Here is a 144,179-nt window from a genome sequence, read left to right on the forward strand (position 1 = left end):
ACTCTGTGCCCAAGGCAGTCTGTTTTGTCCATAGCCTGGTGTCAATCTAACACCTTGTCAACTGTGCCTGTCCTGGTGGCTCCTTTTCGTTCTGAGTTTGTGCTTCCCTATGGCCCCTGCTAGATTTCAGTTGCCATAACCCGGGAACTATACCTGAAGGAGTTTGCAAAGGAAGTACACGTGCTGGGCTGCAGGTGGGAGCCGGGAGAAGATGTGTCTCATGCCTGTCTTCAGGAACCTGCAAAGTGACTTTGCCACCGAGAGTGCCTCCGCAGGAATGACTGGCAGGAAGGGGAACAGGAGTGTCCTCTGCCTTGGGACCCGTCAGGTTTGGTAGGGGTAACATGGTGCTTCTCAGCTGCCCTTGTGCTTCAGAGGTGCCCAGAGAGGCTTAATACAATGCAGATTCCTGAGCTATGAAGTCACAATCTCCAGGGCTGGGCTCGCCCACAGATAGGGACTTTGAAAAAGGTCCCGGGGTGACTCTTTTGCACAAGCAGCACTGAGAAAGGCATGCCATAGGATAGATGCTGCAGCAACCTCCGTGCAGCTTTAAAAACCCTTGATTTAGGAAATAACGTGCACGATGTTCTCTCTTCTGCTTCTGAGGGAATTTCCCCAGTAAATTTCCCTCTGTTTCGCTGTGTTCATCTCTCACCCCGTTTCCATGAAGAAAGATAAGAAAGGGGGAAACACGGAGGAGCGTCTCTATGCCTCTTAGACCAGTGCTGCGTATTCCTTCCTGTTGTTTAGAGGAAAATATTGTCTGCATTTCCCATTTTTCTCTATGTGCAGTAGACACGGTAAACTTACCAAAGATCTGTTCTCTTCTCTTCCTCAGAGAACCCCAATTTTGCCCAAATATCCACCCATTTCCTTAGGGCCAGTGGGTTTCAGGGGAGTCTATGGTTATCTCCAGCCCCAGAAGGAAGATCCCCACTACTCTTGCCAAGGATTGGCTTAGGCCTGGGGACGCGAGACATGGTGGGAGGTGTTAGGGGCAGCACTCTTGTTCCTCCCTCATTGTGTGGACATTGTCACATCTACGTGTTACAAAGGACTACAACAGTTGTCTGTCACCATGAAGGAAGCGAGTCAAGAACAAAAGTGGCTCATTGAGGGCTGCAGAACAGAAAGAAGGAAGGAATCTGGCTACTAATGGCTTCGAGGGGCCGCTGCATTAACAATCTCGGAGCTTCTGCCTCAGGACGCTGGTGATGTGAGAGAGCAGACCATCCATGTTGCCGGCACCACCGAGAAGTGGGCTTTCTGTTACTTGCAGCTGAAAGCGAAAGCACCTCAATCTCTTTTCCCACCCCCCTTCCCATGTAATCTTCAGCTGGCACTAAAGCTTTTGCAGTTCAGTCGGAGAGTACGTGCTCAGACCGACGGAGTGTATGGCAGTGCCCCATCAACCAAGGCTTTGCTCCAAGTTCCTGTAGGAGGAGCTGCCTACCCGGGAGAGCCTCCCTGGATTCTGGGGTCAGATAAGGAAAGAAACACTTCTTTCCTGGACTTGCTGTGGCCACCCTGGAAACATGAGTCACCAGCCTCCAAATCCACTTTATGCTCTAACCTGGCAGAGGAGCCTCAGGACCCAATAGACTTGTTGGGCAATGAAGAAGTTGGTGTTCAGAAGGATAGGTTTTGTAGTTCATGGAGTCTTTTTGTTACTTCTAGTTATCTCTAGTTAACTAGTGTCTTAGATAACAATGGATATCCCCTGAACTAATATTTCTATCAGCAATAAGAATTTTTAATTCAAAGGATGATTATTCAAAATCCTTGGATTTGACCAGTTTTCATCAGTGTATAGTCTTCAACTAGTCACTCTGGATACTTCCAGTTATTCCTAAGTTGCTAATTATTAATTACCACTAGGTATTTGTGATAATTGTGCATTATTCACACAAGCACAAAGAACTTTGAGTGAGAAGGATTTTTCTACTTTTGGCATCAAATGATTATTCTAGATATTTGTAATTATCTCTTGTTAACTATTTACCTAGGTAACACTAACCATCAATAGCATTAAATTCTCATTCCAACAAGAGATGATCATTTTGAGTTGAGAAGAATGTGATCTTCAGCCTCTAGGCTTTAACCAGTAGTTCAAGATGTCTTTTATCATTGCTCCTTAACTAATCTTCCTGGAATATCTTATTATACGGAACTAACTCATTAATTCAATAAGAAAAAACAACTTATATTTGTGAAAAATATTTTCAACTACTTGATTTCCCATTGTTATTCTAGTTCTCTCTAGCATACTACTTACGTACCTCTACTTACATACAGAAATAATTCGTTATTGCATCAATAAACGAGAGTTAAATGTTGGTCTAAAAAAGTGATTTTTAGATTCTTGGCTTTGATTCTAGTTATTCTAGTCATTATTAGTTATCTCTTCTCAACTAATTTCCTAAGTAACCCCAGGTATACATAGTACTGGCCTACTATCCAACAAGAAGTAAGACTTTACAGCTGAGAAGAATCAAATATTTCATCATTCAGACTTCACTTATTTATTCCAATTATCTCTAGTTATGTTTAGTCATCAGCTTATCTAGGTTCCATAAGATATGTATGATGTCAATTCTTTATTCCAACAAAGATCAGAACTTTTCACAAAGAAATGATAAATGTTTGAGGTGATGGATATGCCAATTACCGTGATTTGATCATCACATAAGTATTCAAGTTATTTCTAATTTTTTCTGGTTAACTGATATCCTAGATGCAAATACTCTTCTATAATATTAATGAAATAATCCAACAAGAAATAAAGATTTAGAGTTAAGACGAATGTGATTTTCAGCCTCCTGCATTTTATTGAGTATTGCGAATATATCAATTTCTTTCTATTTAAATTGTAACTAGGGAACTCTAGGTGCCTATTGTACTAAGACAAGACAGCATTCCAAAATGATATAGGAACTTAGATTTGAAAAGAATGTTTTTTCAATGCCTGTATTCAACCAGTTTTTTGAATTCTGTCTAGTCACATGGGAACCAGTACTAGAAATAGTATTAATGAATTATTTCAAACATATAAGCAACGAGATTTTACAAATATGCATTTTCTGTTAGCTGTATCCAGTTATCTTTACTAACATCTAACTAACTCTCAAATAGTTACCTGAGTACCAGTATTTATCTCTAATGCTCATACATTATTGCAATAAGAGGTAAGAATTTAGAGTTGAGAGTTCAATGTTCAAACTCTTGGATTTCAATATGTTTTCCCAGATCTTTCTAGAATCATTTACCTAGGTAGCACTAGGTATCCCTAGTATTTAAGCTTTATTTTTATTGAAATAAGTTAGATTTGAAAAGAGTGGGTACTTCAGCTTCCTGCCTAAAAAATATATTCTGGTTATCTCTAGTTTACTCTAGGTTACTAGTTACCCAGGAACTGCCAGTTATCTATAGAACTATCTCCTTACCTTGGCAAGAAATAATGTTAGATTTCAGAAGTATGTGTTTCATATTTATTTCTGGTTATCTCCAGATTCCCCTAGTTAACTAGTTACTTATGTATAGACTTTATACATCCTTACATAACTCCTTATATAAAAAAGATATAAGAAGTTACAATACACACACTCACACACATATAGAGAGAGATTGTTTTCCCCATTATTCCACTAAGTGATAATACTTTGGAGTTGAGAAAACTGTTTTTCGACTTCCTGGATTTAACATCATTTCCTAAATATCAGTAATTATCTCTAGTAAACTAGTTACCTAAGCACCACTGATTATCTATAGTATTAATGCATTAAGAAATAAGAAATAAGAATTATGCCTGGGAAGCACATAATCAGTCAGCATTCTTACTTCACCTATTAATTCAAATTGTGTATAGTTGTATCTATTTAAATAGTTGCTGGTCCTACAAGATACGTTGAGTAGTAACTCATTATTCAATTATGAATTCAGACGTTAGAGTTCATAAGAATGCCTTTTATTCTTCTGCACTTCCACTATTTATTGTAATTTTTTTCTAATCATAAATGAGTCAACACAGAGCTCCTCAAAGATCCCAGTGCCACCTCAGCAGCACATTTCTTATTTGAGTAGTGTCTTCTCTGCCTTCCAAGGGAACAGAGTTCAGAGGCAGGACTTTGATCTCACCTAATAACTCATATCGCATACCTCCTTCCCCTAAATTTTCTCACCAATTCATCAATCCTCTGCCAGGGCAGTTCCCATATTTCCATGTCATTTACTGTAGGCTGCTGTTGTCCAAACATAAAGGGGCCACTCTAGCAGGATATTAGGCCAGCCCCACGGCGTGAAACCCCACGTCCTCTGTGCTCCCATGTCAATAAGTTCTCATATTGAATTATGTTCTGTCCCCTGTCATGCTGGCTCGACATTGTCAAAATCCATTCCCACCTATGTTATCCCAGTCCATGCAGGTGCATATTAGCCAGGTCCTGCAGTTCATCTGAATATAAGGTATTTCCCACGCAAACAGAAACTGTAGAGGTCTCCTGTGCTGTGATGTGCTGTGATCTCACCTATTCATACTTTACACTTGTCATTAGTCCAATAGCAATTAGCAGGACGGACATTGACTAAGACAAGCAACATCTTTTGAGGTAGTGTCCTCAGATGAGGTCTTTGTGGGGTCTCCAGGAACAAGGAGATTGCTTCCCAATTAGCAAGGGTTGGAGGTGCCTAATGCCAGGAAAAGAGTTCAGGGGATTCCAGGTATGCACACTCGTCCTGCTCATCACCTTTGCAGGTCTCAGGCTCTGCTCTTTCCTTGTCAGCGCCTCACGTGGATGCAGAGGCCCGCAGGTGCTGTGCGTGCCATCTCTGTGCGGTCCTGCCAACCCACAATTGGGACCAGGGCCTGATGTTCAGCAGTCTGTCTTAGGACTGGAGAAGGGGAGAGACCCTTAATCTAGTGGGTCAGGGTGGGTGGTGACCTGGGCTTTCCCATCAGACAGACAGACACACACACACACACACACACACACACACAGCCCTGTGATAGAGATCTGGGTTAGGGCACTCACAGAGTGGCCGTAGCAACTGCTTCTACTGCCAGGGAACTCAGAGTCCACACAGCCATCAATCCACCCCCACGCCCCAAATGCCTTTCAATGACCCTGATTCCAAAAGGAGGTGAACAGATGCTCGTGCGAGGCATGTCTGCCTCTCTTTGGTAAATGACATCCAAGAGAGACCGGGTCCCCTTCCTTCACCCCAAAGCAACAGACACGTATGATGTCACAAATATAGGAAGAGCCGGGAGTGTGTCTTCAAATACAGGCAGTCGGCCCATGACGCTGATAAGCATTTCTCGCCAACGGGATGAAGCAGTGAGTCCTTGTCATGTCAGAAATCAGACTGTCACATGGGTCACAAGATTTCTGTGTCTTTCTATGGTACCTGAGGTTTATCTTCTGAGCAGAGCCTTAAGCCACACCTCACTTGCTCTCCTGACCTATAATACTATGAATGAACGAATGAGTGAGATAGTGAAGAAAACACTGGAACCGAGAGGTAAACATGGCCCCACGAGAAAGCTGGAGTTGGGTGATGCACCGGACTCAGAGGGACACGGGGAGACAGAGCGGCTAGAGCGTGTTCCCTCGTGTGACGCCCATGCGGAGCATGGCTGTGTTCTGATCCCAGACTCTTGCCAGCACCCCGAGATGGCATGGGGACGGCCGAGGTGGTGTGCCCCAGGGGTCGGGCTCTCACTCAGACAGAGTCCGGGCGGGTTCCGTCAGGCCCGAGGCGGATACAGCTGGGAAGGCCCTCTCCTAAAGCCAGAGCCCCGGGTTTCCCCACAGACAAAGTCAAGCATGAAAGTGAATATTTATTTAGAATGAGAAGAAAATTAACAACAGTCACAGCATAATTTCCCCAAACTACTATTTCTTTGGAAGTGTGTTCATATATTTTCTTAGCCACGCCACCTATGTAGTTGTACAATCTCAAGTGTGATGGAGCAGAAGTTCAAGGTGAGGGATGTGATGGTTTTGTTGTGAATCCAAACAGCTACTTGGCAAATTTTACTCAAACACATGGCCACGTGAACACGTGACGTGGGCGAACAGTTCACTGCCTCTCAGAACGAAAAACGCACTTGGGTTCGTGTTTATTTTCACATCGAGTTGGAAAAACAAACTAGATTTTCTAACATTTATCCTCAGAAACCCTCTCGTTGCAAGGTAGTCTAATCATTCATGGGCTTTACAACTTATCTCTTCATGGCGTCTGCTGAATTCTAGTCTGACGAGGGCCACCTTCAGCCAAACGGGGGCTGCTTCTATAACCCATTTTCCAATCGGCAGCCCTGGGGCACCGACTGCTCCAGCAGCCTGGGATGCCTGGACAGTCTGCATTTATACCCTCGGGAGCCGTCGGAGCTGGCCGATGAGTACGTCGGAAGATAAAGCTCGGTTGGTGTGAGGCAAATGAGTATGTTTTAGGGGCCAGGGGGATTCAGGACAAGGTGCTTGCTTTGCTACAGTTTAGAGTGGAGTAGACGGGCCCCTGGGCAGTGGGCCTGGGCTCTCCGGAGGACAGCAGCCGGCCTGCGGGTACGATGACTCTAGCTGCCCTCCCCTTGGGGACAGACAGCAACAAGAGGAGGGTCCGGTCGCTGTCAGCTGTGAAAACAGCCTGAAGCCCGTTTTAGGAAATCGTCTAGCCATCGGAGAAGAACTACTGCCATAAACGGAATTTCAGGGAAACACAGGGTCAACGGTCTTGCACAGGGCTGACAAAATGCTTAACGCACGCTGAGATCTCATCCGCTAAAACGTGGGCCACACGCAGGTAGGTGACCCAGGAACTTTGCGTTTGACTTTCAGCTTGCTTTTCGCAGAGGTATTGGAAGGTCATGATAATATGTAGGAAAACATGTCTGTCATCGGACTTAACCCTCAGGGCTAGTTTTCAAAAGATATAATTAGGCATTGCAGGGAAAATTCAGGCATCACCTTAAAAAGGAATCCCATAGTTGATATCCATGTGTCTCCCAAAGAATGGAAACTCCAAGTGATGTCTCTGTAAAAGTATACATCGGGTTTTAAAAACTGTTGTGACTTCATAGCCGGCATCAGTGGCTTTTCGTGTAAAAAAAGAAAAAGAGTGTGTGTCCCGTGCGAGAATGTCAAGTAGGGTCACAAGAAATGGTATGAAAATCAACGGTATTTTCCTGTGGAACTATCTGGGCAGCCACACGTCCAAAAAAGGTCGAGGGAAATACAACTGTTTGCAATCCTTTTACAAAAAAGCTTGAGGAGGGTTTGGGAAGAAGGAACGACGGTGAACGTGCCACCCACAAAGGCTAGAGATGGACCCAAAACGAGTTATGCACGTTCCCAAAGTCTCGAATTTCCAGAACATATTTACACGGCACAGAGAAGGGGTCACGCATTTCATACAGACGGGTTTTCCAATGAATTCTCGGAAGGAGGAGGCTCCCCGCTAACGCCTGCTGTGCATGGGAAGACACCTGAGAGCTTCCCTGGCGACTGCTGGTTTCCTTCTCGCTTTCTTTAGGATATTTTTGTCAAACAGCTCTTTCTCGCGGTAGTGCACGGGTGGGCCTCGCAGGTACTTCTCTTCCGCTCCCTTGTAGTCCAGCCCCTCAAGCGTGGCAATGGAACAGATGATGGCTTCTGGCAGAAGAACTTCCAGAACAAGGTCGATTTTGTCACGTCTTACCGGAGCCAGCATGGTGCCGTCTATGTGTTTGTAGACTTCTTGTAGGTGCTTTACCACGAGGTCCAGCTGGTCCTCATCCTCCAGGTATGTTTCAATGCAGAACAGGCGCCTATTTGAGTTCAGAAACGACGTCAGCCAGCTGGACTGTTTCCTGCCATTCAAGATGTCCAGAAGGTGGGGGTCAGCCCCCTTTCTCTTCACGATGAAGTCCACCAGCTTCTGGTTGGCTCGGTCCTGGGCGGCCTTCATCCGGTCGGGGAGGATTTTCTTGCAGGGATGCTTCCCCCACAGGGACGCCTCCTCCTCCCAGTCTTCCAGGTCGGCGTAGTTCACCTTGGGAAAGTCGAAGTCCAGGTCGCCCTCTTGGACGGCTTTCCTCATCGGGTAACTGACGTCGGTGGTGCAGTAGTCGAGGAAGGAGCCCGAGAAGGAGCCGCGGCCGAGGCCTTCCCGGTAGTGGGCGATGAGGGAGAAGCACCAGTTGACGCTGTGCTTATACACCTTGCTGGCCCTCTGCAGCAGCCTGTCTTTCTATTTGCACTCCAGGGGCTTCAGTCTCCGAAGGGGCACGCGGATGCCTCTCCTCTCGCGGTGCAGGTTGGCCTCAATCAAGAGCACCCTGGCCGTCTTGTCTCCCTTGCTGACACTCTTTACCACGGCCGGCCAGAATGGATGATCCTGAAATTTAAACCACACCATCATCCCCCTTTCAATGGGGCATGGCTCCTTCTGAAGAGCGGAGCCGGCGCGTCGCCTCGCTCCTTTACCGCCAGCCGCTCCTTTGCCACCAGCTGCTTCTTTACCGCCAGCTGCTCGTTTACAGCCAGCTGCTCCTTTGCCGCCAGCTGCTCCGCCAGTGCGGATGAGATTCTTGGCCTTTGAGTCAGCGAGAGGCTGAGGTTCTTGCAGTCCCTTCTCAAAGGGTGGGACTGGAAGCTTCCTCTTTCTACCTGCAAGATGGAGTGAGGACCGCTGCTTCGCGGGAGGGGACCAGCAGGCCGCTGCCATGCCTTCCAAGCCTGGCTTCCAGGCACCCTCTGCAGGGAGCTCAACATTCCCTGCCCAGGTGGGGCATTCGGAGGCAGCGGCCGGGGTCTGCGGGCAGGTGTCTTGTGCCTCTTCGTTCAGACCTGTGGGCACAGCGGGCATGAGCCCCAGTGGCCGAGATGGAGCCACCTGTTGGTCCTCAGCACGCGCAGCCTCCTCCGTGACAGTGGGACCCGAGGACGTGACCGTGGAGCTGTCTGCCTTTTCCTTGTCCTCTTTCTCACCGCCATCCTCCAAAAGCGTCAGGGAATGTTGGCACACACTGGAGCTTGACGATGCCTCTGAGTGCACTTCACCTGGGGTAGGGGCAGTGGCTGTGTGCCCCTCTGACTAGCACCGTACGGGGCATCCTCGCCCTCTGAACACAACAGCAGTGATCCCGGCTCTTTACTCTTGCCTAGACGGCTCCGTAAGTCCCCTTTGCGTTTCTGATACCTTTTACAAGGTAAGTCCCCTTTGCATTTTGGATACCCTGTACTAGGTAAGTCCCCTTTGCGTTTCCGATACCTTTTACGAGATGGTGGCCTGGCTCGCTTTTCCGGCACCTTCTGGGATGGCGTCGTGGTCTCCTCCTCGTCTGGTTTCCTTCCTTGACCCGAATTTATTCTCTCATTCAGAACCTCCAGGGCCACTTTAAGGGCTCTTCTGTAGTGCACTCCCTGTCCTGCTGGGGCTCTGACCCTCGCCCGCGGCGCCGCCGTCGAGGTGATGGCTTGCATCGCAGACTCAGTTAGGGCCTTTATGTCTGTGCTTTTTGCTTTAATTTTTTCATCTATCGAGAGGATTTCAACTTCCACAGAAAGGGCCCTCTTCCTCTTATTTTTCGGTGAAGTCCCAGATCTGGACAAAACCTTTGCTGGCCACAAGTGGCCTCTCCACTTGCACAGGACATACTCAGAGTCCATTGTGATTTGAGTCGCGTGTGAAGAGGCCTCTAAGAGAGGCTGAGGTGCGTGGCCGTCATACTCACTGCTACTGCAGGTCTTCCCCAAAGCACGGTGCTTTCCGACGCCTCCTTTGCCTTCACACCGCAAGGGCTTTCCCTCCACCTGGATCTCCCCGAGACGCTTGAACTCGCGCCTCGGACGGAGGACACCGGCGTGCACTGGAACGTGGAAAAGGAACAGAAGAAACGTGTGAGAAAGAATTCCTTTGGTCAAAGCAGAAGCACCCTGCTCAATGGCATTGATAAGAGGTCCAATGAGGAAACATGAAAAGTGTGTCTTACAGGGGTTGATAAGTGCAAGTGTTTGGGGAAAAAACGCAGAGGGTGCCCCAGGACTTTTAGAGCACTGCAAACCCGGCGTCTTGCCCTGAGTGTACCGAGTGAACAGCGAGGAGCATCTGTGTGAGGGACGTGTGTGTCCTGTCAGGGATCCGTTTTTCTTACAGGACACTCAGTGCCTTTTGGGTTCCTTGGGCTTCAGCCTATGGAAATGCTTCCTTTTTTCCTTTTCTAGGGTGCCCATGCTGCTCCGTGCCCCCCAGGAAGCCTGAGACAATCTCCTATGCACGGACGCTGGCTGTCAGCACGGCGTCACGTGCAAGGGCATGAACTTAGAAGCTAGAGGTCCACAAGGGTCATGCTGACGATGACTGGCTGTCATGGCCAACAAGCATGGCCGCAGCATCGGTCATTCACTGTGACCTGCACCTCTCTATTGTGGTTTAAAACATTTGTCTCCTGACACCAAATCTGTGATTCTTATCTTGAAAACAAGCGTCAGTAGAGCAAGGTGCAAAAGAACATTGAACCCCAAAAGGTCAACACGACATGGCTGCAAATGAACGTTTAGGAAATGGGAAAGTCTTACCCAACATCAGGCAGGTCGCTTGGCTCTCACACTCCAACTGCTCGTGTGCACACCCTCAAGTGGTGCCAAACGAAGATACCCAGGGCCTGTGCACCGCTAACGTCAACCTGGAAAATCCAAAATGGATAAGAAATTAAGCCAAGTCAGTGGGGATCGATTTATCAAGTTCCCCTTGCCGACTCCCTCGTGCTTGCCTTTTGGAAACAGAACTGAGATCTCAATCTCATCCGTAAAGTGGATGTCGTATATATTTTCTTCCTTCTTTTGCATTTGAAAATACTTTCACGTAATGCTACTTTGTGGATGCTAGTCTCCTCCTATTTCAGAACAGCGGGAACTATGTGCTTTCGTGATAGCATCGGCCTCGGACGTACAGGTTCAATATTGGCAGTCTTTGTGTGTGTGCGCACACGCGTGCAAAGGTGTGTGTGAAAGAACAATGGAGTTTTTAATGTCACTGTGTTTTTCCAATTCTCAAAGAACATTAAAGGGGCTTGCAGGGAATATGAAATGCATAGAAAGATATATAAAAAGGACAGCATGTTCCAGATGCTCACTCCTCACAGGATGACGTGTGTCCTTCCAACATGCTACCTATGCATGCGTGCGCGCACACACGCACCGGTTATGTTCAACTAGAGTTCCTACCATAAGAGCACATTTGGACACATTGTCTCGTGAATGCCCATTTTCCTAGGTCGTTTTCTGTGACTCTCTTTACAACAAGGCTGCCCTGATATGTCCAAACTTTATTTAATGAGATGTGCAACATTATAGAAGCATTTCCACAGAAGGTGCTACCGTTCTCTCAGTCCTTCTCTTCCCACCGTCTCCCCTCAAATACTCTGTTACCTTGCTGTAGTTTTCTCTATATCTTGTACAATATAATATAGCTCATTTACATAGTTTAGCCATGACTAGCTGTTCTTTGAGCTTCTGTTCAGCTGTTCAGCCCTCCCTTTCCCTCTACTTACTAACCTCCAGGGGGGCGAACCAGGTGTGTCTTTCAGAACCCATGGATGGCCCTCCATTCTGCATAAGGACAAAGAGTTGCCTGGTTCACAAGGTAAGTCATTGCATCGTAGCTCATCATAGCAACAACAAAACGGCACAAACCCGGGTGATATCCGTGGGGAGAGGCTAACAAACCTACCGACCGAGCCAAAGATCTTACGTTATGTACCCAAAAGAAGGCTGATGCAGACCTGAATGTACTGACGGGGAAAATTCAGTGGAAAAGTCTGGTTAGCGACCGATTAAGTACAGATCATAGAGTTTAGGTCAAATACACGATCACCTGGACAACAACGCTATCTATCTTGTCATAGGGTAAGGAAGACATTTAAAGGGAAGAGAAAAGTCTGGAAAGATAAACAAAGATCTCCTGCCCTGGTTACACAGCAAAAAGGAGATGAAGGAGGCTTATGCGGGTAGATGGTATTTTTCAAGTCATGTTTAAAATGCTACACGGAGGACACATGTATCTGTATGTTCACGTGCCCCAACGTATTACGGCAAAGACGCTAAGGAGATATGGAATGAAACATCGGACAGAAGGAAAGCAAAGGAAGCGAGTTTGGCGAAACCGTGCTATCTGAAATAGAATTCAGGGGGAATAGGTTTGAAATGTTCTTGGAGGGATATTTGTAATTGAGCAAAGGCTATATTCGTTGTTAAAGTTTGTATACGCAGGCACATAAGACATAGTCACTGGGAGTGCGAAGAGAGAGAGAGGAAGCCACAGTGGGGAAGTTTGCACAAGAAGGGAAAGCATCGAGCGGCACATGCACACGTGCCGACCCCCAAGTGTAATGCACTCTCTCACGCGCGCCCACACACACGCACACAACAACAAACCGGGCCGAGGTTAATCCTGTAAAACTACCAGAAACCAAAGTGAAAGGGGCACCTTCAAGGGAAAGAGAGAAACAAACGACATTATTAAGCAGGGTCCTCTGTTGTTTGTTGTTGTTTTTTTTTTTTTTAATAAAGAAGAAGTTGGTAAAATGATGTGGAGACCAAAAAAATGGTAAAAGAGAACGACGTGCTACCGAAGACAGCGCCACGGTGCGAAGCCGCAGGCCCTCCCAGGTGCGGGGAAAGCAAGGGACCGCGTGGGGCCTGCGCACCCACGCACAGGGAGCAGGCCCTCAGAGCCTGGGCCTGGACTTCGGTGGAAGGCGGGCTGCCCTCTCCTCTCTAGAAAGAGGTTTCTAGAGAAGGTCAGGGAAGGGACCCGTGGAACCTGAGACCCCTGGCGACGGCGCCTGCCGGGGAGATGAGCAGCTCCTGCCGCAGTGGCAGGATCCCAGAGGCAGCCTCCCTTGGCCCCAGGTCTCCGGAGAGAGCGCACCAGAAATGACCCCGCCGGCGCTGATCTTTCCACAGGGACACGACCAAGGGCGTGCTTGGAGTTTGAGGACAATCTACATTATGAACCGTCTCTCCCTACGGCAAAGACACGTCCCTACTGTGTGAAGGAACTCTGTCGGGGTGACACCGAGAGGAATGGCTGCAGAGCGGAAGGCACAGCCAGCCCCCCTCCCTCTTGACCGCCTGCCCCCTGTGAAGACCCCAGCCGGCCGACCCACACAAGGAGCCAGGTGGGGAAGGGACAGTGGGGCGGGCAGGTCCCAGTCCCACAACCACGGAGCAGCACGGAGGACTAGAGTCAAGAGACGTAGATACCCTGGACATGGCACCTGCTTCTGCCGAGACGCAACAGCACGTCCCGTAGAGGCTGGGCTGCTCTTCACAAGCACAGTAGACACAGACAGAGCCATGTCAGCAGCGTCCACTTCCAAACACGCAGCCACACGTCCCAGAACCTTGGTGAAGGGCCTTGCATTTTCTGCTCATGTAATAAAGAGGGGGCCCTTGCTGGCTTTAGCTTCATTTACCCAGCTCTCATTAGTGGCTCGATAACAGGGCTTTCTCTTCCAGAGAAGATGCTTCTTAGCTCATGTGTCAGCTGCCCGGATGAGCACATCACACCCCACCCCCCACCCTGCCTTGCTCGAGGTTACAACGGCCCTTCCAGTCCTACCCGTCTTGTCTCTTTGTCTACTGACCACGAGTTTCTCGCTCCCAATGGACACGTAATAACGGTTTACGATGAGGAGGGGTAAATGAGTACATTTACATCATTAAGGGAACGTGTGACAGCCGTTTCAGTTCAGGAATACTTGAGGATTGGTGCTTTACAGAGCTTAGATGACAGTCCTCTCACCAAACAGGTGTCACCTCGGGACAATGAGCTGGGGCTGGCAGACGACATGCCACTCAACCTCCTCAGCCTCCCTTTCATCAGCAGCTGCCAGCCTCGCTAATAAACACGAGGGATTAGAGCCCTGAATGGCCAACTAAAAGCCACACACTCCCAAGACACACACACACACACACACACACACACACAATCACACTCACACACACGGATTGATCGCGGACACCTACTAGTCCTGATGTTTCTACAGTTACTCCATCCCTCTGGTCTGAAAATATCCTTGTGAAATGTGTCTGCCGCCAGGAAAGAATGGCTTACTCCGGTTGTCATGGAGACCAGAATGTCATCAAAAACGTTCTCCTTGACGTTAGCTTCCTATGGAAACCAGGAAGTACAAATGCATCCTCGGAGGCACAGTGTTGATCTCGATCTCAGTCAGTTACACCCCGCCCCATCCAAGGCGTGAATGAACGAGTGACGTACCAGGGACCTTGCTTGAAATCCTCTACGGAATAGGAGTTGGGGGCAGGGGGACTGTCACAAAATGGGCTACGGGGGAAGGCGAGTGAAAGGATGACAGGAGCTGTTACCCCTCGAGACACACAGGCTCGGGATACAGGTCCCATGAAGCACCACTCTCCACGCTGCCTGAACACACAGGTCCAGGGACATTTGTGCAGGGGGGATCAGGGATTCTTGCTCACTTCAAAATGACCTGCACAGGACAAAGCCTGTGAGGATAAGGCACCCGCAGGCCAGAGGAAGGCAAAGCCAAACCTCAGGCTGTGGCAGGAACAAAGGATCCTGGGTCTACACTTGGCTTGGCAGCACACAAAGGTACCTGTGAAGAATAATGACCCCGCAAAGTGCCCGTGACCTGGGACGACAGGGAGGTAGGGATGACCTGTCACATGTGGGATCCAAGCTCGGCATGTACTGCTCAAACCACAAGCCAATGCTTAATACGCTCAGAGGCAGGTCTCTTACCGCCGGGGACACAGCACACACGTCATGTCTCACAGCCAGCCGCTCCTAGCAGAGAGACGGAGCTGCCCTCTGACGCAGCTCTGCCTCCCGCTGAGGAGCTAGAGCCGACCCTGCCATGGTCAGTCCTGGGCAGTGACGAGCTGGAAACGGGCCCTCAAGAGGGGGAGGCGGTGAGGGGGGAGAGGTGCGGTTCTAACGTCCAAGTTTTCCCCATTTCCATGGTGAAAATACTCCCCTCACGGCCGATTTCAGGCCCCCAACATCAGGTCCCTGAGTACTGAGTTGGCAAGTGGTGCCCAGAATCAGCTCTCTCGAGATGAAGCCCGAGACAGCCCAGCACAGCACGGGACCCAGGGACTCCAGTCTAGAGCAAGCACAGCCATGCCAGTCCACGCGCCACAAGGGAAGGGCCAAGCCGGACTCCATTTGTACCTGTGCACCAGCTGAATGAGGAGTTCCACCAGGTTCTTAGTGTGGAGGAACCACGGATACCTCTCCAGACCTGCCATCCGGCCTATCTACTTCCCCAGGCAGGGCAAACAGTGGGCTGCATTCACCGAGATCTTTTCAAATCAGAGAGAGAGACTCTCTGAAAGAGAGATGTCGGTTTGACTCTGAGCTCTGCCACTCACCAGCCTTGTGACTTTCACAATGTGTGCTAGCGTCTCTGTTCCCTAGCTTCCACTTTGGTCGAATAAACTGTTAATGTCTCTACCCTCAAAGGGTTGATTAAAGATCACCAAAGAAAACTGGTTTGAGCAGCCCCTAAATGGTCAGTTCAGGAACCCCGTTGGGGGATCAGCGAGGTCTTCCTTTCCCAACTTGGTATCTGTGAGTCCAGAGGGCCTCACACACTTCATCAGCGCATGCAACACATTGCAAGCAAGAGGTTGAATGAGGAAGCAGGTGGGAAAATACAGCTCCTTCCGCTTCTGGCACACATTAAAAAGACGTGCCAAAATGTCACACAACGTCATGCTTTTCAATATTTGTTTTGTTTTCAAAAGATAGATTTATTTTTCACATACTATGTTTATATGTAAGCATAAATGGGCTAAATATTGTTTTTAAGTGAAAACGTTTAAAAATTGGTTGCTTAGTTTTGTTTTTTTTTTCAAAACACTGGATGATTCCATTATATTGGTCTAACAACTCTTATGTGTCTCTTAAACACTGTTTATTGAAGTGAAATTCACATAATATGAAACGAACCATTTAAAGCACAGCACTCAGCGGCATTAAGGAAATTCAGAATATTGTGCAATCATCACCTCTGTCTACTCACCCAACATTTGCACCGGTCCCAAAGGAAGCCCTGTGCCCACCAACCAGTCACTCCTGAGTCCTGCCTTCCCACAGTCCCCGGCAACCACCGATCTGGATACTTGGGTTGTTCCCATCTTTTGCTGTTGTGAGTAGGCATGCCAAGAACTTTCGTGCACATGTATTTTTTGAGTACCTGTTTGTAATTTACTGAGGAACACAATGAGGAGTGGAATAACTTTGTCATGTGTTAACTATATACTTAACTTTTTGAGGACCCACCAATCTGCTTTCCACACTGGCTGTACTCCTTTAAATTCCCACCAGCAATGTACAAGGCTTCCAATTTCCCTACATTCTCGACAACAATTATTATTTTTCTGTTTACTTTTAGAAATTATAGACATGCTAGTTGAGGGTAACTACTATTCCTGATATTGATTTGCATTTCCCTAATGACTAGTGACGGTGAGTGTATGAGCATGTGATCATCGGCCATTCATGTATCATCTTCGGAGCAATGTGGAGTCAGATCCTTTACCCACTCTCATTGGCTTTTTTATTGTGCTTTGCTTTGGAATTGTCAGAGTTCTTTTTATCTTCTGCATACTAGACCCTCACCAGATACGTATATCACTTGCCTTCATGTCCTCCCATTCTCTAGGGTACCCTTTCTTTCTCCTGATAGTGTCGCTTGACGCACAACCTGTTTTAACGTAGTCAAATCGATGAAGTCAGAAAGCAAGGTGGTGGCTGTCAGGGGATGGGGAGGAGGGAATGGAGAGTCAGTGTTTCATGGGTACAGAGTTTCCGTTAGCCAAGGTGAAAAAGTTCTGCAGAAGGTTGGTGGTGATGGTGGCACAAGAATTGGAATATACTTAGTGCCAATTAAATACACCCCTAAAAATGGTAACTTGTATTCCATGTATATCTTATTACAACAAAAAAGCACCAGAAAACACAAGCATAAATATTGTTATTCAGCATATATAAAGCACTTCAAAAATCTGTAGGAAAGTCATCCAAAACAATTGAAAATCCTCAAGACACTCACAAAGATATTTCAACGCAAAGGAAAAGCAAATGGCCATTATGAAAGAACTCTGTCTTATTAGTAATTGGAGAAATGCAAAGGAAGACCCCACGTGAATGTTAATTTACACCCACTAAAATGGCAGCGTTAAGAAATCTACTAAAGCAAGTGTTGGTCAGTGTACCTAAGAATGGGAACTCAGTCTGCCCTTGTGGCTGTAACTTGGAAACAATAGGGACATAGGGAATGTTCCCCTGGCTCATGATGGAGCAATTGCACTCCATCATACTGTGTAAAGCCTTGGGAACCTATGCCAGACATTAGAGTACTCACAGCATCATTGCTTAGAAACGGTCTAAACTTCAAACAATCGAGACATCCATGGACGAAAACTGGATGCCTATTTTGTGGACTGGGCCCACAATGGCACACCATCCAGTAGGGAAAGTGAAAGCCCTATGTCTACAGGTAGCGACATTTGCTCTCAACGAGAGCGGCCCCTGCTCTGCAAGAGCCCTGCCCAGAGTTCAGCGGGCCAGGAACCGCCGCATGCCGGCTGGAGGAGCCCCAGGGTGGTCCACGCCAGGGCAGGGCAAGGAAAGCAGGCTCTGTGAGGGACACACTGTGGAGTCGGCCAGCAATTGGCGGAATCCTACCTAGAACAGGAGACCGTCTCCAGCGAGGTCCGGACCCGTGGGACACCAAGCCACGGCAGGTAACTGTACAGGCGCGTGTGCAGAACGCACACGGCCACGGGAGGGAGTGACTGAGCCACCATCTCCAGGGTGATGGCTGCTCCTCGCGCAGGGCCAGGGCCGGCTGGAAGGAGCCCAGAGGCGAGGCACTGGGGAGCGGCCCCTTGTGGTCGCTGCCCAGGACCAGGACCTGGGGAGCCCATGCTCAGGGCCCAGCTACCCTAAGCGTCCTGCAGGTGGATTGCTTCCCTGAGGGGGCGTAGCTCCTCGTGGCTCCGCCTCCTGAACACGTGCCATGCCGGCCAATCAGCGAAGCCGGCTGCTATCGCGTGGACACAGGCCAGCAGAGGAGCGTCCGTCCTCGCGGTGCCTGGGTCGCCCGCGTCTTCTGAGGGTGTGCTGTCGGGATCTGTCAGGTGAGGTGCGACTGGGTGGGGAGGTGGGGGAGGCCTGGGCCCCTGGACCTTGGGGACGTGGCTGTGGAGCCCGGCAGGCCCGGGGTTGATCTCTGACAAAATGCCCCCTGTGTCACCTGGGACCCGAATCAGGGCAAGGCCCCTGAGGGCGGTCCGGGGGGTGGGCCTGAGGGTCCCCAGGTCCTCTGAGGCTCACTGCGGGGCTCTGCATGTGTGTGGGTGGGGCAAAGGACGTGGCAGGGGCGGCAGGACCCAACCTGGACGTGTCCCTCTTGCCCGGCTACCATAATAACGGGACACTCGGATCACGTGGGATCCCCCTGGCGTCTGCAGTGGCAAGTGGGCAGGGCTCTCACCTGAGTGTCCCGAACAGGTCCAGATGGGTTCATTACCCATTCAGAGGGCTGGAAGGATAAGGAGTCACTCCACCACGGTCTGTGCCCCCAGACCGACAGGCAGACAGGGCATCCCTGGGGCCCTGAGGGCCAGGGCCCCAGTTTGTCCCAAGGGCATGGTGAGGGGCAGGCAGAGGGCACTGAAGTTGGGGTGTGCGGGGCAGGGGTGCACTCTGTGGCCACAGCCCGGGACGGGTACTGAAGGGATGGGCCGGGGTGGGACTGGATGGGACCGGGCGCTGGCACCATCTTCCTCGTCCCCTCCTGCTGTGACAAGAGGCAGGAGGGTGAGCCAGCCTCACCCTTGTTGAACCTGGAGAGCCTCGCCCTCACCCGTGGGCTCTCACTGAACCGGTCCCCATTTCTGTAGTGTGTCTTTGCGCTCACAAGGGTCAGGAGTCATCTCTAGCGTCTGAAGACAGCCAGCCATGGCACCCCCAGGAAGGAAGCGCGTCAGGAGGAGCGCTGCCGAGGCCCCGGTGGAGGCTCAGCTTATGGCAGCCTATGACGTTCAGCATGGAGGTAAAAGCGCACAGAGGGGCGGCGGGCTGGGCGAGGGGCTCCCCGAAGCCTGTGCCTGTCCGAGGGCATGGTCTGTCTCGTCTCTTGGCAGACCGAGCACGTGGGCGGCCCAGGGCCCCGTCATTGCTATGGATTCCACCATGCAAATGCACCAGAGCCCCAGGTTTTTTCGAAAGCGGGTTCATGCTCCCACCCCCTAGCAGAGTTACAGAAGCTCTTAGCCCAGCTCTTCTGGACGGGTGCAGCCCTTGCTTACAACGTGTCTGATAGGCAGTACACGGTTTGCCGTGACTGTAACGCCCAAAGGCTTGCAGAAGTGCCTCGGTGAAATGGTCTCAGACCCTGGTCTCATTTCACGCGACCTGCACCTAAACCGTTCCACCTGTAGGTCTGCTTTGCCGGCTCTTGGTGGCCAAGTGCCCAGGAATTCCACCGATACGACATGCCTCCCGCATCCTTCCTTTAAACATCTTTGTCCTTTTTGCTTTCAATGCAGAAAACTATCGAGGAATGGGTGACGGTGGAGAAAACAGCTCCTGTTCAGGCAGTCCTGAGCAAGATACGTGGTAATGTGTTCAGAGTCATTTTTGCCTGGTAGTAAAGTAATTAAGGAAAATCAGCTTCCACTCATGTGGCAGGCGCTGTATGTAAAGCACTTGGCAGAAGGCATTTCTTCTAATGCACACATGGTATTTCACTGACCAACAATGTAAATGTGAATGTAATGTCTTCGCAGGAATGAGTTCCAGAATATGCTGGAGAGATTTGAAGGTATGTTTTAGGAGATATTTGTAGGTGAAGACACTTTTCATAAACCATATAACGTTTACAGCAGGAACTGTCAGTCAGTGCGTGGCACTCCTGTCGTTTACTGCCTTGTTGTCAGGTACAGGATGTTACCTAAGTCTTGAGGGTGATTCACCTCCATAGATTACTTGCCCCTTCAAATTGTTGATGTGAAGAGAATGGCACCGACAATGGTGAGAGGTGATGCTTTTATTTGATGCACTGTGGAACATTAGAAGAAACTGATGAAATAATCTCTTCCACATTGTGCCACGTAGCGAGTCATAGATCCAGTTTTAACGTCAATGTTTCATTTTCCCGTGTCGGTTATTTCCCATAACTTCCCAATTACTTCTCCATGGGTGGCAGGAGTGCCGGTCGAGACCCCTAAAATACCTGCCTATCGTTATATTCACCTTAATAACCCTGGTAATGGAGAACGAAACACAACGTGGCTAGCAATGGAGTGATGTATGATCAGAGTCAATGGCAAGTTTTAAATGAACATGTCCGATATCAATTACCTTAACTGTGTTAAAGGACATAGTCTTAAGTGTGAGAGTCAATTTTTGACTCCTCTGTGTGGATAATTCATACGAACAGGTGAGTTTTGATACCGTTGCTCAATTTGTTTGTGACAGTGTGCTTGATTTGTGAGCTGTCTTATAATTTCATCAATATACATGATAAACTATATTTCCAAATTATTTGTAGAATGCTGCAGTTCATTCATGATTACTGGAAAATAAGTACTGATGGTAGATCTGTTACAGAGAGTCAGTCGTAGGCTTAGCAAAGCATTATTTGAAGTATTAAAACTATTTATAAGTTTAGCAAATTTGAATTTTCCACAATGCAACCTTTTGATGACAATGATACGCAAACCCTCCACGAAATGATGTGGAAACTGTTCTTGAATAAATTTTCTCATTTCCTTGTCTTTTAGTCTAATTTATTTGAAAGGTTCACTGGCTAAATTAAATTTTTTTACTCATTTTTCATGAAATTTTCTGTATCTTTTTGAAGGCCTGTTAATTGGAAAAATTTTCTGTGTCTCATGTAACAAATTCTAACAATCATTCATCTAACTCTGTCCTTTCAGTTGGTGAATATTTCATAAAATGTTATGAACCAGCCTTTATAGCCGTTATCTCATGACAAAATAAAGGGGTCAGTGTCACCCTTTTCTCACATTTTGGAAAACAGAAACTTTCAATCTTTAGCTGTATTTTCATCTTAAATTAAAAAGCGATGTCCCGTTAAGGCACACTGAATTAAAGGAGTAGCTGGAAGCTTTCACAAAAATATAAATAAATAAATAAATAAATAAATAAAAAAGCGAAAAGGAAGCAAAGTATCTTGCTTTTTGAAATGATGCCTATTGGTTAATGCTAAGTGCCTTTCCAAATACTGCAGAACCACCGGTGCCGGAATTGACTTGAACATATAGGACGGGAATAGTTTCCAAGAGTATATTTCAATGGGTATCTATTTGCAATGCAGGGGACATGAAAAAGGTTCTTTATGAAAAGAGAAAACATTTCAAAATGAACACCCAGGCTTCTGTCAACACCATGCAGCAGACAATTGAGCATGCTTGGAAAACCCATCAAGAGCAAACGTAAGGTGGTTGGAAATTTCGAGCAAAACCATTTGTCTCATTTCTTAGTATACTCATGAGTAGAAACTACGGAAGAAACATACTATGTGCTGTATTTGGAGGATGCTCAAGTTGAAAATACATCTGGCTTGATTTTCCCCTAAGGAATTAATTCCTTTAGTCCTCTGACCTCACCCCATACCCCATAATTGAAATAAGATGTATTTCCTCAAGGTCAATAAAGGTGACCTATTTTGCTCTTGGCAATCACAGTTGATGTGCTTAACCTAAAGAAGTTTTTATTCCTTCCATGAATGTGCTTCCTGAATTAGAGGTAAGTGTCTTTAGCATTTAAGACTGTGTTCGAGCATATAGAAAAAGGTTAGTCTTATGTTGTCAATAATTTGTAAGTTTTACTGAATTAGTCTCACTACTTGTACAAATAGTTGTCACAGGAAAACATGGGGAAAAATGAAGTGTTTCTGGTGGGAGGTCACAGATGATAAGTGGGTACAATATTCACATGGAATTTATTTGTGACATCACAACCTGTGTGTTATTCAGGAAGAGAAAAGGAAAAAAGAAACCCATGTCAATAAAATGCATTTTCCTGGAAAATTTATAACACAGTAAATGTTCCGTGGTTTTGAAGAGCTAAGACATGTGAGGTAGCTTCTCTCTTAGCTGGTAACAAACAAAGATTCTTGTCATGAGAGTAAATCCTCTGTTGTATGTTCCCATCAGAGGATTGCAGCTGATGTCATCACCTTCTCCCTTCACGGTACATGTCGTGACAAAATAATTTTGTTTCGAAAGTGTTTTCCCTTTTTCTTATTGGTAGGAAGTGTCACAGCATCCATTATTCTGTTCTGCAGGCAGAAGCTTTGTCTGGATTATTCTCAGCAGTTCCAGGCTTTGATTCAGGAGTGGGATCTGGGTGCGAAGAAACTCAAAGAAGAGGAAGAAAAACTAGCTGTTGGTATCAGGCTTAGCTTTCTAATTAATTAATCTCTTGTCTCAGACTGTCAGGGATGAATCATTCATGCAAAACTTCCAGGAGAGAAGGTAGAGTCCAAGAGTACAGATGGACAAGGTGGGTGGGAGATGTGGCGACGGGAGCCAGGACGTCCTCTTTGGATTGGTCCTGTCCCTTTAGAGAGACACTAAGGTCATCAGTTAGAGGTAGGGGCAGGAGAGGAGGTGTTACCTTTAGGGCAGGGGACAAGGCCTGGAATTGTGTCCTGAGAGTGGGCCAGGGAATGGACTAGGGGACTCTAACTGCCAAGTGGCATTAGGGGGTCCATCTTAGGTTAGGGTCATAGCGATCATGAATTGACAATGAGACCAGTCAGGTTGGTTGAGTCAGAGCTGCTGTGCAATTGGGTTTTTCTGGGCTGGGGTCTAGCTGAGCACGTTGGCCAAGGGAGAGGGGTGCAGGGTGTAGAAGCAAGGACAGAGGTATGATGACTGACGATGGAATTGAAGCTGGAATTGAGGAAAATGAGGACACGGGGGTGGGGAGTTGAACAGTCAAAAGCGCTCACCCACTGGATGTTAGGTCCTGGGGACTACTGGGCTGTAGTACTGAAGTGAGTGACCTGCCAAGGGTGGGAAGTAGTGGCTGGATGTTGGGAAAAATGGAGAAACAGCACAGTACCGTGGTCCAGGGAGTGGCCTCTGGAACCACAGTGCTTGAGGTCCAACTCTGATTTGACCATTGGAAGCTGTGAAGCCTGAGCACATCCTTTGTGTGCCTCAATTCCCTCAGCTATGGTGGGGACATCATGAGAGAACCTATGTTGTGGAGTTGCTTTGAGCATCAAGTGAGTTACTACATAATAAGTTTGTTTAACATGGTTTAGCAGTGTATCCATGACCTGATTCCTCTGTGAGATTTTGGTATCTTTTATATTGTGTGGATGTTGCAGTTACTGGGACTGACCAAATGTAGGCTGTGACCTTGCGAGTGGCCAAGTTCAGAGGCGTGTTCTGTGGAGGAACAGAAAGTCCAGCATTGTTGAAAAGAACATGTGTGTGGATTTTAAAATCATCAAGAATAAGACATACGTATATACTGTTGTTAAAAGAGAAAATTTGCTATTCTACTGAAATTTAATATAGAACCGTTTTTTCCTAAATCTTCAATTTTACTCATAGCACTATTACAACTTTTCCCTTTTATATTTGCAGAGTATACTTCTACAGCTACAAAAGGCTTGTGACCACTCTAGAATTGTTGAGAGCTGGAGAATGAGAGAATTTAAAGAGTTACATGTGGCATTCCTAAAGGTCTGTTGTATTTGGCAACACAATGTAGCTTCATAGCACATAATTTGTATATTTTGTATAGAAATATTGTTTTTCTTTTCTAACTTATATTAATGTGATTCTATTTTTAAAATTCTTTTTTTTTTACTTCTTTTAATTTATTCAGGATATTATGGGGGTGCAAACATTTTGGTTACATGTAATGCTGTTTGCCCCGCCCAAGCCGAACAACCCAAATGCCCTTCAGTACCTGAGTGGATTAGTAAAATGTGGTATATGCATACCATGGAGTACTGCTCAACTACAAAACACAATGGTGATCTAGCACCTCTTATATTATTCTGGATAGAGACTGAGCCCATCCTTTGAAGTGAGGTATCACAAGGATGGAAAAACATTCTCTCTCTTGAAAATTCTTAAGCATTTTCCACTTTGGTATCATTGGTCCCATTTTAAGAAAAGTAATACATGTATTTTTACTTTTAGGATTTATTAGTGGTAGTGGGTGATAGTCATGCCAGGAAACGGTAAATCGGCACTTTTACCCAAAATACACATATGGTGCAGGATATTCATAGGTTACTAAGGGTCTTCATGGCTCTTTGTTCCACAGTGAGTTTTGTAGCACAGTAAATAACTATAGATGAACACGGGAGGAGTAGGTCATTGCTACATGTGACTGCATTGTCTGCCTACTGCCAATGGTTCTCAAAGAGCAATGACACAATTGTAAGGAATGAGTATTTCTTTTATTTCAAATTGATTTCCTGAGTAGTTCGTGGCATATTTGCTTGTACTATTGCAGGATTGCAGTAGTATTGCAGTACTGCAGTATTACTGATGTGATGACAAATTGCTTTTAATTTTTTTATGGATACCTAATAGCTGTCTATATTTATGAGATACAAGTGATGTCTTCATACAGGCATGCAGTGTGGACTCATCAAATCAGGGTGACTGGGCTACCCGTCACCTCAAGCATTTCTCGTTTCTCTGTGTTAGGAGCATTCCAATTTCACCCTTCTAGTTAATTTAAAGTATACGATAACTGGTTGACTGTAGTCGCCCTGTTGTGCTGTCTTATGCTAGATCTTGTGCATTCTGTCTGGCTATATATTTGCACCCGTTAGCCATTCCCACTGCATCCCCGCTCTCTGCTACCCTTCCCAGCCTGTAGTCCTACCATTCTACTCTCTAGCACCATGAGAGCAATGGTCTTAATGTTTAGCTCCCACATGGGAGTGAGAACACTGGAAGTCAGTCTTTCACTGCTTGGCTTATTTCACTTAACATAATGTCCTCCAGTTCCATCCTTGTGGCTGCAAATGGCAGGATTTCATTTTTTTTATGGCTGAATGATACTCCATTGTGTGTGTACACATTTCCTTTATCCATTCATCAGTTGATGGACACTTCGGTTGATCCCAAGTCCTGGCTATTGTGACTAGTGCTGCAGTCAGTGTGTGGAGTGCAGGGATCTTTTCCACAGACTGATTTCCTTTCTTTGGATACATGCCTAGCAGTGGGGTGGCTGGGTCATAGGATAGATCCATTTTTAGTTTTTCTTCTTAACATATGACACTTGACTCTTCCCAGCCTGCCAGTAGCTTCCCCTCCTGAATTCTTAGACATTCACAGTCCAGCTCCCCCCATCCCCCGTTAGATGACCCCTTTTGAAACTTCGTTGACTGTGTTCTTTCTTTCATCCCCCAGGGAGACATCGCTCTCTGACGCAGCTCAGCATCACCCCGTGCTTTCCTGTGCTTTTCCTGCACAGTAGCTACGACTCGTTTTTCTTGTCCTGTCGAAATCTCATGCCTTTTCCTACTAAGCAGCTATTAACCTCCACTTTTTTACTGCATAATTCCAGCAAGTTGACCTTCCATTCCTAGTATGCAACGTTTATGAGATTTCTATTTATGTGTTTGCTCCTGACTCCTGAATATGGAAGAGATTGTGTATTTATCTTTCAATCCCTCCCCAGCACTCGACACACTTTGCTTTACGTAGGATGCACTATTTCACTGTTTGTGGAAGGAAGAGTAATGATTTAAATCACAATTTTTTTTAATGACTTGAACAGGTCGTATTACAGGTCAGAATATTCCCTTTAAGGATATCATGTTCTGTTGACCATTAGGGATGATAAATGTTTTAATACCCGGTGTTTTGGAAACTTACTCAGGGATTTCACGATTATGGCATTGATTGATAGAGAACTTAGTTCTTTTTCCATTCTTTGCTCCACTTTGGCCTCAAAAGTTCATTGTCTTATAGTTTCATGTAAGGTGTGTTAGCGTTGTACCTCCTATTATAATAATATTTTGCTCAAGTCACACATTTCTATGTTTATGCAGTTGGTATTTTGGTGTTCATGCAGTACTCAGTATGTTTTTTATTTGGAATAAATAATGACCATCATTTGAAGTTTAAACTGTACTTCTTTTGGAATGTGTCTGTACGTATTTATAATGTAATGAAACATGGAGGTTTGGAAGTGAACTAGGCTTGTTGTTTTAGAGTGTCCAGGACCTGGAGGAGGATCATGGAAATCTTATTGGTGAAGGAAGTGAACTTAGAAAAGAATTGGCCGCGTTGCAAACAAAACTGATGATGCAAAATGTAAGTATTGTGTATTTGAAACTCAAAACTAAGGATTGATTAAGCACTAAGGTATTGTATTGGCTGAAATTTTCATAATACACAAAGATGAAAGAAATGATTAATATCTCTTCCTGTAACAGCAGTGGGAAGAGGTGGCCAGTGTTCAGATGATTATACTGTCCCTGTTATTCTGATGACACTTCGAAGTTCGAAGCTGAACCTGTGTGATAGGATACAGTCATAAAATGAGCTACATGAAGCCAATGTGGCCTAAAAAGTCTAGTTTCAATTATTACATGTTCTTTGTTCATGTGTTTGTTCAGCGCCAGACCCCCTTTCTGTTAAAACTCAAGTAAAAGCTAAAGAGTTCTGTGAGTAGCAGACGTTCCAAAGTTGTATGTTTCAGGATTTCAGCCCCTTGATAGTATTGCGGACTTTGTTTCCCTAGCACTGTCAACTAACTTTTAGCAATAAAGATGATTCAACTTTACGTTTGGCCTCAGTGGATCTGTGTCAGTCTCAAATGGCAGAAATCACAGGAATGGAAGGTTACGCTGTTCTTCCTTAAGAAAAAAGTTAAAGAAGATAAAATCTATGCTATGTACACCCTTTTTTTTGCAAAATTAGTAAGTTACAAAACCTATTCTAATGCCAGAAACCTGCAGAGGAAATATGTTCTACAGATTTACAGGACTTAATAAAAGCTATACAAGTTTGTTCCCCAAAAGAAGTTACACTGCCAAAAATCATTACACCACAGAATAAGATATATAAATGTCACTTGTGGACATAGATTTGTGAAAAATGTCACTTTCACAAAAAAAATCAAAATTTCATTTAATTCATTTGTGTCCACTGTTATTGATAAATGACACCTGCCCCTAGCAGGAGTAAAAGTATTTAATTAATGTGTATATGCCTAATGACCTATGCTTCAATATCGTATACCATTCTGTAGAGACAGAATTTTTTTTAAAGTGTGGTGTGTAGTTACCATATGCAAAATTGATTTTATATTCATCTATATATGTGAAAAATTAATTCACTCCCTTTGTCTTTTATAATGTGATTGATGGTTTTACACATGAAACACGAAATCTTCAATTGTACGTTTTGCATTTAATGAACCTGAAGTTGTTTCCGAATTTGATGTGCGTAAGTCAGTTAAACGCTATCTGTTGCTGAGTTACTCAAATTGCTTTCACGCCGTTCAAAAATCCACTCCCACTTAGAGAAGAGGAGTGACTTTCTCCCAAGTTTCTGCATGTTGACAATTTTTATTCTGGCCCCGAACACATTCTTCACTCATTTAAATTTTTTTCCAAATTTTTAAATACAAGTGCACTCATATTCTATTTTCCAAACTCTGATATCTTACATAGGAAGAAGTGAGGCCTCCACCATGAATAAATATTTAATACTCTGGGTCAATTTACTACCTGACTTTTGTAAAAGATTTTCCCCTTAATCTAAAGTATGTGTTGGAATATATGTCTTCAGTATGATGTCAAAGTCCTAAGACGTCCCTCATTTGAGAACTTTTGCCAATAGGTACAGACGTGAAATAAATACTCCAGGCTGTTTTCTGTGTACCTAATTCTCAGGAGTATATTCTTTTACCTTTGAGGAATAGAAACGATCACTATTTTGTATTTTGTTCAACATATCTTTTACTGAAGATGGATGAAGTACATGTTAATTAGTCTCTGAGTTTTCTCATTATTTCATTATGTATCGTATATGCTAGCTCTATACGTAGGAGTCAGTGTCCGTGAACACAACCTTCACCCACATCGCAGTCTCACAGTGTCCGTGGAGCACAGGCAGCTGACCATTTATCCTGTGATGGCACCGAGGAGGAAAGCCGTCCATTGGATGAGGAGTTGGCAGCCCCGTGTGGGAGGATTAAGTCCTTTCTTGACACCAGGGCTCCTCAATTAAAAGAATGCCTTACCCCCAATTGCACGAGACTTTAGCAGAGACAAACTGAGACATTGGGGTGTAAAGGCAAGAAGGCTTTGCAAACACAATGGTTGGTGATGGCCTGTAGCTCTTTCATGGCACAAGGATCCTTAATCCTACGTGGATTGAAGGTGACACTGGGGCCCCAGGGGATACAGTAGAAAGCATCACGTTGTCATATTGCATCTATCACTCAACACACTGGGGACCTAAGGAAGGGTACGCTATAGCTCATGGCCTAAAGGAGAGTCCAGAGCAGGGCTATGCTCTTCAAACTCTCACAGGGCCTAGGGTTACGCGAAGGTGATACAGTGCCACCGAGGTTTGACTCCAATTTTTATACACCTGATGTTTTACGCTGGTGACCGGCTAACAAATACCCATGAGATTTCTTCTATCCAAAATTTACTGTGTCGAAATCCATCAACATTTGCATGCCAAGGTTACTAGTTTTGTGCAGATATCTAAATAAAGCTTATCCGTCTGAAGTTGCAAAACACCTTCATCCCTGCCTAAGCAGTGAGAGGAGCTCATGGCTGCCCTGGCATCTGTGCACACAGCCCCTTTATTGCACCCAGACTGCAAATGCTCTGAGATGTCAGGTTGAACCAGGCAGCCAGTTGAATTTTTGCCCAGTTGAATGAGGATCCTCTCAGTGCTGCTCATCCAAAACACATTGACACCAATTAGGTAGTAAGGCTCCTCAATCTGGAACCCTCAATTCATACGTCTGTGTCCCTTAAAACAGATTTGTTCTCATTTCATTGTAAATCTTAGTGGTGACACTACCTACGTCACAGGACCATCCTGAGGGTCAGTGCGGCAGAAATGGGAGGCGTCGGGCTCCTGTCTCCCCAGTCTTCCTCCTGAAACCAAGACCATGCATCTGGGAGTCACCGAGCCAGGCCTGTTACCTCAGAATGGCTTGTGTCTTCCTGAGATTTCCTAGTACACTAAGCTTGAATTGAAGACAGTGACCTACTAAGCACCAACTTCTATCAAAATACCGAAAGGTCCCCAACCAAGCAGACAGTAAAAATACTCCTCAAGGTGAGAATCTCCGCCTCCCTGTAGTCTACAAAATATGCAAATTAGCAACTTTCTGTCCTGACCTTGAGTTACAAGTTTCAAGTGAAGAATATCATGAGCATTTATTTGTTTAAATGTCTAACGTAGCAGATAAATTTTGACCCGCAAAAGGTACCAACTGATATGTTTAATTGTTTGTGAGGAAAATGGGATCATTTACTTCTAAGGAATGATATGATCATGCATAGTGGGAAATGCCATAATAACATCTATGGGATAAGAAAATGAAGAGTAGAGTTCCGGCTGAGAGAGGGGTGAGACAGGGAGCTGCTAGTTTCCGCGGGGTCCGCTGGGCCCTCTGGGCCTTTCAGGCCCTCCAGCTCCGGGTGAGCTGGGGGGCCCCCGGGATGGGCCGCGGCCTCTGCCCTGCAGACAACCGGAGCCCTCGCTGTGGATGCCCCCCGGCCAGGCCTAGGCCTAGAAGCAGCGGCGAACGTCTCTACCAACCCCACCTTGGTGACCTGATGATGGCGGCGGCTTCTCCGAGGCCGGAGTCCGCCGGCCGCCTGGTCTCCTGGCCCAGCCCTGCCCGGCCTAAGTGAAGCCTCCTCCAAGCCTCCAGAACGCGGCGCCTTTGGGCGGCGGCGGGTGTGGCGGGGCGAGAAGAATGGCGGCCGCCCAAACGCCGCGGAGGGCCGTTAGGGTTTGGAGGGCCCGAGAAGGCCGGTCTGTGGACGCAAGCTTGTTCACCTCCTTGGGGCGTGGAGCGGCGCAGATCCTGGTCTTGCTGTGGCCGCGCTGCCCCAACTGGGCGAGCCCTACTTGATCCTGACAACGACAGACAAAGGCCTTAACGGGCCTGGAAGGTGAGCGGAGCCCGGGATGACGACGGGTGGAACGGTTAGCGGGCCATCGGACGGTTGGTCTTCGTTCTGCCACCAGACAGAAGAAAAAAAAAATACCACATTTGGAAATGCCCACCACCCTTTGGGAAGATTTACTGGCCGATTATAGAAGAAGGCCTGTGTATATAATATGAAAAAGCTGCTCTCAACTTTTCCCCCAACCTTTTAAAAGAAAACATTTACTACATCTAATCCTTCTAGATGTAAAGAGGTTGCCGACGTATGATAAAGTAGAGTTAGAAAGTAACACATCTTGTAAATGCTCATTTGTTAAAAAAAAAAAAAAAAAAATCATAGGAAAAAAATGTCTTCTGGAAATGACTTTTTGAAATGGAATTGTTAGACCACCTCTGGAAGCGACACATGGAGCGGAAGACCTTGAGAAGGATGAGAAGATTCTGTGCCAGACTGGTCATATTTAGAAGACATTTTCATATTATAAGCATTGTTTTGTGTGTGCATTTTATTCCTCATTACTGTATATATAGTTGACAAAATTAAGTACTTTTTTGAAATATCTAGTCTTTCTAGATGTTCTGAAGTGCCTGATATATGTTAAAAGTAGAAGTAGTAATACCGTTTGTGAATACCTTTTTGTTAAAGTTCATATGAAATTTTTTGGGGGAATGGCCAAACCACCTCCTGAGTAGTACACATTGTGTTTGTGCAGGGGTTCGGGGAGGAGGGAGGAGAAGGAAGAGCTCTAGGCCAGTGTGCTTATAGTGAGGCAAGATGGCAAGATTAACTATAGTTCCTATGTCTGTGTATTTTGTCTTACCTGTGTATATAGTGTATATAAAGGACAAACAAGTCCTAATTTACATCTAGTCTTTCTAGATGTTAAAAGAGGTTGCCAGTGTATGACAAAAGTAGAATTAGTAAACTAATATATTTTGTACATTTTTGTTTTTAAATTCGTAGGAAAGATCGTCTTCTGAAAATTTGAGCATTATAGCCCACTGGGTTGGTGGAGGAGGGAAGGGTTCTAGGCCAGAATGTTCATATTTCTAAGACACTTTCAAATTATAACTGTTACATGTGTGCAGTTTATTCAAAACTGCTGTGTGTATAGTGGACAAATTAAATCCTTACCCGAAACATCTAGTCTACCTAGATGTTTAGAAGTGCCCGACGTATGTTAAATGTAGAGGTAGTAAAATATCACTTTGTAAATATCTTTTTGCTAAAATTCACAGGAAATGCTGTCTTTTGGAAATAGAATTGTTAAACCATCTCTGTGAGCAGTATAGTACCATCTATACTCTTTAAATGGTTTGGAGGAGGTAGGAGGGAAGGAATTGGCAAAAGGTAATATGCTAGTGTGTTCATACTTGGACATTATCAGATACCAGTTTTCTTATGTTTTGTGTATTTTGTTTTGGTGTGTGTATATAATGTATATATTGGACAAATGAGTCCTAATTTTGCAATATCTAGATGTTAAGAGGTTGCCAGTGTATGACAAAGTACTTAGTAAAATTAGCATATTTTGTACACTTTGTGTTGAAATTCATAGGAAAGCTTGTCCTCTGTAAATTACTTTTGGACATGAATTTGTTCAGCCATTTCTAAGCATTACACATGCCTGTACTTGTCCACTGGATATAAGGCAGAGAGAAGGAAATGAAGAGGGAATAGTTCAAGACCAAAATGGTCATATTTAGACGATACTTCAGATTATAACCATTGCTATGTATGTGCAATTTTATTTAACAGTGCTGTGTACATAGTGGACAAGTTCTTATATGAAATATCTAGTCTTTCTAGATATTTAGAAGTGCTTGATGTATCTAAAAATAGAAGTAGTAGAATAACACTTTGTACATAGCTTTTAAAAACTGATGGGAAATACTGTGTTTGGAAGTGGAATTGTTAAACCACCTCTGTGAACAGTACACTCTTTGCACTTGTTCACTAGGTTGAGGGAGGTTGGGGGGGAAGAAATTGCAAAAAGTGTTTTGCTTGTGCATACTAGAGAATTTTAGCTTATCCATTGCCCTGTATGTTATGTGCATTTCATTTAACTTTGCTGTATTGTATATATTGTATATATGTCGGACAAATGAGTCCCAATTTTATAATATCTAGTCACTAGATATTAAAGAGGTTGCCAATGTATGACAAAAGTAGAGTTAGTAAGATAACATTTTGTACACTTTGTGTTAAAATTCATAGAAAGGCTGTTTTCTGAAAAGGACTTCTGAAAGTGAAATGATAACATCACATCTGAGTGACACATGTGCCTATATCCACTGGGTTGTTGGTGAAGAGGAGTTGGAAGAAATCAAGGATTCTAGACCAGAATGTTCTTTTTTAGAAGACACTTTCAGCTATAACCATTGTTACATGTGTGTATTCAACACTACTGTGTATATAGAGGACAAACTTAAGTCCTTATTTGAAACATCTAGTCTTTCTAGATGTTTAGAAGTGCACAAAGTATGTTAAAAGTAGAGGTAGTAAATAACACATTTTGTAGATATCCTTTTGTTAAAATTCATGAAATACTGTCTTTTGGAAATTGATCAAACCACTTGTCTGAGCAGTACAGGGTATTTATTTGTGCTGTTCAGGGAGGAAGAAAAAAGTGCAAAAGGGCTTTATAACAATGTGGTTATGGTGAGGCGAGACTATTGTCCCTTATGTCTGTGCATTTTATTTTACTTTGCTGTGTATATAGTGTATATAAAGGACGAATGAGTCCTATTTACAACATCTAGTCTTTCTAGGTAAAGAGGTTGCCAGTGTATGACAAAAGTAGAGTTTAGTAAACTAATACATTGAGTAAACTTTGAGTTAAAATTCATAGAAAAGACTGTCCTTAAAAATACTGAAGTGAAATTGTTAAAATCCCCTCTAAGCATTACAGATGCTTAGACCTGTCCACTGGGTTGGTAGAGGGTAAGAAGGGGAAGAGTTCTAGACTAGAATGTTCCTACTTAGAGGACATTTTGAAATTATAGCTTTTGTTATGAGTGTGCATTCAATGCTACTGTGTATAGTGGAAAAAAACTTAGTCCTATTTGAAACATCTAGTCTTTCTAGATGTTTAAAAGTGCAAAACATATGTTAAAAGTAGAGGGCTAAAGTAACACCCTTTGAGTGTATTTTGTTATTTCATAGGAGTGGTTGCATTTGGGGAATGGAATTGTTAAATTTGATGTCTTAGAGAGTATGCTGTCACTGGGTGGTGGGGGGAGGGGAGGAGGAAGTATGCAGAGAAGGGTTCTGTGCCAGTGAGTTAGATTAGTTAACCATTGTTCTATATGTGCATTTTAGTTAATATTGCTGTGTATTAAAGGATAAACAAAGCCTAATGCTCAAGGTATGTTAAAAGTAGAGGTAGTTAAATAATCCCTTTATATATGTCCTTTTGTTAGTTTTTAGGAAGGACTGTCTTCTGGGAGTGACCTTTGTTAATCCACCTCTTAGAGCTAGACTTAGTCCTGTACTTAGTCACTGGAGTGGGGGAACAGGAAGAAGAGGAAGGGTGAAGGGAAGGGCTCTTTGCTAGTATCTCCATATCTAGAAGATGGCTTTAGATTATAACCGTTGGTCTATATGTGCATTTTTAGTAAAGTATCTGTTTATTGTGGACAAAGTTCATTATTTTGCAATATCTAAGCTTTGGAGATGTCTTGAAATGACAATGTATGATAAAAAGTAGAACTAGTGAATAGCCATTTTGTGAGTATCTTTGTTATAATTGATAGAAAAGATGCATCTTGGACATGGAATTGTTAAACCACCTCTGAGCAGTGCGTATCAGGACTTGTTCATTAGCTTGGCAGCAGAGGGGCAGAAGGAGGTATGAAAGGAGAGAAGTATGCAGATGAGTTCATCTTTACATTTTGATGATAGCCATTGATGTACGTGCATCCCTTTTGGCTATACTATAAGAATATATTAAGTAATTAAATAGAAACATATCTTCTTGCTAATACTTTAATGGTATAGATCTGATAATGAATTGGCTTAGAAACATTACACTTAGTGTGCTCTGTTGCTTTGTGTTTGACTTTAAATTGAGCATTAAGGGAATGCAGTATTTTAATCGGAACTCTGCCAGTACTTTTATCTAGAGGCCTGTTGCCATTTTTGTCTTCTATGAAATTTTTGTCCCAAGAAAGGCAGGATTACATTTTTTCCTAACAGATTGAGTTGGTGTAGTGTATTCTTGGTTATCAAAATACTCACATAGCTTTGGGATTTTCGATTGGTAAATATTCATGATGTGTGAAAAAGCATGATGCATACTGTTCTATCTCAATCCCATAAAATTGGATGTTGTGTATGTGTCAGGATCTAGAAGGACACGTCCAACTGTAAACTGCTTGTGATTGTGGATGACTTTGTTCTTTGCTTCTTGTGTTTTTCAGTTTCCTATATTGCATATATTAACTTTAAAAAAAATAAAGGTTATTTTAAAAAGTTGAAAAAAAAAAAAAAAGAAAATGAAGAGTATAATCACACAATGGTATGAACATATAAAATGAATAAAAGGGGGGAAGAGGTAAACTTAATATTAAATCCAGGGCAAGGGTTTCTGAAAATACCAACAGTGCAGTATTGTCTTTCTGAATTATTTGAAACAGGCTTAAGTGAAATATTAATTTCAATACCTACGTTTACCATATAGTGCCGCATTGTTGCTCCTCAAAATTAAGACTTTGCAAAAGTGATCGTGGAGCTACCTGAATTTCAGTGACATCAGGTGTAAAGAGGAAGGACAACCGGCAGGTAAGGGTTTATGCACGAGATTCCTGAATGGGGAGGACTGCTAGTGCTGTCTCAAGCACCGAAGGTGTAGACATGCCTATGGGCTTAGTTTATTCTGACTGTCAGTCCTGTGATGGAATCATCATCTGGCTGCACGGTTAAGGGAACAAGGCTAGAGAGCAACATAAGCTCCCTCACGTGGTCGCGAGGTGCACATTAGCGTGCAGACTGGGGGGAAACGGACCCACTGAGAGCATAGATTAAATTCCTGATAAAAGTTATCAGTGAGGTGACAGAGACCGTTACTCTCTACATCACGTGCCTCTATAAGGTTGGAATATGTTTTACACAATCTTGGATCACTCTTGTAATTAGGAAAAAAATATAACATTGAAAATGATATAACTTGAGGCACATTGTCAAACACACACAAGCCAAATTGATTTAAAAAGTCAAGTATTCGCTTTGAAATACTCGAGTGGGCCGGGGCACCACATCAGATTTGGAGAAGGCAATACATAAAGCAGACTCAGCTGCCTTTGGGCAGTTGTTGAAGCCAGGTGATCAATACATGGGGCCCATTATATTCGTCTCTGCAATGTGTACGTTTCACAAGTTTCAAGAGCCTCTCAGGTTGTGAGACTGCCAAGAAACACTCCTACATCGTGGCTGGATTTGACAATATCGTGCTAGGTGAAACAAACCGATAACAGGTCCAGAAGGAGACATACTGCACGCTTCCACTTTAATGAGGTATTAAAATAGTCAAATTCATACAAGCAGAAGGTAGAATGGGGACTGCCAGGGGCTGGGCGAGGGGTAAATGGGGAAGCAAGGTGCAAGGGACATAGAATTTCAGCCTTAGAAGTTGAGAAAGTTCCGGATATTCACCAACTAAAGAATTCAAACGAATCCGCAAGAAGAAAACAACACCAGTAAAAAGGTGGTGAACATGAACAGAAGTTTTTCAAAAGAAAATAGACAAATGACAAGCAAACATATGAAAAAATGATCAACATCAATAATCATCACGGAAATGCAATTGAAAACCACAATGAGACACCACCTTAGCCCTTCAGAAGGACCGTTATTAATCAGGTAGAAAACAATGGATGTTTGCATGGATGCAGAGAGAAAAGAACGCTCATACACTTTCAGTGGGACTGCAAATTAGTACAACCTCAATGGAAACAGTATGGAGATTCCTCAAAGAAATAAATGTAGACTTACCGTTTGACCCAGAAATCCCACTCCTGGGTCTCTACCCAAAGGAAAAGAAATCATTTTATCAAAAAGACACCTGCACTCGAATGTTTACTGCAGTACAATTGCAATGATATGGAATCAACCTAAGTGCCCATCATTTCATGAGTGGTTAAAGAAAATGTGGTTTATATACACCATGGAGTACTACTCAGCCACAAAAGGAATGAAGTAATGTGTTTTGCAGCAACTTGGATGGAGCTGGAGGCCATTAACCTACGTGAAGTATCTTAACGGAAAAACAAACACCACGTGTACTCTCTAATATTTCGGATCCAAACAATGGGCACACACAGGCACAGAGAGATGGAAAGGACATTGGAAACCAAGAAGCAGGGAGGTTGGGAGGGGGTGAGGGGTAAAATGTGACCTGTTGGGTGTAACGAACACTGTTGTGGTGATGAGCACACTAAAAGCCCTGACTTAAGCATTATACAAGGTATCCATGTAAGAAAAACCTTTGCACCCCCCCCCTAATATTTTGAAATAAAAACAGAAATATATTTAGAAGTTATCAAATTTAATAAGGTTAAAATCTTTTTAAAAAATTATTTCATCTAGGAGATATCATATGCCGGACTGTTATTATTAATAAAAACAACTTAATATTTTCAATAAAATATTTTACACTGGAGAAAAGGGAAGAGCACACTTGAATATTATTTGGTTTTCTTATGTGACCACAATAAAGAGAGAAACCTATAAAATGACATCAAGAACCATGTATAATGTTTTACATACCGAAAGAATTGTCATATACCGTTTTGACATACAGAGTTTTAATGGAAATGTCATGGCATTAAAGTCAGGTGCCCTTATCTCAATTAATCCCTGAAATTGATTTTTAAACACACTCTGCAAAATTACTCCCTAACGTACACCTGTCCAAAAATTGACCACAGAAACAACCCAATTCATTTCAGTTTTTAAGTCTTCATTATGAAAAAGAAAAAAAAACAAAACGTAGCAGAAAGTTCACTAATTTACCTTTGGAAAGAAATGCACAACCTTGGCCAAAGCGCTTCCCTAAAAGAGAACAAGAATTTGTTCTTCTGACTTACTTGTTCCCCATCGATAACGTACAAATACTTATTATTCAGGGTTAGTGCAGACTTTGCAAGTAAACAGGCTTTCCGTTCTACCCAGCATGCTCATTAGATCATTGGCATCTCCATATGAGAAATATACAAGGAATATGAGATAGTACATAAGACAGTGTTTATGGCGTGTGCTAACACCCTGTTTCTGTGGTGCAGTGTCCTAGGTTTTACAGAGTTTCGTGGGAGGCGCTTACAAGTTAAATACACAAAGCTCTGGAATCCATTCCCTGGTTAATTACTGGAATCCCTGACTTCACCAAGGGAAGGGCTGCAGCATAACCCATACACTGTTTCACAAATGAGGCTACCATTTCTTCAAAACTGGCATTAACTAGGACATCTTTCAATCTACCGTTGAAATGAGTAGAAACAAGTGGAAAAGGCTTGTAGAATGAGCGCTTTCCACCTCAAGCCCTCCTTATGTCATACCTTCATAAGGACATAAAAGTTTCAGATGCTAGTCATGATAAGATTAAAGGGCATGCATTACTCTATCAGTTATTAATAACTGGAAATGGAATCACGATGATAGTCTCTTTCATTCCTTTTAAAGTGATAATTCCCTTTCTCCTTTGGCCTGTAAACTGGGCTTCAACAGTAAACATGTTGGTTGCTAAAATAAATGATTATATATGTGTGTTAGAAGAGAACTGTGTTTCCACCCTATGGAAATATGAAATGTACTACCTCTCCTCTATTGTAAAAATAAACATCTTCAATCAAGCAGATGAGTTTTACTCTGCTTTGAATTTTTTCTCTTTCCTTAATTTTATATACATATATATATATTTTCTCTTGAAGGAATGATTTAAACAATTCTACTGGATTACAATAGTTATGTTAGCAATCAAACATAGGTAGGTAGACTCCAGTCCTTGGTACTTGGTTTAAGTGTTACCAGGCTCCCACGAAGCAAGGAACCTCACAAGAAGCCGTGTCACATTGTTGAGGAAGTTTGTGTCCAGGGCTCAGCCCTGCCCCAGGGTTTATCCTCCGTGTCTGGCTCCCCGTGGACCAGCTGGTCTGACCCCAACCCCGCAGGACCCACCCCCTCCCTTCCCACACACCCGCCTCTTCCCTCCTTCCTCCCTCCCCACCATCACAGAACTCGCAGACAGACTTCATTTCACAAGTGGTTGATTTTATTCTCATCGCCACGGTGTACCCGGTTAGTGAAAAATTCCTCGTCCACACGCTTGGCCATGTCCGGCAGCCAGACCTCTGGCGACTTCGCAGATAGCTCTGAGGTCGCTGGCCTCACTCCAAGGTTACTTACTGGCTGCTGAGGGTGACACTTGAGGTGGTGGAGCTCTCCCCGCTCTCTGGGGCCTTCTCTGGCTCATTTTGACCGAGTCCCTCTGCAAGCTGGTGACAAGGGTCGAACGGTGTCGGCCCTCTCCCCTCCTTGGGTTTCATTGAAGGAGGAGTCACTTTTGGAGAAGCTTTTCTCTTCAAAGTCCCTCGAAGGGGTCCTTTCGTCTTCCTGGGCACCTGCAAGGACAACAGGGAGATCACAGAAGGGCACTGGTTTGGGGGAAGAGGGTGGAGGTGGGGTGGGAGCATGGGAAGGGGTGCGGGCCGAGGAGGGTTTGTGCCAGGCGAGGGCAGGGGGGGAGACTGGGGGGCAGGACTCGAGGGGAAGGCGGGGAGGAGCTTGGGTGGGTCGCTCACCTTCAAGCTGCCTCTGGACCTGTGCTGACGAGGGGCCTTCCTCTTCTTCCCCCTTTTCCCTGCTTTCACATTTGTAGTTGGTTGTTTAGTGACGGTGCTGGAGGCTTCTGGTTTTCTGGTCATCTTCACCGTGTCACGGCTTCCCAGAGGTCTACCCAGGCCACCTGACCTCCCTATATATACCCTCCAAGGGATATGGCCAGGCCACGCCCCTGAGCTTTGTTTGGTCACCGAGCCACTCTCGAGCCAATGGGAGCCCTGGGGGGAGGGGCTTTGACATCACAAGGCACCAGCCTGACATCAGGGTGAGGGAGGGGGATGCTGCGGAGAAAAGGAGGATTTCCTTAGCAACCCTAAAGCGCTTTCCCACACTGACCTGCCACCCCTCCTCATTTCTTCATTTTCAGTTTTGGTGGGTCCCATGGCACAGATCATGTGTCTCTTCCCCACGTTTTACGTGGACTTCCCATACAGTGGTACATTCTGTTCTCTCCCACCTTCCACCATTACTTAGTTTTTGTATCTCCTGCCTAAAATCTCCCCATGCTAACCTGGCCCTCTTTAAGACTTACATGGAGATGTGCACCGTCCCTTCCTCCTACAAATTCCTCTCATGTACTTTGAAGACCATTCACTTCTTGGCTGTTTCATTTCACCTCTCGTTCTCAGTGTCTGCTTACGTTGCCTCGGTTTTCTGTTTTCATGCTTGAAATTACTGACTTCAGGCTGTCAACATCAGCTGGGTGTCTGCCGCAAGCTGGCTTCTCCAGAGAAGGAGAAAGAGAAGCAACAGCATACGTGTGTGTGTCTCTGTGTGTGTGTAATTGTATATAGCTTATAGGTCTATTTTGTATTGTATAGCATTTGTATATGAATATTGTATATATGTAATCTGATTTAAATTAAGGAATTGGCTCACACATTGCTGGAGGTGCCAAGATAAAATATGCCAAGCAGGCTGTGAGGCTGGAAATTCAGGAAAGACTTGATGTTGCATTCTTGAATTTCAAATATATATGGCAGCCCAGCAGTTCCAGTAGCTAGAAACTGAAACGGGTACTCCTGAGTTAGAGATGTGTAGAGTAGGCTCACATCAAAACAGACACGTGGAAGAATTGAAGAGACATAAACCCAAGCATATACAATTAACTGGTTTCTGACAAGCCCAGCAAGAATAGACAACGGGAAAAGAATAGCGTGTTCAATAAATTGTGTGTGGGAGACTGAATATCCTCATGCGAAAGGATGAAACTGGGTCCTTATCATAGCCCAGCTCTGCTGGACGGATGCAGCCCTTGCCTCCAACATTTCTGATAGGCAGGAGAAGGTTTGCTGTGACTGTAACCCCCAAAGGCTTGTAGAAGTGCCTTGGTGAAATTGTCTCAGACCCTGGCCTCATTTCCCATGACCTGCACCTAAATGGTCCCACGAATAGGTCTGCTTTGCAGCTCTTCATGGCAAGGAGCCCAACAATTTCACCAAGATGACATTTCTCCATGAAACCTTTCCAGAATAGTATCCTTCATTTAAAGTGTTTCTCCTTTTTATTTCAATGCTGGAAAGGATCCAGGAACTGATAAATGTGGGTAATGTGTTTATCATAATTTCTGCCTGTCAGAGAAGGTACTTTAGGCAGAGTCTCCTGTGGCATAGGTAATAACTATGCTATGTAAAACATTTCACCTGAGACATTTCTTTTCCACGAAACACTAGTTTATGTAGCATTATTTAAAAATCTTGATATAACTCACAGGGACGATGTACAGAAGATGTTACACGGATTCAGAGGTATGTTTTGGGGGCTATTTGTAGTTAAAGAAAATTGCTTTCAACCGTGCAATTTTTAGAAAAGGAAATGTTAATTACTAGACTGTTAAATGCCTCCTTCTCACATATCAGATTTAGCATAAGTACTTATTGTGATCTGCCTGATAGATTTCCTTTCTGACCTTTTTAACTGTTGTTGGGGAAAGTGAGAATACTTCTAACAATGGTGAGGTAAGAGTGCTCCTTTTGTTTTGTCCACAGGGAAATTTAATCGATTGTGACATACTAGAGGAAATTGGTTGAGACACATCTCTCCTTCTTTTAGTGTGCACAGATTAAATGATATATCAGTTTTTTAATATCAGTTTTTCATGCTCTTAATTTAGCGATTCTGCTTTGCAGCTTTCTGATGTTGTTTTCTTGGGAGTAGCAGTAAAAATTGAATTTTTATTGTTATTTTTACGAGTAAACTATGTAGGGGAAAACTTAAGACAACTTTTCTAGCTAGTGTGTAATTGGATCAAAAAACTCATAAATTTTATATTGGCACGTTAAATGCTAGCTGCACTAACTGTATTGTGGGACCATACTCTTTAAAAAGCCTTACTGATTTCCTGGCACTTCTATAGAGACCATATTCTTATAAAAGAGTCCTATTCAATTTTTGGCTCTTCTACAGAGATACTTTGTATAAGCAGTATATTTTGAAAGCTTTGTTCTACGTGGTGGTTTCAAAGTGCTGGTTTTGTGAGCAGTCTAATAAATTGATTGTTATAGATGATCCTGTAGGTATAAAATACTTGTATTATGGTACAGATCCTTTATGAGTACTTGAAATCTAACAATTGATGGTACATCCCTGATGTTAAATCATATGTTTAGTGAGACATTACTTATAGTAGTAAGACTTTATTAAACATGACACATATGGATAAACATGTTATATAAAAAGCTCCCAGAAAATATTTCAAAAGTGTTCTTGAGTTTGTTTATCTACTTAAACTAATATTTTTACACCCATGGACGTTGTCTCTTTTAGTAAAATACAGTTAAAAGCATCACTCCCCTAGAATGTTTAAAAAGAATTTTCTTCTTGTATATTAAATAATTTCTATCCTTTTTGTGGTATTGTTAAATAAAATACTTTTGTGTATTTTATGTAATGAGCTGTGACAATATTCCATCTAAACTTGTCCTTTGAATTGGGGGATATTTTATAAATGTGAAAATTAAAATTTGTGTTTGAGACCTTTTATACACATTTTAAAGATACAAACTATTTTGATTATTGGATTTTTTTATCATCTGTAAATTAAAAGTGATCTGCAGGCCGGGCGCGGTGGCTCACGCCTGTAATCCTAGCACTCTGGGAGGCCGAGGTGGGCGGATCGTTTGAGCTCAGGAGTTCGAGACCAGCCTGAGCAAGAGCGAGACCCCATCTCTACTAAAAATAGAAAGAAATTATATATCGACAGCTAAAAATATATATAGAAAAAATTAGCCGGGCATGGTGGTACATGCCTGTAGTCCCAGCTACTCGGGAGGCTGAGACAGGAGGATCCCTTGAGCTCAGGAGTTTGAGGTTGCTGTGAGCTAGGCTGACGCCACGGCACTCACTCTAGCCTGGGCAATAGAGAGAGACTCTGTCTCAAAAAAAAAAAAAAAAGTGATCTGCAGTCAGAACAACTAGAATTGGAATACTAATACCGAAGGTTTTCACAGAAAATAAGTGAGCAAGTCTTCTTTTTTGAAATGATACTTATATTATAAATTTTAAATCTTTCTAATATTTTTGAAGCAAAATTTCCCATATTGTTTTGAATATAAGGGAACAAAATACTTTTCAATATTGGCTTTTAATGACTATTTATTTTCTATGTAGCTGACATTAAACAGGCTCTTCCTGCAAAGAGAAAAATGTTTGTAAGGAACACAAATGCTTCCATCAACACCACTGATGAAAACGAGCATGTTTGCAAAACACAGCAAGAGCAGGGGTAAGGTTGTTTACTTCTTTGAACCATGATATTTGTGTCATTCTTAGTATTCATTGGTGCAGATAATTTTAGACAAACACTATCTTGTATTTGTTAGAGTCTCCAGTGAACAATATATTTGACATGATTTTTCTCTAAGCAGGTAAGTTTCTTTAGTTCTATAAACTCAGTTTAATCAAATTGAAATATATTAGCTAGAAGCCAATGAAGGTGATCTATTTTCCCCTTTCATATAACAATAGGGTTTTCCTGTAAAACTAATTTAATATACATTTGTAGGAATATGCTTGTTGAGCATAAGGTGACACTCTTAAACATTTACTCTTGTGATAGTTAACAATAATCAGTTACATAGAAAAGGGTAATATCGTAACTACATTACATATTTTAGTTGTGTTCACTATTCTGTTTACAAAATCATTGTTGTGCCAAAGTGAGGAAATATCAAATGAAATATTCCTGTTTGGAAGTCATGTAGGATGAATGGATATGATGTCCTCATTGAATCTACCTAGCGTGTCAAAGTCACATGTTATTCAATGAGAGGAAATGAAAAGTAAACCACTTTTAGATAAAAGAATATTTCTGGAAAATTTTTAGTACAGTACATCTTCCTTTGTTTTCAAGAGGTAAAGAATGTAAGATAACTTCTCTGGTAGTCAGTCAGGAAGAAATACTTTTAGAATGAAAGTAAATTATTTGACCTTTTCCCCACGAGAAAATGTCAGCTGCTGATACTCCCCTCTCATTTTGTGATATAAGTTATGCCAATTCAATTGTTTTGACTATGTTTATTTTTTCCATACTATTATGAAGTATGACTGTGCTCTTTATTACGCATTGCAGGCAGAGTCTTCATTACAAATATTCTCAGAAATTTCTGACTTTGTATCAAGAGTGGGATATAGATGCACAGAAAGCTGAAGAACAAAAAGAAGAAAAGCTGTTGGTATCAGGCTTTGCTTTCTAATTAATCAATCTCTTTTTTTTTTTTTTTTTTTTTTGAGACAGAGTGTCTCTCTGTTGCCCAGGCTAGAGTGAGTGCCGTGGCATCAGCCTAGCTCACAGCAACCTCAAACTCCTGAGCTCAAGGGATCCTCCTGTCTCAGCCTCCCGAGTAGCTGGGACTACAGGCATGCACCACCATGCCCGGCTAATTTTTTCTATATATATTTTTAGCTGTCCATATAATTTCTTTCTATTTTTAGTAGAGATGGGGTCTCGCTCTTGCTCAGGCTGGTCTCGAACTCCCGAGCTCAAACGATCCGCCCACCTCGGCCTCCCAGAGTGCAAGGATTACAGGCGTGAGCCACCGCGCCCGGCCCTAATTAATCAATCTCTTGTCTCAGACTGTCAGGGACGAATCATTCATGCAAAAGTTCCAGGAGACAAGGTAGAGTCCACGAGTACTGATGGACAACGTGGGTGGGAGATGTGGCGACGGGAGCCTGGACGTCCTCTTTGGATTGGGCCTGTCCCTTTAGAGAGACACTAAGGTCATCAGTTAGAGGTAGGGGCAGGAGAGGAGGTGTTGCCTTTGGGGCAGCGGAGAAGGCCTGGAATTGTGTCCTGAGAGTGGGCCTGTGAATGGACTAGGGGACTCTAATTGCCAGGTGGTATTAGAGGGTCCATGTTAGGTTAGGCTCATAGCGATCATGAATTGACAATGAGACCAGTCAGGTTGGTTGAGTCAGAGCTGCTGTGCAATTGGGTTTTTCTGGGCTGGGGTCTAGCTGAGCACGTTGGCCAAGGGAGAGGGGTGCAGGGTGTAGAAGCAAGGACAAAGGTATGATGACTGACCATGGAATTGAAGCTGCAATTGAGGAAAGTGAGGATGCGGGGGTGGGGAGTTGGACACTGAAAAGCATTCCATTCAATGGATGTTAGGTCCTATAGACCAGCAGTCCCCATCATTTTTGGCACCAGGGACCAGTTTCATGGAAGACAATTTTTCCATGGAGTGGGGGTGGGGGGAGTGGTAAGATACTCAATTGCCACTATAAAGCCTGCCACCAGATGCAGCTTAATTGTTACTTGCCACTCACTGATAGGGTTTTGATATGAATCTGCAAGCAACTGATTTATTATGGTCTCTGTGCAGTCAAACCTCTCTGCTAATGACAATCTGTGTTTGCAGGTGCTCCCCAGTGCTAGCATCACTGCCTCAGCTCCACCTCAGATCATCAGGCATTAGATTCTCATAGAGAGGACACAGCCTAGATCCCTCGCACATGCAGTTTACAGTAGGGTTCGAGCACCTATGAGAATCCAAGGTCACTGCCGATCTGACAGGAGGCAGAGCTCAGGTGGTGATGCAAGTGATGGGGAGCAGCTGTAAATAAAGATGAAGCTTCACTCATCTCCTGCTGTGCCGCCTGGTTCCTAACAGGCCACAGATCAGTACCAGTTCATAGCCTGGGGGTTGGGGACCACAGCTATAGACTACTGAGCTGTAGTACTTAAGTGAGTGACCTACAAAGGCAGGAAGGTAGTGGCTAAATGTTGGGAAAAGTGGAGAAACATTATAGTGCAGTGGTCAAGGACCTGGACTCTGTATTCACACTATTTGGGATCTAGCTCTGGTTCCACCATTTTCGGCTGTGAAACCATGAGCAAATTATTTGTGTGCCTCAGTTTCCTTTTGTCTGAGAGGGGACATATTAAGAGTACCCACTTCAGTGTTGTTCTGAGCATTAAAGAGTTCCTATAGGATAAGTTTATTCAAAATGTTCAGGACAGTATCTGCTATATGGTTCCTCCATATCATTGCTAGAATTAGTGCTATGTAGGTGTGGCACAATCTAGAGGATGACTACGTAAGCGAGTGGCAAGTAGAGGAGAGGACCAAGTTATTGCTGGAGAGTAGGTCAAGGAACAGAAAGGCAAACGTTATGGGAAGGTTCATCTGTGTGCATGTACAAATGACCAAGAATTAATACGTGTTTTGAATATTGGTAAGAAAGAATATTTCTGCCTTAATTTATGTTAGGTAGAATTCTTACATAGATCTTACCTGTTTGTGGAGACCAAATTATTGTAAAGGTCATCTGTGGGTTTTGAAATCCAGAATTAAGACATTTTAAATATTTGTAAGAAGGACAATTTCCTAATCAATGTCTGATGGAAACGATTATTATATTGTTTTAGCATATTAGCAGTGAACACAATCATTTAAAATTGGTCATACAAGTTGTTAAACAGACAATGTCAACAAGTATAGATTTAAAGACTATTCCATTAACTTTAATGTAGAATTATGTCTCCTTCTTATTAAAATTTACCTAATTTTTATCACTTTTTGTTTTATACTTGTAGAAGATATTTTGAGAGCAATGCAAGATTTTTCTACAAGCTAGAATTGTTCAGAGGCAGAAAAAAAAAATATAAAAATTTATATGAGAAATTCTTAAAATTCTGTTGTATTTGATAACAAAATATGTTCTTATAAAATACCCTGCATATATAGAAGTAGAAGACAGTTGATTGGCAAATTTATGGAAAAAAACATTTTGGTTATACATTTTAACTTCTTAATTGGCTTAATTTTGAATTTCTTCTTCCAGATTTAATATAATTAGTAAGTGTATTTTTATTTTGAGGGTTCATGAATGGTTTTGTTGGGTCTACATAAAATAGGAAAAGGTAAATTGTGAAGTATGCATATAGTGTATAAAATTGATACTTCATTAACATAATATTGAAGATTTTATGTTCAACAACCAGTTTTTAGGAGATCAGCAACAAATATATAGTGAAAAGAATGATATCCATAAATCCTTTGTAGATATCTTTTATTTGTTTTGACAGATTTTTTTAAATAGGAATTAGGCAGGAGTAACGATTGGGTATCACTTTTATTTTATAATGAAATATACGAGTATTCAGGCCCCGAAATAACGTAGAACAAAAGGGCATGCGGTGCTTAGCAGCAGTTGACTTTTAAAATGAAATAATGGATATCAAAGCTTCATGATCTTTTTAGGGAAACCTTCCTGTGTCCCAAAAGGGAGGACCCCCTTGATAACGATCACAAAGGACAGATAATTATGAGGCTCTCAGCTGTCATGGAGTATTGGTGAGACAATATGGAAACACCTTATAAATATTAAAGAGCAATCATTACTCTTTAATCATATACAGATACGTGTGAGTGTGTGTGTGTATGTTAGATTACGCCTCAGGAAACAGCACACATGGTAGGAAGACTAATCTCTATTTCCCTTGCCCATGTAGATTCCTCTGCTCCCCATTCCTTAAGAACTTTGTGCCTTTTCCTCATTCCCACCTTTGGCTTCCGGTGCCCACTGAATCTTTTTAGCCCCATGTCAGTTTTGCATAGGGCAAAGAGTGGCTCTCAACAAAAATGTCCAGAATTTATAAAAGAGAGGAGAAGCTCAAAACCACAGATAGTAATCAGTGGGAAGACCTAGACCACTTTTAACCTTGATTCCAAATTCTAGAATAATTGCAGCTGCAGCCTAGTGGATACGGACTGTCTGAGGCTCAATGGTAAACACTTCTCTGGTATTATTGATTTTAGTCTTCACATTACCCCTATAAAGTGGGTACCCTTATGTCTACATTTTCCAAGGGAAGCAGGGAGTGTTGGCAACTTTCTTACAATACTTACAGCTTATCGAGTCAGGATTAAAACTCAAATCTCCAAACATCAAACTGCACACGCCACCCTCATAAGGACTGTTGCTCCATGCTGGGGAAACAGAACTATACTGGATACTGTGGAAGGATGCAAAGGACATTTCCCAATATCCCCTGCACTAGCAACCAGATCCTACGCCGAGTGTGTTAAAGACAGGAGACATATTTCTTTGACTCTACTAACACACCCCGTTTCAGTCCGTTTTGTGCTGCTATAACAAAGTAACTGAGACTACATAGTTTCCAGGTAATAGTAATTGATGTTCTCACAGTTCTGGAGGCTGGGAGGTCCAAGAGGAAGGCACTGGCAGGTTCGGTTGTCTGGCAAGGGCTGCTCTCTGCTTCCAAGATGGCACCTGTGGCAGCAGCCTGTAGAGGGAATGAATGCCGTACCCTCACGTGGCAGAAGGCTGAAGGGCAACCTCAGTGAACACTGCGTAAAGCTTCTTTTATAATACAAGGGGCTTAATCCCATTCATGAGGGAGTAGCTCTCATGGCCAAAGCACCTCTTAAAGGCCCCACCTCCTACCATCATCACATTGCCTGTTAAGTTTCAACACCTGGGTTTTGGAGAAGAACACGCATAACTAAGCATGGACTGGCTTGCTTCAGGTTTGCCCTCAGCACTGAAGAAATCCTAAGTAAGCACAAGGTAATTCGATTCCATTAATACAGGAAAGATTTTTATGGGAACTGTGAGTCTTTAGCCAATTCCTAGAGAAATAAAGGACATTTACTGGCTGAACGGAGGAATTGTGCTGGGGATTAAGTAGAGGAAGGGCCTTTGGGATGGCGGGCAGACACAGGTCTGGGGAAGTGCTTTATGAGCTTACAATAGGAAGAGGAACAGAGTTGAGGATCCTTTGGGGGGAGTAGTAGGAAAGGTGCTAGATTCACAAACTGACAGATAATTGTATCTAGACCGAGAACTTGAGAAGTAATCCAAAGTTAAAGTAATAGCGCCAAAAAGTGGAGAGGAAAGTGTGAATTCAGTGTTCTTTCAATAAGGATTCATACATGATGAATTAATTCACTCAACAAATATTTGTTGAGAACCTTCCATGGTCAGGCATTACCCTAGGTGATAATAAAAGAATAATAATGTCTGTCCTTATTGGGCAATATCTAATCCTGGCAACGATTGTGTGAGATAGAAGGGGTTATCTTATTTTATCCTCACTTTACAAAAGATGACACTGAGGACCAGCCAGCTTAAGGAATCGGTTCCGGATGACCTAGTATTTGAGCAGGAGTTTGAGTTTGTGTGACTCCAAAGCCCACACATTGCCCAGTATACTGTGCGGCCTACATAAGAGGGAAGCCGTGAGAGGTTGTGTGAGGCTTTGAGTACAGAGAATGAGAAAATTAGGTGGTTTTTTTTTATTGTGGTCGACAACACATTACATGAAATGCACGCTGTTAAAAATTTTCCGGTGTACTATACAGTATTGCTAGGTATATGCACATTGACTTACAGCAGACCTCTGGAACTTGCTCATCTTCTGTGGCTGAAACGCTATGTCCCTTGTTCCTTGCTTTCCCATTTTCCCCTCCCCCAGCCCCTGGCAGTCCCCATTCTACTTTCTGCTTGTATGAATTTGACTATTTTAATACCTCATTAAAGTGGAAGCGTGCAGTATGTCTCCTTCTGGACCTGATACCAGTTTGTTTCACCTAGCACGATATTCTCTAATCCAGCCACGATGTAGGAGTGTTTTTTGACAGTACAAAACTTGAGAGGTTCTTGAAACTTGTGAAACGTACACATTGCAGAGACGAATATAATGGGCCCCATGTTTTGATCACCTGGCTCCAACAACTGTCGAAAGGCAGCTCATTCTGTTTTATGTATTGCCTTCTCCAAATCTGATGTGGTGCCCGGGCCGACTCGACTATTTGAAAGCAAATACATGATTTTTTAAGTCAATTTGGCTTGTGTGTGTTAGACAATGTGCCTCAAGTCATATCGTTTTCAATGTTATATTTTTTTCCTAATTACAAGAGTGATTCAAGATTGTGTAAAACATATTCCAACCTTATAGAGGCACGTGATGTAGAGAGTAACGGTCTCTGTCACCTCACTGATAACTTTTATCAGCAATTTAATCTATGCTATCAGTGGGTCCCTTTCCCCCCAGTCTGCACACTAATGTGCACCTCGCGACCACGTGAGGGAGCTTATGTTGCTCTCTAGCCTTGTTCCCTTAACCGTGCAGCCAGATGATGATTCCATCACAGGACTGACAGTCAGAATAAACTAAGCCCATAGGCATGTCTACACCTTCGGTGCTTGAGACAGCACTAGCAGTCCTCCCCACTCAGGAATCTCGTGCATAAACCCTTACCTGCCGGTTGTCCTTCCTCTTTACACCTGATGTCACTGAAATTCAGGGAGCTCCACGATCACTTTTGCAAAGTGTTAATTTTCGTGCATAAACCCTTACCTGTCGGTTGTCCTTCCTCTTTACACCTGATGTCACTGAAATTCAGGTAGCTCCACGATCCCTTTTGCAAAGTGTTAATTTTGAGGAGCAACAATGCAGCACTATATGGTAAAGGTAGGTATTGAAATTAATATTTCACTTAAGCCCGTTTCAAATAATTCAGAAAGACAATACTGCACTGTTGGTATTTTCAAAAACCCTTGCCCTGGATTTAATATTAAGTTTACCTTTTCCCCTTTTTTATTCATTTTATATGTTCATACCGTTGTGTGATTATACTCTTCATTTTCTTATCCCATAGATATTATTATGGCATTTCCCACTATGCACGATCGTATCATTCCTTAGAAGTAAATGATCCCATTTTCCTCACAAACAATTAAACATATCAGTTGGTACCTTTTGCGGGTCAAAATATATCTGCTACGTTAGACATTTAAACAAACAAATGCCCACGACATTCTGCACTTGAGACTTGTAACTCAAGGTCAGGACAGAACACTGCTAATTTGCATATTTTGTAGACTACAGGGAGGCGGAGATTCTCACCTTGAGGAGTGTTTTTACTGTCTGCTTGGTTGGGGACCTTTCGGTATTTTGATAGAAGTTGGTTCTTAGGAGGTCACTGCCTTCAATTCAAGCTTAGCATAGTAGGAAATCTCAGGAAGACACAAGCCATTCTGAGGTAACAGGCCTGGCTCAGTGACTCCCAGCTGCATGGTCTTGGTGTCAGGAGGAAGACTGGGGAGACAGGAGCCCGACGCCTCCCATTTCTGCCGCACTGACCCTCAGGATGGTCCTGTGACGAAGGTAGTGTCATCATTGTGTTTTACAATGAAATGAGAACAAATCTGTTTTAAGGGACACAGACGTAGGAATTGAGGGTTCCAGATTGAGAAGCCTTACTACCTAATTGGTGTCAATGTGTTTTGGATGAGCAGCACTGAGAGGATCCTCATTCAACTGGGCAAAAATGCAACTGGCTGCCTGGTTCAACCTGACATCTCAGAGCATTTGCAGTCTGGGTGCAATAAAGGGGCTGTGTGCACAGATGCCAGGGCAGCCTTGATCTCCTCTCACTGCTTAGGCAGGGATGAAGGTGTTTTGCAGTTCAGACGGATAAGCTTTATTTAGATATCTGCACAAAACTAGTAACCTGGCCATTCAAATGTTGACGGATTTCGACACAGTAAATTTTGGATAGAAGAAATCTCTATTTTTGTTGAGTCGTTTCCAGGCTTTGGTATTAATGTTATATTGGCTTGGTAGAACGTGTTGGGGAGAACTCCATCCTTCTCAATATTGGAGAATAGTTTATGTAGGATGGGCACCAGTTCTTCTTTGTATGTATGGTAAAATTCAGGTGTGAACCCATCTGGACCAGGGCTTTTCTTTTTGGGAAGGTTTTTTATTGCTGTTTCGATTTCAGTTCTTGATATTGGTCTGTTCAGGTACTCTATTTCTTCCTGGTTGAGCCTGGGAAGACTATGTGTCTCTAAAAATTTGTCCATTTCCTCCACGTTCTCCAGTTTGTGTGCATAAAGATTTTTGTAGAATTCATAGATGATATCTTGTATCTCTCTAGCATCGGTTGTGATTTCTCCTTTCATGTTCCTAATGGAGGTTATTAGAGATTTTACTTTTGTGCTCTTGGTTAGTCTAGCCAGAGGTGTGTCTATTTTGTTTATCTTTTCAAAGAACCAACTTTTTGTTTTATTAATTTCCCTTATAGTTTCTTTGTTGTCCTTTTCATTTAGTTCTGATTTGATCTTAGTAATTTCTCGCCTTCTGCTGGGTTTGGGATCGTTCTGTTCTTCTTTCTCCAGCTCTTTGAGTCTATTTGTTAGGTTGTCTATTTGCATGTTTTCTGTCTTTTTGATATAGGCATTTATGGATATGAATTTTCCTCTCAGGACTGCTTTAGCTGCATCCCATAGATTTTGATAAGTTGTATCTCCATTGTCATTTAATTCAAAGAAATTTTTGATTTCCATCTTGATTTCTTCTTTTATAGAATAATTATTCAGGAGAAGGTTATTTAGCTTCCATGACTTTGAGTAAGAGTGAGGGTTTCTGTTTGTGATCATTGTTACTTTTATTCCGCTGTGATCTGAGAAGATGCATGGTATAATTTCTATTTTTTTGAATTTTTGAAGACATGATTTATGTCCTAGGACATGGTCAATCTTAGAGAATGTCCTGTGAGCTGATGAGAAGAATGTATATTCTGTGGACTTTGGGTAGAATGTCCTATAGATGTCAGCCATACCCATTTGTTCTAGCATTCTATTTAGGTCCATTATGTCTTTGTTTATTTTCTGTTTAGAGGATCTGTCCTGTACTGTCAGTGGGGTGTTAAAGTCTCCAGCTATTACAGTATTATTATCTATCATCTGGTTCAGATCTAGTAGGGTTTGCTTTATGAATCTAGGTGCACCTAGGTTGGGTGCATATATATTGAGTATAGTCATGGCTTCTTGTTGAATTGTGCCCTTGACCAGTATGTAGTAGCCATTTTTGTCTTTTATTATTTTTGTTGGTTTGAAAGCTAAGTTATTGGAAATTAAGATTGCCACACCAGCTTTCTTTTCGTTACCGTTTGCTTGAAATACCGATTTCCATCCTTTTACTTTCAGTCTAAATGCATCTTTGCTCGTTAGGTGGGTTTCTTGGAGACAGCAGATACTTGGCTTGTGCTTTTTTATCCATTGGGACAGTCTATGTCTCTTGAGCGGGGAATTCAAGCCATTCACATTTATTGAGAAAACTGATAAGTGAGACGGTTTTTTGTTCAGCTTGTTGGGTAGAACTTCATTTCAATGTTTTCTCTCCTGAGCCATTGTGGTATCTGGAATTTGATCTTTAGCTCTTGAGTAGTTTTACATTCGTGGATCTTTCTTGTGCTGGTCCGTGTGTAACTCTCTTTTGAGTACTTCTTGCAGGGCTGGTCTTGTCTTGGTGAATTCCCTCAACCTTTGTTTGTCTGAGAATGTCTTGATTTCTCCTTCGTATAGAAAACTTAGCTTAGCTGGGTACAAGATTCTAGGCTGGGCATTATTCTGTTTCAGAAGCGTGAAAATGGGGCCCCAACCTCTTCTTGCTTGTAAGGTTTCAGCTGAGAAATCTGGCGTAATTCTGATGGGTTTTCCTTTGTAAGTTACCTGTTTCTTTCTCCTTACAGCTCGGAGAAGGGACTCTTTAGTGGATATTTTGGTCAGCCTGATGACTACGTGGCGTGGTGTTTTCCTATTTGCTATGAATCTCCCAGGGGTCCTTTGAGCTTCTTGAATCTGTATGTCTAGAGTATTGGCAAGGCCTGGAAAATTTTCCTCGATTATGTCTTCAAATAGCTTGTCCAACCCTTGCTTATTGTCTTCTTCACCCTCAGGGATGCCAATAACTCTCAAGTTAGGTTTCTTCACATAATCCCACATTTCTTGAAGACTCAGATCATTTCTCTTACTTTTTTGATCTATCTCTGTGACTGACTTATTTAGTTGAAAGGAGTTATCTTCAATTTCTGAAATTCTTTCCTCTGTTTGATCTACCCTGCTTTTGAGACTTTCCACAGTGTTTTGTAGCTCTCTGAGTGAATTCTTCCTTTCTAGGAGTTCAGTTTGGTTTTTCTTCAATATTTCAATTTCTTTAGTGAATTTTTCCTCCAAATCCTGAATTTTTTTTGCATTTTCCTTGTGTTGTCTGTCCATTGATTCTTGTATATTATTTAGCTTGTTTATGATCCATAATTGGAATTCTTCCTGTGACATGTTGGTGTTTTGAGTCTGGTTTGTGTCAAATGGTTGAGAGCTGGTATTTCTCTTTGGGGGTGAGCTTTCTGTTTGATTCTTTGTGCTTCCTGTGTTTTTTCGCTGGGCCCTTCCCATCTAGATTAATCGTTGGATCTTTACTTATAGATTTAGTCTGGTTAACAGCACTCTCTGTGCTCTATTCTTAGGCTGTGGAGTAGTCTAGGTATATTGCTTCCTTTGGCAAGAGGGGAAGACTGTTGTGAATTGTTTAGAAATTTTTCTATTTCAGTTGGGGGACTGCTTCTGATGGGTCCAATCCTAGAGGATTGGAGTGATCCAAGACTGCTTTGGTGAGTTAGGACACTGTGTTGTAGTCTTTCAGAGGGCAGGCAGGGTCCACACTAGTAGTGGGCCAAAATTCTCTTTGTTTGTTTGTTTCCCTTTGGTTCTTCCTCTATAGGGGTGGTTTCTGTCTCTATCTGCAGGAAAAATACTAGTTGTGGGGAGTGGATGGTGCCCTCGCTCGCTCAGCGCCCCATTTGCTGCAACTCCCACAGGCAAAAGTCTGCCTTGGCCCAATGTCCCCAGGGACCAGGCTCCACACTCTCGCTTCTGGAGAAGTAGTCAATGTTTAGACGTGGGTGGGGACCCTATATAAGGTCTGTGGACCAGGGGAGGGGGCCGTCCAGGGAGCCTCTTGGCACCCTATTGCTCCGCAGTGACTTGGCTGTGGGCCCCAAGATGGCTATTGCGCGCCCGCAGATCGCCGGCGTTGGAAGAATCAACATTGTTAAAATGTCTATACTACCCAAAGTGATCTACAAATTCAATGCAATCCCTATTAAATTACCAACATCATTCTTTACAGACATAGAGAAAATAATTATACAATTTGTATGGAATCAAAGAAGACCCCGTATAGCAAAAGCAATTTTAAGCAATAAAAACAAAATGGGAGGTATTAATTTGCCAGACCTCAAACTATACTACAAGGCCGTGGTTCTTAAAACAGCCTGGTATTGGCACAAGTGCAGGGACACAGACCAGTGGAACACAACAGAAAATCCAAATATAGAACCATCCTCATATAGTCACCTAATTTTTGACAAAGCGGGAAAGAATATACTCCGGGGACAAGAATCCCTATTCAACAAATGGTGCTGGGAGAATTGGTTAGCCACTTGCAGAAGACTGAAACAGGACCCACAGCTTTCACCTCTCACAAAAATCAAATCACGGTGGATAACAGACTTAAACCTTAGGCGTGATACAATCAGAATTCTAGAAGAAAATGTAGGAAAGACTCTTACAGACATTGGCCTAGGCAGAGAATTTATGAAGAAGACCCCCAAGGCAATCACAGCAGCAACAAAAATAAATGAATGGGACATGATTAAACTAAAAAGCTTCTGCACAGCCAAAGAAACAGTCCAGAGAATAAACAGATCACCTACAGAATGGGAAAAAATTTTTGCATACTACACATCAGATAAAGGACTGATAACAAGAATCTATTTAGAACTCAGGAAAATCAGCAAGAAAAAATCAAGCAACCCTATCAAAAAGTGGGCAAAGGACATGAATAGAAATTTTTCAAAAGAAGATATAAAAATGGCTAACAAACATATGAAAAAGTGTTCAACATCTCTAATCATCAGGGAAATGCAAATCAAAACCACAATGAGATATCACTTAACCCCAGTGAGAATGGCCTTTATCAAAAAAACCCAAAACAACACATGTTGGCGTGGGTGTGGAGAGACAGGAACACTAATACACTGCTGGTGGGACTGCAAACTAGTGCAACCCCTGTGGAAAGCATTATGGAGGTATCTTAAACAGATTCAAGTAGACCTGCCATTTGACCCAGCAATCCCATTACTGGGCATATACCCAAAGGAAAAAAGGTCATTCTGTAACAAAGGCACGTGTACCCAAATGTTTATAGCAGCACAATTCACAATAGCAAAGATGTGGAAACAACCCAAATGCCCATCAATACATGATTGGATTAGTAAGCTGTGGTATATGTATACCATGGAATATTACTCAGCTATAAGGAATGATGAAGATACGACATCTCTATGGTTCTCCTGGAGAGAGTTGGAACCCATTATATTAAGTGAAGTATCCCAAGAATGGAAAAACAAGCATCACATGTACTCACCAGAAAATTGGTTTCCCTGATCATCACCTAAATACAAATCTGGGAATGACACCAATTGGACATCAGACTGAGGTGGGGGGTGGGGGAGGGGATGGGGGTATGCCTACACAATGAGTGCATTGCGCACCGTTTGGGGAGTGGTAACACTTGAAGGTGCTGACTCGGGAAAGGGGGGGTGGGGAAAAAAATATGAAACTATTGTTTTTAACTTGCACTGTTCACTTAATAATTTATCATGAATATTTCCCATATTATTTCATATCATTGTACAAGAAATAATGTATACATTATGAGGGAAAAAAAAAAAAGAAATCTCATGGGTATTTGTTAGCTGGTCACCAGCGTAAAACATCAGGTGTATAAAAATTGGAGTCAAACCTCGGTGGCACTGTATCACCTTCGCGTAACCCTAGGCCCTGTGAGAGTTTGAAGAGCACAGCCCTGCTCTGGACTCTCCCTTAGACCATGAGCTACAGCGTACCCTTCCTCAGGTCCCCAGTGTGTTGCGTGATACATGCAATGTGACAATGTGATGCGTTCTACTGTATCCCCTGGGTCCCCAGTGTCGTGTCACCTTCAATCCACATAGGATTAAGGATCCTTCTGCCACGAAAGAGCTACAGGCCGTCACCAACCACTGTGTTTGCAAAGCCTTCTTGCCTTTACACCCCAATGTCTGAGTTTGTCTCTGCTAAAGTCTCACGCCATTGGTGGTAAGGCATTCTTTTAATTGAGGAGCCCTGGTGTCAAGAAAGGACTTAATCCCCCCACACGGGGCTGCCAACTCCTCATCCAATGGATGGTTTCCTCTGCGGTGCCATCACAGGATAAATGGTCAGCTGCCTGTGCTCCACGGACACTGTGAGACTGCGATGTGGGTGACGGTTGTGTTCACGGACACTGACTCCTACGTATAGAGCAAGCATACACGATACATAATGAAATAATGAGAAAACTCAGAGACTAATTAACATGTACTACATCCATCTTCAGTAAAAGAAATGTTGACCAAAATACAAAATAGTGATGGTTTCTATTCCTCAAAGGTAAAAGAATATACTCGTGAGAATTAAGTGCACAGAAAACAGCCTGAAGTGTTTATTTCACGTCTATACCTATTGGCAAAAGTTCTCAAATGAGGGACGTCTTAGGACTTTGACATCATACTGAAGACATATATTCCAACACATACTTTATTTTATTTTTTTTATTTCATCTTATTATGGGGGATACAGAATTTCAGGTTACATACGTTGCCCATGTACCGCCTGTCCCCCCAAGTCAAAGCTCCAGGCGTGTCCCTTCCCCAGACAGTGTGCATTGCACTCATCATGTAGGTATATACCCATCCCCCCTCACATCCCCCCCTTTCTCCGAGTGAGCACATTCAAGCACCAACACATACTTTAGATTAAGGGGAAAATCTTTTACAAAAGTCAGGAAGTAAATTGACCCAGAGTATTAAATATTTATTCATGGTGGAGGCCTCACTTCTTCCTATATAAGATACCAGAGTTTGGAAAATAGAATAGGAGTGCACCTGTTTTTAAAAATTTGGAAAAAAGTTAAACGAAGTGAAGAATGCGTTCAGGGGCCAGAATAACAATTGTCCACATGCAGAAACTCGGGAGAAAGTCACTCCTCTTCTCTAAGTGGGAGTGGATTTTTCAACGGCATGAAAGCATTTTGAGTAACTCAGCAACAGATTGAGTTTCACTGACTTATACACATCAAATTCGGAAACAACTTCGGGTTCATTAAATGCAAGACGTACAATTGAAGATTTTGTGTTTCATGGATAAAACCATCAATCACATAAAAGAAAAAGGGAGAGAATTAATTTTTCTCATATTTACATGCATATAAAATCAACTTCGCATACGCCAACTGAACATCACACTTTTAAAAATATTCTGTCTCAACAGAAAGGTATACAATATTGAACCATAGGTCACTAGGTATATATACATTAATTAAATACTTTTGCTCATGCTAAGGGCAGGTGTGATTTATCAATAAGAGTGGACACAAATAAATTAAATGAAATTTTGAATTTTTTTGTGAAAGTGACATTTTTCACAAATCTATGTCTCACAAGTGATATTTATATATCTTAGTCTTGGTCTTAATGATTTTTGGCAGTGTAACATCTTCTGGGGCACAAACTTGTATTGCTTTTATTAAGTCCTGTAAATCTGCAGAACATATTTCCTCTGGAGTTTTATGGTATTAGAATCAGTTTTGTAACTTACTAATTTTGCACAAAAGGGTGTATATAGATTTTATCTTCTTTAACTTTTTTCTTAAGGAAGACCAGTGTAACCTTCCATACCTGTGATTTCTGCCATTTGAGACTGACACAGATCCACTGAGGCCAAACGTAAAGTTGAATCATCTTTATTGCTAAAAGTTAGTTGACAGTGCTAGGGAAACAAAGTCCCCAATACTATTAAGGGGCTGAAAGCCTGAAGCATACAACTTTGGAACGTCTGCTACTCATAGAACTCTTTAGCTTTTATTTGAGTTTTAACAGAAAGGGGGTCTGGCGCTGAACAAACACATGAACAAAGAACATATAATAATTGAAACTAGACTTTTTAGGCCACAATAGCTTCATGTAGCTCATTTTAAAACCGTATCCTATCACACAGGTTCAGCTTCGAACTTCAAAGTGTCATCAGAATAACAGGGACAGTATAATCATCTGAACACTGGCCACTTCTTCCCGCTGCTGTTACAGGAAGAGATATTAATCATTTCTTTCATCTTTGTGTATTATGAAAAATTCAGCCAATACAATACCTTAGTGCTTAATCAATCCTTAGTTTTGAGTTTCAAATACACAATACTTACATTTTGCATCATCAGTTTTGTTGGCAACGCGCCGAATTCTTTTCCAAGTTCACTTCATTCACCAATAAGATTTCCATGATCCTCCTCCAGGTCCTGGACACTCTAAAACAACAAGCCTAGTTCACTTCTAAACCACCACGTTTCATTACGTTATAAATACGTACAGACACATTTCAAAAGAAGTACAGTTTAAACTTCAAATGATGGTCATTATTTATTCCAAATAAAAAACATACTGAGTATTGCATGAACACCAAAATACCCACTGCATAAACATAGAAATGTGTGACTTGAGCAAAATATTATTATAATAGGAAGTACAACGCTAACACCCCTTACATGAAGTAATATGACAATGAACTTTGGAAGCCAAGGTGGAGCAAAGAACAGAAAAAGAGCTAAGTTCCCCTCGATCAGTGCCATAATCGTGAAATCCCTGAGTAAGTTTCCAAACCACCAGGTATTAAAACATTTATCATCCCTAATGGTAAACAGAACATGATTTCCTTAAAGGGAATATTCTGACCTGTAGAACGACCTCTTCAATAATTAAAAAAAAAAAATAAAAAAATTTGTGATTTAAATCATTACCCTTCATTCCACAAACAGTGAAATAGTGCATCCTACGTAAAGCAAAGTGTGTCGAGTGCTGTGGAGGGATTAAAAGATAAATACACAATCTCTTCCATATTTGGGGGTCAGGAGCAAACACATAAATAGAAATCACATAAAAGTTGCATAATAGGAATGGAAGGTCAACTTGCTGGAACTATGCAGTAAAAAAGTGGAGGTTAATAGCTGCTTAGTAGGAAAAGGCATGAAATTTCGAAGGGGGAAGAAAAACGAGTCATAGCTATTGTGCAGGAAGAGCACAGGAAAGCACGGGGTGATGCTTAGCTGCGTCAGAGAGTGATGTCTCCCTGGGGGACGAAAGAAAGGACACAGCCAACGGAGTTTCAAAAGGGGTCATCTACCGGGGGGCGGAGGGACTGGTCTGTGAATGTCTAAGAATTCAGGAGGGGAAGCTACTGGCAGGCTGGGAAGAGTCAAGGGTTATATGTTAGGAAGATAAACTAAAAGTGGCGCTATCCTATGGCCCAGCCATCCCACTGCTAGTCATGGATCCAAAGAAAGGAAATCAGTCTGTGGAAAAGATCCCTGCACTCCCACACTGACTGCAGCACTAGTCACAATAGCCAGGACTTGGGATCAACCGAAGTGTCCATCAACTGATGAATGGATAAAGGAAATGTGGTACACACACAATGGAGTATTATTCAGCCATAAAAAAATGAAATCCTGACATTTGCAGCCACAAGGATGGAACTGGAGGACATTATGTTAAGTGAAATAAGCCAAGCAGTGAAAGACAGACTTCCCGTGTTCTGACTCCCACGTGGGAGCTAAACATTAAAACCATTGCTCTCACGGTGCTAGAGAGTAGAATGGTAGGACTACAGGCTGGGAAGGGTAGCAGAGAGCGGGGATACAGTGGGAATGGCTAACGGGTGCAAATATATAGCCAGACAGAATGCACAAGATCTAGCATAAGACAGCACAACAGGGCGACTACAGTCAACCAGTTATCGTATACTGTAAATTAACTAGAAGGGTGAAATTGGAATGCTCCTAACACAGAGAAACGAGAAATGCTTGAGGTGACGGGTAGCCCAGTCACCCAGATTTGATGAGTCCACACTCCATGCCTCTGTGAAGACATCACATGTACCTCGTAAATATAGACAACTATTAGGTACCCATAAAAAAATTAAAAGCAATTTGTCATCACATCAGTAATACTGCAGTACTGCAATACTACTGCAATCCTGCAATAGTGCAAGCAAATATACCATGAACTACTCAGGAAATCAATTTGAAATAAAAGAAATACTCATTCCTTACAATTCGGTCCTTGCTCTTTGAGAAACATTGGCAGTAGACAGACAATGCAGTCACATGTAGCAGTGACCTACTCCTCCCGTGTTCATCTATATTTACTCTGCTACAAAACTCACTGTGGAACAAAGAGCCATGAAGACTCTTAGTAAACTATTAGAATTCTAGAAGAAAACGTAGGAAAGACTCTTACAGACATTGGCCTAGGCAAAGAATTTATGAAGAAGACCCCTAAGGCAATCACAGCAACAACAAAAATAAATAAACGGGACCTGATCAAATTAAAAAGCTTCTGCACAGCCAAAGAAACAGTCTCGAGAGTAAACAGACAACCTGCAGAATGGGAAAAAATTGTCATATACTACACATCAGATAAAGGACTGATAACAAGAATCTATTTAGAATTCAGGAAAATCAGTAAGGGAAAATCAGTAAGAGAAAATCGAACAACCCTATCAAAAAGTGGGCAAAGGACATGAATAGAAATTTTTCAAAAGAAGATATAAAAATGACTAACAAACATATGAAAAAATGTTCAGCATCTCTAATCATCAGGGAAATGCAAATCAAAACCACAATGAGATATCACCTAACTCCAGTGAGAATGGCCTTTATCAAAAAGTCCCAAAACAATACATGTTGGCATGGATGCGGAGAGACAGGAACACTCATACACTGCTGGTGAGACTGTAAACTAGTGCAACCCCTGTTGAAAGCAATGTGGAGATACCTTAAACAGATTCAAGTAGACCTACCATTCGATCCAGCAATCCCATTATTGGGCATCTACCCAGAAGAATAAAAGTCATTCTATAAAAAAGACACCTGCACCCGAATGTTTACAGCAGCACAATTCACAATTGCAAAGATGTGGAAACAACCCAAATGCCCATCGATTCATGAATGGATTAGCAAAATGTGGTATATCTATACCATGGAATATTACTCAGCTATCAGAAATAATGGTGATATGGCATCTCTTTGTTTGTCTTGGAGAGAGTTGGAACCCATTCTATTAAGTGAAGTATCCCAAGAATGGAAAAATAAGCACCACATGTACTCACCAGCAAACTGGTTTCCCTGAGTGCACATTTGGGAATAACACCAATTGGGTATCGGACAGAGGTGGGGGCTGGGGGGGGGAAGGGATGTGTGTATACCTACTTGATGAGTGTGATGCGCACTGCCTGGGGAATGGACACGCTTGAAGTTCTGACTGGGGGGACGGGGGTGGGGGGAGGGGATGGGTGCACACCTACATGATGAGTGAGATGTGCACTGTCTGGTGAATGGACACATTTGAAGCTCAGACTCAGGGGGATTGGGAGGCATGGGCAATATATATAACCTGAACTTTTGTACCCCCATAATGAGCTGAAATAAAAATAAATAAATATAAAATAAACAATCTGTAGACAGAAGTGGAATTGTTGACATTTCCAGAGAAACTATAGCCACATTACCTAGGCAGGATTTTAGGTAAGAAATATAAACAGCAGGTAATGCTGAAGGGTGGGAGAGAACAGAGTGAACCACCGAATGGGGTGGCCACGAAAAAGAGCTTGTGGGAGACACCTTCTCCCTGCCATGTGACCCACCAGAATTTAACAGGGGAGATGAGGAGGGTGGCAGATGTGTTAGCAAGGATCTTTATGGGTGCTAAAGGAATCTTCCCTTTCTGCAACCAGAGTATATAGGCCTTCCAGCATCCCCCCATCCGCATGCAGGTGTCAGGATGGTGCATTGTGATGTCTAAGGTCCCCCAGGGCTCCCATTGGCTGGGGAGTGGCTCAGTGACCAAACAAAGCTCAGGGGGCGTGGCCAGGCCCTGCTGAGACGTTCCATTCTCACTGGCCTTCTCAGGCGGGATGCCAGTGGATGGAGAATTAGAGGCTGAACTGCCTATCGGTCACGGCCCGCTCCGTTGTGTGCCTCTCCACCCTGCAAAGCCCCTGGGCCCTGCCACACTGACATCAGTGTGTCTCCTTGCCAGGGTCCTATGTGCGCCTGATACTCAAGTTCCAGGTCCAGAGGGAAGTCAGCAGCTACCTTGGGCAGGTCTACTGGCCTACGGTCCTCACCACTATTCTCTCCTGGATATCGTTTTGGATGAACTATGATTCCTCTGCAGCCAGGGTGACAATTGGTAGGTCCTGTCTCCGTCCCAGGGAGGAGCGTGGGTTGTCTTCCTCGGAATAAAAAAGGCGCGCGTAAGGGAGTGGTACCTGGCGCAGCGTGTGACTGCATAGGCAAGGAAGCAAGGGCTTTTCCGGCAGGCGTGTGTGTAGGTGCTCGGCCAAGCCCCGGTGGAGAGACTGACATTGGAGACGGGTGTGAAAAACACACTAGACTTGCAATCCTGGTATGTTGTGCCCAAAGTACCAGAATTCATAGTTTGTTGAGTCCATAACTCAATGGACAAGTCACACATTTAGAACAGAAATACAACACAATAAACATTGATTTAATCCAGGCATCATAACGCATTACCAGGCAACAGGGCTTCAAGAGGAGCTGCCCTGGAGGAGCCTCTAATGGGCCCCAGATTCAGGCCTGCTTTCTCTGTCACCGTCTTTGGGGCAGACTCCTAGGCCTCCTTCTTCAGGAGATCATTCGGGACTAAACCTTTGCACTTGTGTAATAGTTTAGGGCTCACAAAATTTTCCCAAGGACTAAAGGAAGACAAAAGGGGAAGGGGCCAGCACAGGGCAAGGGGGATCCACAGGTGTTAATCACGGAGAAGCAGCCTTGGCTGGGGTTTTGGCACTTGACCGTAAGAGCGATGGGATGACGTGGACTGCTGAGGCAGAGGCTGGGCTTCAAGATGGGGGAGGAGGAACAAAGCCAGCACTTCAGCAAAGGCGCTCCCCGGCCCAGAGAGATGAAGGCTTTTGATGAGGGCCCTCCTCACTCCAGAGATGGCCAGGGGCCCAGTGGCTTGCCAGGAAGCTCAGCCACCAGAGGAGACTGAGCCGGTGCCGTTCTGTTTGTAGGTCTCACTTCGATGCTCATCCTGACCACCATCCACTCTCATCTGCGGGATAAGCTCCCCCACATTTCCTACGTCAAGGCCATCGACATCTATATCCTCGTGTGCTTGTTCTTCGTGTTCCTGTCCCTGCTGGAGTATGTCTACATCAACTATCTTTTCTACAGCCGGGGACCTCAGCGCCCCCATAGGTGACGCAGGAGGCCACGAAGAGTCATTGCCCACTACCGGTACCAGGAAGTGGTGGTGGGGAACGTGCAGGTCTGACTTTTTGACTGCCAATCAGCTTTCCCTGAGCACCTGTGGAGCCCCGGCTTAGCGCTTTTGACCCTTCTGCATTTCTTAGTTCCTTTAATCTTCACACGCACAGACACACAGCACACGTGTGTGCGCGCACACACACACACACACACACACATGAACAGGTAACGAGGAAGTAGGACTCTTTATCATCACTCCTTGACACATGATCATTGTCCAAGGTCACAAAGCAAGTACACGGCAAGGCTGAATTTCTGCAGACCTTTGGACAAAATCTAGTCCACTTTGCACGCGTCCAGGGCAGGCACTGAAGCTGGAAGGGAAGATGGGCAGAGGGAGGCTGAAAGGAAGACAGATGCCGGAGAGGCTGGCCTGCCTACCCTGCCTTCTTTGGCACTTCTGACTCCCAAGGCAGTGCTGAGGCTCTTGCTGTGGGCGGTACGTTAATGTCCAACAACGTCCCTCCTCCTTCGCAGAGAGCCCAGCCCTGCCTGCCTGAGCAGGCCTCCATCCACCACACAGCGCTCCCGAGGGAGCAGCTGCCCCCAGGCAGACATCGGCTTGGCAGCTGCCATGACCTGCCCTTGCATGCTGACAGCCTCTTGGTCCTGTTCCTCAGCCCCCTGCACACCAGAGACCCCTAGAGGAGACGGCTCTGTCTGTCAAGAGATTGACAGTAACAATGCAAGTGCTGATGAGGAAAGACCCTCCCCTCTCCCTGCCCCCGTGCATAGCCACCTAGGCCACAGGAAACTGATGAGCCTATCCATTATCTCCTCAAAGGATGGCCTGATTATCGTGGAAGACGGAGTCAGCTCTCTTCCCAACACCCCGGCTCAGGCCCCCCTGGATAGCCCGGAAAGCCTCAGTTCTCTGATGTCCATCTCTGAACAGGCCCAGCTGGCCACCTCAGAAAGCCTCAGCCCACTCACTTCTCTCTCAGGCCAGGCCCCGCTGGCCACCGCAGAAAGCCTGAGCGATCTCCCCTCCACCTCAGTGCGGGCCCGCCTTGGCTACGGTGTTTGCTTTAACGCTTTCCAGAACAGTGACAGTGTCATTCCCACCGAAATCCGCAATCGTGCCAAGGCCCATGGCCGTGCTGAGACTCGTCACTCCAAAGACTCTGATGGGAGCTTGAGCTCAGACGAGAGCCACGGCCGTGGCCCCAGTGGGCGGCCCGTGCTTCGCCGTGGCCAGGGCTGTGTGCAAGAAGCAAACCGTGAGCTGGAGGAGATCCACAGCTTACACGATGACGTCAATGTTGAGAGCAGCTGCCTTGGCCTTGAGGAGCAGCCCGAGTGTGATGCTGATAGTATCTGGAGCCTGGATGATGATGACCTCATGGCCAGTGGCCAAGACAAGGACAGTAGCTCAGAGTCTGAGGACAGTGCCCCCCTGAGCCCTGGGTGCGCCTTCCCCGAAGAGTTCTCCTTCGATCTCTTCAACCCCGACTACGTCCCTAAGGTTGACAAGTGGTCCCGGTTCCTCTTCCCTCTGGCCTTTGGGTTGTTCAACATTGCTTACTGGGTGTACCACATCTATTAGGCCCCCAGTGGCCCCAGAGCGGCAGGGACACTGTGCTCTGCTCCTTTATGGTTTCTTTTGGTTTTATTTTTCCCTCTCTCCTTCATTCCTTTTATTTTGTGGCTTTCCGGGCAATCTGATCAGTTCCACACTTCTCTTTATAAACATGAGTTGCCGAGTGATTGGAAAGCGTGTATTCTGGCTCGAAAGGAAGGGACTGAGGAGGATCTGGAGGTAAAGAGCACATTGATTTCCTTTCCTGCTAGAAGGCGCTCACCTTTGCAAAGACTTCTCACCGCTAGTAAGCATGGAAAGGCCCCTGGGAATGTTTAGAGGACAGGGGGCAGCCAGGCTTGGGGACAGGGGAAGGATCTAAGCCTTGCTCACAAACGTTTCTGGGGGCTTTTCTGTCCCCCTGAGGTGTCAAACTTTCTTTTTCATGACTTTTTCTCTTCTTCTTTTTTTTTTTTTTTTTTTTTTTCTCCTAGGTCTTATGGACCTTGCTCACCCTCTGCTTAGGGCTTTATAGGAAAAAGTCAAGCTGGGCTGGGCTGGGGTGCACAGGGGAAGAGCTAGCCATGGCTTGGAAGTTCAGGGAACTGGCCATGGGAAACTCGGGGAGCATTTGTAAGTGCCTTTTTCCCACTCTTTTTGTCGTATTTAGAATGCGGCGTGGTGGTGCAGGGTTGGGAGGGGAATGTAGGTGGGTGAGGCTGCACAGCTACCTGTCAGGGTAAGTGACGGAGCACACACCCAACTGGAGCTTGCAGTGGGGACAAGGCCAAGTTGGAGGTGACACTGTTGAGCTGGCCTCTTTGGAGGAATGGGAACTTCTCTTGCCTGTATTTCTGCTTCAGAATGCCTGACACCAGGGACTTGGTACATCTGTCTGAGTCGGGAGTTCCCTTGCTATCAGACGCTGAGTTGATCACGAATCCCAGAATAAGCACTTGGGAATAAGCACTAGGGTTAGGAAAGTTCAGACTTGGGAGTTCACCGTCTGACCCAGTTTAGCAGATGAACATCTACTGTAAATCTATGTGCTAATCCTTTCTATTGTCTAGTGCACAGTGTCAACAAGCTCACTGACCCACCACACCATCGGACCCTCACAGGAGCCCTGCGAGCCAGGAAAGGCAAAGCACATTGTTCCCAGTGTGGCAAGGAAAACAAACGGAGCTTGTGTGTCGTGCTTCAGGGCGTGCAGACCCCCACCCCACTTGCTCTTCCTTCTCCTCACTCTCTAAACCAAAGAATTCCCCCTTTCTTTTCTCCCCTTCGCAAAAGGGGATGCTCCAGCATGGAGTCTGCCTCTCTCCCAGGCCCCCAACCTTACTCTATGGTACCGGTACCGGGGGTGTCTCTACAGGAACTGGCTGGCGGCCAGCCAAGGAGGGGGAAGTGAGCAGATGGTGAACATGGTCACTGCCCACCCAGCAGGGCCCCTAATGGAAGTAGGCTTGGCCTGCGCTTCAGCTTGCCAAGCAGCTCCACCTCATTGATGGAGGCCGTGAGGGAGTGAGCGTCACCAAGCACTCAACCTGTACCCCCCTTTCTCCTTCGGAAGCCTCTCCTGAAGCCCCTCACCCCTCTGCCCACCTCCCTTTAAGTATGCTTCTGTGTTTGTGTTTCCTTGTATACCTGGATGTGTTCGTATGTATCAACGTAGGTCTAGGTGCATGTACGACCTTTTGAGAAGCTGCATACTGCTGTGCCTATCGCTGTAAATCTATACTGCCATGCATGCAAGCGTATGTGCAACAACGTGTGGATGTGTGCTTGTGGATGCATCCGCATGAAAGTGAACGGGCCATACCTAATCATTTCAAAAAAAAACTTTTAAAACAGAACAACTCCAGAGAGTTTCCGTCCTGTGGTCTGGAAGCTGCTCAGGAACTGCACAGGGAGTCAGTGTCAGAATTGGAACATGAACTTTTCCAAAGGCCAACCTAAGATTCGCTGCACGGAATCCAGTTCTGCATCCTTGACTCCAAATTTCTCCATTTCAGTTTCCTTCCCCATGTTTCTCTCTCTTGGAGTTTGTCTCTCTTTTTTTTTTTTTTATTTCAGCATATTGTAGGGGTACAAAAGTTTAGGTTACGTATATTGCCCTTCCCCCCCCCCGTCAGAGCTTCAAACGTGTCCATACCATAGACGGTGTGCATTGCACTCATTATGTATGTATACACCCATCCCCTCCTCCCCCCACATCTGCCCGACACCTCATCAATGTTATTCCTAAATGTGCTCTTAGGTGATGATCAGTAAAACCAATTTGATGGTGAGTACTTTTTTATCTGTGTCCAAACAAATACACCGACCCAAGTTATGGCTGTAAAAAGTCAAAAGGGCTGACAAAAGAACCTGAAAGAAGTGATATCTCCCAAAGGCGTTCTCTCAAGGAGAAACAAAGGGAGCAGAAACACATCAGCTTCTTAGAAAGTCTCCCTCTAGTGCCACTTGGGGAAATGAGGGCAAAAATTGATGGGAGATGATGGACTCTGTCGTCCTTCCCCACCTCACTCCTGTCTGCAATACTCTGTGTGCCCTCGGGAGCCTCCTCCAGTCCTCTCCCAGCTAGCCAGCCCACTCTGACCCCAGGCCAGGTACACCCCTCAAAGCTCTGCCCATTCAGGAAAGAATTTTCCCTTACCACTCTCTTTCAAGAGCACCTGCTCATCTGCGTGAGATGCAGTACCAGCCATTTTAAGCTTGTACCTTCCCCCGCTTCAGCTGGCCATAAAGGACCCTCCATATGGCCATACAGGCAGGGTGGGGAAGGGGCGCTGTGCTACGGTGCTGGGTGGTACGGGGGCCTGAACTATTTGCTCATGCAGTTACTTGTGCCCTCTGGTCCTGCTCAGACGGGAACAGGCTGGCCCCGTCATCCCTGCTACTCCCAGTCATTGAATGGGAACAGCCCCAGGGGAAGCATGGCCTCCACACAGAGAAGGCTGGGGCTGACAAGTAATGCTGCCCTGGATGGCAGGTTTTCCTACTGGAGACCTGACAGACACACCTCCAGGGCCACCACACAAACATACCTTTCTATTGCTAATGTTGCTCTCCCTCGTGCAGCACAAAATGTTCCACCTAACCAAAGACCCTCTCCTGTTACTCTAGCTCCATATGGGCCACGCCTCAGGGAGACTTTCCATCCCGACACACTCTCCATAGAGGAATATGTCCATTCTTGGGCGAGAAAAATGAGAACTCAAGCGTCCTCTCCAATGAGTAAAAAGGACTCTGCCCCATCACAACACGAGACAATGGCCAACTGCATGGAAATGCCCAATTTGGAATTGGATAATCAGTCGGGACAGGCTTGGTGCTGCTGTGGTGACCATCTGAAAGTCCCAGTAACTTCACCCAGGAAATGTTCATTTTCTTCTCACACTGTGTGTCTAATTCAGGTCACTGGGGGAGCTTCCGCTCATGATAGCTATTGATGTGTCCTTCTGCAATCTTCATGGCAGGGGGACGGAAACGTAGCGGGGCTTGCACAAGTAATTCAGTGCTGCTGTCAGAAGGGAAACACCTCACTGACACTCACAATTCATTAGCTAGGACTAATGACATTGACCCAACTATAAGGAGCCAGGACATTCAGCTTGCTGTGTACCCAGGAAGAGCAAAGCATTTATCATTGAAGAGTGCTGATAAAAACCATATGTACTTTCCCTTGGTCTTTGGAGGCTTGTTGCTTGGTCTTCTTCCCACTTAGAGGTACTCATGCCCTCCTTTTCCTTTTTACTGTTATGTGTACATCATAGTTGTATATCTCTATAGGGTACATGTGATGCTTTGATACTGGCACAGAATGTGAATTAATCAAATCAGGGTAATTGGGGCTTCCATCACCTCAGGTATTTATCATTTCTTTGTGTTAGAAACATTTCTATTCTAGCTATTTTAAAGCATACCCTAACTTATTGTTGACTATGGTCATTTTGTTGTGCTATGAAATAGTGTTTATTCCATCTACCATCTAACTATATTTTTGCATCCATTAATCATCCCCACCTTATCCCCCTGTTCTCACTACCCTTAGCCTCTGATAGCCGTCTTCATACTCTTTGTTTCCATGACATGTTTCTGTTATTTAGCTCCCACATATGAGTGAGAACGTGCAAGATTTGCCTTCTGTGTGTGGCTTATTTCACTGAACCTAATGTTCTCCAGTTCCATCCATGTTGTTGCAAATCTCAGGCCCCTTTTTGCAGTAGTCTTCTCATCTTTAATCTTGACACATAAGCCATCAACATATGCTAAATTTCCCAAATATTGCTATTCATCAGTGAGCTATCTACTGTGGGTAGTGCACAGAAGGAGCTCCAGGCAGTCATTCCCCTCAACCCTTCCCCCCAAGAAAAGGAAAAACAGCCCTTTTGCTATTTCTGATGGGATGCAGTACCAAAATCCCAGAGGTGACAGGGGCCAGGAGTGAAACTCTGACTCCAGATATCTCCAGGTACGAGAGAAGAGCTTTATTGTGTAAGCTTTCCACCTTCACCTCAAAGGTTGTGTATCAGTCAGGGTTATCCATAAAGACAGAACCAATAGGATGCATAGACAAATAGATACAGATATATGAGAGGAGATTGATTAAGGGAATTGGCTCATGCAATTTTGGAGGCTGAGAAGTCCCACAATAGGCCGTGTGCAAGCTGCAGAACCAGGGAGCCAGCAGCATGGCTCAGTCCAAGTCTGAAGGCCTTGCAACCAGGGAAGCAGATGGTATAACTCTCAGTCCAAGGACAAAGGCCCAAGACCTCAGAGCAGATGCTGCTGCAAGTCCAACAGTCCAAAGGCCAGAAAGCCTGAAGTTCTGATGTCCAAGGGCAGGAGAAGAAGGGTGTCCCAGCTCCGGGAGAGAGAGAGAGAGAGCAAACTTGCCTTTCCTCTGCCTTTTTGTTCCATCTGGGCCTCAGCCAATTAGATCATGCCTAGCCACACTGGGTGAGGGCAAATCTTCCTTACTTAGTCCACTAATTCGAATGCCGATCTCTTCTAGAAACACACTCAGAGACACACCCAGAAATAATGCTTCACCAACTACCAGGGTATCCCTTAACCTTTTCAATTCCACATCTAAAATTAACCATCACAAGGTGTATATCCTATTCTGGCTACAAGAAAGGCTAATGTACCCGAGACGCTAAAGCCAAAGCTGAGGAAGAAAGCAAACTCAACTCCACAACAGCTGAGTTGGTCCTGAACAGAGTGGATCTGGAGATGACCCAGGCCTTCAGTGAAATCTCTCACAAAACCGTAAGTCAACCTCTTCTGCAGTCTTGGCATTCCTGAATTCTGCCGAGGCCCCTGTCCAGAGTGAGGGCAGCCGAAAGGAAGTATGTGGAGCAGAGGTGGGAGCGAGTGTTGATCTGGGCCACCAACGACCCTCGGGTAGATGGAACAATCGAGATGGTGCTCTCCCTGCTACAGGGCCCCTCAGCACATCACCCTGTGGCTCCATTTTGGGTGACCCCATTCTCATTCAGAGACTGACTGCCAGCCTAAAGCCTTTCAAGCCAGGAGCTCCAAATCCCATTATAATGCCATTTTAATGGTGGAGGGTCTTCATTAAGACACTTTCGCAACACCCCTCCCCAGACTGGAGACAGTTCATGTGCTGCAGGGAGAGGCCCCCCTACTGGTATCCCTGGAGGCCCCCTGCCCAGTCGGAATGAGTTCAATGTCATCCCATGATGCTTGTCCTCTCCACATTTACAGCACCCCTGACCTCAGCAAGGAGAAAGACACTTGCTGGGCACCTTTCACAAAGTTTACTCAAAATGGATCCTAGACCTAAATGTAAAGCACAAAGCTATAAAGCTTCTGAAAGATAACATGGAAGAAAATCAAGGTGAACTTGGATTTGGCAACGACTTCTTAGATACAACACCAAAAGCATAACTCATGAAAGAAAAAATTGATAAGTTAGACATTATTAAAATTGAAACTTCTACTCTGTGAAAGACACTGTTAGGAGAATCCTCCCCAGACTGGTGGTAGTTCCCGTGCTGGTAGGGGAAGCCCTCCCACTGGTATCTCTGGAGGTCCCCTGCCCACCTGGACTGAGTTCAATGTCATCCCATGATACTTACCCCTCCACATTTAGAGTACCTCTGACCACAGGAAGGAGAGATACCCTCCTTTGCTCCATCAAGTACTCCAAATCCTACTAGCAGGGGTGTGAAGAGAGGGATTTCTGCAAAAGAGCAGCATCTGTGGTACACCTTGAAATAAGCCAAACAAAGAGAGTGGCCAAAGCCCCCAAGCCCCTCCCTCCATCAACAGCTCTCATCCAGGTGAGGAGGGAGGCAGTACTCTGCTCCCTTCACATGTGGAAAACCTGGCCTTGTCTCCAAGCCAGTAAAGGCCTCCTGGGCCTGGTCTGTATGTCAGTCCAACATCCCTTGTCAGGCGTCTCTGGACTTGTACATCAAGTCACACTTGTTGGAGCACCAGGGCTCTAGTGGCCAGCAGGGCTTGCAGTAGGAGGTGGAATGAGCACATCATTGGTCCAGGTAGCCTTCTCTCAAGCTGCCTCTAGCCACCAGGTCCTGCTCTTTGAAAATGAAAGCCCATGAAGGTAGCAAGGCCATCTGTGTCAGAGACAGAGAGCAGAAGGAGCTGCCATTTCCTCTCTTTCTCCCCAGCTCATATCATCTCCATCCCTTCTGGCACCGAATGATGTCCCCAGACACTTTCAGTCCTTTCCCCTCCAGCATTTTCAAAGCCCTACTTGACCCACCACGCTAGGTTCATTCAACTGTTCAATATAGTTTTGTGTGTTTTGAAACGTTTTATAGCAACAATTGAAAAAGTAGACCTTTTATCCCTCTGCAATTGAATTTTATGTAGCTTCAGAAGAATTCCAGTTGCATTGGGGTGTCTACATGGAGATCCAGTGGTTTCGCTGTCATTTACTAAAAATACTGTGAATCCCCACTGTTCTGCCGTTGCACCTTTTTCGTAAATCAACGGTCCATATATAAGCCTATCTGTTTCAAGAGTACGCTATTTCCATTGATCTGCTTGTCAGCCACGACACACATACCACAAACTTAATTACTCTAGCATTTTAATAATTCTTACACATCTGGTAGAGTAACTAGTTTTATCTTCCTCTATTCCTTCAAGACTGTCTTGGCTATGCTTGGCCTGTTGCATGCCAATTGAAACATTACGCTGATTGGGTCACATTTCACACAGATATGCACATAAACAGACATATTCACCCACAAAGCCTTTGGGAATTTTTATTTAGATTGCAGTCAGTCTGTAGATTAATTAAGGAGAACTAACATCTTTATGCAACTGAATCTTCATATCCATGATCATAGTAAACTTTGTTTTAGGTTAGGTGTTTATTAATTTATCTAAACAGTGCTTTTATATTTTTCCATACAGTTCCTAAACGTTCTTTGGCGAGATTTACTATTCAATATGTAATATATTGGTATGATAGGTTACAAGCCACATTTTGCTGACTTTCATTTTCATTTTATACTATTTGTTGCTGCAGAAACAAAGTTTACTTTTTGTATATTGATGTTATACCAAGCAACCTTGACATTCACTTTTATTCATTGAATATTTTAACCTTCGTTCTTTTGGATTTTCTTCACACACAGTCTAATCATCTGTTAATCATGGACACTGTATTTCTGATTTTCTGATTGCTATCTCTTCTGCTTCTCATTACTGCACTGGACAGTATCTCCATGAAAATATTGAAGAGAAATGGTAATGGGAGGAAGCCTGTGTAATCCTCAGTTTCAAAGCAAAAGCTTTCAAATTTCCCCATATGTATATGATATTTGCTATATGTTTTTCACATATATCCTTTGTCTAGTTGACTAACTTTTCTTTTTTTCCATTTTAACAAGTTTTTATTTTAGAGTAGTGTTGGATTTACAGAAAAATTGCAAACATAGTACAGAGAGTTATCACATGGACCACATTCACTTTCCCCTATTAATTAACATCTTAGTATGGTTCATTGTTTACAGCTAATAAACTAATACAATGTTATTAACAAAAGTCCACCCTTTCTTTAGATTTCCTTATTTGTTACTTAATGTCTTTTTTCTGTTCCAGGATCCTATCCAAGATTCTACAGGATATTTAGCCATCACACTTTCTTAGACTCCTCTTGGCTATGACAGTTTCTCAGGTACTCATTGTTTTTGATGACCTTGACAGTTTTGAGGAGTACTAGTCAGGCATATTGTAGGATGCTCCTCTCTTGGAATTTTGCTGATGATTGTGTCATGATTACCTTGGTATTATGGGTTTGGAAAGGGGAGGACCACAGGGGTAAAGTGCTATTCTCATGACATCATATCAAAGATACATACCATCATCAATGACTTCTCACTGTTTTTGTTTTATTTCAGAATATTACGGGGGTGAAAACACTTTGGTTACATATACTGCCTTTGCACTGCCCGAGTCAGAGCCACAAGTCTGCCCATCCCCCAGACAGCGCACTGCACTCATTAGGTGGAAATTTACCCATCCCCTCCTTCCCCCTCCGATCTGCCCGGCACTTACCACTGTGGATATCAATCTTGATCACCTGGAAGAGGGAGAGTTTTTTCAGGCTTCCCCAATGTAAACTTACTCTTTTCCCCCTTTTCCACATTGTATTTTCTTGGGGAGGAAGTCATTGTGCCCAGCCAACACTTGAAAAGTATAGAGTATCTACATATCTGATTTGTAATTCTTCTGCACAGGAGATTTGTCTATACTCCCCCGTTTATGTATTCAGTCATTTATTTAACAGCAGAGACTCATGGATATAAATTTTATACTTTGAGGGAGAGGGTGGGGCAGAAAAAAATTTTATACTTTGAGAAATATGTCTTTTTACTGGGAATGCATGTCAATTTTTATTGAATACAATTATGTATAAAATTACTGTAACCAGGCAAATGCAACTTAAAACTACAATCAGATACCATCTTACTCCAATTAGAATGGCCATTATTAAAAAGTCAAAAAAATCATTAGTTGTTTGTGTAGATGCAGTGAAAATGAAACACTTATACACTCTTCGTGGGGATGTAAATTAGTATGAAACTTTCTCAAAGAATGAAAAGTAGATCTACCATTGATCCTGCAAACCCAGTACTGGGTATCTACCCAGAGGAAAAGAAATCATTATATCCAAAAGACATCTCTGCTCATATGTTTATCACAGCACACTTCACCATTGCAAAAGTACGGAATCTAGCTACGTGCCCATCAACTGAATGGATTAAGGAATTGAGATAGATACACACACACACACACACACACACCATGGAGTACTATTCAACAACAAAAAAGAGTGAAATAATGTCTTTTGCAGCAACTTAGATGGAACTGGAGGACATTATTCTAAGTGAAGTAACTCTGGAACAGAAAAATAAATGCTCCATATTCTCGCTTATAAGTGGGAACTAAACTATGGCTACATAAGGGCACACAGAGTGGTATAATGGACATTGCAGACTTAAAAGGGTGAGGGTGGGAGGAGGTGAGGCATGGAAAATTACCTATGGGGCACAATGTACACTACTCAGGTGATGGGTACACCAAAAGCCCAGCCTTCACCACTATACAATATATACGTAGCACAGAATTCCACTTGTACCCCCCAAAACTCTAAATTTTATAAAAATTAATAAGCTTACTATAGATATGATTTGTCTCATTCAATCTGTTACTATAGTTAGCTGTCCTGGCACTCTTTGCTCCTAGATCCATCTCTCATTTTCCCCTACTCTGCTCTCCACTATACAGGATTAGACTCCTGAAGGCTCCAATTCCTAGGCTAACCAACATTTGGCTGCAATTTTGGTTCAGGAAGATAGAGGGATTAGAGTTTCTTTCTCCTCCTTCTTCTGTATCAGGTGACTTCTCCTTCAGTGACTACATTGTCCATGGCTCCAGCCACCATCAGATAGTCCCACCATGATTCCAGATCCTGTTCAACCCAATACCTAGGCTCCATTAATGCGAAATTCCTGTTTGTCCTTCCGACCTAGAGGTGAGATTGACTTCCTCGTGTGGCTAATTATTGGGTTCTCCAACTCTCCCTCGTTTGGCTTCTCCGTCACTTGTGTAATCAGTCCCCGGCATTAAGTTGCCTCTGTATTAAATATTGATAGAATTTTCTATTTTCCTAGAAAACCCTTGACTCTTACACATGGCCAGGTATATTGATTGATCTTCTAGTGTTAAACTTCTTTGCATTCCTGCAATAAACCCAACTCTGTCAACAGCATGTAAATGTATTTAAAACTGTTCTTTAACTAATGACAAAAATAAAACAACACAAAATGACTTTGGAACCTGAAATCTCCTCCAAGTGAAATTCTATTGCTATCGTCCTCTTCACAGCCTTCTCAAAAAAAAATTTTACACCCCTCGTTTGGGGATATATATTGAAAATTTTAATAGCATAATAGAATAATATATTCAACTTGTAAAAAATTCAAGTCATACACATAAAGCTACAGAACACTCACTGTGTGATACAGCCCAAGTGATCCTCAGAGGGAAATGGATAGCCTTAAATATATGAGACAATAAAAATATTTAAAACATCTGCACAATTCAAGAAACTAAAGATTAAATACCATAGGAAACTTAAGTTAGTAGAAGGTATGAAATAATGAAGATAAAAGCAGAAATAATGAAGCAGATAACAGTAGAGATAACTGACAAAACACAATTCTTTGAAAATATTTACCAAATAGACATTTTTCCAAGTAGGATCAATTACTAAAGAAAAAAGCATAAACAATGGAAGTTAACATTGTACAAAACATAGATACAGAAGAGATTTGAATAAGAGAACACTACATATATGCCTGCTCACCCTTGGTTGTGGATCCAACAGCTCCCCATTTAACATATACCCGGGGACTTGAAGTCATTTTTTACAAGGGTTGCAGCTGGCCGGGCGCGGTGGCTCACGCCTGTAATCCTAGGACTCTGGGAGGCCGAGGTGGGCGGATCGCTTGAGCTCAGGAGTTCGAGACCAGCCCGAGCAAGAGCGAGACCCCATCTCTACTAAAAATAGAAAGAAATTATATGGACAGCTAAAATATATAGAAAAAATTAGCCGGGCATGGTGGCGCATGCCTGTAGTCCCAGCTACTCGGGAGGCTGAGGCAGGAGGATTGCTTAAGCCCAGGAGTTTGAGGTTGCTGTGAGCTTGGCTGACGCCACGGCACTCACTCTAGCCAGGGCAACAGAGCGAGACTCTGTCTCAAAAAAAAAAAAAAAAAAAAAAACAAGGGTTGCAGCTGGACAATTGGTCCAACGTGGAAGGGAGAGGACATTTCCCATGGAGCATTTAATCAAGGAGCCAAGGGCCAAGATGAGGGCTCTCATGAGTGAGAACTGAGGTGTCCACCCACCAGAGAACATAGGAGTCCCAAAGAATCCATCTCTGCCCTGTCAGTCCTGGAAGACTCCAGGCAGAGTTGTCAATTGTCGACAATACAGGCCTTGACCTGTATGAGTGAAGTTCTGCCTCAAGGCATTCAGGGCAGTGTAAGCCTTAGTCTACTGGGGACATACTCAAGTTAGCCCAGGGAGGTGTCACATGCCTCAGTAGGAATCGAGGTGAGGTTCCTGACCAGGAACCAAGGCAGCCTTGGACTCCAGAATGGAAGAGGTCCCAGCACTCTACTAGTGGTCAGCTGTGGGAGATTCCCTTGCCAGTGTGGCTGGAGTCTGAGGTTCTGCTTACAGTCAGGTGAGACACTAGAGAGGACTAGTGGAACCTTAGACCCTAGGACAGAGAGGCTCCACCCCTGCCTCTGCCATCACTGATGTCCACCAACTTCTGCCTTAGAGGTTGACAGAGGTGAGGACCTTGGTGTGAAGTGAAGACTTCAACTTGGCAGAGGGCAGAGGGCCCAGGCACTGTTAACAGTTAGGGTGAGACACTGAAGGAGGGCTGAGGAGCTCCCCACTACAGGCAGAGGGACGCAAATAATCCAGCTCTGCCTCTGCTGTCAGCCCTGGGCCACCCTGGGACAGACTTGTCAGGCTGAGCCCTTCCCCCTTAGAACAGAAGGGACTCTGGGAGTCATATGTTGATGTGACCCAGGGTCAACTAAGGGCCGTAGAGGGCGGAGATCCAGGCTCTGCCCCATCCCAGTAGGGGGCCCCACAGTCCATCATTGTTCCTGCTGTCAGCCCTGGGAAGCCCGGGTACGGGGCCGGATGTGACGTCCACCGACTTGCTCCTGGGGGGCTGTCAGAGGCGGAGGCCTTGGTCTGAGGTCCGGACATCCGGTCGACCGTGAGGAGAGGCCCCAGTTTCGGTGAGGAGTCAAGGTGAGATGCTGAGGGGGAACTGAGGGGGCCCCCTTCTGGTAGAGGGTCCCCAAATAATCCAGCTCTGCCTCTCCTGTCACCCTGGGGAAGCCCAGGGAAGCCCGGGTGTGGGGGTCCGGCTGTGACATCCACTGACGTCCATCTGGGGGCTGACAGAGGCGAGGCCATTGGTCTGAAGGGCAGACGTCAGATCGGCAGAGGGGAGAGGGCCCAGGCTCTGTTAAGAGTGAGGTGAGATGCTGAGGGTGGACTGAGAGGGCCCCACCCCACATAGAGTGTCCCCAAATAATCCAATCCCGCCTCTGCTGTCGGCCATGGACCACGCCCCGGCAGACATGTCAGGCTGTGCCCCTAGCCACCCCCCCCACCTCCTTCCTCAGGGGACTCTGGGAGTCAGAGCGTTGGTGTGGCCTGGCAGACTAAGGTCCATAGATGCGGGGATCCAGGCTGCACCACTCCCCGATAGGGGGCCCCACCGTCCATCCTTGTCCCTGCTTCAGTCCCGGGAAGCATGGGTGTGGGGCCCGGATGTAACGTCCACTGACTTCCACCAGGGGGCTGACTGAAGTGATGGCCTGGGTCTGAGGGAGAGGCTTCAGATGAGCAGAACGTAGAGGGCCCAGGCTGTTAGGACTCAAGGTGAGACGCCGCGGGTGCATGGAAGAGGCCCCCACGCCACGTAGAGGGTCCCCAAATAATCCAGCTCTGCCCGTACTGTCAGCCCTAGGAAGCTCCGCGTACAGGGCCCAGAGGTCAACGCCAACTGACTGGGGTCTGGAGGGCTGACAGGCCAGGCCGTTAGTCTGAGGGGCAGACTTCAGATCGGCAGAGGGGAGAGGGCCCAGGCTCTGTTAAGAGTGAGGTGAGCCGATGAGCGTGGACTGAGAGGGCCCCACCCCACATAGAGGGTCCCCAAATAATCAAGCCCCGCCTCTGTTGTCGGCCATGGACCACGCCCCGGCAGACATGTCAGGCTGTGCCCCTACCCCCCCACCTCCTTCCTCAGGGGACTCTGGGAGTCAGAGCATTCCTGTGACCCGGCAGACTAAGGTCCATAGAGGCGGGGATCCAGGCTGCACCACTCCCCGATAGGGGGCCCCACCGTCCATCCTTATCCCTGCTTCAGCCCCGGGAAGCCATGGGTGTGGGGCCCGGATGTAACGTCCACTGACTTCCACCAGGGGGCTGACTGAAGTGATGGTCTGGTTCTGAGGGGCAGGCTTCAGATCAGCAGAAGGGAGAGGGCCCAGGCTCAGTTAGGACTCAAGGTAAGACGCCGAGGGTGGATGGAAGAGGCCCCCACGCCACGTAGAGGGTCCCCAAATAATCCAGCTCTGCCCGTACTGTCAGCCCTAGGAAGCTCCGCGTACAGGGCCCAAAGGTAAAGGCCAACCGACTTGCGTCTGGAGGGCTGACAGGCGAGGACGTAGGTCTGAGGGGCAGACTTCAGATCGGCAGAGGGGAGAGGGCCCAGGCTCTGTTAAGAGTGAGGTGAGCCGATGAGGGCGGACTGAGGGGGCCCCCACCCCACGTAGAGGGTCTCCAAATAATCAAGCCCCGCCTCTGCTGTCGGCCATGGACCACGCCCCCGCAGACATGTCAGATTGCGGCCCCCCCCCCACCTTCTTCCTCAGGGGACTCTGGGAGTCAGAGCGTTCGTGTGACCCGGCAGACTAAGGTCCATAGAGGCGGGGATCCAGGCTGCACCACTTCCTGTTAGGGGGTCCCACAGTCCATCCTTGTTCCTGCTGTCAGCCTGCGAAAGCCCCGGTGTAGGGGGCCAGATGTGACGTCCACTGACTTGCGTCTGGGGGGCTGACAGAGGTGAGGCCCTTGGTCTGAGATCCAGACTTAAGGTCAATGTAGGGGAGAGCACCCAGGCTCTGTTAGGAATGAGGTCAGATGATGAGGGTGGGCTGAGGAGGCCCCCACTCCAAGTAGAGGGTCCCAAATAATCCAGCTTTGTCTCTGCTGTCGGCCTTAGGCCAGCCCAGGACAGACATGTCATGCTGAGGCCGTCCCCATTACACCTCAGGGGACTCTGGGAGTCAGAGCCTGCTGTGACCTGGGGCTGAGTCAGGGCTGTAGAGGGTGGGGATCCAGGCTCTGCCAGGCATCAAGGTCAGGACCCTGAGGAAGGACTGAGGCCTCCCACCGCCCATCCCATTCCACCCCCAGTGTCAACCCTGGGAAGCCTCGGGTGTGGGATCCAGATGAGACGTACACTGACTTACGCCACGGAGCTTAGAGAGAAGTAAGGGCCTTGGTGTGAGTGGAAGGGACGCAGGCTGTACCAGGCAGCCAAGATGAGAACACACAGATAAGGAGGAGGGGAGGGAGCCTTAGACTTCAGGATAGGGGGGAACCCCACAGATGCCTGTCCTTCCGTCAACACTGGGAGGCCCCGTGTAGGGTGGCCTGGCACGTGCGTCTTGACAGCCACCTCCGGGTCTAACGGAGGGTAGGGGCTTGGTATCTCGAGCACGGCCTCGGGTGAGCAGAGGGAGATGCCCAGACCCTGCTGGGAGACAAGAGGTGGACAGAGACCCAGGATCCCAGGACAGAGGGGCCCCAACCTTGCCCCTGCTTTCATCCCTGGGAGACCCTGGGCAGGGTGGCCACCTGTGGTACATCCACATTTCTTTACGGCCATGAGGAAGGTGAACACCTTGGTGTGAGGGAGGACCAGGGGTACCCCACTTCAGAACAGTGGAGGCCTCACAGAAACACCCTGTCCCCACAGTCAGCCCTGGAAGCTCAAGGCAAGGTGGCCAGACCTGGTGCTCCCTCACTACTGCCTGAAGGGGCTGAGTGTGGTCACAACTTTGGTCTGAGGGTTGCAGCTCCAGGTAGGCACAGGAAAGAGTCCCAGGCCTGCTAGGCATCATCAAGGTGAGGACACAGGGGGATGAGTGAGGGGACCTCGTACCCCCGATAGAGAGAGCCTGTCCATCCCCTAAGCCAGTTGTTGGCCCTGGGAGGACCCAAGCATGGGTGACCAGATGTGCTGGCCCCAGAACGGTGGGGACCTCACAGAGCCTGGCCCACCCTCCAGACAGCACTGGGGGTACCAGGGCTGTGCGTGTACCTGCAGCCTGAGGGCCCCTCACTTCCCCTTAAAGGGGATCCAGGAACCCACTGTGAGACCTTGGTCTGAGGCGGTGTCCTCAGGTCACAGAGCAGAGGAGGCCCAGGCCGTGCCAGGAGTCAAGGTGAGGTACACACTGTGAATGTGTGCCAGAGGCCCTGCCCTCCCCAGGACAGAGGGGACCCAATAGTGCCCGGCCCCACCCACTGACTAGCAGCTCTTGAGCCTCACACTCTGCGGGCCAGCTGCGCCTGAGGAGCCATCTCCTTTTCTTGTTCATGTGCTCAGGGGACAGGCTGACCAGGAGGAGAGGAGCCCTGGGAGGCCCCAGGGCATCACCTAAGGAGAAGGCCTGTAGGTGGCACTTTGTAAGAGCCCCCAGGGTGTGGTTCTCACTGAGGCCACTGACAGGCTCCCTCTCTTCCCAGGTCTGTGGGTCCCCATCACCCAGCTCCTGCCCGCACTCCTGCCTGCTGTCCCTGACCAGAGCCATCATGCCTCCCCGCCGCTCTCAGAGGATTCAGCGCCTTCGGGCCCAAACAGAGGCGCAGGGCCTGGTGGGTACCCAGGCTCCCGGGGGTCAGGAGGAGGGGGCGGCTGCCTCCTCCTCTACTGTCACCCCGGGCACCCTGGAAGAGGTTGCTGCTGCAACACTGAGTCCTCAGGGAGCCTGCTCCTCTCCCACTGGCCTGGCCTCCAATCCAGAGCACCACTCCAATGAAGGCTCCATCACCGGAGAACAGGAGGGGCTGAGCACCTCCCAGCACCCGGCAGTCCCGGCGTCCCTGCTGCAAGAGGAGCTAAATGACAAGATGTCTGATTTGGTTCATTTCCTGCTCCTCAAGTATCGAATGAAGGAGCTGACCACCCAGGAAGAAATGCTGAATATTGTCATCAGAGATTACCAAGATTTCTTCCCTGAGATCTTCGAGAAAGCCTCCGATTGCATGCATATGATCTTTGGCCTCGATGTGAAGGAAGTGGATCCTGCCAGCCACTGCTATGCCCTTGTCACCGCCCTGGGCCTCACCTACAGTGAGGAGCTGAATGATACCCAGCGCTTTCCCAAGGTCGGCCTGCTGATAATCACCTTGGGTGTCATTCACTTGCAGGGCGACCGTGCCCGGGAGGAGGTCCTCTGGGAAGCACTGGGTATCATGGGGGTGCATGCTGGGAGTGAGCATTACATCTACGGGGAGCCCCGGAAGCTCATCACCCAGGATTGGGTGCAGGAAGGGTACCTGGAGTACCGGCAGGTGCCCAACAGCGATCCTGCATGTTATGAGTTCCTGTGGGGTCCCAGGGCCCACGCTGAAACCACCAAGACGAAAGTCCTGGAGTATGTGGCCAGGTTCAATCGTACAGACCCCAGATCCTTCGCACTCCTGTATGAAGAGACTTTGAGAGATGAGGTAGAGAGGGAGTGAGCAGGAGTTGCAGGCAGGGCTGATGGGGGGACAGGGCCAGTGCACATCCAGGTCCCCTTCCAGCAGCTCCTCCTGCCCCATGAGAAAGGAGTCCTTTCTTTACTCTGTGTTTGAAGAGAGCAGTCAGTGTTTAAAGAAGTGGAGGGCCCCAGTAGCTTGGAGAAACCACCAGGGCATAACCTTTTGTGTCCCTGTTACATTTGAGTGTTTTGCATATTGATCTTTGTTTGTCTTTTGGAATTTTTCAAATTTTGTTCATGTTCATAGAAGATTTAATTAGCTTCAGCATCTAAGTTGGGGAATGATATTGACCACACATGTAATTTTGCTTATCAAAAGTAAGAGTTTGCCATTTTGTAAAAGAAATGGAGTCACCTTCCATTTCATTTTGCTGCTCGGAACAAGGTGGAATTGGAATGTCATTGCAATAAGAATTTTCTTGGAAATGTGAAAGAACTTTACATTTAAATGTGTGGAGTTATGAAATAGAGAAATAAAATTTAAAGACAGTTACTTCTTGCCATCTTATCCTTTTACACGTGTTTTTCTATAAAATTAAAATACGTGTGTGTGTGTGTGTGTGTGTGTGTGAATTTGCTTGGCTTATCTGGGAACGTAGGGAAATTTAATCTCAATAAATAAGACCCCTGCTCGCTGGCACATTTGTTCCCCAAATATTCATTGACCATCTGCTCTTTGAAAGGCCCTGGGTTAACAGACACACTAGGGTAAGCCAGACCCACCCCTGTCCATAGAATTAGAGAGTCTGGGAGCTGCAGTCATATAATTAAGGTGGTGAGAGGTCCTCTAAGTCCTAAAGAACAAGTGACGGAAGGGTTGAAGGGTGGTGCTTCTGCTGAGAGCAGTGGGGTGTGAGGGCCCTGAGCCAGGGCGGTTTGGGGCTTGGGGAAACTGCAGTTCCTTCTGTGGGAGTTGGTTGTAATGAAGCCGGGTGGTGGCAGGGCCAGACTGTCAGACCATGTGACTCATGACTTAGGGCTGAGAGCAAAGCCTGGAAGGGAGAACTGCCCTGAGCAGTTCCTTCTGGATGGTGAGCAAAGCAGAGAGGAATCTCCAGGTGGGGCAGGTGTGGAAGGTGTCCTGTGCTCTTGTCCCACTGCGGCTGAGCACAGTGCCAGAGCCAGGTGATCGATAACTGTCCTCTGCAGGGATTTGCTGAGAGATAAGGGTGAATCTCCCATGAAGTGAGGCCCCCAAGCCACTGGCCAGGTGCACATCTGCCTGGCTGGGAGAGCCAGAGCTGACACTATTAAAAAGGCATTTTATTTAGGTTATCTCAAGTGTAATTTGCCCAACTGTAAGGGCTTACATTTGAAGTGGTGATGAAATGGATGAAAAGAGCAGTTTGGCTGGAAAAGCAGCTGGGAGGGAGGGAAGGAGTTGGTCCTTGACTCAGATGCCAGGAGTTTTCAGCTGTATCCAGCTGGGGAAGACTCCCCCACAGCCACATTAAATAGGAAATCATCTAGGAGGGAATTTTTACTGAGTTTTATCCATGAAGCAACATTTTGGGCTGAATAGGAATTCCCTGTCCTATTGCGCTGCATACTCAGACGTTTCCTAGATAATAACGACACTAGCAAAAACAAAATTCCCAGAGGTAAGTGTAGTAGGATCTGAGGTCCAAATATACTAGTAATGCAAATAACTGTCAAGCAGGAAAGATCTAACATAAGCCAACACTGTGTCAGGTGCTTTACATACATTGCACACATTCCAACAGTCCTACCAGACAGATCCTATCAAAACTATTTCACAGATAAAGAAACTCAGGCTCACGGGGCGCTGTAGATTCCCATAACCACGTGGCTAGTAAGCAACAGGGTCGGGAATAGATCCCCTGCCATTATGGACAGAATGGTGTCAGCCCTAAAATGCATATGCTGAAGCCCTGACCCCGGGTACTTCAGACTGTGACTGTATTTGGGGATACGGTCTTTAAAGAGGTCATTGAGGTAAAATGAGGTCATTAGGGTGGCCTCTAATTTAATGACTGGTGTCTTTATGAGAAGAGGATATTAGGACACAGACACACACAGAGTAAAGACAATGTGGAGACGCAGGGAGAAGACAGCCATCTCCAAAACCAAGGAAAGAGGCTTCAGAACAAACCGACCCTGCCATCACCTTGATCTTGGACTTCGAGCCTCCAGGACAACGACACAATACATTTCTGTTGTTGAAACCGCCCAGTCCATGGCACGTTGTCATGGCAGCCTGAGAAAACTAATACCTATGATCTGAATTCATCTAGAGCCCACACCATTCCCACTCCTCCCAACCTGAAGCAGACCTTGGTCTTGCTTCATTTCTCTTCTCATGATTCCATAATGTTTCTCAGCCAAACAAAACAAGGACTGCAGTCCAGGTACTAAAAGCAGGCCCAAAACGGTGCTATGGAGTGAAATGTGTCCCCCAAAATTCATATGTTGAAGCCCTAAGCTCCAATGTGATGGTCGTTGGTGATAGGGCCTTTGGGAGGTAATTCGGTTTGGTTGAGTCCATGAGGGTGGAGCCCTCATGATGGGATTAGTGCCCTTACAGGAAGAGACAGCAGAGAAGTAGCTTGCTCTTTCTATTTCTCCCTGCCATGTGAGGACACACAGAGAAGGTGGCCATCTGTAAGCCAGAAACAAACTCCTCACCAGACACCCACTACCCTGGCACCCTGGTCTCAGACTTTCCAGACTCTAGGACTATGAGAAAATCAATGTCTGTTGTTTGAGCTCCCGGTCTATAGTATTTCCTTATGGCAGCCTGCGATGACTAAGACAAGAAGGAGGATGGCAATGTGAACCAAATACAATTTAGGGATTGTATGTGTTTCCTTGAGAGCCAAACCTGCCCAGATGCCAGCATTTTTGTGCAGTACCAGTACTTTACTGCATTACCGTGCCCCTTCCTGAGTCTTGCCCCGTGGGCCGGCCTGTCCAACTCTGGAATCCAGCCTGCTGCGCAGCTCTCTGTGGCTGCGTCCTCTAAAGGCTGTGCCCTGCTGCCAGTGGCACTGCCCAGAGTCACCTCTCCTCCCTCGACATAGAGTATTTCTACTCTCTGCAGAAGTCCCTTAGTTGTCCTTCTCCCTCACCCTGGAGCCCCTCTGATAGCAAAGGTCTCTTTGACTTTGAATAGTAACCTTTCGACACCCGATCGTCCTGTTGGATGTCTTCAACACATTCCTCAAATGTTTTCCAAATAAGCTGCTGTGTGGAGTCTGATTTGGCCCATAATTTACCAGTTCCTGAGATATAACCCTGAAGTTAGAGGGAAAGTTTTTAAACCACCCCATGATATTTACGATAGGGTTTTAATGGGGTGCCTTATTTGAACTGGCCACCGATCACATACATAGATCAAAGAGCTTTCCGGGGTGGTCAAACACCAAAGCCTCTCATATTAGTCAGCTTAGACTTCCAGAACAAAATACCATAGACTGTGAGGCTTAAACAGCAGATATTTATTCCTCACAGGTTTGGAGGCTGGGAAGTCTGAGATCACGGTACTGGCAGATTTGATCCCTGGTGAGGGCTCTCTTCCTGGCTTGTGGACAGCTGCCCTCTCTGTGTGTACACATGGCAGAGAGAGACAGAGAGAGCAAGAAAGCTCTCTGATGTTTCTTCTTATAAGGGCACTAATCCCATCATCAGGGCCCCATCCTCATGACCTCATTTGACCCTAATTACTTCTGAAAGGCCCCATCTACACATACCTCACATTGGGGCTTAGGGATTCAACATATAAATTTGGGGCAAGGGGACACAGTTCAGTTCATAGCATCTCCTTTATGTTGGTAAATGAGGAAAGACTATGGAAATCACTGTGAAGCAAATATCTCCTGCAGCTGAATTCCTAAAATGCTGCTATCCTGCTAGGAAGTAAAAGCTGGTTCCTTAGTGGACATGCCAGTTCAGATTAAAAATGAAGGAATAACCATCGTCTCTCCACTGCTTCTGCTCTATGTATCTGCCCCATAGGAAAGTCCTGGTTTTCAGTGTGTCTAAGGACATCCTGTGCAGATGCTCAGTCATGCAGAGGGTAGCAGAGACTCACAGGTTAAGATTTTGCCCCTACGTCAAATGGAAAGAGAAAGTCCTCAGCCTACTGGGATGACAGATGGTGCTGCAAAGGGTACTGCAGAAAAGTGCCATTGGGTGAAGAAGGCAAAGCCTTCCTGCTGACATTTACAGGATCCTTAGAAAAATACATGTGATCCTGCAATTGAAAGCACCTGTCATGTAGTAGGCACTTTAAACAGTTGGAGAGCTTGGGCAAAATCTGGCCTTCTCAGAAACTCCTCCCAGCAGTGAAGGCTGTTGTCATAACACCTTATAGCCGTTGCTTTTTGTTGAGCACCTACTATGTTACAGTTTGTGGCAAGGATTTTAAGTGCCCTTACACATCTTGTCTTCCTCTCCTTCCTGGACACATGGGAACAGTGCTGTCCACTTGTAATGAGGAAGGGTCATGTGACTTTCCTTTTTCACTGGATCACGAGCAGAGGCCTTGTGTGTCCCATCCAGGCACTTGAGAGCCAGGGCGCCATTTCCTCGCGTTCTCCCTCCATTCAATGGCAAGCAAGGCAACTCCATGTGAGATGGGGGAGTCACAAGGAGGAAGCAGCCTGGGCCCTCGGGTCACTTGAGAGCCCCTGACAAACCACTTCAGAATTTATATGCACGGAAAACAAGCTTTTCTTGTGTTAAGCCATTCAAATTTCAGAGTTTCTTGCATCACCTTGTGGTTACTTCAAATAATACGCAGCTACTATTTTTGGTGTCAAGATTATTTAGCTATTTCAATTGCAAAGGAATAGTGCCTGTATTCTTCTTACAAAAACTTCTAAAAATATAGATGAATCACAATTCCTCTCTTTACAAAGCTCACCTACAGTTCAGTCCCCTCCTTAGAGGTCACCACGACTGTTCATAGTAATATGGTTTGCATTATTTTAAGCCTTATTCTAGGATTTTTAGACGTAGGTGCACTACGAAATCATACAGTGCTGTTACATACCCGCAGGTATGATGGACATATAGATCTATCACATGCCTTTGCCACTTAATAAGATGGTGCAGGACCTTCCCCCTCACTTTTGTAACTGCTCCCTAGAACTGCAAAGTAGCTGTGTGTCACACGTAACTAAACCTTTCTTCTCCTGATGGACACATAAGCTGCTTTCCATTTGTTGCTATGATTTATAGAACTGAAATAATATCTCTGAACCTGAAATTCCTGGGCAAATACGCATGCTTTCTAATAAGAAAGATACATTAACATGGACATTGGCTGAAAGAGGAAATGGTATGAATTACTCAACTTTTTACAAGTATCGTCAAAATTTTATTCCAAACATACAGTGCCAATGTATTTTATGAGAAATGTATGTGAATATCCTACACGCTAACAAATATCTTATTTTATCAATCTTTTAAATTTTGGTGAAAATTATGAATAAAATTTGGTGAAGAAATATTGTTTCACTGTTGTTTTAATTTGCATCTCCACTGTCTCTGCTTAGGTTAATTCCTCCCCCAGATGAAGCTGGATTCAGGCAGTGATGTCCTGAGTAAGACCATTCCTCTAGGCTTGATTTAAGCATCTGAAATGCCAGCGTACCTTTTCCTTTAGAGAAGGAAAGATTTTGTCAGAGTGACCAGGAGTCAGGGAAGGAGAGCAGACAGGACTCCTTGGCAAGTGATGGGTGTTCAGGCGATCCCGAGGACAGCAGTGGCCAGAGTCCAGGAGAGAGACCAGGTGCAAAGCCACGGCCACAGAGAACCAGGCAGGCTGGCACTCAGAGCTCTGGCTCCAGAGCTCAGCCCAGTGGGGAAGGACCAGAGGGAGGGAAGGGGCAGGGAGGAGGGATGACAGGACAAGGCCCATGAATGGGCTTGGGAAATCGGGGGCCCATCGTTCGTCCCCAGCTGGAAGCTGCAGTGTGATCTGACAGGCCAGGCCTGTTCAGTGGATGCAGACACCCTAGCCCCCTTAGGAGCCCCCAGCTCTGTTGGGAAGAGCGTAGCTGGCGCCCTGCATCACTCTGGGTGAGTTCCCTCAAGTCCCTTGACCCCTCTAGTGGTCCAGTGCACCCTGGCCAGGGTCCCAGGCTGGGAGCTGTCTCGACACCTGTGGGGGCTGGGGTTTCATCCCCTGTGTACCCTGGGCCCCCTCAAACTCCACTGCATGGGTGGGTGGGTTTGCGATCGATACCGACAGGTGAGACAGGCCTTGAAGAGCACTGGGCGGGGGAAGGCAACAGTGCAGCTGCTTGGAGGGGAAACTGGAGGAAGGACGGCCAGGGGTTAATCACCCCAGACTCTGCCATGAGGGGCTGGCTGTGGACGTGCCATGACAAAGGAGGTGGCACCCTTCCTTGTCCCACTGACTGGGATGTGTGAGGCCCAGTGCAGGAAGCATCAGGCCTCATCCTACTGGCAGCATCCACACCTCCAAGACAGTGATTGAGCCTGGGGAGGAGACGTTCATGATGACACTGTCAGGGACAGTCCAGGGGAATTCTGAAGACAGATGAGCAGTTGTGGCACGTGCCTTCCATGAAGGCAGAAGGCCCAGGTGGGGGGCAGGCTCCACACTTTGAATCGGCCAATGAGACCCTCTGGTATTTTGATCAATCCATTCCTTCCTTCATTCATTCATCCAGCAAAACCTTATTGAGCATCTATTGAGGACAAACACCAAGTAAACAAAAGAAAAGAAGGGACCAGTTACTTAATTCTGTCTGCTGTGGGGAGGGTGCTGAGGTGGAGACACACGTGAGAGTTTTAGGAAGTCTGAGTCTGTGACATGATGGCGAGAATCTTTAATGATCTGACTTTGGGACTGCTGACTAGGTGGAAGCCGCTCCCCTTAGCTGAAGGTGAGGGAGAAGGAGGAAGAGTTGGTCGTGATGGGATGAGGAAGAGTGGGGAGGATGAGGTCAGTGGGGACGGTGCAGATGATGAGGTGCAGGACAACAGCTATGTCATAGCAGGACAACAGCTATGACAAAGAAGACAGGAACAAGGGCTCGGGAAGCACAGAGAGGAGTGCAGGTCCAGCCTAGAGAAGTCCCTGAAGATCACCCTGAGCCGGGCACAATGGCCCACACCTGTGATCCCAGCACTTTCGGAGGCTGAGGCCGCAGGATCGCTTGAGGCCAAGAGTTCAAGACGAGCCTGGGCAACATAACAAGACCCTGTCTCTGCAAAAAATAGGAAAAATTAGCTGGGTGTAGCTGAGCGCACCTGTAGTCCCAGCTACTCAGGAGGCTGAGGCAGAAGGATCACTTGAGCCTTGGAGTTTGAGGTCCAGTGAGATATGATCATGCCACTGCACACCAGCCTGGGGCAACAGAGTGAGGCCTCAACTCTACAAAAAGAGAGAGAGAGAGAGAGAGAGTAAGAAAGAAAGAAAGATTGATTCCGTAGTGCATGTGACAGGTAAGCTGGATCTTGTAGAATAAGGAGTCTGCTAAGAGGAGACAGGAAATAAAGGGATAGTGCTCACACCAGGATATGCAGAGGCTTAGGGGTACCCAGAGGCTCAGGAGAAAGAGTTCGGAGTAAATACGGCAAAAGATGGCTCGTAGGGTGCCATCTGGGGTCAGGGACAAGATATGATCATCGTGAAATGAAATCGAGCTTCTCCTCTGACTTAGCAGCTATTTCTGAGGCCAGAACAGTCAGTGCCTGTCTCATGTCCGTGTCCGGTTTCATTGCTTGCGGTCAAAGGCCGTTGCCCAACACATGGAGCAAAGAGCAGGAACTGCGCGATTTTTCAGAGCAACATCCAGAATAAATGCAAATCTCTGCCTCAAATGGGACATTGCAGAGCAACTTACATAAACAAAATTATCCATCCAATAGATCACAGCACTAATTGATCAAGGGATCTACAATCAGCTCAGCACTGATGTTTAAAGCAGTCCGTATCAAAGAGATATTTAAAGGTATAAAATCTAAATGCCTGTTTCCCTCATTGTCCCGACATGCCATTTTCTCCCTCCTTAAACATTTGCTTTATCCTGCTGTCTACAATGTATCTTTTTAAGCTGTTTTAAACCCTTTCTTGGAAAAAGAAAAGTATACACATATACAGAGACAACTGCACACATAGATGCATGCCTGTCTGCCTCAGAAGCAGTCTATCACTTCACACCGGTGTTTCATACCACCTACACCATAAACCAAATTACCATACACACTTGAGTCTGCTTCAAGACTATTTTTTCTGTTCCAATAGTCCGTTTACTCATTCCTGGGCCTATACCAGAGTTTTTATTTACTATGGTTCCTTTCCTTTAACATTCAAAGACCTCAAGTGTCTCCCATTAAAAGGATAATCCCCCCATGCCACCTCCACATGGCCACTAGCTACTATCCTATCTCTTGCCACCCTTTTACAGTCAAATTTCTCAAAAAGATTCTACATATGGTCCTCTATTTCCTCACCCACTTTGCAGCCCCAAGCCACTGCAATCTGATTTCTGCTCCCGCCATGCCACAGAAATTGCTCTTGCTAAGGTCACCAATGAACTCTCTGTTGCTAAATCCAAAGGGAAAATTCTAGCCTTTAGCACCTTGACACAGTTGACCATTTCCGTTCTTTTGACACACTCTCCCCTTGCTACTGTCCTCTTGGGTTTCCTGCAGTCACTTTCCTTATTTTCCATCTCCCTTCTTTGAATCTCCTCCTCTTCCCATTTCTTAAACAATGAAGCTCCTGGGATTTCAGTGCAAGGCTACTTTCTCTTAGCATGATCACTATACAGCTTCCCTGGGAGCACTCCCCCTCATCTATGGTTTCCATCATTGTCTGTGAGATGGGCCATGCCACATGTTCACCAAACACCATTTCCTTTTCCTCCTTTATGTGCAGCTGGATCACATTTCCCAGAATCCCTTTGGATTATGTGCAGTAGCCATGTGACTTGGTTCTGACCAACGGGATGTTGGGAGAAGAGATGTTTGACACTGGCAGGTCTGGCCACTCAAACTTCATGCATCATCTTCCACATTTTGTCTCCTCACTTATCTGCTGGCCAGGTGCAAAAAAGCCAGTGGAGATCTCTGAGTGCCTTGGGGCCCCTGGAGCTACTGGACAAGAGGAAGCTGGGCCCCCAATAGCTAGCATAGAGCAGAGCCCAACCTCCACCCCAACCCACCTCCACCAGTTTTGAGCTATAACGTGAGTGAAAAATAATACTTTATTGAGTCAGGTCACTGAGATACAGAAATTGTTTGATGCAATTAGCCTGGCCCAACTAATACACTATCTCTGTGCTAATGACAACCAAGTATTTGTACACCAGGCGTGTGCTTCCAATTGTACATCAAATAATTGACAATAGGGCCAAAACTGATAGGATAGAGAGAGATTACTAGGAAGTCACAGAGATTCATACATTCATTCATTCATCAACAAACGTTTATCAAGTGCCTGCAGTGCACCAGACGCCGTGCTAGGCACTAAGATTGCAGTGACGAGCAATGACAGAACCAGCACATGCACTTGGGAGTTTACTGCGAACTGGATGACAGCAGATCCTCCTGTCTGCTTATATTTCCAGCTGTGAGAAGCTTCACACAAGCACACCCCCTGTAACACTGGGGCTGCCCCCCTGTAGTTCCTGGAATCCACTCTCTCCCTCTGTGTGAAAGGGTCCAGCTGATGTAATAGTATAACATCCCTTTCTCTTAAGAATTTTCTTCAGGTGTTTTATTGTGATAAAATATATATAACCTAATCCTTATCATTTAACCATTTGTAGGTATGTAATTCAGTGGCATCAAACATACTCACAGCGTTGTGTAGCCATCACCACTATCTATACCCCAAACTTTTCCATTACCAACAAAAACTCTACACCATTAAATAGCAACTCCTCTTTCCCCTTCGCCCCAGCCTCTGGTACCCTCTATTCTACTTTCTGTCTCTACAAATTTCCTACTCTGGGTGCCTCATGTAAGCGGAATCATTCAACATTTGTCCTCTGTGTCTGGCTGTTTTCACTAAGCATAATGATTTTATATTCCACCCACGTTGTAGCATGTATCAGAATTTCACCCCTTCTCGTGGCTGAATAATGTTCCACTGTGTGGGTAGGCCACATCTTGCTAATCCACTCATCTGTTAATGGACACTTTGGCGACAGTGAAGAATGACGTTGCCATGAACGTTGGTGTACAAGTATCTTCTTTAAGTCCCTGCTTTCAATCCTTCTGGATACATACGCAGAAGTGTGACTGCTGGACCATATGGGAATTCTGTGTAATCTTCTGGGGACTCACCACACTGTTTCCAAAGTGGCTGCCACATTTCACTTTCCTACCAGCAATCAATCAGGGTTCCAATTTCTCCACATCCTTGCCAACACTTGCTGTTTTCCTTATTTTTTAGTATAGCAATCCTAGCACTTGTGAAGTGGCATCTAAGAACATTTTTTAAAAATATAAAAGCCACACATGAATACACTTTTTTCTAAGAAATTCAATGCAGAACAGAATAAAAGGAGACAATCCATTTCACTATAGCCACCTCCAAGCTCCTTCCCCTCTCCAGAGAAAACCACTGTTAAAAATGTGGTGTGGATTCTCCCAGACCGTGTTCTCTGCAGTTCTATTCTTACGTGTGTGTGAGATGACATCATGCATAATGCATACACGTCTGCTCCGTCAGCACTGTCAGTGTGCCTCCTCCTTTTCACCCACTCCACTGTTCTTTCTGCTAGAGAAGCTCAACGTCTGTCACTGCGCCCTACAGCTTATCCCACTGGCTGTAGTGTTGTATTTCATTTCCAGGAAGAGTGAGCTGTGTCGGTTAACATCACTAGCAGCAGAGCTTTGCTGTCTCCCTCACGCCACATGCATTGCCTAGGTCATCTCGGGCCTGTTATGGACTGACTTTCTCTTCTCGCATACACCAACAACTCCTCTCTTTCTCTGAAATTGCCTTCTTTTGTCTGAAAAAAAAAAAAGAATTAGGAAGGATTTCTCCTCTTTGACGAAAACAACTGTCCAACAGGACCGACATGGGAAACAGGCAGTGTTCGTGAGAAGCCGCCCTGTGCTGGCTGTGTGAGGCAGGGCTCTCCAGAGCAGCAACCAATAGACACATAGAGATATTGTAAAGAATAATATTAAAAAGCTTCTGCACAGCCTTTTAATATTATTAAAACAGTCACGAGAATAAACAGACCACCTACAGAATGGGAAAAAATTTTTGCATACTACACACCAGATAAAGGACTGATAACAAGAATCTATTTAGAACTCAGGAAAATCAGCAAGAAAAAATCAAACAACCCTATCAAAAAGTGGGCAAATGACATGAATAGAAACTTCTCAAAAGAAGACATAAGAATGGCTAACAAACATATGAAAAAATGCTCAACATCCCTAATCATCAGAGAAATGCAAATCAAAACCACAATGAGATATCACTTAACCCCAGTGAGAATGGCCTTTATCAAAAAAACCCAAAACAACACATGTTGGCGTGGATGCAGAGAGACAGGAACACTCCTACACTGCTGGTGGGACTGCAAACTAGTGCAACCCCTGTGGAAAGCATTATGGAGGTATCTTAAACAGATTCAAGTAGACCTGCCATTTGATCCAGCAATCCCATTACTGGGCATATACCCAAAGGAAAAAAGGTCATTCTGTAACAAAGACACATGTACCGAATGTTTATAGCAGCACAATTCACAATAGCAAAGATGTGGAAACAACCCAAATGCCCATCAATACATGATTGGATTAGTAAACTGTGGTATATGTATACCATGGAATATTACTCAGCTATAAGAAATAATGAAGATACAACATCTCTATGGTTCTCCTGGAGAGAGTTGGAACCCATTCTATTAAGTGAAGTATCCCAAGAATGGAAAAACAAGCATCACATGTACTCACCAGAAAATTGGTTTCCCTGATCATCACCTAAATACACATCTGGGTACGACACCAATCGGATATCAGACTGAGGTGGGGGGTGGGGGAGGGGATGGGTGTATGCCTACACAATGAGTGCATTGCGCACCGTTTGGGGAATGGTCACGCTTGAAGGTGCTGACTTGGGATGGGGGGGGTGGGGAAGGGAGGGATATATACCTACATGATGGGTGCAAGACACACTATCTGGGGAACAGACACGCCTGGAGCTCTGACTTGGGGGGAAAGGCGGTACATGGGCAACGTATGTAACCTGCAATTCTGTATCCCCCATAACAATAAGATGAAATAAAAAAAAAAAAACCCAGAAAATCTGTTGAAAAAAAAAAGAATAATATATATTTAACTATATAAAGACATTATAAATATAAACATATATTTACATAATATATATTTTAGAGAGAGAGACGTGTAGATAGGTAGATTTATCACAAGAAATTTACTAACACTACTATAGAGGCTGGCAAGTCCCAAGATCTGCAGGGTGAGTTGGCAAGCTGGAGTCCCAGGAGAGCCAATAATGTAGTTCCAGTCCTAGTTCGAAGACCTAAGAACTAGGATTGCTGGTGGTCTAGCTGCAGTCTGAAACCCAGCAGGCTCAAGACTCAGGAAGAGGGCTGCGCACAGTGGCTCACGCCTGTAATCCCAACACTCTGGGAGACCAAGGCAGGAGGATTGCTTAAGCTCAGGAGTTTGAGACCAGCCTGAGCAGAGCCAGACCCCATCTCTACTATAAATAGAAAAATTAGCTGGGCATGGTGTCACACACCTGTAGTCCCAGCTACTCGGGAGGCTGAGGCAGGAGGATCGCTTGAGCCTGGGAGTTTGAGGTTGCAGTGAGCTATGATGATGCTACTGCACTCTATCCAGGGTGACACAGCAAGACTCTGTCTCCAAAAAAAAAAAAGAAAAAGATTCAGAAAAAGCCAATGCTGTAGTTCCAGTCCAAAGGCAGGAAAAAGCTGATGTCCCAGTTTGAAGGCCTGCAGGCAGGAAAAATTCTCTCTCACTCGGTAGAGGGTCAGCCTCTTCGGTCTATTTAGACCTTCAACTGATTGGATAAGGCCCACCCATGTTGGGGAGGGCATCTGCTTTCCTCGGTCTACCAATTCAAATGCTAATCTCATCCAAAAACACCCCCACAGATACACCTGGAATGGTGTTTGACCAAATATCTGGGCACCTTGTGACTCAGCCGACACATAAAATCAATCGTCACGCTGGACATATGGGCCATTTGGGGGGCCTAAATCCATAGCAGGAGGCTGTGGTGCATTTAAGCAATTGCCCTAATGGGCAATGTAGGCAATAAAAATTCTAAGTAAGATAAACTAAGAAAAGAAAGCCTGTAAGTCAAACAGGAGAGAAAGAAAAGGCAGTGCCAATGAATGCAAGTCATGCCACCTTCCTGCTCAGAACCCCATGATGGCTCCCCATCCCCCGTGGAACTTAAGAGCTTTATGAGGCCCACCCACCCCCTGCCTCCTTCTGCCAACCACACAGGCTCCTTCATTGTTCCTCACCTGTGCCAAGCCTGTTGCTGCCTCAGGGCCTTTGCACTTGCTGCTCCCTCTGCCTCGGCAGCCCTTCCCCAGTTCTCCACGGGGCTTCAGCTCTTTGCTCAGATACCATCTCCATGGCGAGGCCTTCTCTGACCACCCCGACCAAAATAGCACCCCCTCCATCCTTTTCTATCTCCTTACCTTTCTCTGTTTTCTTGAGCTTGTTTTCTGTCTGTCCCCTTCACTACAATGTAAATCTCATGAGGCCGGAGACTTTATTTTTGTCACCGCGGAGCCTGGTCAGAATAAATGCTAAGTGAGTGAATAAATGAATGAATGCAAAAGCTAGAAGGAGAGAACAGATCTAATGATGGTTAAAAAGCACACACACAGTGATGTGGATCCTAAAGGATAATTAATTTTGGGAAGGCTGAAGCCGAAAATAAATTGAGGCTTTCAAAAAATGCTGAAGACAGAGAAGTAAAATGGCTTTAGTCAGTGTAAGGAAGTGAGAGAGCAATTTCTTGGAAGAAAATAAATTCTCTTTTGTTGGCATTTTTTCCTTCAAGAAGATTGATCTTCAAGCTAAAAAAAGTTGGAGGGGAGGGAGGAGAAAGAGGGGGAAATCCAGGTGGCTGGTGAGGTTGCTGGATCCCAGAGGCTCCACGGAGCGAAGGATTGCAGGGAGCATCTAGATAGGGACAGAGACAGCATCCTAGAGATCCCCAGGCCCCCGAGCAGCAAGGAAGTGGCAGTCTCATACCCTCAGGCATAGCATAGAAATGATGCTCGAGCTGCCTCACTGGAAAAATCCAGGCGGAACCAGGAAACAGGCAGATCTCAGGGAATGCTGGTGTGGACAAAGGATCTCAAAACCAGGTGCTCCCTCCAAACACACACACGCTACTATGGCACAATGCTGTGGGTTTGCATATTTTTCTCCATGCCCCCAATGGCCATGTCTAACTCCAGGTCAGCAGGTCTGAATCCTTTTTGGCTCATGGACTCTTTGAAGAAATCTGATAAAAATTGCTCACAAATCATGCACGTCATTTCAGAAGATTTAAGAACCTTCTCGGGGTGATTCATGGACACTTGAAGCCTGGGTACCCCAGGTTAAGAAGTTTTGTTCTAAAGACATACCCCTAAATTGCAACACTGGGATTAATGACATAACTCCTGAACCCTAGAGTTGAAGATTACAGCCAAATTCTCAATTTATTCATTCAACAAATATTTATTGTGCCAGGCTCTCTTCTAAGCTTTTTAGACAGGTTAGCTTATTTAATCCCCACAACTGCCCTTGAGGTGGGTTATATTAATACCCTCCTGCCGCCTTGACAGATGAAACAAACGAGGTACTGAGGCTTTAGGTAAGCTACTGGAGGTCATTCAGTAGTGGGAGTGGAGCTAGCAATGGAACCCAGAAGTCCAGCTCCAGAGACATTTCACCACTACCCCACAATGCCTCTTACAAGATTGGTGTCTGTTCTTTCAGATAGCCTGGTTCATCCTGAAAGCATATCTCTTAAACTATATACAGCAGATTAGAAACTACAAACCTGCCACAGTGACATCCAGAGGCTCTGTCACCCTGCCTCCACTCATTCATCTTTCCCATGCTTTGCTGACTCAGTTTTTAATCATCAGTGTACATTTTGGATCTATTTGCATGAGGGGCTGCACAAATGTTTTCCCACATCCAACATCTCACAAGACATGGCCTCACATACATGTTCTAGCTCAGACTCCAAGGTGAGAAAAACAAGCTTTCAGGTGGCGATGCTGCACACCCCCAGGTGCTCACTGACCTCGCAGGAGCAGCCACGTTCAGTGTCCACGGAGCAGTGTGTTCTGCAGCACAGATTCCAAGTTCAGGTTTTGTTTCCGCAGCATCACTGTGTACTCTTCTGGTCAGGACAGTTTGGAGCTAACAGAGGGAGTTCTTCAGTAAGAGAGAAGGATGTATGCCTCTTCTGTGGCTGCCACAACAAAGTCCCACAGACTGAGGGGCTGAAACAACAAAAATGGATCATCTTTCAGTTCTGGAGGCTGGAGTTCAAAGATCAAGGTGTCAGTAGGTTTGGTTCTAAGGCCTGTGAGGGAAGGATCTATTCAGGCCTCTCTCCTTGACTTGTGGATGGCCGTCTTCTCCCAGTGTCTCTTCACATCATCTGCCTCTGTGTGTGTCTGTGTCCAAATGTCCCCTTTTTATAGGGACACCAGTCATATTAGATCGGTGCCCACTGTAATAAACTCACTTTAACTTGATTACCTCTATAAAGACCCTGTATCCAAATAAGGTCCCTGTTAGGTCTGAAGACGAGAGGGAGACACAGAAAGCCTCATGTGTAGCAAAATGCTGTTTATTTGAGCATCTGGGTGCTGATGGGTGGAGGCCTAAAGAGCATCCACACTGAGGGAGAGGAGACCCTTGGGTTTTATAGACGGTTTTCCCGAGGGGAGTGAGCAACTGGGCCAGAACAGCTGCTGTAATGAATTCTTTTCAAACAACAGGGAGGGATAAGCATTGTCCTTATCAGGAGGGTTAAGGAAAGTAAGTTTCCCTCTCGAATTCCATTCCTTTATCTCCCAGGGGTCTGGCAAAGGCTCCTGCCTAATACATCCCTAGGAAGGGGAGAGCGGTGGGTTTTATAGGAGGTTCGGATGGAAGTTTGGGGAGGGTGAATTCTTTAAGCCTAACAGTCCCATTCTGAGGTCCTGGGGTTAGGACTCCAACATAGGTATTGAGGGGACACAATTCAACCCATAACAAGGGATAATGGTCAGGAAGAAAAAGAGCCACAAAAAGCTAGAAAATTTTAATGAGTTAATAAATCCTTGCTATAGGATCGACAAACTTAGTGAAAGAGTGATGCTTATGATGGACGGAGTTTCGCAGCAGGCACAAAGCCCAGCTCTGAAGAAATCAAAGGCACCCCTGCTCTGCCTTGAGAAGTGCTTGGTGTAGTTGGGGAGTCTCGATAAGTCCATGTAGCAGGTAAACAATTTGGATCACACATACTCAGAAATGCAAACATGTCATTTTTCTCTCTTTTAATTAGACTTAATAGGGCATCCATCCAAATGAGCTGTCATTCCATCAGTGCCCACAGCTGGTAGCTTTTTCCAAGGGGCCCATAGCCTCGCCAAGATTCTTCCCACTGTGGCATCCTCTCCATCATGCTCCAAGGCTATTCAGGACCACAGCCCTCTAGGGGCGCCAGGAAGATCCAGCTTAAATCACTGCTGAGCTTAAGAGATTTGGATCGGCACACCTGCTGCGTGCCCACCAGGCATCAGGCTCCACACTAGGCACCCAACATCTGTTAGCTCCCTTTGACCTCACAGCACCCCCATTTTCTAGATGAGCAAACTGAGACTCAAGAGGGTTAAGTTCTCTCTCCCCAAGGCCAAAGCTGCGGAGTAGAAGAGTTAGGATTTGAACCAGGTGTGACTGAGTCTAAAGGCCAAGCCACTTCCCTGCGCAAGATAATGGCGTGGGAAAGATGGCACTGCAGATTGTCCTGGGGAAAGACAAGACAGAGACCTCAGCTAGGAGGACATTGCAGCAATCCAAATTTGGGTTGAGGCGGTGGCTTCAGAAATGAAAAAGGAAGGGGTGGGTCAGAGTGAATACTGTAGGGAAAGTCTTGGTGACGTAGTAGGTATCCAGAACAAAGAGGAGAAATGAGATGAAACTGACATCAGAAAGCTAAAAGCAAACATGTGGTAGTAACATTCATCAGGTGTCGGGCAGGTCGGGGAGAGGAGGGGATGGGTATATTCACACCTAATGGGTGCAGTGAGGGATGTCTGTGGTTGGGCACGCTTGGAGCTCTGACTTGGGCGGTGCAAGGCAATATAGGTAATCAAAACATTTGTAGCGCCGTAATATTCTGAAATTTGAAAAATAAAAAAAAATATAAATAAATAAATTGTTTAAAAGGGGAGGCTTGGAAGGCAAGAAGACTGGGAGTCGGGGGGGAAAGCTAGAGATGAAGGTGACTTTAGCTCCAGATACATCAAGTGCTGAAGGTGATGTTCTTGGAAATGGGCCTAGAGCCCCTGTAAGAGTTTGGGGGGCTGCTGACAGAGATGTGGGTCATCAAGTGTGTCTGATATGTTCCAGCACAGCACACTAGGATGGCATCACTGCTTCAGAACTGCTGTCAGTGCAGATGGACTACTTTCGCTCCAGTTGAAGATGCAGGCTGTTCCAGCGACTCCCAGCACGTAGGATGGTGCACTGAGACGTGGAGTGGAGGACACAGCACAGTGGTGATGGAGGGGCTCAAAAAGGGGCTTTTCCTGCCCTGTGAGTGAGCACCATCCTGCAGCAAGCAGTTCCAGTCAAACTGAAGGGTGACTAAGTACATAGTGGGCTGGCTGCTGGCCATTTCCTATAGAGCAATGACTAAGTTGCAATTGTTGCTAAACTGTTGTTTTGAGTGTTTTTGCATCCTTTGAATGTACTGCCAAAATTCTAGTATTTGAAAGTGTGGCGAAAACATCAAATAAAGTTGAGCAGCCCTGGCACACAGTCGTAGTCCAGAGCAGGAGCTCCCTCAGGAGGAGAGTTTGTCTGGGACTGAGTTTTGAGATGAGCCAAAGGAGAGTCAGGGATCCTGGCACTTGAGGTTGTGTTTGGAAGGTCACACTCTTAGAAGCCAGATTTAACTTGAGGGAAATTTCTCCCAGTGAAGAGTGGAGATTCCCTTAGCCCTTTCACGTGGCCACGTGGTCCCTGACAGACCTGGGTCCAACCTCACAGTCTATTTAACACTAGGCTTCCCAAAGAGGTCGTTAGCCAAGAAAACAGTAACACACGTGTTCTTTTCTGTCTTTCCGGTCATCCTAGAACTTAAAATATCAAAACAGCTCAAAACAAAGAAAGTAAAATCTGGTAGAGGGTGAAAGGCCCTCCAGCGGGCCCTAGGGAAGCCAGTGTGCATTTCAGCCCTTCAGTGCTTGCCGAGGTGCTGTGTCTGGCAGTTCTTCTGCGTCTTACAGTGAGAGCAACCGAACTGCCTTCTCTCTTTAAGCAACTTCCTTGCAGTCTATTCATGCCAAGCCTGAGTGTGTCCACCAATGCATGCAGCTGTTCACAGCGGCTCTAACACTTTGCAGCAAAGAAAAGACTAATGCACTGGACGGTCCTTTCAAGGAAACACAAGCTGACCTCTGCTCCCTTGCCATCCCTGCCACTGCCCCTAGATCTCTCTGGTCCGGCCCCACAGAAACTAATTTTGGCTTGAGGCCGGGAAGTGGAAGAGCAGAGTGTGGGACGTGTCTAGCAGAAACCAGCCTGAAATCGGTTGAGCAAGAAACATGACCACTACTTGACTTTATGCGCATCATACCATCATTGTAATAAAATTATCATAAGGAACTGCCCACTCCCAGCATGCACCTGATACCAGGACAGATCCAAAAACACCAAGCAAGGTCAAGAAAGGGAAGGACCCTTTCTTGGAACCCTCCACCTATTTCTCCGCCCCCAGCTTAGCATATTAGTAGGGATTAGCATAAAATGACAGGCCCTAACCCTGGGGTGGGACTGTTCCGTCTTGGATCAATCCACTCTTATACTTTTTCTTTTTCTTTTTTTTTTTTTTTTTTTTTTTTTGAGACAGAGTCTCACTCTGTTGCCCAGGCTAGAGTGAGTGCCGTGGCGTCAGCCTACCTCACAGCAACCTCAAACTCCTGAGCTCAAGGGATCCTCCTGTCTCAGCCTCCCGAGTAGCTGGGACTACAGGCATGCACCACCATGCCCGGCTAATTTTTTCTATATATATTTTTAGCTGTCCATATAATTTCTTTCTATTTTTTTTAGTAGAGATGGGGTCTCGCTCTTGCTCAGGCTGGTCTCGAACTCCTGAGCTCAAACGATCCGCCCACCTCGGCCTCCCAGAGTGCTAGGATTACAGGCGTGAGCCACCGCGCCCGGCCCACTCTTATACTTTTTCTTAAGAGTGTACTCTGCTTTCAATTAATCTATTTCTGCTTATACTTCGTGTTTATTCTTTCTCTGACTTGTGCCCCTATGCTTGAATTCCTTCTTGCATGGAGGGCAAGGACCCTCCCTGCCGCCGCGGTGGTCTTCGCAGGTATCAGGCTCACTCTCCTTCCCCAAACCCAGTCCAATGCGAAGTGACCGGTCTTGCTCCCCAAGCCCCTGTGCTCCTCCGCGTCTCTGTGGCATCTTCACACCAACTCACCTCTGCTGCTTCTACTGTCCACTTCGCCTCGCCTCCACCCACACAGCCCTGGCCCAGCCCATGCGGAAGAACCTCTGCTCCGTCTCCCTCCCCTCTTCCCTCAGCTCCGACTGAACTCTCCGGTTCATCCTCACATGAACCAATACATGAACCAATGTCTGCCGTCTCTAGGTCAAATGCCACCCCACGCCCCTGCAGCTCTCTGGGCCAGCCCCACACGAACTGCTCTCCTCTCCCCGCCCCCGTCACCTCCAATGGCACCCCTGCTCCACTGCCCTCTGCTGCCCTGCGCAGGAACTGCCTTTGCTCTCTCTCCAGCCCAAGCCCCATGCGCAACCCAACCGACATTTCTCTGGGCCAGCCCCCGCACGAACTGCCCGTCTGCTTTCTCTCCCTCCCCTTACCCACCGCCTCCCTACACCACCTGGTCCTACCCTGCATGAGCTGACCTCAGTCCCTCTACTTCGCGATCCCCCGTGTCCTCGTGGGCCAGCCCCACATGACCTGCCCTCTGCTGGCCCTCCAGCCCAGCCCTGCCCCACTGCCCCACATCTCTCTGGCCCACCCACAAGGGCTGACCCTACACCTCTCCTTTCCTTCCCCTCCCCTCCATACGCCTCGGTTCCCTCTCCTTTCCTTTGTCCCATACCCTGGCTACCTCTGCAGATACAGCCACACATAAACCACCCCGGTGGCCTCTCTTTTTCCCTCCCGCCACAGGAACTGGCCCTGACTGCCTCTCCTGTGCCACACCAGCCAGCCTTCTACATCCCTTAGTACAGCCACGTGAACTGACCTCTGCTTCCTCTACCTTCCCATCAGCCCTCCATGCCCCTCCAGCACCCTGGGCCAGCCCCACTTGAACTGTCCTTGCTCCCACCACATCCTTTCCCCCTGCCCCACCACCACGTGACCACCCCACACAGAAACTCTACCGCACCCTCACATGAACTCACCCCTGCTCCCTCTCACTCTCTCCCCGCCCCCCACACTCCCCTATACCCCTCAGGGACACCCCACACGCACCAACCTCTATTTCTCTGTCCCCATGCCCCACCATTCCCCTAGGTCTCCTAGTCCTGTCCTGCATGAACTGACCTCGACTCCTTCACCATCCACCTCTGCCCACCCGCCTCTGGCACTGTCTTCTGCCTCCGCACGAACTCCCCAGCTCCCTCTGCTCCATCTTCCTCACCCCCTTCAACTCCCTGGTCCAGCCCCACCTCACTGACTCACACTGACTCACTGACTCGCACTCCCTCTCCATCCCCGTGCCCTACTGAGCCACTGCAGACCTGTCTTAAGATGGCTGCCAGGCACAGATGTGGTGAGCACCTAATGCTTGTTTCTGGCTCTAGGGATAGCATGTTACTGGCCACTCTCTGTCAAGAGATTCTTAAGGGACTTTGTCTCATTTATGGGAACAATTAAGCAGGAGGAAACAAGAATGAGTCCAGGGTAATTAGCTCGATTTAGCCATTCCACAGTGTATGTGTATTGCAAAGCATCATACCATATATACAATTTTGTCAATTTTAAAAATTAATTGTTTTACTAAAAAGAATGTTTCCAGGGTTACAGTGAGCAAACGGGAGGCAGGGCCAAGTCTTTCCACTCCTTTCCAATGCTGCGTGTCTTTTACTTGACCATATGCCTCTTATTAGAAAATAGCAAGATGACAAAGGACAAATCCTCCCAGGAAATGCTGTCAACTGACTTTGGGGACACTAATTATAAAAACGTCATGAACCCACATTGAACAACAAAGCTTATGTGATAACCATAACGAGGAAGGAGAGTAAGACTGAGCATTTCTGAACCCCTTCTTCTTGAACACATTAAAGCCAGGTCCTTTGTGTAAGTTTTCATTTGGCCCTCAGTGATTCTGAGTTAAGCACGACTCTTCTCTTCATCACAGAGAGAAGAAACTCTAGGCCCGGCCAGGAAATGGGGGAGCACTGTGAGGACCCAGATTGAGGCTAGTCTGGGCTCTTTCCCCCAGTGTTTCTCAAGGAATGGTCCCTCTGCAGGAGACTCAACTGGGGGGCACAGTCAAGTTCATATTCCTGATGTGAAAAAGGACCATAGCGAACGCTGAATGTTCTCAGGGCTGTCCTGTGTAGGGATTGCCAAAGGTCTTGAAGTTTCATACTGGTTTTATGGATTTTTTTAGTACATGAACCTTGGTTAAATGGTAAAGTTTCAAACCAGTTAATATTAGGGTAGCAAATTACAGGTTGGGGCTGGTAATACAGTTTGTTGTTCCTTTATTGAAGTGATAGTTGAATGCAAAGAAGTCAAATTCCGCATGTATTTTTAAACATTTACCTTTTGAGTAAATTCTTCTGCGAATCACCTTAGTTGGGTCCTCTTTTACTCTGTGCCCAAGGCAGTCTGTTTTGTCCATAGCCTGGTGTCAATCTAACACCTTGTCAACTGTGCCTGTCCTGGTGGCTCCTTTTCGTTCTGAGTTTGTGCTTCCCTATGGCCCCTGCTAGATTTCAGTTGCCATAATCCAAGAACTATACCTGAAGGAGTTTGCAAAGGAAGTACACGTGCTGGGCTGCAGGTGGGAGCCGGGAGAAGATGTGTCTCATGCCGGTCTTCAGGAACCTGCAAAGTGACTTTGCCACCGAGAGTGCCTCCGCAGGAATGACTGGCAGGAAGGGGAACAGGAGTGTTCTCTGCCTTGGGACCCGTCAGGTTTGGTAGGGGTAACATGGTGCTTCTCAGCTGCCCTTGTGCTTCAGAGGTGCCCAGAGAGGCTTAATACAATGCAGATTCCTGAGCTACCAAGTCACAATCTCCAGGGCTGGGCTCGCCCACAGATAGGGACTTTGAAAAAGGTCCCGGGGTGACTCTTTTGCACAAGCAGCACTGAGAAAGGCATGCCATAGGATAGATGCTGCAGCAACCTCCCGTGCAGCTTTAAAAACCCTTGATGTAGGAAATAACGTGCACGATGTTCTCTCTTCTGCTTCTGAGGGAATTTCCCCAGTAAATTTCCCTCTGTTTCGCTGTGTTCATCTCTCACCCCGTTTCCATGAAGAAAGATAAGAAAGGGGGAAACACGGAGGAGCGTCTCCATGCCTCTTAGACCAGTGCTGCGTATTCCTTCCTGTTGTTTAGAGGAAAATATTGTCTGCATTTCCCATTTTTCTCTATGTGCAGTAGACACGGTAAACTTACCAAAGATCTGTTCTCTTCTCTTCCTCAGAGAACCCCAATTTTGCCCAAATATCCACCCATTTCCATAGGGCCAGTGGGTTTCAGGGGAGTCTATGGTTATCTCCAGCCCCAGAAGGAAGATCCCCACTACTCTTGCCAAGGATTGGCTTAGGCCTGGGGACGCGAGACATGGTGGGAGGTGTTAGGGGCAGCACTCTTGTTCCTCCTTCATTGTGTGGACATTGTCACATCTACGTGTTACAAAGGACTACAACAGTTGTCTGTCACCATGAAGGAAGCGAGTCAAGAACAAAAGTGGCTCATTGAGGGCTGCAGAACAGAAAGAAGGAAGGAATCTGGCTACTAATGGCTTCGAGGGGCCGTTGCATTAACAATCTCGGAGCTTCTGCCTCAGGACGCTGGTGATGTGAGAGAGCAGACCATCCATGTTGCCGGCACCACCGAGAAGTGGGCTTTCTGTTACTTGCAGCTGAAAGCGAAAGCACCTCAATCTCTTTTCCCACCCCCCTTCCCATGTAATCTTCAGCTGGCACTAAAGCTGTTGGAGTTCAGTCGGAGAGTACGTGCTCAGACCGACGGAGTGTATGGCAGTGCCCCATCAACCAAGGCTTTGTTCCAAGTTCCTGTAGGAGGAGCTGCCTACCCGGGAGAGCCTCCCTGGATTCTGGGGTCAGATAAGGAAAGAAACACTTCTTTCCTGGACTTGCTGTGGCCACCCTGGAAACATGAGTCACCAGCCTCCAAATCCACTTTATGCTCTAACCTGGCAGAGGAGCCTTAGGACCAAATAGACGTGTTGGGCAATGAAGAAGTTGGTGTTCAGAAGGATAGGTTTTGTAGTTCATGGAGTCTTTTTGTTACTTCTAGTTATCTCTAGTTAACTAGTGTCTTAGATAACAATGGATATCCCCTGAACTAATATTTCTATCAGCAATAAGAATTTTTAATTCAAAGGATGATTACTCAAAATCCTTGGATTTGACCAGTTTTCATCAGTGTATAGTCTTCAACTAGTCACTCTGGATACTTCCAGTTATTCCTAAGTTGCTAATTATTAATTACCACTAGGTATTTGTGATAATTGTGCATTATTCACACAAGCACAAAGAACTTTGAGTGAGAAGGATTTTTCTACTTTTGGCATCAAATGATTATTCTAGATATCTGTAATTATCTCTTGTTAACTATTTACCTAGGTAACACTAACCATCAATAGCATTAAATTCTCATTCCAACAACAGATGATCATTTTGAGTTGAGAAGAATGTGATCTTCAGCCTCTAAGCTTTAACCGGTAGTTCAAGATGTCTTTTATCATTGCTCCTTAACTAATCTTCCTGGAATATCTTATTATACGGAACTAACTCATTAATTCAATAAGAAAAAAGAACTTATATTTGTGAAAAATATTTTCAACTACTTGATTTCCCATTGTTATTCTAGTTCTCTCTAGCATACTACTTACGTACCTCTACTTACATACAGAAATAATTCATTATTGCATCAATAGACGAGAGTTAAATCTTGGTCTAAAAAAGTGATTTTTAGATTCCTGGCTTTGATTCTAGTTATTCTAGTCATTATTAGTTATCTCTTCTCAACTAATTTCCTAAGTAACTCCAGGTATATATAGTACTGGCCTACCATCCAACAAGAAGTAAGACTTTACAGCTGAGAAGAATCAAATATTTCATCATTCAGACTTCACTTATTTATTCTAATTATCTCTAGTTATGTTTAGTCATCAGCTTATCTAGGTTCCATAAGATATGTATGATGTCAATTTTTTTTTTTTTTTTGAAACAGAGTCTCACTCTGTTGCCCAGGCTAGAGTGAGTGCCGTGGCGTCAGCCTAGCTCACAGCAACCTCAAACTCCTGAGCTCAAGCGATCCTCCTGTCTCAGCCTCCCGAGTAGCTGGGACTACAGGCATGCACACCATGCCCGGCTAATTTTTTCTATATATATTTTTTAGCTGTCCATATAATTTCTTTCTATTTTTAGTAGAGATGGGGTCTTGCTCTTGCTCAGGCTGGTCTCCAACTCCTGAGCTCAAACGATCCGCCCACCTCGGCCTCCCAGAGTGCTAGGATTACAGGCGTGAGCCACCGCGCCCGGCCGAACAATGTCAATTCTTTATTCCAACAAAGATAAGAACTTTTCACAAAGAAATGATAAATGTTTGAGGTGATGGATATGCCAATTACCGTGATTTGATCATCACATAAGTATTCTAGTTATTTCTAATTTTTTCTGGTTAACTGATATCCTAGATGCAAATACTTTTCTATAGTATTAATGAAATAATCCAACAGGAAATAAAGATTTAGAGTTAAGAAGAATGTGATTTTCAGCCTCCTGCCTTTTATTGAGTATTGTGATTATATCAATTTCTTTCTATTTAAATTGTAACTAGGGAACTCTAGGTGCCTATTGTACTAAGACAGCATTCCAAAATTATATAGGAACTTAGATTTGAAAAGAATGTTTTTTCAATGCCTGTATTCAACCAGTTTTTGAATTCTGTCTAGTCACATGGGAACCAGCACTAGAAATAGTATTAATGAATTATTTCAAACATATAAGCAACGAGATTTTACAAGTATGCATTTTCTGTTAGCTGTATCCAGTTATCTTTACTAACATCTAACTAACTCTCAAATAGTTACCTGGGTACCAGTATTTATCTCTAATGCTCATACATTATTGCAATAAGAGGTAAGAATTTAGAGTTGAGAGTTCAATGTTCAAACTCTTGGATTTCAATATGTTCTCCCAGACCTTTCTAGAATCATTTACCTAGGTAGCACTAGATATCCCTAGTATTTAAGCTTTATTATTTATTGAAATAAGTTAGATTTGAAAAGAGTGTGTACTTCAGCTTCCTGCCTAAAAAATATATTCTGGTTATCTCTAGTTTACTCTAGGTTACTAGTTACCCAGGAACTGCCAGTTATCTATGGAACTATCTCCTTACCTTGGCAAGAAATAATGTTAGATTTCAGAAGTATGTGTTTCATATTTATTTCTGGTTATCTCCAGATTCCCCTAGTTAACTAGTTACTTATGTATAGACTTTATACATCCTTACATAACTCCTTATATAAATAAGATATAAGAAGTTACAATACACACACTCACACACATATAGAGAGAGAGATTGTTTTCCCCATTATTCCACTAAGTGATAATACTTTGGAGTTGAGAAAATTGTTTTTCGACTTCCTGGATTTAACATCATTTCCTAAATATCAGTAATTATCTCTAGTAAACTAGTTACCTAAGCACCACTGATTATCTATAGTATTAATGCATTAAGAAATAAGGAATAAGAATTATGCCTGGGAAGCACATAATCAGTCAGCATTCTTACTTCACCTATTAATTCAAATTGTGTATAGTTGTATCTATTTAAATAGCTGCTGGTCCTACAAGATACGTTGAGTAGTAACTCATTATTCAATTATGAATTCAGACTTTAGAGTTCATAAGAATGCCTTTTATTCTTCTGCACTTCCACTATTTATTGTAATTTTTTTCTAATCATAAATGAGTCAACACAGAGCTCCTCAAAGATCCCAGTGCCACCTCAGCAGCACATTTCTTATTTGAGTAGTGTCTTCTCTGCCTTCCAAGGGAACAGAGTTCAGAGGCAGGACTTTGATCTCACATAATAACTCATATCGCATACCTCTTTCCCCTAAATTTTCTCACCAATTCATCAATCCTCTGCCAGGGCAGTTCCCATATTTCCATGTCATTTACTGTAGGCTGCTGTTGTCCAAACATAAAGGGGCCACTCTAGCAGGATATTAGGCCAGCCCCAGGCATGAAACCCCACGTCCTCTGTGCTCCCATGTCAATAAGTTCTCATATTGAATTATGTTCTGTCCCCTGTCATGCTGGCTCGACATTGTCAAAATCCATTCCCACCTATGTTATCCCAGTTCATGCAGGTGCATATTAGCCAGGTCCTGCAGTTCATCTGAATATAAGGTATTTCCCACGCAAACAGAAACTGTAGAGGTCTCCTGTGCTGTGATGTGCTGTGATCTCACCTATTCTTACCTTACACTTGTCATTAGTCCAATAGCAATTAGCAGGACGGACATTGACTAAGACAAGCAACATCTTTTGAGGTAGTGTCCTCAGATGAGGTCTTTGTGGGGTCTCCAGGAACAAGGAGATTGCTTCCCAATTAGCAAGGGTTGGAGGTGCCTAATGCCAGGAAAAGTGTTCAGGGAATTCCAGGTATGCACACTCGTCCTGCTCAACACCTTTGCAGGTCTCAGGCTCTGCTCTTTCCTTCTGAGCGCCTCACGTGGATGCAGAGGCCCACGAGTGCTGTGCGTGCCATCTCTGTGCGGTCCTGCCAACCCACAATTGGGACCAGGGCCTGATGTTCAGCAGTCTGTCTTAGGACTGGAGAAGGGGAGAGACCCTTAATCTAGTGGGTCAGGGTAGGTGGTGACCTGGGCTTTCCCATCAGACAGACAGACAGACAGACAGACACACACACACACACACACACACACACACAGCCCTGTGATAGAGATCTGGGTTAGGGCACTCACAGAGTGGCCCTAGCAACTGCTTCTACTGCCAGGGAACTCAGAGTCCACACAGCCATCAATCCACCCCCACGCCCCAAATGCCTTTCAATGACCCTGATTCCAAAAGGAGGTGAACAGATGCTCGTGCGAGGCATGTCTGCCTCTCTTTGGTAAATGACATCCAAGAGAAACCGGGTCCCCTTCCTTCACCCCAAAGCAACAGACACGTATGATGTCACAAATATAGGAAGAGCCGGGAGTGTGGCTTCAAATACAGGCAGTCGGCCCATGACGCTGATAAGCATTTCTCGCCAATGGGATGAAGCAGTGCGTCCTTGTCATGTCAGAAAGCAGACTGTCACATGGGTCACAAGATTTCTGTGTCTTTCTATGGTACCTGAGGTTTATCTTCTGAGCAGAGCCTTAAGCCACACCTCACTTGCTCTCCTGACCTATAATACTATGAATGAACGAATGAGTGAGATAGTGAAGAAAACACTGGAACCGAGAGGTAAACACGGCCCCACGAGAAAGCTGGAGTTGGCTGATGCACCGGACTCAGAGGGACACGGGGAGACAGAGCGGCTAGAGCGTGTTCCCTCGTGTGAGGCCCACGCGTAGCATGGCTGTGGTCTGTTCCCAGACACTTGCCAGCACCCCGAAATGGCATGGGACGGCCGAGGTGGTGTGCCCCAGGGGTCGGGCTCTCACTCAGACAGAGTCCGGGCGGGTTCCGTCAGGCCCGAGGCGGATACAGCTGGGAAGACCCTCTCCTAAAGCCAGAGTCCCGGGTTTCCCCACAGACAAAGTCAAGCATGAAAGTGAATATTTATTTAGAATGAGAAGAAAATTAACAACAGTCACAGCATAATTTCCCCAAACTACTATTTCTTTGGAAGTGTGTTCATATATTTTCTTAGCCACGCCACCTATGTAGTTGTACAATCTCAAGTGTGATGGAGCAGAAGTTCAAGGTGAGGGATGTGATGGTTTTGTTGTGAATCCAAACAGCTACTTGGCAAATTTTACTCAAACACATGGCCACGTGAACACGAGACGTGGGCGAACAGTTCACTGCCTCTCAGAACGAAAAATGCACTTGGGTTCGTGTTTATTTTCACATCGAGTTGGAAAAACAAACTAGATTTTCTAACATTTATCCTCAGAAACCCTCTCGTTGCAAGGTAGTCTAATCATTCATGGGCTTTACAACTTATCTCTTCATGGCGTCTGCTGAATTCTATTCCGACGAGGGCCACCTTCAGCCAAACGGGGGCTGCTTCTATAACCCATTTTCCAATCGGCAGCCCTGGGGCACCGACTGCTCTAGCAGCCTGGGATGCCTGGACAGTCTGCATTTATACCCTCGGGAGCCGTCGGAGCTGGCCGATGAGTAAGTCGGAAGATAAAGCTCGGTTGGTGTGAGGCAAATGAGTATGTTTTAGGGGCCAGGGGGATTCAGGACAAGGTGCTTGCTTTGCTACAGTTTAGACCGGAGTAGACGGGCCCCTGGGCAGTGGGCCTGGGCTCTCCGGAGGACAGCAGCCGGTCTGCGGGTACGATGACTCTAGCTGCCCTCCCCTTGGGGACAGACAGCAACAAGAGGAGGGTCCGGTCGCTGTCAGCTGTGAAAACAGCCTGAAGCCCGTTTTAGGAAATCGTCTAGCCATCGGAGAAGAACTACTGCCATAAACGGAATTTCAGGGAAACACAGGGTCAACGGTCTTGCACAGGGCTGACAAAATGCTTAACGCACGCTGAGATCTCATCCGCTGACACGTGGGCCACACGCAGGTAGGTGACCCAGGAACTTTGCGTTTGACTTTCAGCTTGCTTTTCGCAGAGGTATTGGAAGGTCGTGATAATATGTAGGAAAACATGTCTGTCATCGGATTTAACCCTCAGGGCTAGTTTTCAAAAGATATAAATAGGCATTGCAGGGAAAATTCAGGCATCACCTTAAAAAGGAATCCCATAGTTGATATCCATGTGTCTCCCAAAGAATGGAAACTCCAAGTGATGTCTCTGTAAAAGTATACATCGGGTTTTAAAAACTATTGTGACTTCATAGCCGGCATCAGTGGCTTTTCGTGTAAAAAAAGAAAAAGAGTGTGTGTCCCGTGCGAGAATGTCAAGTAGGGTCACAAGAAATGGTATGAAAATCAACGGTATTTTCCTGTGGAACTATCTGGGCAGCCACACGTCCAAAAAAGGTCGAGGGAAATACAACTGTTTGCAATCCTTTTACAAAAAAGCTTGAGGAGGGTTTGGGAAGAAGGAACGACGGTGAACGTGCCACCCACAAACGCTAGAGATGGACCCAAAACGAGTTATGCACGTTCCCAAAGTCTCGAATTTCCAGAACATATTTACACGGCACAGAGAAGGGGTCAGGCATTTCATACAGACGGGTTTTCCAATGAATTCTCGGAAGGAGGAGGCTCCCCGCTAACGCCTGCTGTGCATGGGAAGACACCTGAGAGCTTCCCTGGCGACTGCTGGTTTCCTTCTCGCTTTCTTTAGGATATTTTTGTCAAACAGCTCTTTCTCGCGGTAGTGCACGGGTGGGCCTCGCAGGTACTTCTCTTCCGCTCCCTTGTAGTCCAGCCCCTCAAGCGTGGCAATGGAACAGATGATGGCTTCTGGCAGAAGAACTTCCAGAACAAGGTCGATTTTGTCACGTCTTACCGGAGCCAGCATGGTGCCGTCTATGTGTTTGTAGACTTCTTGTAGGTGCTTTACCACGAGATCCAGCTGGTCCTCATCCTCCAGGTATGTTTCAACGCAGAACAGGCGCCTATTTGAGTTCAGAAACGACGTCAGCCAGCTGGACTGTTTCCTGCCTTTCAAGATGTCCAGAAGGTGGGGGTCGGCCCCCTTTCTCTTCACGATGAAGTCCACCAGCTTCTGGTTGGCTCGGTCCTGGGCGGCCTTCATCCGGTCGGGGAGGATTTTCTTGCAGGGCCGCTTCCCCCACAGGGACGCCTCCTCCTCCCAGTCTTCCAGGTCGGCATAGTTCACCTTGGGAAAGTCGAAGTCCAGGTCACCCTCTTGGACGGCTTTCCTCATCGGGTAACTGACATCGGTGGCGTAGTAGTCGAGGAAGGAGCCCGAGAAAGAGCCGCGGCCGAGGCCTTCCCGGTAGTGGGCGATGAGGGAGAAGCACCAGTTGACGCTGTGCTTGTACACCTTGCTGGCTCTCTGCAGCAGCCTGTCTTTCTCTTTGCACTCCAGGGGCTTCAGTCTCCGAAGGGGCACGCGGATGCCTCTCCTCTCGCGGCGCAGGTTGGCCTCAATCAAGAGCACCCTGGCCGTCTTGTCTGCCTTGCTGACACTCTTTACCACGGCCGGCCAGAATGGATGATCCTGAAATTTAAACCACACCATCATCCCCCTTTCAATGGGGCATGGCTCCTTCCGAAGAGCGGAGTCGGCGCGTTGCCTCGCTCCTTTACCACCAGCTGCTCCTTTGCTGCCAGCTGCTCCTTTACCGCCAGCTGCTCGTTTACAGCCAGCTTCTCCTTTACCACCAGCTGCTCCTTTACCACCAGCTGCTCCTTTACCACCAGCTGCTCCCTTACTGCCAGCCGCTTGTTTACTGCCAGTGTGGATGGGATTCTTGGCCTTTGAGTCAGCGAGAGGCTGAGGTTCTTTCAGTACCTTCTCAAAGGGTGGGACTGGAAGCTTCCTCTTTCTACCTGCAAGATGGAGTGAGGACCCCTGCTTCGCGGGAGGGGACCAGCAGGCCGCTGCCATGCCTTCCAAGCCTGGCTTCCAGGCACCCTCTGCAGGGAGCTCAACATTCCCTGCCGAGGTGGGGCATTCGGAGGCAGCGGCCGGGGTCTGCGGGCAGGTGTCTTGTGCCTCTTCGTTCAGACCTGTGGGCACAGCGGACATGAGCCCCAGTGGCCGAGATGGAGCCGCCTGTTGGTCCTCAGCATGCACAGCCTCCTCCGTGACAGTGGGACCCGAGGACGTGACTGTGGAGCTGTCTGCCTTTTCCTTGTCCTCTTTCTCACCGCCATCCTCCAAAAGCATCAGGGAATCTTGGCATACACTGGAGCTTGACGATGCCTCTGAGTGCACTTCACCTGGGGTGGGGGCAGTGGCTGTGTGCCCCTCTGACTTAGCACCGTACGGGGCATCCTCGCCCTCTGAACGCAACAGCAGTGATCCCGGCTCTTTACTCTTGCCTAGACGGCTCCGTAAGTCCCCTTTGCATTTCCGATACCTTTTACAACGTAAGTCCCCTTTGCATTTCAGATACCCTTTACGAAGTAAGTCCCCTTTGTGTTTCCGATACCTTTTACAAGGTAAGTCCCCTTTGCATTTCCCATACCTTTTACGAGGCAGTGGCCTGGCTCGCTTTTCCGGCACCTTGTGGGACAGCATCGTGGTCTCCTCCTCGTCTGGTTTTCTTCCTGGACCCGAATTTATTCTCTCATTCAGAACCTCCAGGGCCACTTTAAGGGCTCTTCTGTAGTGCACTCCCTGTCCTGCTGGGGCTCTGACCCTCGCCCGCGGCGCCACTGGCGAGGTGATGGCTTCCATCGCAGACTCAGTTAGGGCCTTTATGTCTGTGCTTTTTGCTTTAATTTTTTCATCTATCGAGAGGATTTCAACTTCCACAGAAAGGGTCCTCTTCCTCTTATTTTTCGGTGAAGTCCCAGATCTGGACAAAACCTTTGCTGGCCACAAGTGGCCTCTCCACTTGCACAGGACATACTCAGAGTCCATTGTGATTTGAGTCGCGTGTGAAGAGGCCTCTAAGAGAGGCTGAGGTGCGTGGCCGTCATACTCACTGCTACTGCAGGTCTTCCCCAAAGCACGGTGCTTTCCGACGCCTCCTTTGCCTTCACACCGCAAGGGCTTTCCCTCCACCTGGATCTCCCCGAGACGCTTGAACTCGCGCCTCGGACGGAGGACACCGGCGTGCACTGGAACGTGGAAAAGGAACAGAAGAAACGTGTGAGAAAGAATTCCTTTGGTCAAAGCAGAAGCACCCTGCTCAATGGCATTGATAAGAGGTCCAATGAGGAAACATGAAAAGTGTGTCTTACAGGGGTTGATAAGTGCAAGTGTTTGGGGAAAAAACGCAGAGGGTGCCCCAGGACTTTTAGAGCACTGCAAACCCGGCGTCTTGCCCTGAGTGTACCGAGTGAACACCGAGGAGCATCTGTGTGAGGGACGTGTGTGTGTCCTGTCAGGGACCCCGTTTTTCTTACAGGACACTCAGTGACTTTTGGGTTCCTTGGGCTTCAGCCTATGGAAATGCTTCCTTTTTTCCTTTTCTAGGGTGCCCATGCTGCTCCGTGCCCCCCAGGAAGCCTGAGACGATCTCCTATGCACGGACGCTGGCTGTCAGCATGGCGTCACGTGCAAGGGCATGAACTTAGAAGCTAGAGGTCCACAAGGGTCATGCTGACGATGACTGGCTGTCATGGCCAACAAGTATGGCCACAGCATCGGTCATTCGCTGCGACCTGCACCTCTCTATTGTGGTTTAAAACATTTGTCTCCTAACACCAAATCTGTGATTCTTATCTTGAAAACAAGCGTCAGTAGAACAAGGTGCAAAAGAACATTGCACCCCAAAAGGTCAACACAACATGGCTGCAAATGAACGTTTAGGAAATGGGAAAGTCTTACCCAACATCAGGCAGGTTGCTTGGTTCTCACACTCCAACTGCTCCTGTGCACACCCTCAAGTGGTGCCAAACGAAGATACCCAGGGCCTGTGCACCGCTAACGTCAACCTGGAAAATCCAAAATGGATAAGAAATTAAGCCAAGTCAGTGGGGATGGATTTATCAAGTTCCCCTTGCCGACTCCCTCGTGCATGCCTTTTGGAAACAGAACTGAGATCTCAATCTCATCCATAAAGTAGATGTCGTATATATTTTCTTCCTTCTTTTGCATTCGAAAATACTTTCACGTTATGCTACTTTGTGGATGCTAGTCTCCTTCTATTTCAGAACAGCGGGAACTATGTGCTTTCGTGATAGCATCGGCCTTGGACGTATAGGTTCAATATTGGCAGGCTTTGTGTGTGTGCACGCACGCGTGCAAAGGTGTGTGTGAAAGAACAATGGAGTTTTTAATGTCACTGTGTTTTTCCAATTCTCAAAGAACATTACAGGGGCTTGCAGGGAATATGAAATGCATAGAAAGATATATAAAAAGGACAGCATGTTCCAGATGCTCACTCCTCACAGGATGACGCGTGTCCTTCTAACACGCTACCTATGCATGCGTGCACACACACACGCACCGGTTATGTTCAACTAGAGTTCCTACCATAAGAGCACATTTGGACACATTGTCTCGTGAATGCCCATTTTCCTAAGTCGTTTTCTGTGGCTCTCTTTACAACGAGACTGCCCTGATATTTCCAAACTTTATGTAATGAGATGTCCAACATTATAGAAGCATTTCCACAGAAGGTGCTACCGTTCTCTCAGTTCTTCTCTTCCCACCGTCTCCCCTCAAATACTCTGTTACCTTGCTGTAGTTTTCTCTATATCTTGTACAATATATATTATAGCTCATTTGCATATTTTAGCCATGACTAGCTGTTCTTTGGAGCTTCTGTTCAGCTGTTCAGCCCTCCCTTTCCCTCTACTTACTAACCTCCAGGGGGGCGAACCAGGTGTGTCTTTCAGAACCCATGGATGGCCCTCCATTCTGCATAAGGACAAAGAGTTGCCTGGTTCACAAGGTAAGTCATTGCATCGTAGCTCATCATAGCAACAACAAAACGGCACAAACCCGGGTGATATCCGTGGGGAGAGGCTAACAAACCTATCGACCGAGCCAAAGATCCTACGTTATGTACCCAACAGAAGGCTGATGCAGACCTGAATGTACTGACAGGGGGAAAATTCAGTGGAAAAGTCTGGTTAGCGACCGATTAAGTACAGATCATAGAGTTTAGGTCAAATACACGATCACCTGGACAACAACGCTATCTATCTTGTCATAGGGTAAGGAAGACATTTAAAGGGAAGAGAAAAGTCTGGAAAGATAAACAGAGATCTCATGCCCTGGTTACACAGCAAAAAGGAGATGAAGGAGGCTTATGCGGGTAGATGGTATTTTTCAAGTCATGTTTAAAATGCTACACGGAGGACACATGTATCTGTATGTTCACGGGTCCCAACGTATTACGGCAAAGACGCTAAGGAGATATGGAATGAAACATCGGACAGAAGGAAAGCAAAGGAAGCGAGTTTGGCGAAACCGTGCTATCTGAAATAGAATTCAGGGGGAATAGATTTGAAATGTTCTTGGAGGGATATTTGTAATTGAGCAAAGGCTATATTCGTTGTTAAAGTTTGTATACGCAGGCACATAAGACATAGTCACTGGGAGTGCGAAGAGAGAGAGAGGAAGCCACAGTGGGGAAGTTTGCACAAGAAGGGAAAGCATCGAGCGGCACATGCACACGTGCCGACCCCCAAGTGTAATGCACTCTCTCACGCACGCCCACACACACGCACACAACAACAAACCGGGCTGAGGTTAATCCTGTAAAACTACCAGAAACCAAAGTGAAAGGGGCACCTTCAAGGGAAAGAGAGAAACAAACGACATTATTAAGCAGGGTCCTCTGTTGTTTGTTGTTGTTTTTTTTTTTTTTAATAAAGAAGAAGTTGGTAAAATGATGTGGAGACCAAAAAAATGGTAAAAGAGAACGACGTGCTACCGAAGACAGCGCCACGGTGCGAAGCCGCAGGCCCTCCCAGGTGCGGGGAAAGCAAGGGACCGCGTGGGGCCTGCGCACCCACGCACAGGGAGCAGGCCCTCAGAGCCTGGGCCTGGACTTCGGTGGAAGGCGGGCTGCCCTCTCCTCTCTAGAAAGAGGTTTCTAGAGAAGGTCAGGGAAGGGACCCGTGGAACCTGAGACCCCTGGCGACGGCGCCTGCCGGGGAGATGAGCAGCTCCTGCCGCAGTGGCAGGATCCCAGAGGCAGCCTCCCTTGGCCCCATGTCTCCGGAGAGAGCGCACCAGAAATGACCCCGCCGGCGCTGATCTTTCCACAGGGACACGACCAAGGGCGTGCTTGGAGTTTGAGGACAATCTACATTATGAACCGTCTCTCCCTACGGCAAAGACACGTCCCTACTGTGTGAAGGAACTCTGTCGGGGTGACACCGAGAGGAATGGCTGCAGAGCGGAAGGCACAGCCAGCCCCCCTCCCTCTTGACCGCCTGCCCCCTGTGAAGACCCCAGCCGGCCGACCCACACAAGGAGCCAGGTGGGGAAGGGACAGTGGGGCGGGCAGGTCCCAGTCCCACAACCACGGAGCAGCACGGAGGACTAGAGTCAAGAGACGTAGATACCCTGGACATGGCACCTGCTTCTGCCGAGACGCAACAGCACGTCCCGTAGAGGCTGGGCTGCTCTTCACAAGCACAGTAGACACAGACAGAGCCATGTCAGCAGCGTCCACTTCCAAACACGCAGCCACACGTCCCAGAACCTTGGTGAAGGGCCTTGCATTTTCTGCTCATGTAATAAAGAGGGGGCCCTTGCTGGCTTTAGCTTCATTTACCCAGCTCTCATTAGTGGCTCGATAACAGGGCTTTCTCTTCCAGAGAAGATGCTTCTTAGCTCATGTGTCAGCTGCCCGGATGAGCACATCACCCCCCACCCCCCACCCTGCCTTGCTCGAGGTTACAACGGCCCTTCCAGTCCTACCCGTCTTGTCTCTTTGTCTACTGACCACGAGTTTCTCGCTCCCAATGGACACGTAATAACGGTTTACGATGAGGAGGGGTAAATGAGTACATTTACATCATTAAGGGAACGTGTGACAGCCGTTTCAGTTCAGGAATACTTGAGGATTGGTGCTTTACAGAGCTTAGATGACAGTCTTCTCACCAAACAGGTGTCACCTCGGGACAATGAGCTGGGGCTGGCAGACGACATGCCACTCAACCTCCTCAGCCTCCCTTTCATCAGCAGCTGCCAGCCTCGCTAATAAACACGAGGGATTAGAGCCCTGAATGGCCAACTAAAAGCCACACACACACACACACACACAATCACACTCACACACTCACACTCACACTCACACACACGGATTGATCGCGGACACCTACTAGTCCTGATGTTTCTACAGTTACTCCATCCCTCCGGTCTGAAAATATCCTTGTGAAATGTGTCTGCCGCCAGGAAAGAATGGCTTACTCCGGTTGGCATGGAGACCAGAATGTCATCAAAAACGTTCTCCTTGACGTTAGCTTCCTATGGAAACCAGGAAGTACAAATGCATCCTCGGAGGCACAGTGTTGATCTCGATCTCAATCAGTTACACCCCGCCCCATCCAAGGCATGAATGAATGAGTGACGTACCAGGGACCTTGCTCGAAATCCTCTACAGAATAGGAGTTGGGGGCAGGGGGACTGTCACAAAATGGGCTATGGGGGAAGGCGAGTGAAAGGATGACAGGAGCTGTTCCCCCTCGAGACACACAGGCTCGGGATGCAGGTCCCGTGAAGGACCACCGTCCACTCTGCCTGAACACACAGGGCCAGGGACATTTGTGCAGGGGGGATCAGGGATCCTTGCTCACTTCAAAATGACCTGCACAGGACAAAGCCTGTGAGGATAAGGCACCCGCAGGACAGAGGAAGGCAAAGCCAAACCTCAGGCTGTGGCAGGAACAAAGGACCCTGGGTCTACACTTGGCTTGGCAGCACATAAAGGTGCCTGTGAAGAATAATGGCCCCGCAAAGTGCCCGTGACCTGGGACGACAGGGAGGTAGGGATGACCTGTCACATGTGGGATCCAGGCTCGGCATGTACTGCTCAAACCACAGGCCAATGCTTAATACGCTCAGAGGCAGGTCTCTTACCACTGGGGACACAGCACACACGTCCTGTCTCACAGCCAGCCGCTCCTAGAAGAGAGACGGAGCTGCCCTCTGACGCAGCTCTGCCTCCCGCTGAGGAGCTAGAGCCGACCCTGCCATGGTCAGTCCTGGGCAGTGACGAGCTGGAAACGGGCCCTCAAGGGGGGGGGGGTGGCGAGGGGGGAGAGGTGTGGTTCTGACGTCCAAGTTTTCCCCATTTCCATGGTGAAAATACTCCCCTCACGGCCGATTTCAGGCCCCCAACGTCAGGTCCCTGAGTGCTGAGTTGGCAAATGGTGCCCAGAATCAGCTCTCTCGAGATGAAGCCCAAGACAGCCCAGCACAGCACGGGACCCAGGGACTCCAGTCTAGAGCAAGCACAGCCATGCCAGTCTACGCGCCACAAGGGAAGGGCCAAGCTGGACTCCATTTGTACCTATGTGCCAGCTGAATGAGGGGTTCCACCAGGTTCTTAGTGTGGAGGAACCACGGATACCTCTCCAGACCTGCCATCTGGCCTATCTACTTCCCCAGGCAGGGCAAACAGTGGGCTGCATTCACCGAGATCTTTTCAAATCAGAGAGACTCTCTGAAAGACAGATGTGGGTTCGACTCTGAGCTCTGCCACTCACCAGCCTTGTGACTTTCACAATGTGCGCTAGCGTCTCTGTTCCCTAGCTTCCACTTTGGTCGAATAAACTGTTAATGTCTCTACCCTCAAAGGGTTGATTAAAGATCACCAAAGAAAACTGGTTTGAGCAGCTCCTAACTGGTCAGTTCAGGAACCCCGTTGGGGGATCAGCGAGGTCTTCCTTTCCCAACTTGGTATCAGTGAGTCCAGAGGTCCTCACACACTTCATCAGCGCATGCGACACATTGCAAGAGGTTGAATGAGGAAGCAGGTGGGAAAATACAGCTCCTTCCGCTTCTGGCACACATTAAAAAGATGTGCCAAAATGTCACACAATGTCATGCGTTTCAATATTTGTTTTGTTTTCAAAAGATAGATTTATTTTTCACATAATATGTTTATATGGAAGCATAAATGGGCTAAATATTGTTTTTAAGTGAAAACGTTTAAAAATTGTTTGCTTAGTTTGTTTTTTTTCAAAACACTGGATGATTCCATTACATTGGTCTAACAACTCTTATGTGTCTCTTAAACACTGTTTATTGAAGTGAAATTCACATAATATGAAACGAACCATTTAAAGCACAGCACTCAGTGGCATTAAGGAAATTCAGAATATTGTGCAATCATCACCTCTGTCTACTCACCCAACATTTGCACCTGTCCCAGAGGAAGCCCTGTGCCCACCAACCAGTCACTCCTGAGTCCTGCCTTCCCACAGTCCCCGGCAACCACTGATCTGGATACTTGGGTTGTTCCCATCTTTTGCTGTTGTGAGTAGGCATGCCAAGAACATTTGTGCACATGTATTTTTTGAGTACCTGTTTGTAATTTATTGAGGAACACAATGAGGAGTGGAATAACTTTGTCATGTGTTAACTATACACTTAACTTTTTGAGGACCCACCAATCTGCTTTCCACACTGGCTGTACTCCTTTAAATTCCCACCAGCAATGTACAAGGCTTCCAATTTCCCTACATTCTCAACAACGATTATTATTTTTCTGTTTACTTTTAGAAATTATAGACATGCTAGTTGAGGGTAACTACTATTCCTGATATTGATTTGCATTTCCCTAATGACTAGTGACGGTGAGCGTATGAGCATGTGATCGTCGGCCATTCGTGTATCTTCTTCGGAGCAATGTGGAGTCAGATCCTTTACCCACTCTCATTGGTTGTTTTATTGTGCTTTGCTTTGGAACTGTCAGAGTTCTTTTTATCTTCTGCATACTAGACCCTCACCAGATATGTATATCACTTGCCTTCATGTCCTCCCATTCTCTAGGGTACCCTTTCTTTCTCCTGATAGTGTCGCTTGACGCACAACCTGTTTTAACGTAGTCAAATCGATGAAGTCAGAAAGCAAGGTGGTGGCTGTCAGGGGATGGGGAGGAGGGAATGGAGAGTCAGTGTTTCATGGGTACAGAGTTTCCGTTAGCCAAGGTGAAAAAGTTCTGCAGAAGGTTGGTGGTGATGGTGGCACAAGAATTGGAATATACTTAGTGCCAATTAAATACTCCCCTAAAAATGGTAACTTGTATTCTATGTATATCTTATTACAACAAAAAAGCACCAGAAAACACAAGCATAAATATTGTTATTCAGCATATATAAAGCACTTCAAAAATCTGTAGGAAAGTCATCCAAAACAATTGAAAACCCTCAAGACACTCACAAAGATATTTCAACGCAAAGGAAAAGCAAATGGCCATTATGAAAGAACTCTGTCTTATTAGTAATTGCAGAAATGCAAAGGAAGACCCCACGTGAATGTTAATTTACACCCACTAAAATGGCAACGTTAAGAAATCTACTAAAGCAAGTGTTGGTCAGTGTACCTAATAACGGGAACTCACTCTGCCCTTGGGGCTGTAACTTGGAAACAGTAGGGACATAGGGAATGTTCCCCTGGCCCATGATGGAGCAACTGCACTCCATCATACTGTGTAAAGCCTTGGGAACCTATGCCAGACATTAGAGTACTCACAGCATCATTGCTTAGAAACGGTCTAAACTTCAAACAATCGAGAGATCTATGGATGAAAACTGGATGCCTATTTTGTGGACTGGGCCCACAATGGCACACCATCCAGTAGGGAAAGTGAAAGCCCTATGTCTACAGGTAGCGACATTTGCTCTCAACGAGAGCGGCCCCTGCTCTGCAAGAGCCCTGCCCAGAGGTCAGCGGGCCAGGAACCGCCGCATGCCGGCTGGAGGAGCCCCAGGATGCTCCACGCCAGGGCAGGGCAAGGAAAGCAGGCTCTGTGAGGGACACACTGTGGAGTCAGCCAGCAAGTGGCAGAATCCTACCTAGAACAGGAGACCCTCTCCAGGGAGGTCCGGACCCGTGGGACACCAAGCCACCGCGGGTAACGGTACAGGCGTGTGTGCAGAACGCACACGGCCACGGGAGGGAGTGACTGAGCCACCATCTCCAGGGTGATGGCTGCTCCTCGCGCAGGGCCAGGACCGGCTGGAAGGAGCCCAGAGGCGAGGCACTGGGGAGCGGCCCCTTGTCGTCGCTGCCCAGGACCAGGACCTGGGGAGCCCATGCTCAGGGCCCAGCTACCCTAAGCGTCCTGCAGGTGGATTGCTTCCCTGAGGGGGCGTAGCTCCTCGTGGCTCCGCCTCCTGAACACGTGCCATGCCGGCCAATCAGCGAAGCCGGCTGCTATCGCGTGGACACAGGCCCTCAGAGGAGCGTCTGTCCTCGCGGTGCCTGGGTCGCCCGCGTCTTCTGAGGGGGTGCTTTCGGGATCGGTCGGGTGAGGTGCGACTGGGTGGGGAGGTGGGGGAGGCCTGGCCCCCTGGACCTTGGGGACGTGGCTGTGAAGCCCGGCAGGGCCGGGGTTGATCTCTGACAAAATGTCCCGTGTGTCGCCTGGGACCCGGATCAGGGCGAGGCCCCTGAGGGCGGTCCGGGGGGTGGGCCTGAGGGTCCCTAGGTCCTCTGAGGCTCACTGCGGGGCTCTGCGTGTGTGTGGGTGGGGTAAAGGACGTGGCAGGGGCGGCAGGACCCAACCCGGACGTGTCCCTCTTGCCCAGCTACCATAATAACGGGACACTCGGATCACGTGGGATCCCCCTGGCGTCTGCAGTGGCAAGTGGGCAGGGCTCTCACCTGAGTGTCCCGAACAGGTGCAGATGGGTTCATTACCCATTCAGAGGGCTGGAAGGATAAGGAGTCACTCCACCACGGTCTGTGCCCCCAGACCGACAGGCAGACAGGGCATCCCTGGGGCCCTGAGGGCCAGGGCCCCAGTTTGTCCCAAGGGCGTGGTGAGGTTCAGGCAGAGGGGACTGAAGTTGGGGTGTGCGGGGCAGGGGTGCGCTCTGTGGCCACAGCCCGGGACGGGTACTGAAGGGATGGGCCGGGGTGGGACTGGACGGGACCGGGCGCTGGCACCATCTTCCTCGTCCCCTCCTGCTGTGACAAGAGGCAGGAGGGTGAGCCAGCCCCACCCTTGTTGAACCTGGAGAGCCTCGCCCTCACCCGCGGGCTCTCACTGAACCGGTCCCCATTTCTGTAGTGTGTCTTTGCGCTCACAAGGGTCAGGAGTCATCTCTAGCGTCTGAAGACAGCCAGCCATGGCACCCCCAGGAAGGAAGCGCGTCAGGAGGAGGGCTGCCGAGGCCCCGGTGGAGGCTCAGCTTATGGCAGCCTATGACGTTCAGCATGCAGGTAAAAGCGCACAGAGGGGCGGCGGGCTGGGCGAGGGGCTCCCCGAAGCCTGTGCCCGTCCCAGGGCACGGTCTGTCTAGTCTCTTGGCACACCCGGCACGTGGGCGGCCCAGGGCCCCGTCATTGCTATGGATTCCACCATGCAAATGCACCAGAGCCCCAGGTTTTTTTTCTCAAGCAGGTTCATGCTCCCACCCCCTAGCAGAGTTACAGAAGCTCTTAGCCCAGCTCTTCTGGACGGGTGCAGCCCTTGCTTCCAACGTGTCTGATAGGCAGTACACGGTTTGCCGTGACTGTAACGCCGAAAGGCTTGCAGAAGTGCCTCGGTGAAATGGTCTCAGACCCTGGCCTCATTTCACGCGACCTGCACCTAAACCGTTCCACCTGTAGGTCTGCTTTGCAAGCTCTTGGTGGCCAAGAGGCCAGGAATTCCACCGATACGAAATGCCTCCCGCGTCCTTCCTTTAAACATCTTTGTCCTTTTTGCTTTCAATGCAGCAAACTATCCAGGAATTGGTGACGGTGGAGAAAACAGCCCCTGTTCAGGCAGTCCTGAGCAAGATACGTGGTAATGTGTTCAGAGTCATTTTTGCCTGGTAGTAAAGTAATTAAGGAAAATCAGCTTCCACTCATGTGGCAGGCGTTGTATGTAAAGCACTTGGCAGAAGGCATTTCTTCTAATGCACACATGGTGTTTCACTGACCAACATTGTAAATGTGAATGTAATGTCTTCGCAGGAATGAGTTCCAGAATATGCTGGAGAGATTTGAAGGTATGTTTTAGGAGATATTTGTAGGTGAAGACACTTTTCATAAACCATATAACGTTTACAGCAGGAACTGTCAGTCAGTGCGTGGCACTCCTGTCGTTTACTGCCTTGTTGTCAGGTACAGGATGTTACCTACGTCTTGAGGGTGATTCACCTCCATAGATTACTTGCCCCTTCAAATTGTTGATGTGAAGAGAATGGCACCGACAATGGTGAGAGGTGATGCTTTTATTTGATGCACTGTGGAACATTAGAAGAAACTGATGAAATAATCTCTTCCACACTGTGCCACGTAGCGAGTCATAGATCCAGTTTTAACGTCAATGTTTCATTTTCCCGTGTCGGTTATTTCCCATAACTTCCCAATTTCTTTTCCATGGGTGGCAGGAGTGCCGGTCGAGACCCCTAAAATACCTGCCTATCGTTATATTTACCTTAATAACCCTGGTAATGGAGAACGAAACACAACGTGGCTAGCAATGGAGTGATGTATGATCAGAGTCAATGGCAAGTTTTAAATGAACATGTCCGATATCAATTACCTTAACTGTGTTAAAGGACATAGTCTTAAGTGTGAGAGTCAATTTTTGACTCCTCTGTGTGGACAATTCATAAAAACAGGTGAGTTTTGATACCGTTGCTCAATTTGTTTGTGACAGTGTGCTTGATTTGTGAGCTGTCTTATAATTTCATCAATATACATGATAAACTATATTTCCAAATTATTTGTAGAATGCTGCAGTTCATTCATGATTACTGAAAAATAAGTACTGATGGTAGATCTGTTACAGAGAGTCAGTCGTAGGCTTAGCAAAGCATTATTTGAAGTATTAAAACTATTTATGAGTTTAGCAAATTTGAATTTTCCACAATGCAACCTTTTGATGACAATGATACGCAAACCCTCCACGAAATGATGTGGAAACTGTTCTTGAATAAATTTTCTCATTTCCTTGTCTTTTAGTCTAATTTATTTGAAAGGTTCACTGGCTAAATTAAATTTTTTTATTCATTTTTCATGAAATTTTCTGTATCTTTTTGAAGGCCTGTTAATTGGAAAAATTTTCTGTGTCTCATGTAACAAATTCTAACAATCATTCATCTAACTCTGTCCTTTCAGTTGGTGAATATTTCATAAAATGTTATGAACCAGCCTTTATAGCCGTTATCTCATGACAAAATAAAGGGGTCAGTGTCACCCTTTTCTCACATTTTGGAAAACAGAAACTTTCAATCTTTAGCTGTATTTTCATCTTAAATTAAAAAGCGATGTCCCGTTAAGGCACACTGAATTAAAGGAGTAGCTGGAAGCTTTCACAAAAATATAAATAAATAAATAAATAAATAAAAAAGCGAAAAGGAAGCAAAGTATCTTGCTTTTTGAAATGATGCCTATTGGTTAATGCTAAGTGCCTTTCCAAATACTGCGGAACCACCGTTGCCGGAATTGACTTGAACATATAGGACGGGAATAGTTTCCAAGACTATATTTCAATGGGTATCTATTTGCAATGCAGTGGACATGAAAAAGGTTCTTTATGAAAAGAGAAAACATTTGAAAATGAACACCGAGGCTTCTGTCAACACCATGCAGCAGACAATTGAGCATGCTTGGAAAACCCATCAAGAGCAAACGTAAGGTGGTTGGAAATTTAGAGCAAAACAATTTGTCTCATTTCTTAGTATACTCATGAGTAGAAACTACGGAAGAAACATACTATGTGCTGTATTTGAAGGATGCTCAAGTTGAAAATACATCTGGCTTGATTTTCCCCTAAGGAATTAATTCCTTTAGTCCTCTGACCTCACCCCATGCCCCATAATTGAAATAAGATGTATTTCCTCAAGGTCAATAAAGGTGACCTATTTTGCTCTTGGCAATCACAGTTGATGTGCTTAACATAAAGAAGTTTTTATTCCTTCCATGAATGTGCTTCCTGAATTCGAGGTAAGTGTCTTTAGCATTTAAGACTGTGTTCGAGCATATAGAAAAAGGTTAGTCTTGTGTTGTCAACAATTTGTAAGTTTTACTGAATTAGTCTCACTACTTGTACAAATAGTTGTCACAGGAAAACATGGGGAAAAATGAAGTGTTTCTGGTGGAAGGTCACAGATGATAAGTGGGTACAATATTCACATGGAATTTATTTGTGACATCACAACCTGTGTGTTATTCAGGAAGAGAAAAGGAAAAAAGAAACCCATGTCGATAAAATGCATTTTCCTGGAAAATGTATAACACAGTAAATGTTCCGTGGTTTTGAAGAGCTAAGACATGTGAGGTAGCTTCTCTCTTAGCCGGTAACAAACAAAGATTCTTGTCATGAGAGTAAATCCTCTGTTGTATCTTCCCATCAGAGGATTGCAGCTGATGTCATCACCTTCTCCCTTCACGGTACATGTCGTGACAAAATAATTTTGTTTCGAAAGTGTTTTCCCTTTTTCTTATTGGTAGGAAGTGTCACAGCATCCATTATTCTGTTCTGCAGGCAGAAGCTTTGTCTGGATTATTCTCAGCAGTTCCAGGCTTTGATTCAGGAGTGGGATCTGGGTGCGAAGAAACTCAAAGAAGAGGAAGAAAAACTAGCTGTTGGTATCAGGCTTAGCTTTCTAATTAATTAATCTCTTGTCTCAAACTGTCAGGGATGAATCATTCATGCAAAACTTCCAGGAGAGAAGGTAGAGTCCAAGAGTACAGATGGACAAGGTGGGTGGGAGATGTGGCGACGGGAGCCAGGACGTCCTCTTTGGATTGGTCCTGTCCCTTTAGAGAGACACTAAGGTCATCAGTTAGAGGTAGGGGCAGGAGAGGAGGTGTTACCTTTAGGGCAGGGGAGAAGACCTGGAATTGTGTCCTGAGAGTGGGCCAGGGAATGGACTAGGGGAATCTAACTGCCAAGTGGCATTAGGGGGTCCATCTTAAGTTAGGGTCATAGCGATCATGAATTGACAATGACACCAGTCAGCTTGGTTGAGTCAGAGCAGCTGTGCAATTGGGTTTTTCGGGGCTGGGGTCTAGCTGAGCACGTTGGCCAAGGGAGAGGGGTGCAGGGTGTAGAAGCAAGGACAGAGGTATGATGACTGACCATGGAATTGAAGCTGGAACTGAGGAAAGTGAGGACGCGGGGGTGGGGAGTTGGACAGTCAAAAGCGCTCACCCCCTGGATGTTAGGTCCTGGGGACTACTGGGCTGTAGTACTGAAGTGAGTGACCTGCCAAGGGTGGGAAGTAGTGGCTGGATGTTGGGAAAAATGGAGAAACAGCACAGTACCGTGGTCCAGGGAGTGGCCTCTGGAACCACAGTGCTTGAGGTCCAACTCTGATTTGACCATTGGTAGCTGTGAAGCCTGAGCACATTCTTTGTGTGCCTCAATTCCCTCAGCTATGGTGGGGACATCATGAGAGAACCTATGTTGTGGAGTTGCTTTGAGCATCAAGTGAGTTACTACATAATAAGTTTGTTTAACATGGTTTAGCAGTGCATCCATGACCTGATTCCTCTGTGAGATTTTGGTATCTTTTATATTGTGTGGATGTTGCAGTTACTGGGACTGACCAAATGTAGGCTGTGACCTTGCGAGTGGCCAAGTTCAGAGGGTTGTTCTGTGGAGGAACAGAAAGCCCAGCATTGTTGAAAAGAACATGTGTGTGGATTTTAAAATCATCAAGAATAAGACATACGTATATACTGTTGTTAAAAGAGAAAATTTGCTATTCTACTGAAATTTAATATAGAACCGTTTTTTCCTAAATCTTCAATTTTACTCATAGCACTATTACAACTTTTCCCTTTGATATTTGCAGAGTATACTTCTAAAGCTACAAAAGGCTTGTGACCACTCTAGAATTGTTGAGAGCTGGAGAATGAGAGAATTTAAAGAGTTACATGTGGCATTCCTAAAGGTCTGTTGTATTTGGCAACACAATGTAGCTTCATAGCACATAATTTGTATATTTTGTATAGAAATATTGTTTTTCTTTTCTAACTTATATTAATGTGATTCTATTTTTAAAATTCTTTTTTTTACTTCTTTTAATTTATTCAGGATATTATGGGGGTGCAAACATTTTGGTTACATGTAATGCTGTTTGCCCCGCCCAAGCCGAACAACCCAAATGCCCTTCAGTACCTGAGTGGATTAGTAAAATGTGGTATATGCATACCATGGAGTACTGCTCAACTACAAAACACAATGGTGATCTAGCACCTCTTATATTATTCTGGATAGAGACTGAGCCCATCCTTTGAAGTGAGGTATCACAAGGATGGAAAAACATTCTCTCTCTTGAAAATTCTTAAGCATTTTCCACTGTGGTATCATTGGTCCCATTTTAAGAAAAGTAATACATGTATTTTTACTTTTAGGATTTATTAGTGGTAGTGGGTGATAGTCATGCCAGGAAATGGTAAATCGGCACTTTTACCCAAAATACACATATGGTGCAGGACATTCATAGTTTACCAAGAGTCTTCATGGCTCTTTGTTCCACAGTGAGTTTTGTAGCACAGTAAATAACTATAGATGAACACGGGAGGAGTAGGTCATTGCTACATGTGACTGCATTGTCTGCCTACTGCCAATGGTTCTCAAAGAGCAATGACACAATTGTAAGGAATGAGTATTTCTTTTATTTCAAATTGATTTCGTGAGTAGTTCGTGGCATATTTGCTTGTATTATTGCAGGATTGCAGTAGTATTGCAGTACTGCAGTGTTACTGATGTGATGACAAATTGCTTTTAATTTTTTTATGGATACCCAATAGCTGTCTATATTTATGAGATACAAGTGATGTCTTCATACAGGCATGCAGTGTGGACTCATCAAATCAGGGTGACTGGGCTACCCGTCACCTCAAGCATTTCTCGTTTCTCTGTGTTAGGAGCATTCCAATTTCACCCTTCTAGTTAATTTAAAGTATAGGATAACTTGTTGACTGTAGTCGCCCTGTTTGCTGTCTTATGCTAGATCTTGTGCATTCTGTCTGGCTATATAATTGCACCCGTTAGCCATTCCCACTGCATCCCCGCTCTCTGCTACCCTTCCCAGCCTGTAGTCCTACCATTCTACTCTCTAGCACCATGAGAGAGCAATGGTTTTAATGTTTAGCTCCCACGTGGGAGTGAGAACACGGGAAGTCAGTCTTTCACTGCTTAGCATATTTCACTTAACATAATGTCCTCCAGTTCCATCCTTGTGGCTGCAAATGGCAGGATTTCATTTTTTTACGGCTGAATGATACTCCATTGTGTGTGTGTACCACATTTCCTTTATCCATTCATCAGTTGATGGACACTTCGGTTGATCCCAAGTCCTGGCTATTGTGACTAGTGCTGCAGTCAGTGTGTGGAGTGCAGGGATCTTTTCCACAGACTGATTTCCTTTCTTTGGATACATGCCTAGCAGTGGGATGGCTGGGTCATAGGATAGCTCCATTTTTAGTTTTTCTTCTTAACATATAACACTTGACTCTTCCCAGCCTGCCAGTAGCTTCCCCTCCTGAATTCTTAGACATTCACAGTCCAGCTCCCCCTATCCCCCGTAGGATGACCCCTGTTGAAACTTCGTTGACTGTGTTCTTTCTTTCATCCCCCAGGGAGACATCACTCTCTGACGCAGGTCAGCATCACCCCGTGCTTTCCTGTGCTCTTCCTCCACATTAGCTACGACTCGTTTTTCTTCTCCTGTCGAAATCTCATGCCTTTTCCGACTAAGCACCTATTAACCTCCACTTTTTTACTGCATAATTCCAGCAAGTTGACCTTCCATTCCTAGTATGCAACGTTTATGAGATTTCTATTTATGTGTTTGCTCCTGACTCCCAAATATGGAAGAGATTGTGTATTTATCTTTCAATCCCTCCCCAGCACTCGACACACTTTGCTTTACGTAGGATGCACTATTTCACTGTTTGTGGAATGAAGAGTAATAATTTAAATCACAATTTTTTTTAAATAACTTGAACAGGTCATATTACAGGTCAGAATATTCCCTTTAAGAATATCATGTTCTGTTGACCATTAGGGATGATAAATGTTTTAATACCCAGTATTTTGGAAACTTACTCAGGGATTTCACGATTATGGCATTGATTGATAGAGAACTTAGCTCTTTTTCCATTCTTTGCTCCACCTTGGCCTCAAAAGTTCATTGTCTTATTGTTTCATGTAAGGTGTGTTAGCGTTGTACCTCCTATTATAATAATATTTTGCTCAAGTCACACATTTCTATGTTTATGCAGTGGGTATTCTGGTGTTCATGCAGTACTCAGTATGTTTTTTATTTGGAATAAATAATGACCATCATTTGAAGTTTAAGCTGTACTTCTTTTGGAATGTGTCTGTACGTATTTATAACGTAATGAAACGTGGTGGTTTAGAAGTGAACTAGGCTTGTTGTTTTAGAGTGTCCAGGACCTGGAGGAGGATCATGGAAATCTTATTGGTGAAGGAAGTGAACTTAGAAAAGAATTGGCCGCGTTGCAAACAAAACTGATGATGCAAAATGTAAGTATTGTGTATTTGAAACTCAAAACTAAGGATTGATTAAGCACTAAGGTATTGTATTGGCTGAAATTTTCATAATACACAAAGATGAAAGAAATGATTAATATCTCTTCCTGTAACAGCAGTGGGAAGTAGTGGCCAGTGTTCAGATGATTATACTGTCCCTGTTATTCTGATGACACTTCGAAGCTCGAAGCTGAACCTGTGTGATAGGATACAGTCATAAAATGAGCTACATGAAGCCAATGTGGCCTAAAAAGTCTAGTTTCAATTATTACATGTTCTTTGTTCATGTGTTTGTTCAGGGCCAGACCCCCTTTCTGTTAAAACTCAATTAAAAGCTAAAGAGTTCTGTGAGTAGCAGACGTTCCAAAGTTGTATGTTTCAGGCTTTCAGCCCCTTGATAGTATTGCGGACTTTGTTTCCCTAGCACTGTCAACTAACTTTTAGCAATAAAGATGATTCAACTTTACATTTGGCCTCAGTGGATTTGTGTCAGTCTCAAATGGCAGAAATCACAGGTATGGAAGGTAACGCTGTTGTTCCTTAAGAAAAAAGTTAAAGAAGATAAAATCTATGCTATGTACCCCCTTTTTTTTGCAAGATTAGTAAGTTACAAAACCTATTCTAATGCCAGAAACCTGCAGAGGAAATATGTTCTACAGATTTACAGGACTTAATAAAAGCTATACAAGTTTGTGCCCCAAAAGAAGTTACACTGCCAAAAATCATTACACCACAGAATAAGATATATAAATGTCACTTGTGGACATAGATTTGTGAAAAATGTCCCTTTCACAAAAAAAAATCAAAATTTCATTTAATTCATTTGTGTCCACTGTTATTGATAAATGACACCTGCCCCTAGCAGGAGTAAAAGTATTTAATTAATGTGTATATGCCTAATGACCTATGCTTCAATATCGTATACCATTCTGTAGAGACAGAATTTTTTTTAAAGTGTGGTGTGTAGTTACCATATGCAAAATTGATTTTATATTCATCTAAATATGTGAAAAATTAATTCACTCCCTTTGTCTTTTATAATGTGATTGATGGTTTTACACATGAAACACGAAATCTTCAATTGTACGTCTTGCATTTAATGAACCTGAAGTTGTTTCCGAATTTGATGTGCATAAGTCAGTTAAACGCGATCTGTTGCTGAGTTACTCAAATTGCTTTCATGCCGTTCAAAAATCCACTCCCACTTAGAGAAGAGGAGTGACTTTCTCCCAAGTTTCTGCATGTGGACAATTTTTATTCTGGCCCCTGAACACATTCTTCACTTCGTTTAAATTTTTTTTCCAAATTTTTAAATACAAGTGCACTCATATTCTATTTTTCAAACTCTGATATCTTACATAGGAAGAAGTGAGGCCTCCACCATGAATAAATATTTAATACTCTGGGTCAATTTACTACCTGACTTTTGTAAAAGATTTTCCCCTTAATCTAAAGTATGTGTTGGAATATATGTCTTCAGTATGATGTCAAAGTCCTAAGACGTCCCTCATTTGAGAACTTTTGCCAATAGGTACAGACGTGAAATAAATACTCCAGGCTGTTTTCTGTGTACCTAATTCTCAGGAGTATATTCTTTTACCTTTGAGGAATAGAAACGATCACTATTTTGTATTTTGGTCAACATATCTTTTACTGAAGATGGATGTAGTACATGTTAATTAGTCTCTGAGTTTTCTCATTATTTCATTATGTATCGTATATGCTTGCTCTATACGTAGGAGTCAGTGTCCGTGAACACAACCTTCACCCACATCGCAGTCTCACAGTGTCCGTGGAGCACAGGCAGCTGACCATTTATCCTGTGATGGCACCGCAGAGGAAAACCATCCATTGGATGAGGAGTTGGCATCCCTGTGTGGGAGGATTAAGTCCTTCCTTGACACCAGGGCTCCTCAATTAAAAGAATGCCTTACCCCCAATTGCATGAGACTTTAGCAGAGACAAACTCAGACATTGGGGTGTAAAGGGAAGAAGGCTTTGCAAACACAGTGGTTGGTGACGGCCTGTAGCTCTTTCATGGCACAAGGATCCTTAATCCTATGTGGATGGAAGGTGACACTGGGGCCACAGGGGATACAGTAGAAAGCATCACGTTGTCATAATGCATCTATCACTCAACACACTGGGGACCTAAAGAAGGGTACGCTGTAGCTCATGGCCTAAAGGAGAGTCCAGAGCAGGGCTGTGCTCTTCAAACTCTCACAGGGCCTAGGGTTACGCGAAGGTGATACAGTGCCACCGAGGTTTGACTCCAATTTTTATACACCTGATGTTTTACGCTGGTGACCGGCCAACAAATACCCATGAGATTTCCTCTATCCAAAATTTACTGTGTCGAAATCCATCAACATTTGCATGCCAAGGTTACTAGTTTTGTGCAGATATCTAAATAAAGCTTATCTGTCTGAAGTTGCAAAACACCTTCATCCCTGCCTAAGCAGTGAGAGGAGCTCTTGGCTGCCCTGGCGTCTGTGCGCACAGCCCCTTTATTGCACCCAGACTGCAAATGCTCTGAGATGTCAGGTTGAACCAGGCAGCCAGTTGCATTTTTGCCCAGATGAATGAGGATCCTCTCAGTGCTGCTCATACAAAACACATTGACATCAATTAGGTAGTAAGGCTTCTCAATCTGGAACCCTCAATTCATACGTCTGTGTCCCTTAAAACAGATTTGTTCTCATTTCATTGTAAATCATAGTGGTGACACTACCTACCTTACAGGAACTTCCTGAGGGTCAATGCGGCAGAAATGGGAGGCGTCGGGCTCCTGTCTCCCCAGTCTTCCTCCTGACACCAAGACCATGCATCTGGGAGTCACTGAGCCAGGCCTGTTACCTCAGAATGGCTTGTGTCTTCCTGAGATTTCCTACTAGGCTAAGCTTGAATTGAAGACAGTGACCTACTAAGCACCAACTTCTATCAAAATACTGAAAGGTCCCCAACCAAGCAGACAGTAAAAACACTCCTCAAGGTGAGAATCTCCGCCTCCCTGTAGTCTACAAAATATGCAGATTAGCAACTTTCTGTCCTGACCTTGAGTTACAAGTTTCAAGTGAAGAATATCATGAGCATTTATTTGTTTAAATGTATAACGTAGCAGATAAATTTTGACCCGCAAAAGGTACCAACTGATATGTTTAATTGTTTGTGAGGAAAATGGGATCATTTACTTCTAAGGCATGATATGATCATGCATAGTGGGAAATGCCATAATAACATCTATGGGATAAGAAAATGAAGAGTATAATCACACAATGGTATGAACATATAAAATGAATAAAAGGGGGGAAGAGGTAAACTTAATATTAAATCCAGGGCAAGGGTTTCTGGAAATACCACAGTGCAGTATTGTCTTTCTGAATTATTTGAAACAGGCTTAAGTGAAATATTAATTTGAATACCTACCTTTACCATATAGTGCCGCATTGTTGCTCCTCAAAATTAAGACTTTGCAAAAGTGATCGTGGAGCTACCTGAATTTCAGTGACATCAGGTGTAAAGAGGAAGGACAACCGGCAGGTAAGGGTTTATGCACAAGATTCCTGAATGGGGAGGACTGCTAGTGCTGTCTCAAGCACCGAAGGTGTAGACATGCCTATGGGCTTAGTTTATTCTGACTGTCAGTCCTGTGATGGAATCATCATCTGGCTGCACGGTTAAGTGAACAAGGCTAGAGAGCAACATAAGCTCCCTCACGTGGTCGTGAGGTGCACATTAGTGTGCAGACTGGGGGGAAAGGGACCCACTGAGAGCATAGATTAAATTGCTGATAAAAGTTATCAGTGAGGTGACAGGGACCGTTACTCTCTACATCACGTGCCTCTATAAGGTTGGAAAATATTTTACACAGTCTTGGATCACTCTTGTAATTAGGAAAAAAATATAACATTGAAAATGATATAACTTGAGGCACATTGTCAAACACACACCAGCCAAATTGATTTAAAAAGTCAAGTATTCGCTTTCAAATACTCAAGTGGGCCCGGGCACCACATCAGATTTGGAGAAGGTAATACATAAAGCAGACTCAGCTGCCTTTGGGCAGTTGTTGAAGCTAGGTGATCAATACATGGGGCCCATTATATTCGTCTCTGCAATGTGTACGTTTCACAAGTTTCAAGAACCTCTCAGGTTGTGAGACTGCCAAGAAACACTCCTATATCGTGGCTGGATTTGACAATATCGTGCTAGGTGAAACAAACCGATAACAAGTCCAGAAGGAGACATACTGCACGCTTCCACTTTAATGAGGTATTAAAATAGTCAAATTCATACAAGCAGAAAGTAGAATGGGGACTGCCAGGGGCTGGGGGAGGGGTAAATGGGGAAGCAAGGTGCAAGGGACATAGAATTTCAGCCTTAGAAGTTGAGAAAGTTCCGGTTATTCACCAACTAAAGAATTCAAACGAATCCGCAAGAAGAAAACAACACCAGTAAAAAGGTGTTGAACATGAACAGAAGTTTTTCAAAAGAAAATAGACAAATGACAAGCAAACATATGAAAAAATGATCAACGTCAATAATCATCACGGAAATGCAATTGAAAACCACAACGAGACACCACCTTAGCCCTTCAGAAGGACCGTTATTAAACAGGTAGAAAACAATGGATGTTGGCATGGATGCAGAAAGAAAAGAATGCTCATACACTTTCAGTGGGACTGCAAATTAGTACAACCTCAATGGAAAGAGTATGGAGATTCCTCAAAGAAATAAATGTAGACTTACCGTTTGACTCAGAAATCCCACTCCTGGGTCTCTACCCAAAGGAAAAGAAATCATTTTATCAAAAAGACACCTGCACTCGAATGTTTACTGCAGTACAATTGCAATGATATGAAATCAACCTAAGTGCCCATCAATTCACGAGTGGTTAAAGAAAATGTGGTTTATATACACCATGGAGTACTACTCAGCCACAAAAGGAATGAAGTAATGTCTTTGCAGCAACTTGGATGGAGCTGGAGGCCATTAACCCTACGTGAAGTATCTTAACGGAAAAACAAACACCACATGTACTCTCTAATATTTGGGATCTAAACAATGGGCACACACAGGCACAGAGAGATGGAAAGGACATTGGAAACCAAGAATCAGGGAGGTTGGGAGGGGGTGAGGGGTAAAATGTGACCTGTTGGGTGTAACGAACACTGTTGTGGTGATGAGCCCACTAAAAGCCCTGACTTAAGCATTATACAAGGTATCCATGTAACAAAAACCTTTGCACCCCCCTAATATTTTGAAATAAAAACAGAAATATATTTTCAAGTTATCAAATTTAATATGCTTAAAATCTTTTTTAAAAATTATTTCATCTAGGAGATATCATATGCCAGACAGTTATTATTAATAAAAACAACTTAATATTTTCAATAGAATATTTTACACTGGAGAAAAGGGAAGAGCACATTTAAATTGAATATTATTTGGTTTTCTTATGTGACCACAATAAAGAGAGAAACCTATAAAATGACATCAAGAACCATATATAATGTTTTACATACCGAAAGAATTGTCATATACGGTTTTTACTCACAGAGTTTTATTGAAAATGTCATGGCATTAAAGTCAGGTGCCCCTATCTCAATTAATCCCTGAAATTGATTTTTAAATACACTCTGCAAAATTACTCCCTAACGTACACCTGTCCAAAAATTGACCACAGAAACAACCCAATTCATTTCAGTTTTTAAGTCTTCATTATCAAAAAGAAAAAAAAAACGTAGCAGAAACTTCACTAATTTACCTTTGGAAAGAAATGCACAACCTTGGCCAAAGCGCTTCCCTAAAAGAGAACAAGAATTTGTTCTTCTGACTTACTTGTTCCCCATCGATAACGTACAAATACTGTTCAGGGTTAGGGCAGACTTTGCAAGTAAACAGGCTTTCCGTTCTACCCAGCATGCTCATTAGATCATTGGCATCTCCATATGAGAAATATACAAGGAATATGAGATAGTACATAAGACAGTGTTTACGGCGTGTGCTAACACCCTGTTTCTGTGGTGCAGTGTCCTAGGTTTTACAGAGTTTCATGGGAGGCGCTTACAAGTTAAATACACAAAGCTCTGAAATCCATTCCCTGGTTAATTACTGGAATCCCTGACTTCACCAAGTGAAGGGCTGCAGCATAACCCATATACTGTTTCACAAATGAGGCTACCATTTCTTCAAAACTGGCATTAACTAGGACATCTTTCAATCTACCGTTGAAATGAGTAGAAACAAGTGGAAAAGGCTTGTAGAATGAGCGCTTTCCACCTCAAGCCCTCCTTATGTCATACCTTCATAAGGACATAAAAGTTTCAGATGCTAGTCATGATAAGATTAAAGGGCATGCATTACTCTATCAGTTATTAATAACTGGAAATGGAATCACGATGATAGTCTCTTTAATTCCTTTTAAAGTGATAATTCCCTTTCTCCTTTTGCCTGTAAACTGGGCTTCAACAGTAAACATGTTGGTTGCTAAAATAAATAATTATATATGTGTGTTAGAAGAGAACCGTGTTTCCACCCTATGGAAATATGAAATGTACTACCTCTCCTCTATTGTAAAAATAAACATCTTTAATCAAGCAGATGAATTTTACTCTGCTTTGAATTTTTTCTCTTTCCTTAATTTTATATACATATATATATTTTTTCTCTTGAAGGAATGATTTAAACAATTCTACTGGTTTACAATAGTTATGTTAGCAATCAAACATAGGTAGGTAGACTCCAGTCCTTGGTACTTGGTTTAAGTGTTACCAGGCTCCCACGAAGCAAGAAACCTCACAAGAAGCCGTGTCACATTGTTGAGGAAGTTTGTGTCCAGTGCTCAGCCCTGCCCCAGTGTTTATCCTCCGTATCTGGCTCCCCGTGGACCAGCTGGTCTGACCCCAACCCCGCAGGACCCACCCCCTCCCTTCCCACACACCCGCCTCTTCCCTCCTTCCTCCATCCCCACCATCACAGAACACGCAGACAGACTTCATTTCACAAGTGGTTGATTTTATTCTCATCGCCACGGTGTACCCGGTTAGTGAAAAATTCCTCGTCCACACGCTTGGCCATGTCCCGGCAGCCAGACCTCTGGAGACTTCGCAGATAGCTCTGAGGTCCCTGGCCTCACTCCAAGGTTACTGGCTGCTGAGGGTGACACTTGAGGTGGTGGAGCTCTCCCCGCTCTCTGGGGCCTGCTCTGGCTCATTTTGACCGAGTCCCTCTGCAAGCTGGTGACAAGGGTCGAACGGTGTCGGCCCTCTCCCCTCCTTGGGTTTCATTGAAGGAGGGGTCACTTTTGGAGAAGCTTTTCTCTTCAAAGTCCCTCGAAGGGGTCCTTTCGTCTTCCTGGGCACCTGCAAGGACAACAGGGAGATCACAGAAGGGCACTGGTTTGGGGGAAGAGGGTGGAGGTGGGGTGGGAGCATGGGAAGGGGTGTGGGCCGAGGAGGGTTTGTGCTGGGAAAGGGCAGGGGGGGAGTCTGGGGGGCAGGACTCGAGGGGAAGGCGGGGAGGAGCTTGGGTGGGTCGCTCACCTTGAAGCTGCCTCTGGACCTGTGCTGACGAGGGGCCTTCCTCTTCTTCCCCCTTTTCCCTGCTTTCACATTTGTAGTTGGTTGTTCAATGACGGTGCTGGAGGCTTCTGGTTTTCTGGTCATCTTCACCGTGTCAGCGCTTCCCAGAGGTCTACCCAGGCCGCCTGACCTCCCTATATATACCCTCCCAGGGATATGGCCAGGCCACGCCCCTGAGTTTGTTTGGTCACTGAGCCACTCCCCAGCCAATGGGAGCCCTGGGGGAGGGGCTTTGACATCACAAGGCACCAGCCTGACATCAGGGTGAGGGAGGGGGATGCTGCGGAGACCAAGACGCGCTGGTGGGAGAAAAGGAAGATTTCCTTAGCAACCCTAAAGAGCTTTCCCACACGGACCTGCCATCCCTCCTCATTTCTTCATTTTCAGTGTTGGTGGGTCCCATGGCACAGATCATGTGTCTCTTCCCCACATTTTATGTGGACTTCCCATACAGTGGTACATTCTGTTCTCTCCCACCTTCCACCATTACTTAGTTTTTGTATCTCCTGCCTAAAATCTCCCCATGCTAACCTGGCCCTCTTTAAGACTTACATGGAGATGTGCACCCTCCCTTCCTCCTACAAATTCCTCTCATGTACTTTGAAGACCATTCACTTCTTGGCTTTTTCATCTCACCTCCCGTTCTCAGTGTCTGCTTACGTTGCCTCGGTTTTCTGTTTTCATGCTTGAAATTACTGGCTTCAGGCTGTCAACATCAGCTGGGTGTCTGCCTAAAGCTGGCTTCTCCAGAGAAGGAGAAAGAGAACCAACAGCATACGTACGTGTGTGTGTGTGTGTGTGTGTGTGTGGAATGGTATATAGCTTATAGGTCTATTTTGTATTGTATAGCATTTGTATATGAATATTGTATATATATAATCTGATTTAAATTAAGGAATTGGCTCACACTTTGCTGGAGGTGCCAAGACAAAATATGCCAAGCAGGCTGTGAGGCTGGAAATTCAGGAAAGACTTGATGTTGCATTCTTGAATTTCAAATATATATGGCAGCCCAGCAGTTCCAGTAGCTAGAAACTGAAACGGGTACTCCTGAGTTAGAGATGTGTAGAGTAGGCTCACATCAAAACAGACACGTGGAAGAATTGAAGAGACATAAACCCAAGCATATACAATTAACTGGTTTCTGACAAGCCCAGCAAGAATAGACAACAGGAAAAGAATAGCGTGTTCAATAAATTGTGTGTGGGAGACTGAATATCCTCATGCGAAAGGATGAAACTGGGTCTTTATCATAGCCCAGCTCTGCTGGACGGATGCAGCCCTTGCCTCCAACATTTCTGATAGGCAGTAGAAGGTTTGCTGTGACTGTAACCCCCAAAGGCTTGTAGAAGTGCCTTGGTGAAATTGTCTCAGATCCTGGCCTCATTTCCTGGCCCGACGCCTCCCATTTCTGCTGCACTGACCCTCAGGATGGTACTGTGACGAAGGTAGTGTCATCATTGTGTTTTACAATGAAATGGGAACAAATCTGTTTTAAGGGACACAGACGTATGAATTGAGGGTTCCAGATTGAGAAGCCTTACTACCTAATTGGTGTCAATGTGTTTTGGATGAGCAGCACTGAGAGGATCCTCATTCATCTGGGCAAAAATACAACTGGCTGCCTGGTTCAACCTGACATCTCAGAGCATTTGCAGTCTGGGTGCAATAAAGGGGCTGTGTGCACAGACGCCAGGGCAGCCTTGATCTCCTCTCACTGCTTAGGCAGGGATGAAGGTGTTTTGCAGCTTCAGACGGATAAGCTTTATTTAGATATCTGCACAAAACTAGTAACCTGGCCATTCAAATGTTGACGGATTTCGACACAGTAAATTCTGCATAGAAGAAATCTCATGGGTATTTGTCAGCCGGTCACCAGCGTAAAACATCAGGTGTGTAAATATTGGAGTCAAACCTCGATGGCACTGTATCACCTTTGAGTAACCCTAGGCCCTGTGAGAGTTTGAAGAGCACAGCCTTGCTCTGGACTCTCCCTTAGACCATGAGCTATAGCGTACCCTTCCTCAGGTCCCCAGTGTGTTGCGTGATAGATGCAATGTGACAACGTGCTTTCTGCTGTATCCCCTGGGGACCCAGTGTTGTGTCACCTTCAATCCACATAGGATTAAGGATCCTTCTGCCATGAAAAAGCTACAGGCTGTCACCAACCATTGTGTTTGCAAAGCCTTCTTGCCTTTATACCCCAATGTCTGAGTTTGTCTCTGCTAAAGTCTCACACAATTGGAGGTAAGGCATTCTTTTAATTGAGGAGCCCTGGTATCGAGAAAGGACTTAATCCTCCCACATGGGCCTTCCAACTCCTCATCCAATGGATGGTTTTCCTCCTCGGTGCCATCACAGGATAAATGGTCAGCTGCCTGTGCTCCACGGACACTGTGAGACTGCGATGTGGGTGAAGGTTGTGTTCACGGACACTGACTCCTACGTATAGAGCAAGCATACACGATACATAATGAAATAATGAGAAAACTCAGAGACTAATTAACATGTACTACATCCATCTTCAGTAGAAGATATGTTGAACAAAATACAAAATAGTGATGGTTTCTATTCCTCAAAGGAAAAAGAATATACTCGTGAGAATTAAGTGCACAGAAAACAGCCTGGAGTGTTTATTTCACGTCTATACCTATTGGCAAAAGTTCTCAAATGAGGGACGTCTTAGGACTTTGACATCATACCTAAGACATATATTCCAAGACATACTTTAGATTAAGGGGAAAATCTTTTACAAAAGTCAGGAAGTAAATTGACCCAGAGTATTAAATATTTATTCATGGTGGAGGCCTCACTTCTTCCTATATAAAATATCAGAGTTTTGGCCGGACGTGGTGGCTAATGCCTGTAATCCTAGCACTCTGGGAGGCCGAGGCGGGTGGATCACTCGAGGTCAGGAGTTCGAGACCAGCCTGAAAAGAGTGAGACCCCGTCTCTACTAAAAATAGAAAGAAATTATATGGACAACTAAAAATCTATATAGAAAAAATTAGGCGGGCATGGTGGTGCATGCCTGTAGTCCAAGATACTCGGGAGGCTGAGGCAGTAGGATCGCTTAAGCCAAGGAATCTGAGGTTGCTGTGAGCTAAGCTGACGCCACGGCACTCACTCTAGCCTGGGCAACAAAGTGAGACTCTGTCTCAACAACAACAACAAAAAAAAGATTGATATCCACAGTGATAAGTGTCGTGCAGGGAGGGGGAAGGAGGGGATGGGTAAATTTCCACCTAATGGGTGCAGTGCGATTTCTGGGGGATGTGCAAACTTGTGGCTCTGACTTGGGCGGCGCAAAGGCAGTATATGTAACCAAAGTGTTTGCACCCCCATAATATTCTGAAATAAAACAAAAACAGTGAGAAGTCATTGTTGATGGTATGTATCTTTGATATGATGTCATGAGAATAGCACTTTACCCCTGTGGTCCTCCCCTTTCCAAACCCATAATACCAAGGTAATCATGACACAATCATCAGCAAAATTCCAAGAGAAGGGCATCCTACAATATGCCTGACTAGTACTCCTCAAAACTGTCAAGGTCATCAAAAACAAGGAGTACCTGAGAAACTGTCATAGCCAAGAGGAGTCTAAGAAAGTGTGATGGCTAAATATCCTGTAGAATCTTGGCTAGGATCCTGGAACAGAAAAAAGACATTAAGTAACAAATAAGGAAATCTAAAGAAAGTGTGGACTTTTGTTAATAACATTGTATCACTATTGGTTTATTAGCTGTAAACAATGAACCATACTAAGATGTTAATTAATAGGGGAAAGCGAGTGTGGTCCATGTGGGAACTCTCTGTACTATGTTTGCAATTTTTCTGTAAATCCAACACTACTCTAAAATAAAAACTTGTTAAAATAGAAAAAGAGAAAAGTTAGTCAACTAGACAAAGGATATATGTGAAAAACATATAGCAAATATCATACACATATGGGGAAATTTGAAAGCTTTTGCTTTGAAACTGAGGATTACACAGGCTTCCTCCCATTACCATTTCTCTTCAATATTTTCATGGAGATACTGTCCAGTGCAGTAATGAGAAGCAGAAGAGATAGCAATCAGAAAATCAGAAATAAAGTGTCCATGATTAACAGATGATTAGACTGTATGTGAAGAAAATCCAAAAGAACGAAGGTTAAACTATTCAATGAATAAAAGTGAATGTCAAGGTTGCTTGGTATGACATCAATATACAAAAAGTAAACTTTGTTTCTGCAGCAACAAATAGTATAAAATGAAAATGAAAGTCAGCAAAATGTGGCTTGTAACCTATCATACCAATATATTACATATTAAGGAGTAAATCTCGCCAAAGAACGTTTAGGAACTGTATGGAAAAATATAAAAGCACCGTTTGGATAAATTAGTAAACACCTAACCTAAAACAAAGTTTACTATGATCATGGATATGAAGATTCAGATGCATAAAGATGTTAATTCTCCTTAATTAATCTACAGACTGACTGCAATCTAAATAAAAATTCCCAAAGGCTTTGTGGGTGAATATGTCTGTTTATGTGCATATCTGTGTGAAATGTGACCCAATCAGCGTAATGTTTCAATTGGCATGCAACAGGCCAAGCATAGCCAAGACAGTCTTGAAGGAATAGAGGAAGATAAAACTAGCTACTCTACCAGATGTGTAAGAATTATTAAAATGCTAGAGTAATTACGTTTGTGGTATCTGTGTCGTGGTTGACAAGCAGATCAATGGAAATAGCGTACTCTTGAAACAGATAGGCTTATATATGGACCGTTGATTTACGAAAAAGGTGCAACGGCAGAACAGTGGGGATTCACAGTATTTTTAGTAAATGACAGCGAAACCACTGGATCTCCATGTAGAAACCCCAGTGCAACTGGAATTTTTCTGAAGCTGCATAAAATTCAATTGCAGAGGGATTAAAGGTCTACTTTTTCAATCGTTGCTGTAAAACGTTTCAAAACACACAAAACTATATTGAACAGTTGAATGAACCTAGCGTTGTGGGTCAAGTAGGGCTTTGAAAATGCTGGGGGGAAAGGACTGAAAGTGTCTGGGGACATCATTCAGTGCCAGAAGGGATGGAGATGATATGAGCTGGGGAGAAAGAGAGGAAATGGCAGCTCCTTCTGCTCTCTGTCTCTGACACAGATGGCCTTGCTACCTTCATGGGCCTTCATTTTCAAAGAGCAGGACCTGGTGGCTAGAGGCAGCTTGAGAGAAGGCTACCTAGACCAATGCAATGATGTGCTCATTCCACCTCCTACTGCAAGCCCTGCTGGCCACTAGAGCCCTGGTGCTCCAACAAGTGTGACTTGATGTACGAGTCCAGAGACGTCTGACAAGGGATGTTGGACTGACACCCTGACCAGGCCCGGGAGGCCTTTACTGGCTTAGAGGCAAGGCCAGATTTTCCATATGTGATGGGAGCAGAGTACTGCCTCCCTCCTCACCTGGATGAGAGCTGTTGACGGAGGGAGGGACTTGGGGGCTTTGGCCACTCTCTTTGTTTGGCTCATTTCAAGGTG

The 144,179-nt window shown here is 45.3% G+C and overlaps 1 protein-coding gene across 1 annotated transcript; it reads left to right on the forward strand.

Moving 5' to 3' along the window:
- The first annotated feature begins 62,401 nt into the window (after nucleotides 1-62,401).
- On the forward strand, nucleotides 62,402-65,328 carry LOC138378829 (gamma-aminobutyric acid receptor subunit theta-like). Its single transcript, XM_069464166.1, is given in 4 exon segments — nucleotides 62,402-62,441; nucleotides 62,527-62,679; nucleotides 63,527-63,783; nucleotides 64,567-65,328. Coding segments are annotated over 4 exon segments (1,212 nt in total).
- The last annotated feature ends 78,851 nt before the right edge of the window (nucleotides 65,329-144,179 follow it).

This window comes from Eulemur rufifrons, chromosome 30, assembly GCF_041146395.1.
Source record: "Eulemur rufifrons isolate Redbay chromosome 30, OSU_ERuf_1, whole genome shotgun sequence".
Classification (NCBI taxonomy): Eukaryota; Metazoa; Chordata; class Mammalia; order Primates; family Lemuridae; genus Eulemur; species Eulemur rufifrons.